General features: G+C 42.4%; 1 protein-coding gene across 1 annotated transcript; it reads right to left on the reverse strand.

Annotated features, from left to right (window-relative positions):
- Nucleotides 1–55,519: 55,519 nt before the first annotated feature.
- On the reverse strand, nucleotides 55,520–119,754 carry si:ch211-106e7.2. The gene is made up of 4 exons (XM_034177010.1): nucleotides 119,561–119,754; nucleotides 78,625–82,757; nucleotides 62,656–62,715; nucleotides 55,520–55,861 (listed from the first exon to the last, which is right to left on the reverse strand). Exons 2-4 carry the CDS (start codon nucleotides 82,709–82,711, stop codon nucleotides 55,737–55,739), a joined length of 4,272 nt encoding a protein of 1,423 aa, XP_034032901.1. The 5' UTR covers nucleotides 82,712–82,757; nucleotides 119,561–119,754; the 3' UTR covers nucleotides 55,520–55,736.
- Nucleotides 119,755–144,179: the final 24,425 nt, after the last annotated feature.

Consider the following 144,179-nt stretch of genomic DNA (forward strand, 5'->3'; position numbering starts at 1 on the left):
TGGAGAGATTTGAAATTGAAGATTGGGTATTCCCCTGTTTAGACCAAAGTAATAATTATTGGGTTAAATATCAATACATCGCCACAGTCTACTCCAGAGATAGAGCCACTTGGTCTAGTCTACTCTGGAGACCAAATCCTTATGTTACGCCACGGCCCTGGAAAATGATTTGTAATAAGCTTAATACTACATGCACAATATGCCTTGCCCGCCAAAATTGTAGAAATGTTCCTGGCTGGGAGGACTATTGTGATGCTTACTATGACGACGAGTACGACACCTATGGCCATCAAACAGTTTGGGAGAAGAACGGTGCTGGTGAATGGATAAGAGCTTTTCCACCCAACGTTGGCTGTGCCAAGGCTGTCCTGGGACATGGAATGTCGAAAAGAAGGCAGATCCTAGGTCACATAGTGCCATTTGTTGGAGATGCTGTGATAATGCTTGAAGAAGGATATGCCTTCAAGAAAAGTCTGTGTGAAGGACAAGAAATTGTCGGTTACGACTGGTTGGGGCCCAATCGGATTTACAATAACGGTACACATGAATCGCCTGCAGAACATTGGATTAGCTGTGGAAAAGGAAGAAGTCGGCATGAATGTTCTTGGTGGGAAAGAACGCAAATAATCGCTGGAGGAGCCATCACCACTTTCGCTGCAGAGACCGGAGAAGTCATTAAAGAAGGTCTCGAAGTAGTGACCGGTTGGATTGGACATTTGTTTGGATATCTTTGGCCCTATCTGTTAACCATAATAGGATTAATTATTGCTGCAGTAATTGGATATGTTTTGCTAAAAGAAAGTTTCGCAGCCGCCCTGCGTTTGTGTGGGAGGAGCACACAACGCAGTGAAATGGAGCCCCTCCTCCGTTAGGGGAGGAGCTATGGAACCTATAAAGCTCGACGCCGAGACACGCCCTGTTCATTCTGCCTTGGGGGAGCGAAGAAGGAAGAAGCATCCACATGACAGCACACCAACTTAAGGAAATAAGTAAAAATTGCTTGCCTCTACTGGTGCTTGGCTCTCACTGTGGTATTGTATCACTTCCTGTTCCGGAGCACAGCGGTGTTTTTCTGTATCTGTTAGCTGTTTAATCTGCGCAGTTAGATTGATCTAGTTATCTAGATTATGATTTGTTTCACAGTGTAATCTTTACGTGCCTTAACTAAAGCACTCCTTCTGCTGAATCACCTCTAAATTATTTACACATTATTCACTTTGCGTGTTTTTAGGAATCCGCTAGCTTGGAGACTCGGCTCCGCACCGTGGAAAATTCTACAGCTAGCCAGGCCCCTGTAGTCGGTGCGGACCAAGGTAGCTTAGCCGCCGTTAGTTACCCCCTGGCAGATCCCGAGCAGCCGGGAAAGCAGGCTGACTGGGTGACTGTGAGGAGGAAGTGTAGCCCTAAACAGAAGCCCCGTGTACACCGCCAACCCGTTCACATCGCTAACCGCTTTTCCCCACTCGATGACACACCCGCCGAGGATCAAACTCTGGTTATTGCCGACTCTGTTTTGTGAAATGTGAAGTTAGCGACACCAGCAACCATAGTCAATTGTCTTCCGGGGGCCAGAGCAGGTGACATTGAAGGAAATTTGAAACTGCTGGCTAAGGCTAAGCGTAAATTTGGTAAGATTGTAATTCACGTCGGCAGTAATGACACCCGGTTACGCCAATCGGAGGTCACTAAAATTAACATTAAATCGGTGTGTAACTTTGCAAAAACAATGTCGGACTCTGTAGTTTTCTCTGGGCCCCTCCCCAATCAGACCGGGAGTGACATGTTTAGCCGCATGTTCTCCTTGAATTGCTGGCTGTCTGAGTGGTGTCCAAAAAATGAGGTGGGCTTCATAGATAATTGGCAAAGCTTCTGGGGAAAACCTGGTCTTGTTAGGAGAGACGGCATCCATCCCACTTTGGATGGAGCAGCTCTCATTTCTAGAAATCTGGCCAATTTTCTTAAATCCTCCAAACCGTGACTATCCAGGGTTGGGACCAGGAAGCAGAGTTGTAGTCTTACACACCTCTCTGCAGCTTCTCTCCCCCTGCCATCCCCTCATTACCCCATCCCCGTAGAGACGGTGCCTGCTCCCAGACTACCAATAACCAGCAAAAATCTATTTAAGCATAAAAATTCAAAAAGAAAAAATAATATAGCACCTTCAACTGCACCACAGACTAAAACAGTTAAATGTGGTCTATTAAACATTAGGTCTCTCTCTTCTAAGTCCCTGTTGGTAAATGATATAATAATTGATCAACATATTGATTTATTCTGCCTTACATAAACCTGGTTACAGCAGGATGAATATGTTAGTTTAAATGAGTCAACACCCCCAAGTCACACTAACTGTCAGAATGCTCGTAGCACGGGCCGGGACGGAGGATTAGCAGCAATCTTCCATTCCAGCTTATTAATTAATCAAAAACCCAGACAGAGCTTTAATTCATTTGAAAGCTTGACTCTTAGTCTTGTCCATCCAAATTGGAAGTCCCAAAAACCAGTTTTATTTGTTATTATCTATCGTCCACCTGGTCGTTACTGTGAGTTTCTCTGTGAATTTTCAGACCTTTTGTCTGACTTAGTGCTTAGCTCAGATAAGATAATTATAGTGGGCGATTTTAACATCCACACAGATGCTGAGAATGACAGCCTCAACACTACTCGACTCTATTGGCTTTGCTCAAAAAGTAAATGAGTCCACCCACCACTTTAATCATATCTTAGATCTTGTTCTGACTTATGGTATGGAAATAGAAGACTTAACAGTATTCCCTGAAAACTCCCTTCTGTCTGATCATTTCTTAATAACATTTACATTTACTCTGATGGACTACCCAGCAGTGGGGAATAAGTTTCATTACACTAGAAGTCTTTCAGAAAGCGCTGTAACTAGGTTTAAGGATATGATTCCTTCTTTATGTTCTCTAATGCCATATACCAACACAGTGCAGAGTAGCTACCTAAACTCTGTAAGTGAGATAGAGTATCTCGTCAATAGTTTTACATCCTCATTGAAGACAACTTTGGATGCTGTAGCTCCTCTGAAAAAGAGAGCTTTAAATCAGAAGTGCCTGACTCCGTGGTATAACTCACAAACTCGTAGCTTAAAGCAGATAACCCATAAGTTGGAGAGGAAATGGCGTCTCACTAATTTAGAAGATCTTCACTTAGCCTGGAAAAAGAGTCTGTTGCTCTATAAAAAAGCCCTCCATAAAGCTAGGACATCTTTCTACTCATCACTAATTGAAGAAAATAAGAACAACCCCAGGTTTCTTTTCAGCACTGTAGCCAGGCTGACAAAGAGTCAGAGCTCTATTGAGCTGAGTATTCCATTAACTTTAACTAGTAATGACTTCATGACTTTCTTTGCTAACAAAATTTTAACTATTAGAGAAAAAATTACTCATAACCATCCCAAAGACGTATCGTTATCTTTGGCTGCTTTCAGTGATGCCGGTATTTGGTTAGACTCTTTCTCTCCGATTGTTCTGTCTGAGTTATTTTCATTAGTTACTTCATCCAAACCATCAACATGTTTATTAGACCCCATTCCTACCAGGCTGCTCAAGGAAGCCCTACCATTATTTAATGCTTCGATCTTAAATATGATCAATCTATCTTTGTTAGTTGGCTATGTACCACAGGCTTTTAAGGTGGCAGTAATTAAACCATTACTTAAAAGCTATCTTAGCTAATTATAGGCCAATCTCCAACCTTCCTTTTCTCTCAAAAATTCTTTAAAGGGTAGTTGTAAAACAGCTAACTGATCATCTGCAGAGGAATGGTCTATTTGAAGAGTTTCAGTCAGGTTTTAGAATTCATCATAGTACAGAAACAGCATTAGTGAAGGTTACAAATGATCTTATGGCCTCGGATAGTGGACTCATCTCTGTGCTTGTTCTGTTAGACCTCAGTGCTGCTTTTGATACTGTTGACCATAAAATTTTATTACAGAGATTAGAGCATGCCATAGGTATTAAAGGCACTGCGCTGCGGTGGTTTGAATCATATTTGTCTAATAGATTACAATTTGTTCATGTAAATGGGGAATCTTCTTCACAGACTAAAGTTAATTATGGAGTTCCACAAGGTTCTGTGCTAGGACCAATTTTATTCACTTTATACATGCTTCCCTTAGGCAGTATTATTAGACGGTATTGCTTAAATTTTCATTGTTACGCAGATGATACCCAGCTTTATCTATCCATGAAGCCAGAGGACACACACCAATTAGCAAAACTGCAGGATTGTCTTACAGACATAAAGACATGGATGACCTCTAATTTCCTGCTTTTAAACTCAGATAAAACTGAAGTTATTGTACTTGGCCCCACAAATCTTAGAAACATGGTGTCTAACCAGATCCTTACTCTGGATGGCATTACCCTGACCTCTAGTAATACTGTGAGAAATCTTGGAGTCATTTTTGATCAGGATATGTCATTCAAAGCGCATATTAAACAAATATGTAGGACTGCTTTTTTGCATTTACGCAATATCTCTAAAATCAGAAAGGTCTTGTCTCAGAGTGATGCTGAAAAACTAATTCATGCATTTATTTCCTCTAGGCTGGACTATTGCAATTCATTATTATCAGGTTGTCCTAAAAGTTCCCTAAAAAGCCTTCAGTTAATTCAAAATGCTGCAGCTAGAGTACTGACGGGGACTAGAAGGAGAGAGCATATCTCACCCATATTGGCCTCTCTTCATTGGCTTCCTGTTAATTCTAGAATAGAATTTAAAATTCTTCTTCTTACTTATAAGGTTTTGAATAATCAGGTCCCATCTTATCTTAGGGACCTCGTAGTACCATATCACCCCAATAGAGCGCTTCGCTCTCAGACTGCAGGCTTACTTGTAGTTCCTAGGGTTTGTAAGAGTAGAATGGGAGGCAGAGCCTTCAGCTTTCAGGCTCCTCTCCTGTGGAACCAGCTCCCAATTCAGATCAGGGAGACAGACACCCTCTCTACTTTTAAGATTAGGCTTAAAACTTTCCTTTTTGCTAAAGCTTATAGTTAGGGCTGGATCAGGTGACCCTGAACCATCCCTTAGTTATGCTGCTATAGACGTAGACTGCTGGGGGGTTCCCATGATGCACTGTTTCTTTCTCTTTTTGCTCTGTATGCACCACTCTGCATTTAATCATTAGTGATCGATCTCTGCTCCCCTCCACAGCATGTCTTTTTCCTGGTTCTCTCCCTCAGCCCCAACCAGTCCCAGCAGAAGACTGCCCCTCCCTGAGCCTGGTTCTGCTGGAGGTTTCTTCCTGTTAAAAGGGAGTTTTTCCTTCCCACTGTAGCCAAGTGCTTGCTCACAGGGGGTCGTTTTGACCGTTGGGGTTTTACATAATTATTGTATGGCCTTGCCTTACAATATAAAGCGCCTTGGGGCAACTGTTTGTTGTGATTTGGCGCTATATAAAAAAATTGATTGATTGAATGTCCAACAATACTGGTGGCATAAATGACACCATCTTCAAAGTGAGTAGAGTGGAGTTTATTGTATTACTGTTAATATGGCTGCTATACTGCTGTGTCGGCCATTGGGACTTACGACAACCACTACGAATAGTAACGTTACTACATGGATGTGTCAGATTGGCGATCATCAATCTGCACTACGGTCAGAGTGACTTAGGGTTGTCTTTATTCATCACTCACGTCCTCGGTCGCTTTAATCTCCAGTTTGACTGTTGGGGAATATGGCAGTACACATCGATTACAATTTGGATGGTGATAGATATGACAGCAATCTTTTACGCCCTGGCAGTGATAGCTGACATTGTGTGCGAAGCTGTGATGGCCCTGACCCTATTGGCGTACATAGCTACGTTAACCGGAGCCGTACAACGCAAGAAACCCTGGCTCTACAAACTTGGACTTATCATAATTTGGGCCTTAGGATGGGGAATATTATCATCCTTATACTGGCTGTCCATGGTTAGTCAACTACTCCTGCTGTTATGGTTTACGACCTATGATGCTTGCTTCCCGCTTACAGCTCCTTCAGCTACAGCGGGAATGGTAACGTCATCACCGTCCCACTCTCCTACGGTGATCATGAGGCAGCTCTGGCGTGCATCTGAATAATCCCGACAAACTCTTTTGCTTGCTTGCAATATAATCGTTACAAGACTAATGTTTCCTCTTACACTGTAGGGGGATATAAGATGTATTCATTGTCAAGCCACCCTGGAACAAGTGATCTACTTCTGGGAGGTAACACCGACTCTGTGGTGCCCGACGTGTTATAGCAACAACTTCGCTGTCCAAGTGGCACGAAGAATAATTGGACGGAAGGATACATCTTTTCTGCCCCAGGTACCAACAGCAACATACCTAAAAAATTGAGGCTGAGGCAACCGTGATTTGGCATTCTCTTTTGGTTGATCAAATATGAGCTGACACTATAGTGTCTTCAGAAGGATATACGTATTGCCCCGTGTTTTCCAAAATGTGGATGTACCCTACAGGAATAAGATTCTCCACAGCTCATCTTGCCGATGGCCGGATCGTGGCCATTGGTCCTTCATTACCACCAGCTCCACGTTTATCTCCACAGCACACTGTGGAGGTTGGAGTACAGACTGAGGATATGAACTGGTGTTTGGAGGCCCTCACGCAGGTGTTCCTGGACGAACACCTTCAACAGCCTGAGCCTGAGGATATTCACGCTGAAGCTTCACCTCAACCGAAGGATACATCACCACGGCCATCTACACCAGTTACACCGTGTTATACACCTGTGACCCCCGCTTCACCATGCGCACCATCGTTCCCTGACAGGTTATCATCTCAGGAATATGAGGCGACACCATCTCCATCGGAATTACCATCACAAGCATCGCAACTAGAGGAGCAGCCTTCTGACGGCGACAGCAATCTACAGATGGGCGGAGAGGAGTACGTGGTGCTGGATGAGTGTCGTTCAACTCCAGCTCCTCCTGTTCTGTCACCGATGGTGGATGAGAAGGAAGTGCTCACCCTTCACCCTGTCGACGACGACGGGGATGTTTTTATGGAAGTATAAAGAGATCGGCAGAGCTTCAAGTCATGGAGGGGGTGTCAAGAAAGATGACTTTAAGCTTGCTTTCAGCTTGTTTTCATCTTGGAATATAATACGTGCCATTGGATTAATACACACGTTGTTGGAATAAACTGAACAGTGTTTGGTACTTTCCTGGAGTAAGGCCCATGGAATGAACTCAGTGGTGAAGACGATGGAATATGTCTAAAACGATTCTAAAATGACAAAGTATGATTAAATGAAGTATTAATGTGTTAAAAGTAAGAGTTGATTAGAAAAAGTATGTGACAAATAAGTAAAATGAATGATTATATGAGTTGTTTTTCATAAAGGGTGCAGTTACAGAAAAAGAAGAACTAAAGTTGTTTTTCATTGCAGTCAGGAGAAGGAGGAACTGAAAGAAGTTGTTTTTAGTGCAGAGGCAGAGAAAAAAGAAGAAGTTAGTGATGTCGCAAGAAAGGCCAGAAGAGCTGATGATAAAAACAACTGAAAACAATTAAGACATGATAGAATATGAAATGAATATGTTTGTATATGATCATATGAATTGTTTTTATGTGAAAGAAAGTTGTAATGAAATGATTGAATATGATTGATGTGATTCTAAAAGACATGATTTAAAAAGAATGAATTCTCAGAAAAGCTGATGTGTTAAACAGAAAAGAGGAACTTGAGCAATCAAGTTACTGGCAAGGGCTGCAGATGGCTTCCAGTAAGGGAAGGAGCAGGGAGGAGGTTTTGAGTCACCATCATCCCCATGGTAACCAAGATCAACTCAACAACAACAAGAGTTTTCATATAAAAACTGTACAACAACAGGAAACGGGGTTATTCTTCCAGGGAGAGGTGCTGTTGTCACTTCTCCGCTGCTACGAGGAGATCACAAGACTTGACCATCTTGTGAGCTGCAATTGGAATCGAGGAGCGAGAGGATTGGAGACATAAGAGATTATCTGAGAGAGTTTTCAACTCCCACTCAGGCCGTCCAGTCACGGAGTAGCAGAGCATTGGAGAATAATCACTGGCCTTAAGTCTGAGTGGGGAAGTTTCAACGTTTTCTCTCTCAAGGATCATCACATCATACCAGAGTGGATTAGATCAACTTTTGGTTGATTGAAGAAGGAATAAACTCTTATGTGGATTTATTTCCTGAAGGATTACAACATCACACAAGGATCGTGGTCAGCTAACAACTAATAGCTGATGAAGAGGAAATCAAGTCCATTGAACTGGGGATTTTAACAACAAAAACCTCCTTCCCTCACTCCTGGAAAAATTGTTAAGAAGTTAATCCAGTCCAGTCAGAGTAAGATCAGACAGCATTACTGAATCAAAAACAAAAATCTCTGCCAATTATTATTCTGATTATATTTGAATTACTGTTGTGAAATTATCATCATATAACCGATTTTGATTATGTTGTCAGCACTTGCAAAACCTGCAATAAATTTCCAAGCATGCAGTTAAAGTGTTAAGGCTCGGACATTGGATTTATTGATTCTTCTTAAGGTGTAAAAGTTAAAGTTTTTTGGGTGTACAACATCAAAAAGTGCTCTAAAAGGTTAGTCTGGTTTTTAACGAAACTAACGCATCCTGGGGACTCGCTGTACGAGTCACTAAATTTAAAATCTAGCAACATTCCAAGAGCCCTGATCCATAAGAGGAGAGCTGCCGTTAACGGGCGTGGCCGGCTCGTATCCTGGTTCCAGAGGAGGCTATTCGACCGGGGTGCGAGATCAGCGTCAGCGGGGTGGACGTCCGGATGGAGGCAGTGAGCGGCTAGACGAATCTCCTCGCCACCAGCTTGAACAGCCTTTGTGCAGCCCTGCCGGGTAATACCCGCGGAGACACGAAGGTCGGACCCCAGAGACGGAGAGCTGGTTCTATACAGCGGGATCTGACACGTGTGCCATGCTGCACCAGTTTCAGTGCTATTTTCTGCCTCTGTGGAAGTGCGCTCTGTTCTCTACTGCATGGTGTGTTGCAGCTCAAAAACAGAGTCATTTAACATTATTATTATCATTATTTATTTATTTTTTTATGGAGCGAGTGCACGTTTATATTAGAGTCACAGCTCTTTTCAGCTTTGATCAGACTGATCGATCAGGGCGTTTGATGAGCGCACCGACATGCAGCGTGTATGCGTTTATTTTAAAGAGTCACAGCTCTGATTAGACCCACAAAGAGAGAGAGAGAGAGAGAGAGGGAGAGCGCGCAAGAGAGCGGTTTTATTTTATTTTATTTTAAGGAGTCTGATAGAGGAGAGAGAGCGGTTTTATTTTAAGGAGACTCAGACTCCTCAAAATAAAACCGCTCTCTGACAGAGAGAGAGAGCACTTTTATGAAATGATGCGACACAGTGAAACAGTCCTCATATAATTAGTCCAGTATGATAAAGTGAAGCAATGATCTTGCAGCATTTATAGCTCCAGAAGAACAACAGGGAGATGTGAAGTGGCGCACAGTACCGTGTTGAAGCGTGGGCGGGCTCACAATAGCGGACAGTAGCACGGTGCTGCATGTACTCGCGTGAAGGCTCCATGCTGTGCTGTATGCCGAAGAAAATTAAACAGGTTTGATTTCTTCTATCCTACGTGCGTAGCCCTCAACATACTGCTACGTATTGAGAAAAAACTCCTCGTGAAGTGGGCGGAGAGCTGCTCATTACAGCGTAGATGATACGCTGTAATGAGCAGCTCTACGAATACGCCACTGTGAAAGCCCCTTAAGCATAAAGGTCATTGATGTCACTTAACGATACCCGAAAGGAACCAGTTCTCGATACCCATCCCTAGTTAGAACTATCCAACCCCCTTACCCCTTCCTGTCCTGCAAACTGATATCTTAACAGGAAAAAATCCATTGTTACACCAGAAACACCTGGGTTTAAACAGGAAATACGTACACTTGAGAACACATTCACTTGCAATTTGACTATTGTGGAATTTGCAAATTAAGGAGCAACAATTTCCCATTTTGACAATGCAACAGCATCTCATCAATTTTCTGTTTTGGTTCACACAACACGCAGACTTTATAGAACAGCTCGGCACCACCCATTAACCCTTTGGGGTCCGAGGGCATTTTTTGGACAGTTCACTTGCCTGGCATAAATGTTTTATTATTGCTGTTAACAGCTCTCCCTGCATCCCACAATCAAGTTTTATGTCTCTTTTTCAGGACAACCTGTGCTTTCATAAAATATATGCTTTTGTTGTGTTTTATAGGTGTAATAAAGGTTTACAATCAAAAATAAGGACAGAAAAGTAAAGCGGAAAATAATTTTCCACACACATTTATTCAAAACACACAGCAAACTATAATAAACAACTGTTTTGACACTTTATAAAGGTAATTTGAGGTCTTGTGTGAAAGACTGTACAACAAAACGTTTTAAACAATAAACACAAATGCACATTTTGAACAATATATACAAAATGGTCTATGAGTTTTTTTGGTGTTCATGGTAAAAGCCACAGAGTTATCCAGTAACATTCACATGCAAACTAGTGGAGCAATCCTGATAGTTACACACTCTTTGTTTGAGCATGTGAGATTGTCATCAGAGGCTCTCCGTCTGCTTTCACTGATTGCTGTGCGTAATGGCGCAGGGCGCATTTGGAGCCCAACAGTATGTACTCATTGGAGCACCCAGGGGGCTATTCAAACGGGCCAACTAGTAACATATCACTCCTGAAAATGATCTTTGGCTTTTCACATGAGGTGAAGCTTCCCTCAGCATTTGTGTGTGTGTGCACATGTACGCTTCTCCCCCGACGCCTTCAAGATCAGTCCTCTGCTACAGTCTGAAAAAAGTTTTTGGACACAGAACGTACCTGTTGCTCATTTCCAACATCATGGCTGCTTGTAGTATATTAAATAAGCAAAAACAAACCTGGCTTTTCCACTAAACCAGTGCGTAAAAGTTAATCATATTTTAACCACTTTATCCAAGTTATACTGTATGATCATTTGATATGGGTAGTAAGAAGATGGTATTTATTGTTTTTGAGTTATCATCTTAACAAACTGAATAAGATTATTTCATTAATACGTAAGTTTATCCGTTATGGCGAGTCAGTCAGCAAAAAATTATTACACACAGTTAAGTCTCAACAGAAGTTAATTCAATCAGACCCCAAATTACAACCCACATCCACACAACCACAATCATACACATTGAATACAATAAAATCCCTACTACCGGTATCCCTTGTCTCCTGGCATTACCTTTATGCATGAGTGGCACCAAGGGGGCGCTAGAGCTCCCACTGGATTTATCATAGCACCCCTCCAAAAAAAATTCCTCATTTGTTATTTTAATTTAATTTCATCCCATGTTTTTAAGACCTTGTCCACACTGAAACTAAACTTCTGCATTACAATCTTTTTCTTTGTCATTTTCAAAAAGTGTTCCATTCAAGAAATATCTCTGTTCTCACAGATCCAATGAAACCGCGTGAAAATGCTGTAGTACATATGCCAGGCCTGTATGTAGCTCTGTAACGCTTCTACAAAAAATGGAGAAGAAGATGTGGTAAAACATTAGAAGCCAGCTCACGAATTAAATAAAGTTTTTTTAATCTGACCTGTGAGGATTCTTCATCACAGATGAAAACTGTTCTCCACGACACCCTTGTTTTGGAAGATGACATCTGGAAATGCATTAATTCGTTATGATGGAAGTTACTTGTTAAGGTTTTTTTTTTGTTTGTTTGAAGAATTTTTTAAAAAGCCCCTCAGCATCTGTCTGCTTTAGGGGAGTTTCTCAGCTGGAGGATGCCAGCATTTTGTCCCACCACCAACAAGAAGAAAAAATAATATGCTAAATTAGACTGTTAAATTACACTGTGAACATATTACAGAGGCAGGGTGATGACATCATCCTGTCAGTTTTCCACAGTAAGACAATTCTGGCATTTTTCAGATTTATGGGATTAGATAAATATTCCACTCATAAAATAAAATAAACATTCATCAACAGAATGGATTGTTTTACACAAAATGAGTGTAACGTGACATTCAGTGACATCACCTTCAACAATGTCATGATAATAATAATAATAAATTTAATTTATAATGCACCTTTCATTAATAAAAATCTTAAACAGCTACAAGGAAAAAATAAAACCAAGGATAAATAAGACAATGAAAAAATAAAATCTTAAGATAAAAACAGTCACCAAAATATAATAAATCCAAAATAAAATAATAAAATACAATAAAAAGACTAAGATGCAACAAATTCAAATTTTTGAGACCTGTGCAAGGCCTGTCTAAACAGGTATGACTTGAGGCTTTTTTTAAACCTTCCACAGTTTGTGGAGCCCTCTGATGGTCAGGGAGGGAGTTCCAAACATGAGGGACAGCTGAACAGAAGGCCCTGTCTCCCATTGTGTGACTTTTGGTGTGAGGGGGACAGAGTAGTGTTGTATGAACGGAGGGAATGGGAGGATGTGTGGGGAGTGAGGAGATCTTTGAGGTATGTGGGGGCATTGCCATGGATGCATTGGTGAGTGATGAGAGCAATCTTAAAATGGATTCTGTAGGTGATGGGGAACCAGTGGGGGTTATGGAGTATAGGTCTAATGTGCTCCTGTTTACGTACTCTCATCAGAATTCTAGCTGCACTGTTTCAAATGTAGCCTTTGAAGGTTTTTTCCAGAGATCCTAAAGAGCAGGGAGTTACAGTAGTCAAGCCTAGAGGAGAGAAAGACATGGACGGGGTTTTCCAGCATCAATGATGACGTCGCACTGCACTGAGTGCCGTTTAGAGTGAAATGGTTCAGTTTTTGCTGCCCAAATATCCACGAGTGCAATTGGAAAGAAGTGAAGTCTGTGTCACCTAAAGAACTACGTGAGGAATAGCAGAAGCCACAGACAAGCCAGTGACCTGGTGTAACTCCAGGCAATTACCCCTCAGAGAACACGGCCTCTGGATAGCGACCAAATCATTGATGCTTTTGCTCTTAACAACAGGTGCATGCAGGCTCCTGTGTGGGTTTTCACTGACAGAGTTCTGATGATGCAGTTAAACATTACTTTACAAAGAAACTAAAGACTATTTCTTTAATTATTTCAAAAAAGACTTTTATTTTAAATAACAGCCATTATAATTAATCGTTGTTCTTATAATTGTCATAATTATACTATAAGTTATAATTAATTGTAATAATATATATTATTATATACAAATAATTATAATTAAAACTTATAATATATTTATAATTAATTATTCTTATAAATATTTGCATTTAATTATAAACTACTATTTCATTAACCATTAGCAGGATACTCTGTGTGCAGCTGAAGGCTCCTGTGCGGGTTTTCAACGCAAGAAAACAGAAAGAAGCAGCATTACAAAAACAGACTTTTATTTTAAATAACTGCTATTATAATTACTTCATAAAAACTCTATTTTATATATTCACGTTTAATTATATCATAATTCAATATTTCATTAATTACTACATTAAAGAAATCCTCCCATAATTACATTAAAGGTTATTTTTAATTGTTCTTTAATTCAGGAATTAAAAAATATACAAAACAGTATTAAAAAATTAGATGCAGGTGGAAGGGTTTTGGAGGTGGGGCTTAGGGGGTGGGGTCATAAATTATGACCGTTTATGGTTTTATGGCCTTTGGGGGTTATAAATTATGACATCCAAAGTGGCATCACTCTTCCACCTGGATAGCTGTGCTATTGAGAATAAGGTCCTCACACTGAAAAATGACATTGAGCTCAAATTCAGAGCAACGCCTGGTATGAATGTCCAGTTCTGGAATCTATTGGAGAAAGAGAAGTACCCCAACCTCGGGCGTATTTAAATGAAACACAACGCTGCAATGAGCAGCTGTATGAATACGCCACTGTGACAGGGGCTTTAACCCCACAGGGTTCTTCACAGGAAAACATCAAAGCCTGTTGATTACATGCACAGCAGGGGCAGACCACCACCCTTCACCCGTAGGGATACAGACACCCATCTGTGCCTGCTACAATGCAGCATGTGATTGGAACCAGAATGCATGTTGTTGAGACAGGAAAACAGCTTCCTCCTTCCAGGAAAAGCAGCGATACGTATGTCTCAGCTTGTTAACATATGTAAGGCAGGAAACAGTATAACTACAACTGGTGGCACATTCACATGCAAAGCAAGTTTAACACGTAGAGCACGACACACACATACAGTAGTGTTCAGAATAATAGTAGTGCTATGTGACTAAAAAGATTAATCCAGGTTTTGAGTATATTTCTTATTGTTACATGGGAAACAAGGTAGCAGCAGATTCAGTAGATTCTCACAAATCCAACAAGACCACGCATTCATGATATGCACACTCTTAAGGCTATGAAATTGGGCTATTAGTAAAAAAAAGTAGAAAAGGGGGTGTTCACAATAATAGTAAAACCATGAGCGTTGCCGCGCTTTGAGAGACAACTGTTTTTCAACTTGGAGCTGCTGCACAGCGGATACGTGTCGGGTTTAGAATACTGTACCTTTGATACGAGGAAGAGACAACCAGGCAATAAAACAAGTGAGAGATAGAATTCAATTTAAGCTTGCGAGGAGTGCAGTCAGGCTGTACACCAAAGCTACACTAAAGTCTGGCCTGCGCTCCCGCTCTTTTTATTTAGGACTTCCCTACATACATGGGCGGTACAGCTCCTGAGGGGAAGAGTGATAGCGCGTGAGCTGTTGCCGCAGAACTGCTGATTGCACAATACATTCAGGATGTTCAGAACCTTTTTAATCTTGGGCTCGGTTAAGATGTGTTTAAGACATCTAACGATTAATCACACTTCTTCTGACAAAAGGACTGATGTATCACAATCACACTGTGGTTGGAACATTCAATTCTCTATTCTTTATCTTACTGCTCAGCTTCGGCTGCGTCCTGCATGAGTCATCTTCACATGTCCTAAAAAGAGCTTAGCGTGCACACAGAGATACCACAACTTGCAGAAACACGTCATGTCACATATCTTAAGTAACCTTCACCCATCACATCAGTACAATACACTTTATCAGAGCAGAGAGAACTACATTCTACCAGAGCAGAGAACACAAAACATGCATGATAAAATAAAACAGTGTATCTACAGAATAACTCCAACAATACGGCTTTGTACTCGCAGCTCGCTGAAAGTGGGTGAAGTGGGCAGTAACTGAACCATGACTTCCCCCTGCTCACTGGCTGGTTTTAATGCTGCAAACTGACCCGCAATACAAAGATAATAGTAACACACAGTATTCGCAAGCATAATATTAACCTGCTTTTCTCTGCAGCCAGTTTTGATGTGTTTTTGAGGCTTCTCCAACTCCATGCATTCACATCAACGTGGGCATGAAGTCTTTTGAAATTCTCTGTTGCTTTGCTGGGTGTCACAATGCAATTTACAGCCGGAATATTAGGTGGCGTGATGTGAAGAACAAGGCAGGAACTTTCCGCCTGCACCACCACTGCTCCTGCACTTTTTTTTCCTTTTTCTGTACCAATATGTCCCTCAACAACCTCCACTTCTTTTTACAATCACCAACCTCCAAACCAAAGCTACGTGCAGTTTCCCTCCATGAATTGTGGGTCATTTGAGTGTCTGTGTTCTAGAGTTGGTCATATTTGCAGACTTTTTCTTCCAAACGTTTCTCTACTTGATCCATGATTGAAATGTAATCGTCGCAAAAACTTTTAAATATGACAAGAGAGGAATAAGGCATGAAACTGGGAAAGTGACCAATCACAGCCCTTGCAGTCTCTGTCGTTTCAATGTGTAGTTCCAATTTTTGGGAGGTGTATGTCAGGCTAAGGAGAGGGGCGTGTTTGGCGTGTTTGCCAATCATGGATACCTGCCATATTCTTTATCAATTGAGAAAATGTAATGAAACCTTATACTGATAAAAAAAAAAAAACTACATGTACTGAAAACAGTGCATTATGCACTCTTCCCACTGTTGCAGCCGGTCTCTTATTTCTCTCTCCCTGACCTCTGATCCCTCTCCTGGTGGAGTGGGCCTCCTCCTTTTTACAATTTCCTGCCTTTTCCCTCGGAGACATGTCTTTGAAGGAAGATAACTTATCTGTGACGTTTTAACAGCTTCACTCATCACATGCTGTCATTGAAACAGTCTGTTTTCTTATTGCTGATTCTATTTAATGCCGGGTTTACACCGGACCAAGACCTATAGAAGACCTACAACATCATAACATTTTGTCAACTCTCACAAGCCTTGGCTGGTCTGCATTGTGATCTGTTGTTTGCTTTACACCAAGCTCGCACTGCGACTGAATTGTGTGCGTGAAGAATGTGTTAAGATCCGCAATCATTGATGCAACCTCATGCAGAATGAATTGAGAGTCTATTACGACCCACAGGATCACACTGAGAGTGAGTTGAGCCATGTGAGAGTTTATCAAGACCGATCATGAGACCCCTGTATCTGTTAACTAGAGTGTTTTAAACAGTTCAATACGCTCGGACACCTGATGGAGACCAATGAGGAATGATGGAGAGTGATGGTGACCAAGAGGGATCTTTTTTCCGACCGTGGAGACCCTGTTGTGACTACCCTGCAACCCCAATGGGAGTCAGTGAGAGTGATGGCGAGCAGAGGCCGTTTTTCAATTGCATCTCGGTGTAAATGGGGTGTTAGGGCATGACATATACCACTGACTCGCTGTAGCTTTTTCAGACAGTGCAACTTTTGTGACATGGCATGGCAATTGTTCCATAAAAAAAACTTACAGCAGTGTGCAGCAACGCAGAGCCCTCATATTGCTTTGTTTTTAAAGTCTGTCTCTGGGTGCATAGGTGCTTTCTGTCAAAGACGTGACCTCCGGTTTACCCCACAATTTATGACTCCATGTTAAAATTTTGAAATGGATGGGAGGTTGGGCATGCCCCCCTTTTTAAACAGGGAACAGTTTTGCATGACAACAGTGAATTATAATATACAAAGTTATCTGATTCATATCCAGCTGTACCTTTTATCATAAAGTTGAGGACAAACGTACGAGAATATCGGGATTCTATCCCATTCCATGACAGCATTTGCAGTGGAAACAAAAATATTTTAATTTTAATATTGGAAAACTGCTGGAAAAATCGTGTCAGATTTTATTCTTGTGTAATCTTGTTGTATGCTGTGTATTCATATAACCTTTCTTCATTTTGTAAGATTCCAGTAAACATGTCTGTGCAGAAAGACCTTGCAAATTGATGAGTGGTTACTCCCACGTCCACCTGCAAGATAACAAAGAAGAAACACGGTGTGCTTTACGTTCTGTGTGAGAACGTGACTCCTTTGAGCAATGACGCTTTGCAGCTTTGTGAACTACTGTTTGCTTCTTCTTGCAAGAATAAAATAACCCGACTTTGGCTCTGAATGTGGTCTCCAGTAAAGAATTCTTCAAACATATTTTGGTCCTTTGAGCCGAATCTCAAGACCTCTCTTCCATTGAAAGTCCTCAACCTTATTTCTCTTCCGAAAGTAGTTTGTTAAGGAGAGGCCAGGATGTGCTGGAGGGAGGGGGCTGACAAGATAAAAAAAAAAAAAACAGAGCAGAGCCATTTCAGATAAACCTTTTATTTTTACTATGTAAAAAAAAAAACCTTGAGGGCTGAAAGGAGCTGGCTCATTGAGGAGCTGAAATTTAGGAGGAAAAAATAAAATGAATAAGTAAATTCTACTTAAATAATAAGCTACACCGTAGCAAGATCGTGCAAATTCAGCAGAAAATGGCTGATTGGTTTACTGGATTAAAAAGTAATTGTGTATATGATGAATGACTACAGAAGTATTACACAAATCACAAACATTCAGGAGTACAAAACCTCAAATTCCGTCTCTGAACCACTGACCCAGGTGTCTGACGGTCATAGTGGTCTGGACATGAATGAAAAATGAAGGAACTAACCCACACCACCTGTGAAGTATTACTGAAGGAGCACTTCTTCAGCCAGCTACGGTCACTGAGGATGCCTAGAATAGAAAATAAAATAAAACTAAGTGCCCAACATCACACGTTGGAAAAGTGCCCGACTGAAAGTGCATCACTCCTCGAATGGGCGTGGGAGTGATCAGGGCCGTAAGTGAGGCCGAGGGACGTGACCATCAGACATCATTCCCCGGGGACGATAACATAGAACGTTTGACCACATTACACCCATTTTGGCATCCCTTCACTGGCTTCCTGTCTCAGTGAGATCAGATTTTAAGATTCTGCTACTAACCTATAAAATTGTTCACAGACTGGCACCTCCGTACTTAGCTGACCTAATTAAACCCTATGTACCGGCCCGGGCTTTGCATTCTCAGGGTGCAGGACTATTTTGTGTCCCTAGGGTGAATAAGAAGTCTACGGAGCTTTCTCTTATCGTGCCCCTGATCTGTGGAATGAACTCCCTGCATCAATAAAACAGTCAGATTCTGTGTAGACTTTCAAGTCCAGACTTAAGACGCACTTATTTTCCCTTTCATATGGCTAGCATACTGGCATAGTATGTTACTATGCTTTCTACCCTTTTAAATTCATTTTATTATGCAACAGACCGGGTCGCGGCCTCAACTTTACCTAAATTCTGAAGTGAAGCTTAGGGCTAGTGGCTGGTGATCACCTTAGTATTTCCTGTTTTTCTTGTTGTTTAATCCTGGAAAATTTTACTGTATTTCTTGTCTTTCTGATGCCTGATTCTGTTTAAGGTGCAGCTCCATCCAGAGATGGGTGTGGTATTTGTGATGGAGACCCTCCTGTCCTGTGCACCAACTGCATTTCCTGTATATTCATTTTGTGAATTGTTCTGTAATTTATGTCCGTAGCATGGCCCAAGCAGAGGGTCACACCTTTGAGTCTGGTCTGCTTGAGGTTTCTTCCTCAGCGGGTGTTTTTCCTTACCACTGCTGCTTTGGAGGTTAGTAAGGTTAGACCTTACTTGTGTAAAGTGCCTTGAGGCAAATCTGTTGTGATTTGACACTATATAAATGAAAATAATTTGAAATTGAAAAATAACCAGGCCGGTGGCGAGTTTGTATCCTCACACCACTTCTATATGAAACACACCAATACACACACAGACGCACACAAGCTCGTGTGTCAGTGGACCTTTTGGGACATCATATAGTTAAAAGAGGAAACAGAAAAATGAAAAAGTTAAAGGGGAAAATTTGTGTTGACTTTACGTGTCAGTAAATTCACCATAAATCACCAGAACTGACTTTGAAAGTGTCAGAGAGAATTCAATCACCTTTGTAGTTGATTTTGGGAGCAGTCTGTCAGTTCTGACTGAAACGCTCTATCTACACCACCAGAGAACTGGTTCTTTTGGGGGTTTGCCTCTTGTTGGACCGTGTACGACCACGCTGACCTGTATGCTCTCACATACATGACACTGCACAGTGATCACGTCAGCAGGACGTCTGATGTGCAAACTGTAGTTCACACTTCAATACTAGATACAGAATGTATCACAACATAACATCTCAGACAGATAACTCACCAGGCTTCACACTGATACCACACACATCACTCCACTGCACAACACATGTATCTGAGGGGACAAATCGAAGGTTTGAGGATGTATCTGGGAAGATCCCAGCTGAAGGTGAGGGGATGTGCTAAAGTAACAGAACAACACTAAGGTTGATGTTGTAGAAATTGTAATAGCTGAAAGAACGAGCAACAATTTTCCATTTTGACAACGCATCGGCGTGCCACTTTATTCCTCCCTTTTCACACAACTCATTTTTAGAACAACGTGGCCCCTCCCATTTACCTCACCACAGGAGGCAAAAACAGCTTGTCATACACATAGCAGGAATACACATTGCCAATTGCCCCTACGTGGGCAATTGGCAATGTGTCATTTGGATAAGGGTTTGTCTCCACATGTGTCTTGCTAAATCTGACTTGCAGGAATGAAAGGATCTTGGGAAATAAATGTCTCATCAGCATGTGATGTTGGATGACTTTAAGGTCACAGAGGACCCAGGTGTGCTGTACAGCAGTAAAGGGCAGGTATACTGTACATTGTGCACAATGGTTTCTGTGGTAACAATGAGTTGAGCTCATTTTAGAAAGACACGTGTTAGCGCCATTAACTAACAATACCCACAAACACAGCATTTATAAAGTATGTTTGAGTCACTCCTAGCAGCTAGTCTAATTGTCCCATGTGACAGTTCACCAATAAGAACTCCTTTGTGTTGTTTTGTTCCTTTTTTTTCCAGTAGACCATAGGCCAGCATGGTACCTGTGTGCACCACCCTCCCTCCACAACCCTATACATTTGGTATCATTAGAAAGCTTAGGATATCTAGATTACAAAGATAACTGGTAACAGTAAAAATACTGGGACCCACTGTGACATATAACAACATTGGATTACTACCATTAACAATGGCAGCGCTGTCTCGTTTGAACCCTGTGTGATATTGCAAGATTTGACCACTTATGGGGACAGCCGCTCCCGTTGTGCAATATATAGAGGGTTTTCATGTGACGTATCGGTCACGTCATTTTGTGTCCCGCGGCCGTTCTGGATTACGACGCGGTGGCCGCTGTGTTACGTGCATTTGGTGAACAATTGCAGAAGCTTTAACGTCGGTGTGAAGAAGCCTCACGGCACCGTGGCACTGAGAGATATCCGCCGCTACCAGAAATCCACTGCTCCCAGAATTTTATTTTATTCAGTAATAAAATTATATAAAAATACATAAAAATACTGCCAAGGATAACAAAAGAACGCTTCAAATACGGATGCTTATCTACATTGTGGTCCTCGAGCATCGAGCTGCTGATCGGCAAGCTGCCCTTCTAGCACCTGGTGAGAGAAATCGCTCAGGACTTCAAGACCGACCTCCGCTTTCAGAGCTCCGCTGTGATGCTGATCAGGAGGCCGGCGAGGCTGACCTGGTCAGCAGCTTCCTAGTTCACAATATCGCAGTGTGACACTGTCGGCTAGTTTGTTACATCACCACTAAAATCACTATCTGGCAGTGTTGGGGAAAGTAACTTTGGAAAGTTACTTCATTAGTTAATTTATACAGTTATATTTTACAGTTACTTCATACAGTTAGTTCATTAGCAGCTGCGGACACCTTGTCGGCAGCTGCTGAATGTAATTAATAAAGTTACTCATAATCTAATTTGGTTATTTTTAAGATTTAGTACTCAGCAAAGTAACTATTAGTTACTTTGCTGATGAGTTACTTTGCTGACTGCTCAATCTTAGGAGTAACCAAGTTACATTACTCGTTACCTTATTAGTTACATTACTTATTAGTTGCAAGTTTTTGGCAGATTCTAATAAAGTAATTGCATAAATCTGCTAATGAAGTAACTGCATAAAGAAACTGTATAAAGCAACTAAAAAAGTAACTAAAAAAGTAACTTGTCAAAGTTACTTTTCACAACACTGCTATCTGGTATAAGATACGGATCCACTGAACCAACTGCTACACATCTATCACGATAAATAGCTTTATCTCGAGGATTTAAAGCATCCCAATAACCATACATTCTCTCCATTTTTCTACCACGTGCCAGCCTCCTTGTATTCCAGATTGGTGACGGCACCTGTCCTGCAGCAAATCGGTCACGTGATTGAAAACCCTCTATACAAAGCATAGTTTAACAAATGGTTGACTATTTTGTTTTCGGCTGCAATCACAAAAGCAGTTGCGAAAAGTGGGGTTTTTTTAGTTCCCAGTGGAGAAGTAAAGATGAGGCAAATGGGAGATGTCATTTCGGTAAGTGTTAGCCTACACAGCTAGCCAGAGTAGCTACATTCTCTCGCCTACAAAACCGCCTCGACACGTTTGAGCTCCGGGTCATAAACAAACCAGAACACATGTCCACTTTCCTACCACATTGTCACTTGGTATTTGCAATTTCACTTTGTTTGCATGTACAGTAGTGTTCAGAATAATAGTAGTGCTATGTGACTAAAAAGATTAATCCAGGTTCTGAGTATATTTCTTATTGTTACATGGGAAACAAGGTACCAGTAGATTCAGTAGATTCTCACAAATCCAACAAGACCAAGCATTCATGATATGCACACTCTTAAGGCTATGAAATTGGGCTATTAGTAAAAAAAAGTAAAGAAAGAAAAGGGGGTGTTCACAATAATAGTAGCATCAAAACTACTATGTTCAAACTACTTTTTTAGCAATCCTGTGAATCACTAAACTAGTATTTAGTTGTATAACCACAGTTTTTCATGATTTCTTCACATCTGCGAGGCATTAATTTTGTTGGTTTGGAACCAAGGTTTTGCTCGTTTACTAGTGTGCTTGGGGTCATTGTCTTGTTGAAACACCCATTTCAAGGGCATGTCCTCTTCAGCATAAGGCAACATGACCTCTTCAAGTATTTTGACATATCCAAACTGAGAAACGTGCCCATATCATGATGCTTTCACCACCATGCTTCATTGTCTTCACTGTGAACTGTGGCTTGAATTCAGAGTTTGTGGGTCGTCTCACAAACTGTATGTGGCCCTTGGACCCAAAAAGAACAATTTTACTCTCATCAGTCCACAAAATATTCCTCCATTTCTCTTTAGGCCAGTTGATGTGTTCTTTGGCAAATTGTAACGTCTTCTGCACATGTCTTTTATTTAACAGAGGGACTTTGTGGGGGATTCTCGCAAATAAATTAGCTTCACACAGGCGTCTTCTAACTGTCACAGCACTTACAGGTAACTTCAGACTGTCTTTGATCATCCTGGAGCTGATCAATGGGTGAGCCTTTGCCATTGTGATTATTCTTCTATCCATTTTGATGGTTGTTTTCCGTTTTCTTCCACACGTCTCTGGGTTTTTTTGGGGGGGTTTTTTTGGTCCATTTTAAAGCATTGGAGATCATTGTAGATGAACAGCCTATATTTTTTGCACCTGCATATAAGTTTTCCCCTCTCCAATCAACTTTTTAATCAAACTACGCTGTTCTTCTGAACAATGTCTTGAATGTCCCATTTTCCTCAGGCTTTCAAAGAGAAAAGCATGTTCAACAGGTGCTGGCTTCATCCTTAAATAGGGGACACCTGATTCACACCTGTTTGTTCCACAAAATTGACAAACTCACTGACTGAATGCCACACTACTATTATTGTGAACACCCCCTTTCCTACTTTTTTTTTTACTAATAGATCAGTTTCATAGCCTTAAGAGTGTGTATATCATGAATGCTTGGTCTTGTTGGATTTGTGAGAATCTACTGAATCTACTAGTACCTTGTTTCCCATGTCACAATAAGAAATATACTCAAAACCTGGATTAATCTTTTTAGTCACATAGCACTACTACAGTATTATTCTGAACACTACTGTAGCTGCACTGGCTGCATGTCTGAACCTCGACACACCATATTGGCTGGCAATTTTGTGGTGATGGGGAAAAAAAATGCACAGAGAGCACTGGAAGAGTAAGCGGTGACTGTGTGACCCTTCCAGGTCCTGCTGATGACAACCCATGCCATGATGATTCAGCAGGTTCCTGCAGTTCCTGAGGACAGCGAGGGCGACAAGAAGGTGTAAAACCTTTGCACCCGCACTCTTACACAAGCACATAGAGCAGAGGTATAAATGTACAGCCTCGTTCTTCAACCAGCTGTGCGTGAACGTAGCCACCTGAAGAGGAAGGGAACACAGAAACATATGCAGCACATACTGTAAATCACACCCTAGTGGTGACCTTTGAACTGAACTGTTAAATTTAAGAGGCGTTGCAGTGACCAGACCCCAGCTCCGTCAGCTCCACCCACAAGGGACAAGATGGTGCATCCTACTCATGCATCATAGAAGAAACTCACTTGTTGTGCATTTTGTCATATTTACTGTATCATAGTTCTTACTTGTGTATTTCATGACAGTTTCCACAGAGCTGTAATAATAGCACTACTATTATTGTGAACACTACTGTAATTTGCCCAAAAACTCAGTGAAAATACACTGTTTTTCTCCATGGAAGTAGAGAAATGACATCATATGCATCATGTTTTACCCCCTTAGCATCCACCATCAAATGAGACTGCACTGCCCAATTCCGAAATACAAAACTTTCAAAGAATTCCTGCGAGTAGCAGAAGCGGCCATGCATGAAGTAGGTCAAGAGTGTGTCATTACAGTCTTTGACAGCGGGGTTTGTATGAAGTCATACCCTCTGATCTGAACAAGAAAGCTGTACACATAATTCAAAATGTAGTCGATTCGCTATTCCAGAGGTTCACGGCTCATGTCGTGGAGCACCGTTGTGGAAGTTGTGGGTCGGCAGTGTGGAGCTTTGGAGCCAGGTTCCTGACGACCGGCAGCATGTCGAGCAAGACCTCTACATATGTCAGTGACGTCGAAGACGAGCATGAGAGAAAAATGAGTCGACACACTGAGTGAGCTTAGAAGTGAATAGACTATCTTTATTTTACAGATGTACACCATTCATAGAAACTGATAAACAATGAAGCAGGAAAAGCTTTGTTTCAGTGAACAAAGGAAGAACAGTGAGAATCGGGCGTCAGGCTTTCATCTGTGCCGTTGATCGTTTGTATCTGACCGGGAACAGGTGGTCACTGCCACTTGTGGAGGACATGAAAGAGATCTTTAATGTCTGGATCGAATACACGTTGCATCTCGGCGTGTTAACACCCGGTCGGACATGAAAAGGCATTAACATACATAAAGCAGGAGTTCTGTCGGCAGACATTAATTTTCATAGGATATGTTGCAAGCAGAAACAACACAGTGAAATCACATATGACTTTGTGCTTGGTGACCAAAAAGTGTTTATGGTGAATTTGTGTGTTAAATGGTGTAGCTTAGCCGCTGCAATATAAAGCTTTCATTCGGCGTCTTATATGTCCCTGTTATGTTTCGGACGCGGTCGAAGAACCGACCCAGCGTTTGAAGGACCCAGCATAAAATAAGCAGAGCACGGTTCAAAAGGTAACAGAATTTAATAAACATAACAGTGGGGTGATACAGTGCTAAACAACCAAAACGTCCGCGGTCTGGTGAGGTGGAAACACGGCGCGCTCTTAACAGCGCAAACGGTCCGGAGCCACAGCAGTTCGGACCCAGGGACCCCGCCGACACCCCCCAGGTGGCCGCGACAAACCAAGTCTGTGAAGAAAGAAAACATGAGGTGAGTCCAACTCCACACAGAGAGACACAACTCAAAGGTGCACGCAATCAGCAAACACTTCCTGGCTTAAAGCTATACATCAGCTTCTCACCCTGCAGGCACGGAACAACTCAGTTCAAATCTCCACTGCAGCAGAAGCTGATTAGACAATTAGCATAACGTGACAGCTCAATAACACAAGGTGTGAGGGACACCAAATCCACTGTCATTACTTCATAAAAGTCACCAAAACCAAATTACCTCAGGAAGTGTGCTGAAGAGCGTGAGACCTCACCCAATCCTCCTTCACAGACTGTGGCGTCAAACCTGGAGCGGTCTCTGCGTCCGTGATGGTGAGATTGTTCTCCTGACGTCAATCTCACACGTCTACTCACAAGGTCGAGTCTCTGGCAATCACACACTGTGCATTCAAGGTTTAAATGCAGCAATCTCTGATTAAGACAAAATACACCACAGCTGTGAGTCCTGATGACCTGCACGTGATAACAAGCCTCAGGTGTTCAGGGTGAGGTCCTGATGCTCAGCCACTCAGTCCTGAATGCATACCACCTGGTGGGAGAAACAGAAAACAAAAACCAAGCCAGCCAAACACCCCAGCCCACAACATGTCCCATTTGCTTAAAAGATGATGATTTTTTTTTACTTTATGTTGAACTCTTTATGTTGTGGGGAAAAAATATCAGATTTCATAATCTGACATTTTTTTTTACCGTTACTAGACATTTAGGATATCTAATCTAGCTGTCTAATCCTAAACTTTCTAATGATACCAAATTTATAGGGTTGTTGGGGGGAGGGGTGCACACGGGACCATGCTAGCCCATGGCTTACTGTGCTTCAAGCCCCTTGGAGGCTTGTCTGACGTGAAGGTTGTATGACATCTGTGTTATATAATGAAGGATATATTACTCATATGCACATAGTAATCAACATTTATCAATGCTTATCAATCATGTAATTAATAACAAAGGTTAGTTAATTACTTGTCCAAATACTTTTGAGCTATTTGTCCGAATACTTTTGACCTGTGTATTCTTGTAGAACTTTTCAACTGTTGCAATGCAAAGCCAGATAGAACATGATCTGAACCTGCTACGCTGGTATGTTTAGACTTCTCTGTCTGGAGGATGTGCAACTTTGAAATGTCAAAAGTACACAATTCCCCAATACCACTGAAGTTGGGACATTGTGTAAAATGTAAATAAAAACAATACAATGATTTGCAAATCCTCTTCAACCTACATTGAATTGAATACACTACAAAGACAAGATATTTAATGTTCAAACTGATACACTTTATTGTTTTTGTGCAAATATTTATTTTGAAATGGATGCCTGCAACACGTTTCAAAAAAGCTGCGACAGTGGTATGTTTACCAATGTGTTACATCACCTTTCCTTCTAACAACACTCAATAAGTGTTTGGGAACTGAGGACACCAATTGTGGGTGTCATGATTGGGTATAAAAGGAGCATCTCCAAAAGTCTCAGCCGTTCACAAGCAAAGATGGGGTGAGGATCACCACTTTGTGAACAACTGCATGAAAAAATAGTCCAACAGTTTAAGAACAATGTTTCTCAACATTCAATTGCAAGGAATTTGGGGATTCCATCATCTACAGTCCATAATATAATCAGAAGATTCAGAGAATCTGGAGAACTTTCTACACGTAAGTGGCAAGACCGAAAACCAACATTGAATGCCTGTGACCTTTGATCCCTCAGGCGGCACTGCATTAAAAACCAACATCATTGTGTAAAGATTTTACCGCGTAGGCTCAGGAACACTTCAGAAAACCATTGTCAATTAACACAGTTCGTCGCTACATCTACAAGTGCAAGTTAAAACTCTACCATCCAAAGCCATACATCAACAACATCCAGAAATGCCGCCGCCTTCTCTGGGCCCGAGCTCATTTGAAATGGACAGACGCAAAGTGGAAAAGTGTGCTGTGGTCTGATGAGTCCACGTTTCAAATTGTTTTTGGAAATCATGGACATCGTGTCTGCAGCATGGTGGATTAGTGGTTAGCACTGTTGCCTCACAGCAAGAAGGTACCCGTGCCTCGAAGCAGATGGAGAAGTGGTCAAATAAGGACAACGCCCAAACTTAGGATGAATCATTGTATTAGCATAGGAGTCAGATGTGTATAAGAAGGGTCCAGTCCATTGCCACAGGTTCCTCTTTGCTGTCAGCTTGCCGGAACACCAGATTGCTGGTTGGAAGCTCTCAGATCCCGGGACCCACAGAACGTCTGTGATTGTTGGTGTGCTTTGTTTGACTCAAACTGCTAAATAAAGGTCGGACAAGGTCAGCTGAGCAATAGATCAATCTCCAGCCTCTTCTCTCCAGTCTAGGATCGCGCTGGGGCGACCAAGGTAATAATGTGTTAATATCTTGGGTTATCAACATACACTAATATTAAGGTAAAAGGTCTGCTCCAACAGTAAGAACATGGCAGAAGCCTCCACCCTATGGCATATTTCTCTGTTAATTTATACCCAGTCATACAGGGTGTCCCCTAGCTCTCTCAGAGCCATAGCTGTAGCTGAAAAATGTGTCCTGGCGTCACATGATATTGTAGAATATGCAGATTCAACCTTACTTGTTCACAGTAATAGTAGTGTGACATTCAGTCAGTGAGTTTGTCAATTTTGTGGAACAAACAGGTGTGAACCAGGTGTCCCCTATGTAAGGATGAAGCCAGCACCTGTTGAACATGCGTTTCTCTTTGAAAGCCTGAGGAAAATGGGATGTTCAAGACATTGTTCAGAAGAACAGCGTAGTTTGATTAAAAAGATGATTGGAGAGGGGAAAACTTATACGCAGGTGCAAAAAAGTATAGACTGTTCATCTACAATGATCTCCAATGCTTTAAAATGGACAAAAAAAAAAAAAAAAAAAACAGAGACGTGTGGAAGAAAACAGAAACAATCATCAAAATGGATAGAAGAATAACCAGAATGGCAAAGGCTCACCCATTGATCAGCTCCAGGATGATCAAAGACAGTCTGGAGTTACCTGTAAGTGCTGTGACAGTTAGAAGACGCCTGTGTGAAGCTAATTTATTTGCAAGAATCCCCCGCAAAGTCCCTCTGTTAAATAAAAGACATGTGCAGAAGAGGTTACAATTTGCCAAAGAACACATCAACTGGCCTAAAGAGAAATGGAGGAATATTTTGTGGACTGATGAGAGTAAAATTGTTCTTTTTGGGTCCAAGGGCCACATACAGTTTGTGAGACAACCCCCAAACTCTGAATTCAAGCCACAGTTCACAGTGAAGACAGTGAAGCATGGTGGTGCAACCATCATGATATGGGCATGTTTCTCCTACTATGGTGTTGGGCCTATATGGGTGATTCTTTAACTACGGGCACTATTGACCTTGTAAATGTAATTTCCACCACACCATTGCCTTACAATATAAAGCGCCTTGGGGCAACTGTTTGTTGTGATTTGGCGCTATATACATGTGCTCTGATGTCACTGTTTATCTCCATAGAAACTACCCAAACAATCTTTCATACAAACTGTTTAAAGGGACATTACAGTGTTGTGGTGGAAATTACGGCAATAGTGTGGGACAACTACATTTTGTTTAAAAAAATCACAGCAGTTGTATGACATTGAATACCCCAATTATGTTTTGATTATTTTACTGATATTTTATTCAGAGATATTTTAAAACATTAGAAAAAATGTTTCTTTACCATTCATTTTTATCATTGAAGATCAAAAGTCTGGGTGTGGGACAAGCACAAAACGGTAATATTTGCATATAATGATGCTGAAAAAAGGTGAAAAAGTCATCATAGACTACTAGAACAAATTTCTTAAAACACTTTCATTGTAAAGATAACTATAAAATTGTGAAATTTCCCCTTTTTTCTGTTTTTCATACAATATGATCAAAGGACATAATAAGTGCCCGTAGTCTAAGAATCACCCATATATCGCATACCAGGTATCATGGATCAGTTTGGATATGTCAAAATACTTGAAGAGGTCATGTTGCCTTATGCTGAAGAGGACATGCCCTTGAAATGGGTGTTTCAACAAGACAATGACCCCAAGCACACTAGTAAACGAGCACGATCTTGGTTCCAAACCAACAAAATTAATGCCTCGCAGATGTGAAGAAATCATGAAAAACTGTGGTTATACAACTAAATACTAGTTTAGTGATTCACAGGATTGCTAAAAAAGTAATTTGAACATAGTAGTTTTGAGTTTGTAGCGTCAACAGCAGATGCTACTGTTATTGTGAACACCCCCTTTTCTACTTTTTTTTTTTACTAATAGCCCAATTTCATAGCCTTAAGAGTGTGCATATCATGAATGCTTGGTCTTGTTGGATTTGTGAGAATCTACTGGTACCTTGTTTCCCATCTAACAATAAGAAATATACTCAACACCTGGATTAATCTTTTTAGTCACATAGCACTACTACAGTATTATTCTGAACACTACTGTAGCTGCACTGGCTGAGACCATGTCTGAACCTCGACACGCCATATTAGCTGGTGATTTTGTGGTGATGGGGAAAAAATTTTTTTACAGAGAGCACTGAGTGTTTCTTTCTCTTTTTGCTCTGTATGCACCACTCTGCATTTAATCATTAGTGATTGATCTCTGCTCTCTTCCACAGCATGTCTTTTTCCTGATTCTCTCCCCTCAGCCCCAACCAGTCCCAGCAGAAGACTGCCCCTCCCTGAGCCTGGTTCTGCTGGAGGTTTCTTCCTGTTAAAAGGGAGTTTTTCTTTCACCAAGTTCTTGCTCACAGGGGGTCGTTTTGACCGTTGCAGGTTTTCCGTAATTATTGTATGGCTTTGCCTTACAATATAAAGCGCCTTGGGGCAACTGTTTGTTGTGATTTGGCGCTATATAAATAAAATTGATTTGATTTGAAGAGTAAGCGGTGACTGTGTGACCTTCCAGGTCCTGCTGATGACAACCCATGCCATGATGATTCAGTAGGTTCCTGCACTTCCTGAGGACAGCGAGGGCGACAAGAAGGCATAAAACCTTTGCACCCGCACTCTTACACAAGCACATGGCCTCATTCTTCAAGAAGCTGTGCGTGAATGTAGCCACCTGAAGAGGAAGGGAACACAGAAACATATGCAGCACATACTGTAAATCACACCCTAGTGGTGACCTTCGAACTGAACTGTTAAATTTAAGAGGCGTTGCAGTGACCAGACCCCAGCTCGGTCAGCTCCACCCACAAGGGACAAGATAGTGCATCCTACTTATGCATCATAGAAGAAACTCACTTATGCATTTTGTCATATTTACTGTATCATAGTTCTCACTTGTGTATTTCATGATGGTTTCCACAGAGCTGGTCGACACACTCATCACTGATTTAACCAACCACGATGCCACACCTGCAATGACACCACTTTAACGGCTTCAAACAGCGATACCAGTTATTAAACCTACATGTTGAATTTTTGTGAATTTGTGTAGCTCTTCCATTTTATTGCTTCATTTCTACTTATAAAATAACAAGGTATTGTTTATATGGACTCACAAGTTATGTACACATTTTTTATTCTATGTTATACTGAGTATAAACAGGAATGAATATGTTTTATTCTTATGTAACCTTGCTGTATGCTGTGTATTCATATAGCCTTTCTTCATTTTGTGAGAGTTGTCAGATCCCGCTTTTTAGATACACGGCACACGCTCACCCTCCGATGAGTGTGTTTGTGTAAAACCAGCTCTCCGTCTCTGGGGTCCGACCTTCGTGTCTCCACGAGTATTACCCGGCAGGGCTGCATAAAGGCTGTTCAAGCTGGTGGCGAGGAGATTCGTCTAGCTGCTCACTGCCTCCATCCAGACATCCACCCCGCTGAAGCTGATCTCGCACCCCGGTCGAATAGCCTTCTCAGGAACCAGGATACGAACCGGCCACGCCCGTTAACGGCAGCTCTCCTCTTATGGATCAGGGCTCTTGGAATGTTGCTAGATTTTAAATTTAGTGACTCGTACAGCGAGTCCCCAGGATGTGTTATTTTCATTAAAAACCAGGCTAACCTTTTAGAGCCTTTTGATGTTGTACACCTAATAAACTTAACTTTTCCACCTTAAGAAGCATCAATAATCCAATGTCCGAGCCTTAACACTTTAACTGCATGCTTGGAATTTTATTGCAGGTTTTGCAAGTGCCGATAACATAATAAAAATAGGTTATATGGTGATAATTTCACAACAGTAATTCAAATATAATTAGAATAATGATTGGCAGAGATTTTTTTTTTTTAATTCAATAATTCTGACTGATCTTACTTTGACTGGGACTGGATTGACTTCTTAACAATTTTTTCTAGGAGTGAGGGAAGGAGGTTTTTGAGGTTAGGGTCCCCAGCTCGATGAACTTGATTTCCTCTTCATCAGCTATTAGTCGTTAGCTGACCACGATCCTTGTGTGATATTATAATCCTTCAGGAAGTTAATCCACATAAGAACATATTCCGTCTTCAATCAACCAAAAGTTGATCTAATCCATTCTGGTATGCTGTGATGTTCCTTGAGAGAGAAATCGTTGAACATTCCCCACTCAGACTTAAGGCCAGTGGTTATCCTCCATTGTTCTGCTACTCCGTGACTGGACGGCCTGAGTGGGAGTTGAAATCTCTCTCAAATGATCTTTTATGGCTCCAATCCTCTCACTCCACGATTCCAATTGCTGCTCACAAGATGGTCAAGTCTTGTGATCTCCTCGTAGCAGGGGAGTAGTGACAACAGCGCCTCTCCCTGGAAGAATAACCCCGTTTCCTGGTGTTTCAACAAGTTATATATGTTCTTGACTCCAGTCATCCTCAGATGATCTTGGTTACCATGGGGACGCTGTTGACTCAAAACCTCCTCCCTTCTCCTTCTGCTTTACTGGAAATCCCCGCAGCCCCTACCAGTAACTTATTTCTCAAGTTCCTCTTTTCTGTTAACACTTCAGCTTTTCCGAGAATTCATTCTTTTAAATCATTTCTTCAAAATCACATCAATCATATTCAATCATTTCATTACAACTCTCTTTCACATAAAAACAATTCATATGATCATATACAAACATTCTCATTCCTTATTATTCACTTCATATTTTACTAACATTTTAATCATTTGATCAGTTGTTTAACATCAGCTTTTCTTGCCCACTTGCAACATCTTCTTCACTTCCTCTTTTTCTCTGACTCTGCACTCTTTATGAAAACAACTCATATAATCATTCATTTCACTTATTTGTAAAATACATCTTCTAATCAACTCTTAATTTTAACACATTACTACTTCATTTGATCATACTTGTCATGTTAGAATAATTCTTAGACATATTCCCTCGTCTTCACCATCGAGTTCATTCCGTGGGCCTCCCCATTTGTAATGGAAAAGTCTGGTATGAGCTCACTTACTCCTGGAAGGTACCAAACACTGTGCAGTTTAATCCAACAGCATGTACAACCCTTCTTGTTTCTTTCTCGCAACAAGACAGGAGTCCCAGTTAGTAACTTTAATCCGCACAAAAGTGACTCATGATTGACATATTCAGGAATGAAAGTGGTAAAAAACAAAAAGAGCTGAAACCCAAAATTACCCCCCAACACCACCCGCACGAAAATGTCTGAATTCTAGAAGCTCTGAAACGCAATCTGGGACTACAACCCCTGGCAAAAATTATGGAATCACCGGCCTCAGAGGATGTTCATTCAGTTGTTTAATTTTGTAGAAAAAAAGCAGATCACAGACATGACACAAAACTAAAGTCATTTCAAATGGCAACTTTCTTGCTTTAAGAAACACTATAAGAAATCAAGAAAAAAGATTGTGGCAGTCAGTAACAGTTACTTTTATAGACCAAGCAGAGGAAAAAAATATGGAATCACTCAATTCTGAGGAAAAAATTATGGAATCACCCTGTAAATTTTCATCCCCCAAATTAACACCTGCATCAAATCAGATCTGCTCATTGACATTGACCCTATGCCATGACATTGACCCTATGTGTCTTTTTGCAAGGAATGTTTTTGCAGTTTTTGCTCTATGGCAAGATGCATTATCATCTTGAAAAATGATTTCATCATCCCCAAACATCCTTTCAATTGTCCAAAATATCAACATAAACTTGTGCATTTATTGATGATGTAATGACAGCCATCTCCCCAGTGCCTTTACCTGACATGCAGCCCCATATCATCAATGACTGTGGAAATTTACATGTTCTCTTCAGGCAGTCATCTTTATAAATCTCATTGGAAAGGCACCAAACAAAAGTTCCAGCATCATCACTTTGCCCAATGCAGATTCGAGATTCATCACTGAATATGACTTTCATCCAGTCATCCACAGTCCACAATTGCTTTTCCTTAGTCCACTGTAACCTTGTTTTTTTTTGTTTAGGTGTTAATGATGCCTTTCGTTTAGCTTTTCTGTATGTAAATCCCATTTCCTTTAGGCGGTTTCTTACAGTTCGGTCACAGACGTTGACTCCAGTCTCCTCCCATTCATTCCTCATTTGTTTTGTTGTACATTTTTCGATTTTTGAGACATATTGCTTTAAGTTTTCTGTCTTGATGCTTTGATGTCTTCCTTGGTCTACCAGTATGTTTGCCTTTAACAACCTTCCCATGTTGTTTGTATTTGGTCCAGAGTTTAGACACAGCTGACTGTGAACAACCAACATCTTTTGCAACATTGCGTGATGATTTACTCTCTTTTAAGAGTTTGATAATCCTCTCCTTTGTTTCAGTTGACATCTCTTGTGTTGGAGCCATGATTCATGTCAGTCCACTTGGTGCAACAGCTCTCCAAGGTGTGTTCACTCCTTTTTAGATGCAGACTAACGAGCAGATCTGATATGATGCAGGTGTTAATTTGGGGGATGAAAATTTACAGGGTGATTCCATAATTTTTTCCTCAGAATTGAGTGATTCCATATTTTTTTCCTCTGCTTGGTCTAAAAAAAGTAACCGTTACTGACTGCCACAATCTTTTTTTCTTGATTTCTTATAGTGTTTCTTAAAGCCAGAAAGTTGCCATTTGAAATGACTTTAGTTTTGTGTCATGTCTGTGATCTGCTTTTTTTCTACAAAATTAAACAACTGAATGAACATCCTCTAAGGCCGGTGATTCCATAATTTTTGCCAGGGGTTGTATATTAATTCCATGGCATGTATTATATTCCAAGATGAAAACAAGCTGAAAGCAAGCTTAAAGTCATATTTCCTGACAGAGTCCAGTAATCATGTTTGTGCAGAATGACCTTGCAAATAATAAAATAACAGCCCCAGCTTGGAGGAAAAGTTTCTACACTCACGTCCACCTGCAAGATAAAGAATGGTGGTACTTTATGTGTTCGCTGTTTGCGTGTCCCAGATGCAACACTGTATAAAAGTCTGCATGAGAATATAACTCCTTTCACCAACAACTTTGTGAACTACCGTTTGCTCCTTTCTTGCAAATATAAAATAACCTGACTTTGGATCTAAATCTGGTCTCACATGAAGAATCTTTCTAACAGTAACCCATTGTTTGTATGTTATGAGAACATTCCGTGCATCTAACACGGCCTGAATGCCAGTAATCAGTGACTGTACCCACATGATTTCACACACTATAACAAATGTAAGAATGCCTTGTTATTTAGCATGTCACACAATGTTAATTGAATTAATGAATACTTCATTGTCATTGTCTCAAGTACAATGAAGTTGGACACACCATCTGGTCAGTGCATATAAATAAATATAAAATAGAAAAATGAAATCAGTTCGATATGAGCACAAACCCATGTGCATGCATTCATACCAATTACACATTTCCCATTATTACATTCATTATACATTATACATACATTATATTCTGGCTGTATTGAGTTTAGCTATTGCTGATGGATAAAACCGGTTCTTAAATCTGCTTATTCTTCCTTTAATTGATCACGTAGTGTTGGCAAGTACAGTAGTGTTCAGAATAATAGTAGTGCTATGTGACTAAAAAGTTTAATCCAGGTTTTGAGTATATTTCTTATTGTTACATGGGAAACAAGGTACCAGTCGATTCAGTAGATTCTCAAAAATCCAACAAGACCAAGCATTCATGATTTGCACACTCTTAAGGCTATGAAATTGGGCTATTAGTAAAAAAAAAAGTAGAAATGGGGGTGTTCACAATAATAGTAGCATCGCTACAAACTCAAAACTATTATGTTGTCAGATCCCGCTTTTTAGATACACGGCACACGCTCACCCTCCGATGAGTGTGTTTGTGTACTAAACCAGCTCTCCGTCTCTAGGGTCCGACCTCTGTGTCTCCACGGGTATTACCCGGCAGGGCTGCACAAAGGCTGTTCAAGCTGGTGGCGAGGAGATTCGTCTAGCTGCTCACTGCCTCCATCCGGACGTCCACCCTGCTGAAGCTGATCTCACACCCTGGTCGAATAGCCTTCTCTGGAACCAGGATACGAACCGGCCACGCCCGTTAACGGCAGCTCTCCTCTTATGGATCAGGGCTCTTGGAATGTTGCTAGATTTTGAATTTAGTGACTCGTACAGCGAGTCCCCAGGATGTGTTATTTTCATTAAAAAACCAGACTAACCTTTTAGAGCCTTTTTGATGTTGTACACCCAATAAACTTTAACTTTTACACCTTAAGAAGCATCAATAATCCAATGTCCGAGCCTTAACACTTTAACTGCATGCTTGGAAATTTATTGCAGGTTTTGCAAGTGTCAATAACATAATCAACATAGATTATATGGTAATAATTTCACAACAGTAATTCAAGTATAATTAGAATAATGATTGGCAGAGATTTTTGTTTTTAATTCAATAATTCTAACTGATCTTACTTTGACTGGAACTGGATTGATTTCTTAACAATTTTTTCTAGGAGTGAGGGAAGGAGGTTTTTGAGGTTAGGGTCCCCAGCTCGATGAACTTGATTTCCTCTTCGTCAGCTGTTAATCGTTAGCTGACCACGATCCTTGTATGATGTTGTAATCCTTCAGGAAGTTAATCCACATAAGAACATATTCCATCTTCAATCAACCAAAAGTTGATCTAATCCATTCTGGTATGCGGTGATGTTCCTTGAGAGAGAAATCGTTGAACATTCCCCACTCAGACTTAAGGCCAGTGCCAATTTTCAGGCACCACAGACTTTAGGTGCGTCAGCAAGTCCTTGGCTAAAATGGGAATGGCTTTTACTGGGAGGAGTAGGGACACTAAAGCACAGTAGCCTGACACATTCCTAGGCAATCTGTCAAAAATTCTATTATCTCCACACCACCACCACACGTCACTTCGGCTGACTGGTACAAATGAACCATTTATCTGTATTATTCGACTACACCACTTAGTCTCGTTCAGATTTCCCAGTGGTTTCCCTGTTCTGGGCAGTTTGATACAGGAGAAATTTCCCAAAGCTACCTTTTCTGAGAATATTGGTTTGTTTTTTACCGCAGCTGCAACGGGGTAAATGTGGTCCCATACTGAACAATTGTGGTTTCGGTGTATTGTTGTATTTTTCATTACCACCAATAGGCAGTCGTCCGATATCGCTGCTGGAATCACCTGTAAAATTGGTCGGGGCCCCATACATACTACGCAATCCTGTTTTGTGGATTTTACTGCTTGCTCCGCCATCAGGAGCCAATTGTCATTTTGTCCGCTAATTCCCGTAGTTACCAAAAACCAATCATCTGCTGACAGAGGCCCTTTATGCAAGCGGGCCTGCTTGGCTCTTACAGACCCCGGTCCGGGGAGAAGGTCACCCAGTATTGTTTGATTCGTGGTGTCTCTTGAGGCATTTGTATTTGGTGTCTTTGGGCATAGCACAATCTTCCAGCAAGGATCATACCCCGCTTTGTATGCACACAGTGCAAACGTGTGACATATCCGTTCGATTGGTCTGCTTATCGGGAATTTTAACGAGTTTATTGTGAATGTCACTGTTTTGGTTCGGCCGCTGACTGTTAGGTTTGATATGATATTTTTCCAACTATACGTTTCGTCTGTCCACCCATAGGAGTTTTGTGGCCAGGCGGACGGGTAGCCATTCGTTAGAAAGGTATTTCCCCACCAATGACTGGCACGGGGAAAACCTGTAGTCATGTAGAAATCATAAGCCAGCCATTGTCCAGGATCACCAATCCAGCTATCTTGTCTGAGGGCCAAAAAGGGTATCTGTACAACATAATAGATTCTGGGCGTGGTGTAACAGGCATAAAACCATTGGTAGGATGTTTCCTGGTCTTCACAAGGATTTAGTCCGCATAGTATCTGCCTCCCATGATTGTAGCAGGTTACTCCCTTTGAGGTAACCACATATCGTTTAACGCGGCAGATTGAATTTCCACTTGTAGTTTCGTCTGTTCTGGTTGTGATGTTCTCTACTTCCCCATAGTCAATTCCCTTTTTCATTAATGGTGTCCACACGTGCATTCCCCATATAGTGACTGTTATGGCTCCTAACACTAATGCCCAGCAGCACAATGCTGTTTTCATCCATAATGGTGTATGGCGTGACATAGTCAGGATCTCCCTAAAGTCAGTGTCCTAAGTTTCTGGTCAGTGGCTTGTAATTTCTTCTGCTGATTTTCGTGTCTGCCCTGGATCTTAACACCAGAGCCACACACTATTATCAGACTTGCTCACTTTCCGTACTTACACTGGGTTTACAGAGATCACTTTCTTACAATGTGTTAAATGTATCCACGTTTGTCTTTCTCCTATTTTTAAGGCTGTGGGTGTAGTGAGCAGTACTTGGAATGGACCTTCCCACTTAGGTGAGTGCCAGTGTTTCCTCTTGATGCTTCTTATCAGTACCCAGTCTCCAGGTACCACTTTAGGGTCGTCCTGTGGAGAGATGGGATCATCAATGTTTGAGGTCCTGTCCTTTTGCTTTTCCAGCATCTTTCTCATATAATCAGCTAGGTTTGCTTCTTCTGGTATTTCCCATGGATTTCTGAACTGAGGTAATCTGTACGGTTGGCCAAAAAGGGTCTCATATGGTGTTAATCCTGCTGTACTTGTGATGTTTATATACATTTTTACTAAGTCCACGCACTGTGTCCATGGTCTGTTTGTTTGTTCCATCGCCTTCTTTAGCCTATTTTTAATTGTCCCATTCATTCTTTCCACTAGTCCTGCGCTTTGCGGGTGATATGCACAGTGGTTTTTTTTAGGTTTATGCAAAACAGTTGTCCAATGTTTCTCACAACTTGGTTTACAAAATGCGGTCCATTGTCACTATATATTTTTTCTGGTATACCATACCTAGGTACTATGTCTTTGCACAGTGCTTTTGCCACTGTTAATGCATCTGCATGTTTTGTGGGGAAGATCTCGACCCATTTTGAAAATGCATCAATAATGACCAAACAAAATTCTTTCCCTTCACTTTTGTTCAACTGAATATAATCCATGTGTATGGTCTGAAATGGATATTGTGGTTCGGGGAACTTTCCTCGTAGAGGTCTCAAATTCCCTTGCACGTTGTGTTTTGCACATATCATGCATGCTTTACAAAATTGTTTTGAAAAATTATTAAATCCAAATGTTGTATACACTGTTTCGATTTGTTTAATCATCCCCCCTGTCGAGACATGGGAAACACCATGGCTCGAAATAGCTGCCCATTTATACAAATTTTTGGGCAACACAGGTTTGTTAAGGGGTCACATGTAGAGACCGTCCTTGTTTTTGACGGCTCCATGTTTTTCCCATAATTTCCTCTCACTGTCCGGGCTTTGATTTTGCATTTCTACCAAGAGATCAGGTGTTACTTCAGTTGCTTTATCAATTGTAAGTGTGTTAGGATCAGCAACCACATGAAGATGGCCTTCAGCAGCAGCTTTTGCAGATTCATCAGCAAACGCATTACCTTGGGAAATAAGATCAATCCCTTTTGTATGCGCTGCACATTTACAAATAGCCAATTGACTAGGTAGCTGGACTGCTTCTAATAATTTGGTGAGCAGAGTGGCATGTGTGACAGGCTTCCCTGTTGAAGTGACCATTCCACGATTTTTCCACTGTTGAGCGAACACATGCACCGTGGAAAATGCATATTGGCTATCAGTATAGATTGTGACAGATTGATCTCTGAAAATTTGGCAGGCTACGGTGAGAGCTACCAGTTCGGCCGCTTGTGCCGACATGTTAGCAGGTAGCTTGATAGCTTGTAGGACACTATCATGTGTCACTACCGCGTACCCAGTCATCGTTTCTCCTAAATGATTTTTCTTTGAGGAGCCGTCCACAAATACCACTGTGCCTTCTGAAAGAGATGTATCTTTTAAATCGGGTCTACATTTAGATACTCGTTGGGCTTCCTCCACACAGTCATGTGGTTCTCCATCCACTGGGATGGGCAAGAGTGTGGCAGGATTTAATGTTGTGCAGTGTTCAATAGTCAAATGGGGTTGAGATAGGAGCGTAGCCATACAAGAAAGATGACGTGCTGGAGACAGAAATGTCATATTTGTTTGTAGCAGCAATGCTGACACTGCATGGGGTACTTTTAGTATTAATGAATGGAAAAGCACAACTCCGGCAGAACTCTCTATAGCCATAGAGGCTGCTATTACTGCACGTACGCACGGAGGAAGTGCACAAGCAACAGTGTCTAATTTGGAAGAATAGTAGGCAACCGGGCGAAGCCTTTCTCCATATTGCTGCGTCAATACAGAAGTCATAAAATGACCTTTGCAATTGACAGTTTGAACAAATGGTTTGTCATAATTTGGTAGGGCTAGAGCCGAGCTAGACACCAGACTTTGTTTGATTTGCACAAATGCCGCTTCCACCTCTGGGGTCCACTTTAATGCTGTTGACATGGATATACTTTCGTCATACATTAATTTCAAGAGAGGAGACGTAATTTGCGCATAATCTGGAATCCAGCTACGGCAGTAGCCAGTGATGCTTAAAAAGGACATCATCTGCTTTTTTGTCAATGGCTTGGGTGCCTGGAGAATAGCCGTCTTCCTGTCTTGAACAATAGTGCGTCCTTGTGCACTCAATTCATGTCCCAAATACTTTACTGTCGGGGACCACAACTGTAATTTGTTCTTGCTGACCTTATGTCCTTCCCTGGCTAGGTGATGTAAGGTGGCCAAAGTGTCTGTGATGCAGGTATCTTTGTCATGAGAGGCTATCAGAATGTCGTCTACGTACAAGAAAATCTGGCTACCACCTGGTGGTACAAATTTGGCCATACTAGCTGACATTACTTGGGAATAAATGGTTGGGCTTTCAGCATATCCTTGTGGCAATCGTGTGTATGTATACCTTTGTCCTGCGTATGTGAAAGCAAACCAGAACTGGCTGTCTGGATCAACCGGGACAGAAAAGAAAGCATTACTAATATCAACGACAGTAAATACTTTAGCATCTGGTCGCAACGAATTTAACAACGTGTACGGATCCGGGACACAAGGAGCTCTTTGAACAACAGCATTGTTGACAGCTTGTAGGTCTTGCACCATTCTCCAACCTACGGAGGGAGGGGCCTTTTTTACCGGAAAGATAGGTGTGTTACATGGTGAATCGGGGCAGGGGATCAAGACTCCTGCCTTCAATAGATCTTGTATTACCGGTCGGATCCCTTCCGTTGCATCGGGTCTCAAAGGGTACTGCCGGACACATGGGCGATATTCCGTTTTTGGTCTAATTTGAACTGGTAGGGCTCCTTTTACTAGCCCTATATCAGAGGGTCCTTGGGACCAGAGGGTAGGTGGAACTTCTACCAACCTCTGCTCATCCTCTGGATTCAATAAATATGATCATGCTGTCTGTTGAGGATTATCGCAATGGTCAACACTACTCCCTGCTTCCAAATCCGTTCTATGGAGAAGGAGTACACGGAATAGACCGGTGGAAGGACTGAAAAATTCTCCACTCCCTGGATGGGATTCAACCCAATCGGTTGCATTTATGCCCTCTTTGACCATAAACCCTAGGCTTTGCCAAGTCACGAGATATGGTTTGAAGAGGGACACATGGAAGGGAGTCCCAGTCCTATGTAATCTCTGAATTTCTGGAGGAACATGAGAGACCGCAATTGCAGCTCTATTTTTCCCATCATGGTAAATACAGTCTGCTACTGCAGATGTTGGGGTTACTTCCTCCAAGAGGCTCTCATAGTTACCGTCCGGTCCTGGAGTACTCTTGAGCCACAATGTGACATGGAGATCTTCCGGTTCATGTGTTTGTTCAGGATGAGACAACAATGTTTTAGCAAACGACAGAACAGATGCACCAAAAGAGGTGGGGCTAGCATCTCGTAGCTTCAGAAAATAATAGTAGTAGCAGTTTAGGGCGTAATTTGAGCCTAAAGTAAAGACCTGCAGCTGATGTTGTCGTTTTACTCGCAACAGTCCATTGTCCGACACTAGAGACAGTCCCAATGCAGTTAGACCATCTCGTCCGAGAAGATTAACCGGACATTGGGGCATCATCAATACAGAGATGCAACATGACTTCCCTTCTGGGTCCCGAATCCACACGGGTTGGGACACAGGGACAGCACATGTCTTCCCATTGGCTGCTCTTACCCAAAATGTTTCATCACTGGGCTGTAACCCTACCGGCCATGAGCAACATGTTGTTTTACATGCGCCCGAATCACATAGGAAAACAACATGCTTCCCATTCATTATTAAAGTCACTTCCGGTTTAGGTACATCACTCATCAGCAGATCTTGAAGGTGTAGATCTGCCTCAGGGACTAAAGGTCCCGTTGATGTTGCTTGTCGGGCGGTTAGTCATTGCGGATTCTGTGTTCTTTGTGGGCAGTCCTTGGCGAAGTGTCCTAATTTGCCGCAAACCCAACACTCATTTGACCTTCCAGCCCAGGGCTTTGGAGGAGCTGACTGGCCTTGGCCCTGCCAATTTCCTTGCCTGTCCTGCTTCCATTGCCTCTGTGGGTTTGATTGAAAATGTCCTCGGGGTGGGCCCCTAAAACGGCCCCGCCCACGAGGTGGTCCGAATTTTCTGCCTTGAAAAAAAACTTGGCCTTCCTGCCATTCAGACTCATCAGTATAGAAGGTAGTCACCTGTTTCCTTTTTGGGGCTGCCTTTTTTGTTTTCAGATTTCTTTCTGCGTGTATGGCGTGGTCTACATACTCTTGTAACCCAGCTGTTGGGAGCGTTATCATGTGTTTGTCTACCCATGCTCGGATATCTGATCTGGAGTTGGCATGGAGTGCATTTTTCAATTGTTGTTCATACACGCCATCATTTTTCAGTGGTAGAAGACCACTGTGCACTTTAAAAACTTTTTCCATTCGATGTCGATAGTCTTCGAATGGTTCATCATCTTTCTGTTTTGTGCGATTTATTTCTGTGTAATTTGACTTCTGCTGTTATTTCTGCTTAATTCTCAGCAGTAGTGCGGCCAATCGGTCTTCCAATTCCTGACTATCATGGGCTAATGGAGTGTGGTCTGCCTCTGCAGGATCCCAATCTCCTTTTACATCAGCCCAATCCTTTGTCACAGTTGCCATTATGACTTGTTGAACTTCATCCCCTCTAAGATTGTAGGATTTAACCAAAGCGGTTATGTCAATAATGTACTGGGCTACATCTGGGCTACATCTCGTGGGGGAGTTACACCTTCCACAGCTGCGTTAACGTCTGCTTGTGTCCAAGTTCGGTACACAAGAATAGTTTTTGGTCCTGACGTATGTAGATTTGCCACATGAATCATTGGATAGACTCCTGATCCACCTGGTTCCTGATCAGCCGGTGGGGCTGATGGTCCAGGTTCATTTTCTTCATCTTTTGGTGTTTTGGATCCTGTTCTCATGACGTGTTGTGTAGGGTCTACATATGATGGGAGTTGTCCCTGTGGTAAATCTGGATAGAGTTTATTCTCCTTTATTTCAGCTCCTGGCTGACTGTGTTTTGTAGTATCCAATTTTACTACCATTTCTACTTTTGGAGCCGCAGGCCCTGTCTCATTATCTTCTTGTCTGTGAAACATCACGTTCCCCTGCTCCTTCTTATCATTTACTGTTTCTTTCTGTCTTTCCTTTGCTTCTCTAAGGCCCTTCTTTCGTTTCTCAACTTCTCTTTCCCATGCTACAATTTCATCTTGACCTTCTTTTTCTTTCTTTTTCTCACTTGTTCCACACTTTTTCTCAATACTGTTCTTTAGTTTAGTTAATGACTCTTTCTGCAGGCGTCCATCAAATCCATGATCTTTTATCCACTTATCTAAGTGTTTTGTTAAATTTGGATCAATTTTATTCATGTATATCCAATCTTTTGTTTTTAGATCGTCCCGGGACTTAGGTCTCTTATTTTTACTGTTAGATTTTCCCATTTTGTGTTTTCAGAACGTTTTAGACGAGTGATGGTTTTGCCCCTACAGGGTCCTAATCCACTGGTGTTGTTACAATCACAGGGTAGTAATCAACTATTCTGAGAAGTGCATTCCCTTTCGCCACCCTGGAGGGCACGGGAAGGCCTTGCCTTTGCTTCTTCTCAAAACTTACTACTTACTTTCCTGTGAGATTTTCATAGAGGGGAGTCGAAGTGACTCCACACTCTCACTCAGTCACTTTTATTACACTCACACACAGTTATTTTATTTACACAAATACATAGAAACACTTTTAATAACCGTACGCGTATTCTTAGGTCAGGGGAGCTCGCCCTCCAGTGGAATTTAACTAATGTCCTGCATTAGGGGACTCCACCATCCCTGCGAGGTTTAACTGCCTTTTCACTGTGCACTTATTTCCCTGTTTAACCGTGACTTTCTGTCACTATTTCACTATTTCAACATTTCTATTTTACGCAGCCTACTGCCACCATTCACAACAACAATTTTATCAGAATCAAATTCTATACTCACACTCCGTCGGTCTCTTTCCTTCTCGGTGATCCCGTCAACCTTTCAGATTCCAGCCAACGGATTGAGCCAGTCCCGTCAAAGGGTCTGAGTTACCTTGGCCAAGGATTTCTCTGGTGTCGATCACGCTCGCTGGAACCGTCAGGTCTGTTGGGACCCCGGACGAGCCCCCAGTCTTTGTCGGGGTCCAGAATACTGTACCTTTTGCTTTGAGGAAGAGACAACCAGGCAATAAAACAAGTGAGAAATAGAATTCGATTTAAGCTCGCGAGGAGTGCAGTCAGGCTGTACACCAAAGCTACACTAAAGTCTGGCCTGCGCTCCTGCTCTTTTTATTTAGGACTTCCCTACATACATGGGCGGTACAGCTCCTGAGGGGAAGAGTGATAGCGCGTGTGCTGTTGCTGCAGAACTGCTGATTGCATAATACATTCAGGATGTTCAGAACCTTTTTTAATCTTGGGCTCGGTTAAGATGTGTTTAAGACATCTAACGATTAATCACACTTCTTCTGACAAAAGGACTGATGTATCACAATCACACTGTGGTTGGAACATTCAATTCTCTATTGCAGAAACACGTCATGTCACATATCTTAAGTAACCTTCACCCATCACATCAGTACAATACACTTTATCAGAGCAGAGAGAACTACATTCTACCAGAGCAGAGAACACAAAACATGCATGATAAAATAAAACAGTGTATCTACAGAATAACTCCAACACTATATGTATTTTTTTATTTTCATTTTTACGATTTTATCTTTTCTGTTGTGTTTTGTTTCATTAGGTTCTTTTTGTCTCTTTCTCTAAAATTGTATTGTAACATTATTAGTCTATTATTGACTATTATTGTCTATTATGTAGACTATTGCTGTTGCTATAATATATGAATAAAAATAAAAGAAATTTCAATTTGACTCTTTTATGACAACGAACACAAATCAACACAAATGTGCTGATGCGAACAGCTTAATGCTACCTTTAACACTGAAAACGCCATAGACATGCTAACGCGTTCGCATCGGTCCTGTTTTTCAGTTATAAAATACATCTATCAACTGTTTCAGAAGACCATAACAGGTCGGTTTAACATAAAAATATTAAATATTACTCACAGACATATGCTCTTCAGGGTTTTATTTATTAGCAAATTAGCATAAAACGAAATAATATCCATGAATCGTAGATTGAAGCACTGCTTCGACCTGCGAATCACTGCTTCGACTGGTTCAAGGTTCAAAACAAAGCCGCGCTGCAGAAAAGTTATCAATGTAGAGAAATGATCATTTTCCTGACAAACACCCCACAAGTGCGCAACTGCAGAAAAGCCTACCGGACATGCCTCATGACAAATCGGCCTGACTTTGTTGCAGCAACTAGTAGTGGTGTCTCTGGGTGAAAACACAACTTTTTTCGTGTGTGTGTGTGCGCGCGTTTAACGGCATGGCGCATAGGAAATGTATCGGAGTAGAAGTATGCAATTAATGTCAAAAATGTAGTGAAGTAAAAGTGAAAGTAAGCTGATTAAAAAAAAAACTCAAGTAAAGTACAAAATCTCCCAAAACGTACTTAAGTACAGTAGTGAAGTATTTTTACTTCGTTACTATACAACACTGTTTGGAACCAAGATTTTGCTCGTTTATTAGTGTGCTTGGGGTCATTGTCTTGTTGAAACACCCATTTCAAGGGCATGTCCTCTTCAGCATAAGGCAACATGACCTCAAGTATTTTGACATATCCAAACTGATCCATGATAACCTGGTATGTGATATATAGGCCCAACACCATAGTAGGAGAAACATGCCCATATCATGATGCTTGCACCACCATGCTTCACTGTCTTCACTGTGAACTGTGGCTTGAATTCAGAGTTTGGGGGTTGTCTCACAAACTGTCTGCAGCCCTTGGACCAAAAAGAACAATTTTACTCTCATCAGTCCACAAAATATTCCTCCATTTTTCTTTAAGCCAGTTGATGTGTTCTTTGGCAAACTGTAACCTCTTCTGCACGTCTTTTATTTAACAGAGGGACTTTGCGGGGGATTCTTGCAAATAAAGTAGCTTCACACAGGCATCTTCTAACTGTCACAGCACTTACAGGTAACTCCAGGCTGTCTTTGATCATCCTGGAGCTGATCAATGGGTGAGCCTTTGCCATTCTGGTTATTCTTCTATCCATTTTGATGGTTGATGGTTTTTTTGTCCATTTAAAGCATTGGAGATCATTGTAGATGAACAGTCTATAATTTTTTGCACCTGCGTATAAGTTTTCCCCTCTCCAATCAACTTTTTAATCAAATTACGCTGTTCTTCTTGAAGCAGCAGGACCTTCGTGGCCGGGACGACGGTGGGGGATCGAACCCATGCGGCTCGCACCAAAAGACCGTTCCTCTACCAGGTCAGCCAAAGGGCAACTCCCCGTTAGCCAAGCTAGCGGGAACGTCTTTTCAATTGGAACCCGGGACTTTCATCCCGCTACACATCTCCCCACCATTTTTGACTTCGTCCCGAAGTCACAGGTGCATGTTAGCATACTCTGTGACCCACATCCTGTTCATGAGATGTGTAGCGAGATGAAAGTCCCGGGTCCCAATTAAAAAGACGTTCCCCCTAGCTTGGCTAACGGGGAGTTCCCCTTTGGCTGACCTGGTAGAGGAACGGTCTTTTGGTGCGAGCCGCGTGGCTTCGATCCCCCACCGTCGTCCCGGCCACGAAGGTCCTGCTGCTTCAATCTGAACAATGTCTTGAACGTCCCATTTTCCTCAGGCTTTCAAAGAGAAAAGCATGTTCAACAGGTGCTGGCTTCATCCTTAAATAGGGGACACCTGATTCACACCTGTTTGTTCCACAAAATTAACGAATTCACTGACTGAATGCCACACTACTATTATTGTGAACACACCCTTTTCTACTTTTTTTTTTGTTTACTAATAGCCCAATTTCATAGCCTTAAGAGTGTGCATATCATAAATGCTTGATCTTGTTGGATTTGTGAGAATCCACTGAATCTACTGGTACCTTGTTTCCCATGTAAGAATAAAACATATACTCAAAACCTGGATTAATCTTTTTAGTCACATAGCACTATTATTCTGAACACTACTGTAGTGCAACGTTCACTTCACGTTTGTTGCACAACATTTATGCGTGAAAGAGTTTTTGAGCATTTCAAAACTCTCTTTGCACAATTGCACACGCCGCTGACACACTCACGTTCAATCTACACCCGTTAACGATGTGTTCACTCTCCTGCACAGCACACTGCGTGGCAGCCGGTGGAACAAAGCACAACATCCAGCTGGGAACACAGCAGATGCGCGTGCATCCATCAGTCGTGCAAGTTTTAACCCCTGTATTAGACTGAACCATTCAGATTACATTGTGTTTGCCTATGAAATGTTTTTCCATCGCTGCTTTAACTGAGGCATATTTCTTTTTCTCTGCAGTAGTGATTGGCAGGATACTGAGGATATCGTCAGCTGCATTCCCCATAGCATATAGGAGAGCATTTACCTGATATTCCTCATCTTGGTCGCGTAATCCAGATGCAACGTGGAATCTATCAAATCTTCGGATCCATCTCAGCCAGTCAGACGGTCTTGACAAGTCGAATGATTCTGGCTGTGTTATTTGTACTGAAACTGCCATGTTGAGTCATTTCACGTTTTGGAACGGCTAGTAAGCTCCCTGTAGCTTAGCTGAGTTTCCTGTTCACCAGCTTGTGCAGCTTCACTGGCGTTCCCCTCGCTTTCGTGTGCGTGCCAAACTCCACCGTTTCTTGCAGGTATATCCCTCTTTCGCCGTGTCCGCAAATGACTTAGCTTTTCATCTAACTCCATCTAGGAGATATGTGTCCTTTGCCACTTCTGACACCATGTATAATAATGATGAGACAGACGCTGAGGTAAGTACAGTGTATACTTTACTGATCGTCATCTGAACTCCCTTTCCAGCCACACACTGCAATACATCATGGGTTCAAATCCCCGCCTGACTGGAAAATCACTAAGGGCCCTTGGGCAAGGTCCTTAATCCCCTATTGCTCCCGGTGTGTAGTGAGCGCCTTGTATGGCAGCACCCTGACATCGGGGTGAATGTGAGGCATAATTGTAAAGCGCTTTGAGCATCTGATGCAGATGGAAAAGCGCTATATAAATGCAGTCCATTTACCATTTATTTACCATTCTGGGTAGCGTAGTCTACCCAGCTACACAAGTGTCAGGGGGCCTTAACACTTACAGACCCAGTTTGGAGTCATGTACCACCTACTGTGCCGGGATATGGACTCCTGTTCTCCTTCCCAAAAACAGCCTGGTGTGACAAAAGTGAACGATGCCAGTTAGTCAATCAATCAATAAATTTTTTTATATAGCGCCAAATCACAACAAACAGTTGCCCCAAGGTGCTTTATATTGTAAGGCAAGGCCATACAATAATTATGTAAAACCCCAACGGTCAAAACGACCCCCTGTGAGCAAGCACTTGGCTACAGTGGGAAGGAAAAACTCCCTTTTAACAGGAAGAAACCTCCAGCAGAACCAGGCTCAGGGAGGGGCAGTCTTCTGCTGGGACTGGTTGGGGCTGAGGGAGAGAACCAGGAAAAAGACATGCTGTGGAGGGGAGCAGAGATCGATCACTAATGATTAAATGCAGAGTGGTGCATACAGAGCAAAAAGAGAAAGAAACAATGCATCATGGGAACCCCCCAGCAGTCTACGTCTATAGCAGCATAACTAAGGGATGGTTCAGGGTCACCTGATTGTTAAAGATTTTGTATAGTGTATATACGTTATCACTGTTAAACATTTGTACCTTACTCTTTCTTCATTTAATTGTACAGGCCTGCTTTTTGGTATCTGTGACACTGTTATTTGGCTTTATGACTTTATGCTGTGCAAGTGCTGTGCAAACAGGAACAGCAGATGCAGAACGGCTGATAAGTGCAACCAGACAAGCCTGCAAGAACAGGATGTGCTGCCAACACCCAGCTAACGGCTGGGTCACAGCTAGCGGCTGGGTCAACCACAGAGAACAGGATGTGCTGGCCAACAATGATAAGACTAAACAAAAGGAAGCAAAACTGTCTCCCCACGCAGCTGCTTTCATTGGTATACGTGCCGTAAGATGTTTTGTATTACGGGAGGAAACTTGTCATGCGATGTTCCCCCCACCTTTAGGACAAGTTTCACAATGTGGGTAGGGCTTCTCCCAATAAAGAGAGTGGGCGTGCAGCAGTCCTCAGTGCTCTCAGTGGTACTACGTGTACAGACTGTCTGCACTCCTCGCGAGCTAAATTTGACTTTCTGTCTCACTGGTGTTTCTTGACTCTGTTTGTCTTATCAAAGTTTTAAGAATGTATGGAGGCGAAAATACCCAACACTGATCCAGCCCTAACTATAAGCTTTAGCAAAAAGGAAAGTTTTAAGCCTAATCTTAAAAGTAGAGAGGGTGTCTGTCTCCCTGATCTGAATTGGGAGCTGGTTCCACAGGAGAGGAGCCTGAAAACTGAAGGCTCTGCCTCCCATTCTACTCTTACAAACCCTAGGAACTACAAGTAAGCCTGCAGTCTGAGAGCGAAGCGCTCTATTGGGGTGATATGGTACTACGAGGTCCCTAAGATAAGATGGGACCTGATTATTCAAAACCTTATAAGTAAGAAGAAGAATTTTAAATTCTATTCTAGAATTAACAGGAAGCCAATGAAGAGAGGCCAATATGGGTGAGATATGTTCTCTCCTTCTAGTCCCCGTCAGTACTCTAGCTGCAGCATTTTGAATTAACTGAAGGCTTTTTAGGGAACTTTTAGGACAACCTGATAATAATGAATTACAATAGTCCAGCCTACAGGAAATAAATGCATTAATTAGTTTTTCAGCATCACTCTGAGACAAGACCTTTCTGATTTTAGAGATATTGCGGAAATGCAAAAAAGCAGTCCTACATATTTGTTTAATATGCGCTTTGAATGACATATCCTGATCAAAAATGACTCCAAGATTTCTCACAGTATTACTAGAGGTCAGGGTAATGCCATCCAGAGTAAGGATCTGGTTAGACACCATGTTTCTAAGATTTGTGGGGCCAAGTACAATAACTTCAGTTTTATCTGAGTTTAAAAGCAGGAAATTAGAGGTCATCCATGTCTTTATGTCTGTAAGACAATCCTGCAGTTTAGCTAATTGGTGTGTGTCCTCTGGCTTCATGGATAGATAAAGCTGGGTATCATCTGCGTAACAATGAAAATTTAAGCAATACCGTCTAATAATACTGCCTAAGGGAAACATGTATAAAGTGAATAAAATTGGTCCTAGCACAGAACCTTGTGGAACTCCATAATTAACTTTAGTCTGTGAAGAAGATTCCCCATTTACATGAACAAATTGTAATCTATTAGACAAATATGATTCAAACCACCACAGCGCAGTGCCTTTAATACCTATGGCATGCTCTAATCTCTGTAATAAAATTTTATGGTCAACAGTATCAAAAGCAGCACTGAGGTCTAACAGAACAAGCAGAGATGAGTCCACTGTCCGAGGCCATAAGAAGATCATTTGTAACCTTCACTAATGCTGTTTCTGTACTATGATGAATTCTAAAACCTGACTGAAACTCTTCAAATAGACCATTCCTCTGCAGATGATCAGTTAGCTGTTTTACAACTACCCTTTCAAGAATTTTTGAGAGAAAAGGAAGGTTGGAGATTGGCCTATAATTAGCTAAGATAGCTGGGTCAAGTGATGGCTTTTTAAGTAATGGTTTAATTACTGCCACCTTAAAAGCCTGTGGTACATAGCCAACTAACAAAGATAGATTGATCATATTTAAGATCGAAGCATTAAATAATGGTAGGGCTTCCTTGAGCAGCCTGGTAGGAATGGGGTCTAATAAACATGTTGATGGTTTGGATGAAGTAACTAATGAAAATAACTCAGACAGAACAATCGGAGAGAAAGAGTCTAACCAAATACCGGCATCACTGAAAGCAGCCAAAGATAACGATACGTCTTTGGGATGGTTATGAGTAATTTTTTCTCTAATAGTTAAAATTTTGTTAGCAAAGAAAGTCATGAACTCATTACTAGTTAAAGTTAATGGAATACTCAGCTCAATAGAGCTCTGACTCTTTGTCAGCCTGGCTACAGTGCTGAAAAGAAACCTGGGGTTGTTCTTATTTTCTTCAATTAGTGATGAGTAGAAAGATGTCCTAGCTTTACGGAGGGCTTTTTTTATAGAGCAACAGACTCTTTTTCCAGGCTAAGTGAAGATCTTCTAAATTAGTGAGACGCCATTTCCTCTCCAACATACGGGTTATCTGCTTTAAGCTACGAGTTTGTGAGTTATACCACGGAGTCAGGCACTTCTGATTTAAAGCTCTCTTTTTCAGAGGAGCTACAGCATCCAAAGTTGTCTTCAATGAGGATGTAAAACTATTGATGAGATACTCTATCTCACTTACAGAGTTTAGGTAGCTACTCTGCACTGTGTTGGTATATGGCATTAGAGAACATAAAGAAGGAATCATATCCTTAAACCTAGTTACAGCGCTTTCTGAAAGACTTCTGGTGTAATGAAACTTATTCCCCACTGCTGGGTAGTCCATCAGAGTAAATGTAAATGTTATTAAGAAATGATCAGACAGAAGGGAGTTTTCAGGGAATACTGTTAAGTCTTCTATTTCCATACCATAAGTCAGAACAAGATCTAAGATATGATTAAAGTGGTGGGTGGACTCATTTACTTTTTGAGCAAAGCCAATAGAGTCTAATAATAGATTAAATGCAGTGTTGAGGCTGTCATTCTCAGCATCTGTGTGGATGTTAAAATCGCCCACTATAATTATCTTATCTGAGCTAAGCACTAAGACAAAAGGTCTGAAAATTCACAGAGAAACTCACATTAACGACCAGTTAGTGACGCCAAGTAAGAGCTAATCATGGTTTCCTTCAGCAAGCAGATATCAGTTTGGTGTAAGCACGTCTCTCATCATAGGCCCAGTAGAGTATAAGAGTATGGTATCAGCCCCTCTTTATTCTGTTCATCCTGGAGCGTTTTCACAACCCATGGTTGAGTAAACTGCAGACTCGCTTGATATTTTTTGTCTCCTGGAGTTTTATTTACACCACAACACCAGTGGCAATTATTTAACCTCACAGAAGAGTTAAACTGTGAAGGGGCAGCTCATTCTTAGACTGTGGGCATTTCACAGAGTGAGTGCTGGCTCACCGGGCACGTCTCAGGGCAAAGACGCGCTCCAATCTGAGCTCTTGTTACATACTGTAGTGTTCAGAATAATAGTAGTGCTATGTGACTAAAAAGATTAATCCAGGTTTTGAGTATATTTCTTATTGTTACATGGGAAACAAGGTACCAGTAGATTCAGTAGATTCTCACAAATCCAACAAGACCAAGCATTCATGATATGCACACTCTTAAGGCTATGAAATTGGGCTATTATTAAAAAAAAAGTAGAAAAGAGGGTGTTCACAATAATGGTAGTGTGGTATTCAGTCAGTGAGTTCGTCAGTTTTGTGAAACAAACGGGTGTGAATCAGGTGTCCCCTATTTAAGGATGAAGCCAGCACCTGTTGAACATGCTTTTCTCTTTGAAAGCCTGAGGAAAATGGGACGTTCAAGACATTGTTCAGAAGAACAGCGTAGTTTGATTAAAAAGTTGATTGGAGAGGGGAAAACCTATACGCAGGTGCAAAAGATTATAGGCTGTTCATCTACAATGATCTCCAATGGTTTAAAATGGACAAAAAAAAAAAAAAAAACAGAGACGCGTGGAAGAAAACAGAAAACAACCATCAAAATGGATAGAATAATAACCAGAATGGCAAAGGCTCACCCAATGATCAGCTCCAGACTGATCAAAGACAGTCTGGAGTTACCTGGAAGTGCTGTGACAGTTAGGCGACGCCTGTGTGAAGCTAATTTATTTGCAAGAATCCCCCACAAAGTCCCTCTGTTAAATAAAAGACGTGCAGAAGAGGTTACAATTTGCCAAAGAACACATCAACTGGCCTAAAACGAAATGGAATATTTTGTGGATGAGAGTAAAATTGTTCTTTTTGGATCCAAGGGCCGCAGACAGTTTGTGAGATGACCCCCAAACTGAATTCAAGCCACAGTTCACAGTGAAGACAGTGAAGCATGGTGGTGCAAGAATCATGATATGGGCATGTTTCTCCTACTATGGTGTTGGGCCTATATATCGCATACCATATATCATGGATCAGTTTGGATATGTCAAAATACTTGAAGAGGTCATGTTGCCTTATGCTGAAGAGGACATGCCCTTGAAATGGGTGTTTCAACAATGACCCCAAGCACACTAGTAAACCAGCATATCTTGGTTCCAAACCAACAAAATTAATGCCTCGCAGATGTGAAGAAATGAAAAACTGTGGTTATACAATTAAGTACTAGTTTAGTGATTCACAGGACTGCTAAAAAAGCAGTTTGAACAATAGTTTTGAGTTTGTAGTGTCAACAGCAGATGCTATTATTATTGTGAACTCCCCCTTTTCTACTTTTTTTTTTTTTTTACTAATAGCCCAATTTCATAGCCTTATGAGTGTGCATATCATGAATGCTTGGTCTTGTTGGATTTGTGAGAATCTACTGAATCTACTGGTACCTTAACAATAAGAAATATACTCAAAACCTGGATTAATCTTTTTAGTCACATAGCACTACTATTATTCTGAACACTACTGTATGTTACCAAAGTCTAAAGTGAGTCATTTGAGGCCTACATTCTGCCGATGGCTGGGGAATGTCTACATGCACAGACAGACCTGTGAGATGTTACAAGAATTAAAAACCAGAGAGCAAAATGACACATTTAAGCACCAGTTATTTGTGTACAAAAGTAAAATTTATTTTTCAAGAGTAAAAAAATCTGACAAGAGAAAAAAATTACAATTTCTGTTGCAAATACAAAAAGGTGTTCAAAAATGTAAATACTGCATTGAAATATAAAATGAAATACAATAAACTGTACACAGACTGCTTCCCTCTTACATCCATGTTTGAGTCTGCATAAATTACGTTGGTCTAATTTCATCAACTGCATACAAACTAAAGGACCTGAGAATGTAAACAAGTGAAAGCTGCACAACCTGATACAGATGTGGTCAGGCGTTTACATAAACTCATCATGGGTATGAATGTCATGGTAATTTTGGACTTTTAAATGATGCCTGAACTGTTCTTTTACCAGGGTGGAATGACTGAACAGCACACATCATTAATGATTTTGGCAAGTTTGAATTAATTTAGAATCTTGTCTAATCCACACAGGCTCAAAATTATACATAGCCCTTCAACGTGAGCCAAGGCCTATCAACTCCTTGTTAGCGATCATCATTGGCTACAACTTGTATCTCGTTGCCAGCATAAAAATGACGTGTTTGACACCACTCATTTGAAGTGAGCAATACTTGGAATAATGGGAAAGTCCAAGAGACTCAGCGAGGTCTAAGAAGGAGAACTGTAGATTGAAAGACGTTTGGAAGGTCTCTTGGAGACCTTCCAAACCTTTCTGAACAACTGTAGATTCCAAGATCATCAGGTCCAACAACTGTACATAAATACAAATTTGTCAGATGGGTCAACACTTTCTCTTGAGTCTAGCACAACATAAGAAAGACTGATAATCGATCAAATGCTCCCAAAATAAACTTCAGGTGCTCTATAGAAATTACTTTAGGCACCTTGGCACTTGCACGCATTTAACCCCAGCACTGCTGCGCAATTCCTCGTGCCAATGCAACCCGCTGAGTTCCGCTGGATGCAGCGCTTTGTGCTGCTGGACGCTGCTTTATATAAAAATAATGTTTGTAGCGGATTAATCATTTGCAAGAGTTTGGCTGATGAAACCACCTCTAATTGCTCAGGAATCAAAGAGGAATTTAACACAGCTGCAGCTGTTCTCCTGTACTTCATGATGTGGAGAATGCATTTGGAATCATCTCAAAGGTAATTATTTGTAATATTTATATTGTAATGCCTTGGTGAAACAGCTGCATTTTCATTCCTTCTTATGAGTATCTGTAAAATTATGTTGATAATTCACATTGTTTGCACAATGTTCACATATAGTTCACAAATTAAGGCGTGCGAGAGATTTTGAACATTTCCAAATTGTCTTTGTGCACTTGCACAAAGCCGCACACAGTTTACAACGAGTTAACTCTCTGGCATGGCAGATTGCGTACCAGTGCGTGGATCAAATTCATTCAAGTGTCAAGGCACCTTTTCTCTTAGCAGTTTGCTGTGGGAAGTTAAAAAGTCTTGGATTTGGATAAGTGACCCATCCTTGGAAAAGTTATGATGTGGTCTCATACTGTGTGAAGCTTGCATGGACTAAACAGCTTAAATTTGAAGTATGAAAGTCCAAAATAATATAATGCGTAAACGTGTCCATCTGCAATGAAAAAGAAGCCTGAAGTTAACCCCCCGCCCTCGCCTTCCCCACCCCCAATATAGCAAATATCTGTAAAACACATACAGTTTTTCTTGGCATTTGTAGCAGAAAGAAAACAAAAATGTACATTTGTAACATTTGTCAGCAGCTATTATGGAAATTCATATTTTAAGTAAACTAAAATGGTTTAGTGATATATAACTTCCAAAAGGAAAAAAGACAGTATGTCTAAAAACTGTTGCCAACTGCAACTTGCTTCTCCTTCTATTCCATAGGCGGCTGTTTCTTCATGTATTTCTTCTGAAATTCATGGAAAACACTGGAAATGTTTGGGTCCATCGCCTGAGGTTGAGGGGTCCATTTCTTCTCTGGGTTTGGAGCCCATTTACCTGTAAAATTTATTCATAAGTTACCAAAAACTGTATCCAATCCTCAATTACCAACAGTAATATCATTAGTGTACATTTCAACTCAACTCATTTCAGTGATCTCTAATTTTTACAACAATTGTAAGCTATGTATCCCTATGTCACATGGCTTTAAGCCTGGGTCCCACCGAATAATGGAGGAGCCACGCAGCATGTTTTCTTTGCTACGAGAGGGTTTCTTCAACTATCGTGGGAGTTTCGTGCCTCTGAGAGGCATTATCTTCAGTTAACGAGGCTCCTCTCTGAACGTGGCGCTAATTTCAAGATGTTCAAAATTTAGCAACAACAGCGTGGCGCAGTTTGTGTACAAGTTACTGCAATGGCTTAGAGGCATTTGCATGGTGCTTACGAGTCTGCTAAAAGCCCATTATCTGTGCACCTGGCAGCTACGCAGGACCTGAGAGGCTATTTTTGGAGCAGCTGCCCTCTTGCGCACACAATTCCACCTGCTCTGTGCACTGGACACTATATATAAAATAATTATTTTGTAGCGGGTTAATCATTTTCTGCCAAACCTTGGATGCTGAAAACACCTCTAATCACTTCTGGAATCACAGAGTTTTATCTGGATGCTTTTTTCCTCTATTTCCTGCTCCATATAGAATGTATTTTGAACAGCTTAAGGTAACTATTTTTAATGTTTTCATAGCTTGATAAAACAGTTCCTAGCTGTAAACGTTTGTCAATAGTTGATTTAATATCTTGTTAATGGATCACATGAGCTCTGCTGTGTGCACGCACTGACGCAGTGACTCATCACGCTGCAAAGGTCCACTCCTCCATACAGATCTTCTCTAGATCTTGCAGGTTTGGAGTTTCAGCTCCCTCCAAAGATTTTCTATTGAGTTCAGGTCTGGAGACTGGCTCGGCCACTCCAGGACCTTGAAATGCTTCTTACGGAGCCCCTCCTTAGTTGCCCTGGCTGTGTGTCTGGGGTCATTGTCATGCTGGAAGACCCAGCCATGACCCATCTTCAATGCTCTTACTGAGGGAAGGAGGTTGTTTTCTCGCAATACATGACCCCATCCATCCTCCCTTCAATACAGTGCAGTCGTCCTGTCCCCTTTGCAGAAGAGCACCCGCAGAGTATGATGTTTCCACCCCCATGCTTCACGGTTGGGATGGTTTTCTTGGGGTTGTTCTCATCCTCTAAACATGATAAGTTTAGTTGATTCCAAAAAGTTCTATGCTGGTCTCATCTGATGACATGACCTTCTCCCATGCCTCCTCTGGATCATCCAGATGGTCACTGGTGAACTTCAAACGGGCCTGGACATGTGCTGGCTTGAGCAGGGAGACCTTTTAAACCATGACAGCATCATGTGTTACTAATGTAATCTTTGTGACTGTGGTCCCAGCTCTCTTCAGGTCACTGACCAGGTCCTCCTGTGTAGTTCTGAGCTTTCTCACAATCATCCTTACCCCACAAAGTGAGATCTTGCATGGAATCCCAGACCGAGGGAGATTGACAGTCATCTTGTGTTTCTTCCACTTTCTAATAAATAATCATAACAGTTGTCTTCTACCAAGCTGCTTGCCTGTTGTCCTGTAGTCCATCCCAGCCTTGTGCAGGTCTACAGTTTTGTCCCTGGTGTCCTTAGACAGCTCTTTGGTCTTGGCTATAGTGGACAGGTTGGAGTGTTATTGATTGAGTGTGTGAACAGGTGTATTTTATACAGGTAACAAGTTCAAACAGGTGCAATTAATACAGGTAAAGAGTGCAGAATAAGAGGGCTTCTAAAAGAAAAAAATAACAGGTCTGTGTGAGCCAGAATTCTTGCTGGTTGGTAGGTGTTCAAATACTTATTTGCAGCAGTAACATACAAATAAATAATAATAAAAAAAAAAAATCATACATTGTGATTTCCAGATTTTTTTTACATTATGTCTCTCACAGTAGACATGCACCTAAGATGAAAATTTCAAACCCCTCCATGATTTCTAAGTGGGAGAACTTGCAAAATATACATATACACACACACAGACACACACACACACACACACACAGAGAGAGAGAAAGTGATCAACAGGTGTATATAATTTAAGCGGCCACCTCATTCTGTATGCAGAACGGCACGGCACACAAAAGAGCAATTTTGCAGAAATAAACGGACAAACACAAAGTTAAAAGTGATAACGGTGTAAAAATGACTGTTTAAAGCCAGGGAAAAAAATAAAGCCAGCAAGCCACGGATGGAATTTAAGCCAGTGAGACGGCGCACAGAGGTGGCTGTCCAGGAATGGACAAGAGCGATTTTGCAGAAATAAATGGACGAACATAAAGTTTATAGTAGGATCATGGTGTGTGTGTTTAAAGCCTCAGAAGAAATAAAGCCAGTGAGGAGCACAGAGGCAGGGAACCCGTGGTTCGACCAGGTGTGGGAGGGCTGGAGGTTTGGACCAAACCCATCATGTCTAAACGTGCACCAACATGGCGTTATCATGGCACTACGTGGCTTAGTATGGCTGATGCGAGCCATTCGAGGCTCCAATGACAGGTTGGTCGTGGCTCACTAGAGGCTGCTACGTGGCACATGTGGGGTACAGAGAGGCACCTTCATAGCGGATACGTGATAGATGAAAACGTGGGTCATTCTTCAAATAATCGCTGACACACCCATGCGTGGCTCCTTATTCATTCTTCATTATTCGGTGGGACCCAGGTTTTACATGGAATGTTATTAACTGTTGTAACCATTTGACAAAATTAATTTTAAAGGTGGAACCCAAAAAAAAAAACACTTAAATGCAGACTGCAAAACAAATTCTGTTTTGAAGCCTTCAGCATAAATAATCCACTTGCAAGACGTCAACTAGTCACAACTTTTCTGCTTCTTTTTCCACTAAGTAAAAGGGGTAATTGTTAAGTGTGTCCACACTGTGGAGGAAAAATTGATGTTTTCCTCATGTCTGTAGTGCACGTACCGACCCAGGGTCATCCCCGTCCTTGTTATGGCAGAGGTGGCGGCGCGAGATTAAAATGGGTCTCTAAATGAAACGTTAGAAGTCTCTGGCGATACACTGCATGCTGTGTCTTCTCCAGATGCATATTTTTACTTAGACCAAAAATAAATCTCTGCATTGATATGTCTGACTCCTAATTGCTACTTCAGCCGCTGGTCTCATTTTATGCTGAACATCACAGAAATTCCACAACACACATCAGAACTATGTCCAACCGATAATTTATTAATCTCAGAAAAACTAGAGGTGACACCAAGCTGAATGAAAGTTCAAACAGCATTTATTTAAATCATAGGCAAGAGAGAATGTTAAACAGTCCGCATTCAAAATGATTTGTCCAGTGTTGTTAACAGTGTAAGAAAATTTCCCATCTGATGCATGACTGTCATTTTATACTCACTAGCTTTACTCACTTCCTTAGATTATGCTTCACTACGACCTAATGCTCCGGTATGTTGTTAAGATTTGGAATTCAGAAAAAATATTTACATGACGACGCCGGAATGTCTGCATTATGTGACCCTAGGATGTTGACCTCTCTGCATCTGGGATGAGTAATATCTTACAACTGTGGTCAGTCTTACAGCGAGGTCAGTAGGACAGTGACACAAAAACACATTTATGCCTCTTGACCACCACTTTTTTTTTTAGTGCGAAGGTGTTAAAAATGTTATTTACATCATATTTGGATCACTGAGAAAAGTATTTGTGTTCACTTGATTTCTTCCAGTTTTTCAGCATGTCACATACTAGATACTTCGGAATAAAAAAAGTTAACATAAGACAAAGGTGACCTATCATCACTGTAGCAAGAAAGGCTGGATACCGCCAAGGAGTTTTTCTTTTTTTTGTCAAGCCAATGCAGGACTGTCAGGTTGTAATGTGGGGTTGCCGGTTTCAAGGATGTGTGAATACATTCCTGCTCCAACTCCTTAAATCCACATGCTGTAAATCAAGACTGGTCAAAGAACTAGGCCTGCACCATTTGTGTGAATCAGGGGTTACCTCCAGTTCATGCTGTATGGAAATGCCTGGATACCTTTCTTCTGTCAAAATGATAAGCTCCAGATAGCCCACGAGTCAGTCATCAATTAGACCTAATCAGTACCACTTAAGAGGACTAAACAAAACTTAGAATAAAGCCTGAGTGTACCATGGCCTACACAAAAATATATGACGGCCATTCCATGGTGGAAGATATAGCCAGCTAGGGGCCAATGAATTACACAGGGGTCAAAATCTGCAAATGCCCCAACCATATTGATTAGTATACCATAGGGCTGCAGCTATCGAGTATTTGTGGAATTGAATATTCTATAGATTAATCAAGCAATAGGATAAAAAGTATCTTTGTGTTTTTAAACAGTATCAGTAGTGGCAGGGCTCTCCCTAAGCACAATGTTGCTGTGCCATCATGCAGATTTTTAAGTTTAGGATGTTCCCTCTCTCTGTATTGCCGGGTTATTATTTATTTTTTCATATTAAGAGTTTTAGAGCTTTGCAAAACCATAACCCCAGGTAGTCTGTGAAATCTTCAGTCAGCAGACAGTGCATTCTTTTTTTCCTTCTTATTGCATATTTCATTTGCACTTTTTATTACTGTCATTTATTCATTGTTTAGTGTATATTTATACATGCCATACAGAGCAGCTCAAACCAAAGTTAAATTCTTTGTTTTCTGTGGATACTTGGCAAATAACAGCCTTTGAAAAACGGCTGTGGATTGCAGCGTTTCCACAAAAGCTGCCTGTCGATAAAAACTCTTACCAAATCTGAATTAAACCTTTTTTTTTAAATCATTAAACATGACTCATTTAAAGTGCGCGTCTTTTCACTTGCGGACGTCTTTTTTTTTTTAATATATACAAACACACTGCTTCACTTTAAATGCGCAATAAGTCCATTTCAGACGATCCGCACGGACTCTTTCTCTTAAAAGGCTTTATTTTACTCAGCGTGTGGCTTTGTAAACTTGTAGCATCGCCTGCTACATTGATTACCGCTATGGTCTTCTTCTGTGTTTTTTGTGGGAGCGTTACAGCGCCACATACAGGCCTGGCGTATGTACTACAGCTTTAAACGAAGCCTCGAGGCAAAGAATTTACCTCGAACATTTTTTGTAATCAAATTATTCGAATTACTCGATGAATCGTTTCAGCCCTAGTATACCATCTCATTTGTCTGATCATAAAGATTTGAAAAAGTTACAGTTTAGACTATGACTGAATATTATGGCATTACGGGGTAAAAACAGCAAGTGGTGACAAAGGTTAGTTGCAACTTGTAGGGCCCCTTCACACATAACACGATTGAAGCCAAGTAGCGCACGAAGCAGGAACTGCATGCCATTCATGAAAAATCGGAGCCGCCTTAAAGGCCTCGTACACCTGTCGCCACAGCCATTCGCGCACACGTGACCGAAAGACAGCGAATGCCCTGTGCGTGCTCATTCGATCCCCCTCTTGGCAGGTGTCAGGCAAATTCCAGGTGCCACACACAAGCATCTAACACTGCTCGCTGGACACTTAGAAAAGGCGGGGCTATTTGCGCTACTGGTACGATAGACAGTAGGCAACCACATTTGACCAGCTGACTGCTGTGGACTACAGCTCAGCTGGAGAACACGCAGTGGACATGCGTGGGCAGGCGCTCATGCCCTGATGAAGACCGGCCAGCGTCCGAGCACGCGGCACGGTGTGAAGCCGGCCCGGTCGGCTGATGTCACTTCCACCGCATAAATTGTAGTTTACATGGCAGACAAAGAGTGGAGATTAAATAAAACAAACGGGGTGAAGGCGTGATCGCTTTGCGCGTATGCTTTGCTGTAGACATATGGAGCATGTCAGCTGACCGCAGAGTGACAGCTGGACGCGACCATGCATGCAAGGTGTTACATTACAACACACATCAGACAGATGCAAAACACATAATACATACGTACATACAATTAAAATCACAGAACAAAGCAACAGAGTGAACCTTTTTGTCCTGTGACCTGATGAGGTCTGCTGACAGAGGTGGGCATGTCCCTGCGATGTGCAACAGTTCAGATATCTGTGCTTGCAAGTCATAGCTCGGGAACACCTGTACTGGCTTGTAGGATATGAAGTCGCATAACTACAGAGTGAAACGCGGACGTCAGCATGCTGTCCTCGTGTGGAAATCAATTATAACATCAGCTTCAGCTGAATGGCATGTCAGCGTACCGCAAAGCTGCTAAATATCATGCCATGCAGGAAATCACCCCATAGGATGCCCCCGAGGCATGTGTCACTGCAGGATGTCCCCACATTGTAATAATTAAAACACATATCACATTTGCAGCGGATCACTGCTGATGTGTTCACGATGTGAGAGCCCAGCTCTTCATGACACAAGAGCTGACTCTTTGTGAGACGGGAGCCAGCTGGCTCTTCATGACAGGAGCAGATCAGGTAATTCATGTATAACATGAAAGGGAGAACAGTAATCCACGTCATTTTATTACTTTCTGGTTTACGTCTAGGCGGAGGCTAAATCCGCTCTTTGTAACAGGAATTAAGTATTATAAATTGTGGTGGTTTTTAATTAAATTTTTTCCTCCACTGCTGTGTGCACAACTTCAACGTACTCTCGCACTGGTTCGTGCACGCAAACACAAGCATGCAAGAAACCGTTGCTGTGGCTGAGACTATTTTTAATGTTTTGCTGTTTGGAAGCAGGTGGCACCCTGAGGTATTTAAATTCTCAAGTTTCATCATTATCATCACCATTTAATGCAATATCAACTTTGTGATGTTTGTGTTTGTTACCTCTTGACATCTTGTCTGGCAAGTTGGAGTCCTTGTTCTTGATGTTGAGATCAGGCTTGTCTGAGAAGACAGATTATTAGTTCAGTTATTCAATCCAATTTATCATAAGGTCTACAAAACAGGATTATGGCAAAGAAGTACCTTTTTTACAGAAAGATTAAAAAAAAGTTATATCTTGTATATATAAGTGATATAAATGTCAGTAGTGTGTGTGTGTGTGTGTGTGTGTGTGTGTGTGTGTGTGTGTGTGTGTGTGTGTGTGTGTGTGTGTGTGAAAGCATGTCCATGTAGAAGAATTTTTAGGTCCATATTTGAACTGTGATGAACTATCAAGTGTCCTGATCCGAACTGTATGTCCTCTGGTTGAGCTAGCAGGTGTTCAACCCAAAAAAAGGGCTCTATTAGTCATTGAGTCTGTCAGGGGCTTTCCAAGGCCTTTTAGGTGCTTTCCCGCAGGCCACGTGCGAGGGGCCTCGGGCCAGCTGCACCTGTGGCTGAGGCCACGTGCGGGGGGCCTCAGGCCAGCTGCACCTGTGGCTGAAGGTCTTTTTAAAAAATCAGTTGTAAATCCTTCACGTTTTAATGGGAGCGTTTGTCACATTGAAATAATGGCCTAACACCTGCTTAGGGTTCACTAGAGGACGCTTCCAATAGAAAACCATGTCTTGGGAATGAAATAAATAAAAAAGTTGAAGGAGGAGCGATGCCCGCGGGTCTCCAATAAATAGATGAGCGCGGTTGTCATATTCAGTCTCTCTAGAGGACTCAGTTTGTCTAAGCTCTGTGTCGAAGGCTTAAATAAACTTAAAAACTCTGTGCATTTTATCTTGCTTAAGGCTGAATTATTCTAAAGTGTTGTGTCCTTTTCTAGCATATCACTTGCAATTAGTTTGTGTTATCTAAAAGACGACATCCCGAGAAGACTAAAGACGAGCCACGACATCCACCTGTCTAAATGATGACTGGCCCGATGCTTAGGAACTATAAGTGCAACAACCAATACATTCTGAAGACGGGGATGGACAGGGAATGTCAGAATATTTATGGACCTCCCACATTAAAACTCACACTTCCTTCCATATTCCCTTGTGTTCTGTCCGCAATGTCCAAATACGTAGCAAACATTAGCTCCTAATGTTAACAAAATAAAAGTATTGCTTAGTCAAGACCAAAGCTCATTGAACAAGTTTAAAACATGCCTTTAATCTCAATCAATTCCTTCTTTGATGCCAATGATGGGTTTAATTTTATATATAAAGTCAGATGTGCATGTACGAGGTCTATTAGAAAAGTATCCGACATTTTTTCAAAAACCATATGGATTTGAATCACGTGTGATTGCGTCAGACAAACTTGAACCCTCGTGCGCATGCATGTTTTTTTCCCACACCTGTCGGTTGCGTCATTCGCCTGTGAGCAGGCTTTGAGTGAGGAGTGGTCCAGCCCCTCGTCGTCGTTTCATTGCCAGGAAATGGCGGAATGATTTGGGCTTTTTTTCCCATCAGAATTTTTTCAGAAACTGTTACAGACTGGCAGCTGGAAACCATTAGAAAAATTTATCCGGCTTTCGGTGAAAATGTTACGGGCTTGGTAGAGAATAAGGAGTGTTACTGTCGCTTTAAGGATGGCCCCCAGCGGCTGTGGGGCACGCCGCGCTCCGAAGCCGCCATCGACAGGCTGAGTGACCATTTCATTTCTAAACGGATGGCTGTCTGGATCCGTGACCATCGTGTGCCATTTCTCTGGTTATCACAAGAGCTGGGCATCAACCATTTTCCGGCAGATTTCACTTTTAACAAGGGATTTTGTCATGGAAAGCCGAGCGGAGGCTTCGCGCGTCACGATGGATTCGCTACTGGAGCAAGACAAAACCACCTCCGTTTTGGTCTCACAGGACGGCTTTGAGATGGCGTTCAGACAGCTGTCAGTGGTTTTTCCATCGAGTGATTATCCGAGAAATTGTGGATGTGCCTGGACATGCCAGAACATGTCCCGTGAGGCTTCATCACGGCGTTGCTTTGCGCCATGCGGGACCACCGCGACGCGCGAAGCCTCCACTCCTCTTTCCATGACAAAAACTCCTGTAACAGTGGAATGTGCCGTTCAGATCCAAACTGGACGCTGTGTTTTATCCGGGATGTCGTCTGACTTCCCAACTTTTTGGATGAGTGATGCAATCTCTTTTAGGGTCTGTTCAAAGCTTTTGTACATGTTTTATCTGTCCATTGTGTCCAGTGTCCCTTTTTAATGGTGTTGTGTGTTGGGGGGGGCAGTGCTAAGAAAGAGGACATTCTGAGGCTGAATTAAAGACGGTGGGCTCAGTGGTTGGGCTGTGTCTGGGCTCTGTGGAGAAGGTTGTGGAGAACAGAACGCTCTCCAAGATCAGGGCGATCCTGCCCAATCAGAGCCACCCCCTGAACTCAGTCTTCTCCCATCAGAGAAGCTCCGTGAGCTCCAGATTCCTCTCACTGAGGTGCACCACTGAGACTGAAGAATTCTTTCGTCCTTCGTGCCATCAGGCTGTATAATGCAGCCACTTCAGGCAGGAGCAGGAGAAGTGAGCTGGAAATGTCTCGAGCATGATCTCCAGTGCCTTAACTCCTTTCACTATGATTTTGTTTTTACTTCAGGATCAATCATCTATTCATCTATCGCTTTGACCGGCTGCTTTCACTGTTGACGTCTGAGCACTGCCTCCCGCACAGAGCAAGCTGACCCCGCCTCCTGCAGAAAGCAGGAGACGGGGGGACAGAAGTGGCGGGACTCGCTAAAATTTTGATGACTGATGGGAAACAAACAAGCAAACAGAGGACACCAAAACAACTGTGTTCATCAAGTCAATATATTAATTATCGTAACAGGATTACAGAGCAGGTTGAATTTGTTACTGTTCTATGCTGATGATCTAACTTTGTAATGTGGCACGAAGTGTTACATGGAAGAAGGGAAGGATGCATGACAGCAACTACATTTACGGCAGTGAGGACAAACTCAAGCAAAACGGAGACAATGTTATTTTAAAAAGATAAATAAAAACAAAATTTTTTCAAAGTTTTGAATCAATTGTGAATGGGGTAACCCACTTGATGTTGGCTAGACAGAACACCAGAGGTTTGCTTCCATTTCATGATTAGGGTTGGTTATTGATAAGATTTTATCAATATCATTATCGATTCCGCCTATTTATCCAATTCCTTATCGATTCCTCTTTTGAATTTTCTGTGTACTAAAAGTAGGCTTTACAGGTTTTCTATGTCAATAACATTTTATTGAGTCTTAAAGTAAATAAATATCAAACTGGTCACTGGATCCTTAAACTCTGGACATAAATAAACTCTACATGGTGCATCTTTGATCTCTGGACATAAATAGAAATAAAATCTGTAGATTTTGTCAAAAGCATTTCCTTACAGACATTATTGGCATGAATGTCTTTCCATACATCTGAGCTGAGCTCTTGCAGCTGGCTGTGCTGCATGTCACGATGAAATTCACGAAGAATGCAAGATGTCACATTTTGGGAGGAAAAACATTTTAGTCTATTGTAGTTTATTGTCTGTATTACAGCATTTGGAAAGAGGTAAAGCAGCAATTTGTTTTGAAGTTATTAATTTCGAACGGACTTTGTCTCGGCAGAGAGCCACGCAGCATTTGGAGCTGTGCCAACGGAACGGAGGATGATTCTCGTTTCTTGACTGCAACAAGACAAGATTCCCAGTTAGTGACTATAATCAACACAAAAGTGACTCACAATTGACATTCTAAAGGCTTTGAGAGGGGTTAAGAAGCGGACTTGCCGCTTCTGAAGAGCAGCGAATCAAAGAACCAACAAGCCAGCGGTTCGAAGCACTGCCTCATTGGTTCACGTTTCAAACTGGAGTCGCGCTGTAGAAACAGTTGATTACAGAGCTGCTACAGGGTCTGTAATCAACATAGAGGAATGATCATTTTCAAGACAAATGCCCTCAAAAACAACGGCCGCTCTGAAGAACTCATAAGGGAATCATTTTAAGCAAAAAGCCTACTGATGTCGATGGATTGAATCATTTCTTAATGACACCCGAAAAGAACATATTCTCGATACCCAACTCTACTCACGACAGGATAAAACCCCTATTCCACAGAACACCATTCCATCCCGAAAAGCAAATTAGGGCACATTTTGAAGCTCCTTGATCCATGTTTTGTCAATCTTGAACAAACTTGATATACGCAGTAATTATGACCATCATCTGCACCAGTTTTGCACTTGGGATGAAATTGTTCAAAAGGATTCACCATGTAGAGTTTATTATGTCCAAAGTTTATGGATGCAGTGACCAATTTCATACAACCCCTGCCAAAAATTATGGAATCACCGGCCTCAAAGGATGTTCATTCAGTTGTTTAATTTTGTAGAAAAAAAGCAGATCACAGACATGACACAAAACTAAAGTCATTTCAAATGGCAACTTTCTGGCTTTAAGAAACACTATAAGAAATCAAGAAAAAAAAAATTGTGGCAGTCAGTAACAGTTACTTTTTTAGACCAAGCAGAGGGAAAAAAATATGGACTGAGGAATAAATTATGGAATCACCCTGTAAACTTTCATCCCCAAAACTAACACCTGCATCAAATCAGATCTGCTCGTTAGTCTGCATCTAAAAAGGAGTGATCACACCTTGGAGAGATGTTGCACCAAGTGGACTGACATGAATCATGGCTCCAACATGAGAGATGTCAATTGAAACAAAGGAGAGGATTATCAAATTCTTAAAAGAGGGTAAATCATCACGCAATGTTGCAAAAGATGTTGGTTGTTCACAGTCAGCTGTGTCTAAACTCTGGACCAAATACAAACAACATGGGAAGGTTGTTAAAGGCAAACATACTGGTAGACCAAGGAAGACATCAAAGCGTCAAGACAGAAAACTTAAAGCAATATGTCTCAAAAATGGAAAATGCACAACAAAACAAATGAGGAACGAATGGGAGGAAACTGGAGTCAACGTCTGTGACCGAACTGTAAGAAACCGCCTAAAGGAAATGGGATTTACATACAGAAAAGCTAAACGAAAGCCATCATTAACACCTAAACAGAAAAAAACAAGGTTACAATGGGCGAAGGAAAAGCAATTGTGGACTGTGGATGACTGGATGAAAGTCATATTCAGTGATGAATCTCAAATCTGCATTGGGCAAGGTGATGATGCTGGAACTTTTGTTTGGTGCTGTTCCAATGAGATTTATAAAGATGACTGCCTGAAGAGAACATGTAAATTTCCACAGTCATTGATGATATGGGGCTGCATGTCAGGTAAAGGCACTGGAGAGATGGCTGTCATTACATCATCAATAAATGCACAAGTTTACATTGATATTTTGTACACTTTTCTTATCCCATCAATTGAAAGGATGTTTGGGGATGATGAGATAATTTTTCAAGATGATAATGCATCTTGCCATAGAGCAAAAACTGTGAAAACATTCTTTGCAAAAAGACACATAGGGTCAATGTCATGGCCTGCAAATAGTCGTCTTCTTTGTCTTTCGGCTGTTCCCATTAGGGGTCGCCACAGCAGATCAATCATTTCCATCTCACCCTGTCCTCTGTATCTTCCTCTGTCACACCAACCACCTGCATGTCCTCTCTCAGCACATCCATGAACCTCCTCTTTGGTCTCCCTCTTCTCCTCCTGCCTGGTGGCTCCATCCTCAGCATCCTTCTCCCTATATACCCTGGGTCCCTCCTCTGCACATGTCCAAACCATCTCAATCTCGCCTCTCTGACTTTGTCTCCAAGCCGTCCCACCTGAGCTGTCCCTCTGATATGTTCATTCCTAATCTTGTCCATTCTTGTCACTCCCAAAGACAATCTCAACATCTTCAGCTCTGCCACCTCCAGCTCTGCCTCTTGTCTTTTTGTTAGTGCCACTGTCTTTAAACCATACAACATAGGTGGTCTCACTACTGTTTTGTAAACTTTCCCCTTCACATTTGCTGGTATTCTTCAGTCACAAATCACTCCTGCCACCTTTCTCCACCCTGCCTGCACTCTCTTCTTCACCTCTCTACCACATTCTCCATTACTTTTAACAGTTGACCCCAAATATTTAAACTCATCTACTTTCACCACTTCTACTCCTTGTAACTGCACTATTCCACTGGGCTCCCTCTCATTCACACACATGTACTCAGTCTTGCTTCTACTGACTTTCATTCCCCTTCTCTCCAAAGCATATCTCCACTTCTCCAGACTAGACTCAACTTGCTCTCTCTCACTACAGATCACAATGTTATCTGCAAACATCATAGTCCATGGGTACTCCTGTCTGATCTCATCTGTCAACCTGTCCATCACCACTGCAAACAAGAAAGGACTCAGAGCTGATCCTTGGTGTAATCCCACCTCCACCTTGAATGAGTGTCATTCCGACTGCGCATCTCACCGCTGTCACACTATTCTTGTACATGTCCTTTACTACCTTAACATACTTCTCTGCCACTCCAGACTTTCTCATACAATGCCACAACTCTTCTCTTGGCACCCTATCATAAGCTTTTTCTAAGTCCACAAACACACAATGTAACACTTTGTCCTTCTCTGTACTTTTCCAACAGTATTCTCAGAGCAAACATTGCATCTGTAGTGCTCTTTCTCAGCATGAAACCATATTGCTGCTCACAGATCTTCACCTGTTTTCTAAGCCTAGCTTCTACTACTCTTTCCCATAACTTCATGCTGTGGCTGATCAGCTTTATGCCTCTGTAGTTACTGCAGCTCTGCACGTCACCCTTGTTCTTGAAAATAGGAACCAGCACACTTCGTCTCCACTCCTCAGGCATCCTCTCACTTTCCAAGATTTTATTAAACAATCTGGTTAGAAACTCTACTGCCATCTCTCCTAGACATTTCCATGCCTCCATTGGAATATCATCTGGACCAACTGCCTTTCCACTCTTCATCCTCTTCATAGCAGCCCTCACTTCTTCCTTGCTAATCTCTTTTACTTCCTGATTTACTCTCACCACATCATCCAGCCTTTTCTCGCTCATTTTCTTTATTCATCAACCCTTCGAAATATTCCTTCCACCTTCTCAGCACACACTCCTCACTTGTCAGCAAATTACCGTCGTTTTGACCGTTGGGGTTTTTACGTAATTATTGTATGGCCTTGCCTTACAATATAAAGCGCCTTGGGGCAACTGTTTGTTGTGATTTGGCGCTATATAAATAAAATTGATTGATTGATTGATTACGATGTGCATCTTTTACCACCCTAACCTGCTGCACATCCTTTCCAGCACTGTCCCTTTGTCTGTCCAATCGGTACAAGTCCTTTTCTCCTTCCTTACTATTCAACTTCTTGTACAGCTCGCAATATGCCTTTTCCTTTGCTTTTGGCACTTCTCTTCTCGCCTTACGCCGCATCTCCTTGTACTCCTGTCTACTTTCTTCATCTCTCCGACTATCCCAAAACTTTTTCGCCAACCTCTTTCTCCTTATGCTTTCCTGGACCTCTTCATTCCACCACCAAGTCTCCTTGTCTTCCTTCCACTGTCCAGATGTCATACCCAGTACTGCCCTAGCTGTCTCCCTCACCACATCTGCAGTACTCTTCCAATTGTCCAAAATTGCTTCACCTCCAACTAGTGCTTCTCTCACCTGCTCGCTAAATTTCACACACCAGTCTTCCTCCTTCAGCTTCCACCACCTGATCCTTTGTTGAGCTCTCACTCTCTTCTTCTTCTTTACCTCTAAAGTCATCCTACAAACAACCATCCTATGCTGTCTAGTGACACTCTCTCCTGCTACCTTACAGTCTGTGATTTCTTTTAGCTTGCATCTCCTATAAAGAATGTAGTTCACCTGTGTGCACCTTCCTCCACTTTTATATGTTACCCTGTGCTCCTCCCTTTTCTTAAAGTAGGTATTCACCACAGCCATTTCCATCCTTTTTGCAAAATCAACTACCATCTGTCCTTCCCCATTCCTATCCTTGATACCATATCTACCCATTACTTCCTCATCACCTCTGTTCCCTTCACCAACATGCCCACTGAAGTCTGCTCCTATCACCACTCTTTCATGCTTGGGCACACTCTCCACCAACTCATCTAACACACTCCAGAAATCTTCTTTCTCCTTTATCTCACAACCTACCTGTGGGGCATATGCACTGATGATATTCATCATCACCCCTTCAATTGCCAACTTCACACTCATCACCCTGTCAGACACTCGCTTAACCTCCAACACACTTTTAACATACTCTTCCTTTAAAATGACCCCAACACCATTTCTCTTTCTGTCCTCACCATGGTACAACAACTTGTACCCACCGCCGATGCTCCTGCTCTTACTTCCCTTCCACTTGGTCTCTTGCACACACAATATGTCTACCTTTCTCCTCTCCATCATATCTGCCAGCTCTCTCCCTTTACCAGTCATACTACCAACATTCAAAGTCCCCACTCTCATTTCCACCCTTCCAGTTTTCTTCTTCTCCCGCTGTTCGTGGCAACATTTTCCTCCTCTTCGTCGTTGTCTTCGCCCAGCAGTAGCCCAATTTCCACCGGCACCCTGTTGGGCAATAGCACCGGTGGCGGACGTTGTTAACCCGGGCCGCGACCGATCCGGTATGGGAATTCGATTCTGAGTCTGCATAGTTGGGTTGGCTTGTTTTACGCCGGATGCCCTTCCTGACGCAACCCTCATTTATCCGGGCTTGGGACCGGCACTCAGAATGTACTGGCTGCACACCCCATGTGGCTGAGTTCATGGCCTGCAAATAGTCCGGATCTTAATCCAATTGAAAATCTTTGGTGGAAGTTGGAGAAAATGGTCCATGACAAGGCTCCAACCTGCAAAGCTGATCTGGCAACAGCAATCAGAGAAAGTTGGAGCCAGATTGATGAAGAGTACTGTTTGTCACTCATTAAGTCCATGCCTCAGAGACTGCAAGCTGTTATAAAAGCCAGAGGTGGTGCAACAAAATACTAGTGATGTATTGGAGCATTCTTTTGTTTTCATGATTCCATAATTTTTTCCTCAGAATTGAGTGATTCCATATTTTTTTCCCTCTGCTTGGTCTAAAAAAGTAACCGTTACTGACTGCCACAATTTTTTTTCCTGATTTCTTATAGTGTTTCTTAAAGCCAGAAAGTTACCATTTGAAATGACTTTAGTTTTGTGTCATGTCTGATCTGCTTTTTTTCTACAAAATTAAACAACTGAATGAACATCCTCCGAGGCCGGTGATTCTATAATTTTTGCCAGGGGTTGTATATTTTATGCTCTGCGCAGAGGAGGAGAGCGGGCAGTAGCAGCTTGTAAGTGCTCAGCTCCAAAGCTCTCCTAAAATCCCATCCTCTGGCTCGGCTTTTTATTTAGTTCACCAACATGAGAAAAAAAACAAACAAGGACAGTCAGGGAGAAGTTACACGAGTCATGTCTGCATGAGGGAGATAGCAAGGCAAGGTAGCGGCTGAAACCTTCCATTCCTGCGACATGAGCCTTGTGACTCGTCAAAAACAGGATAAGGCACTTACGCAAAATGAAAAATAGTTTGCTCAATCATGAAGAATGCAGACAACAAGTCTTTCTTTTTAAAACCTCCTCTTCTTACAAAGAGGAAAAGTACACGTAGTCATAAAAGGAAATAAATGATAATATAAGCATGAACTATATAAAATCCTTGACAGACTGACTGCCTCACGGTCGCATGAAGACCGTTCTACAGAGCGGGTGCACAATAAGAAAAAGCTCTTTGACCCGCTGGCATAGAAAACCTGTAAAGCCTACTTTTAGTACACAAATAATTCACAATTTTCTTAAATGTTCTTAACCTACTGGTGGTTGACTCTCACTGTGGTATTGTATCACTTCCTGTTCCGGAGCACAGCGGTGTTTTGCTGTATCTGTTAGCTGTTTAATCTGCGCAGTTAGATTGATCTAGTTATCTAGATTACGATTTGTTTCCCAGTGTAATCTTTACGTGCCTTAACTAAAGCACTCCTTCTGCTGAATCACCTCTAAATTATTTACACATTATTCACTTTGCGTGTTTTTAGGAATCCGCTAGCTTAGCGTAGCTACTAGCTCTTAGCCGATTTAGCATGGCGGCTTCTCCTGTCTCTCCCGCACTTTTCTGCTCTGGTGTGAAATGTTTAGTTATTCCTCGGCCTCCTTTAGCAGTAACGGTACTTGTAATAAGTGTAGCTTATTCGTAGCTTTGGAGGCCAGGCTGGGCGAATTGGAGACTCGGCTCCGCACCGTGGAAAATTCTACAGCTAGCCAGGCCCCTGTAGTCGGTGCGGACCAAGGTAGCTTAGCCGCCGTTAGTTACCCCCTGGCAGATCCCGAGCAGCCGGGAAAGCAGGCCGACTGGGTGACTGTGAGGAGGAAGCGTAGCCCTAAACAGAAGCCCCGTGTACACCGCCAACCCATTCACATCTCTAACCATTTTTCCCCACTCGACAACACACCCGCCGAGGATCAAACTCTGGTTATTGGCGACTCTGTTTTGAGAAATGTGAAGTTAGCGACACCAGCAACCATAGTCAATTGTCTTCCGGGGGCCAGAGCAGGCGATTGAAGGAAATTTGAAACTGCTGGCTAAGGCTAAGCGTAAATTTGGTAAGATTGTAATTCACGTCGGCAGTAATGACACCTGGTTACGCCAATCGGAGGTCACCAAAATTAACATTGAATCGTGTGTAACTTTGCAAAAACAATGTCGGACTCTGTAGTTTTCTCTGGGCCCCTCCCCAATCGGACCGGGAGTGACATGTTTAGCCGCATGTTCTCCTTGAATTGCTGGCTGTCTGAGTGGTGTCCAAAAAATGAGGTGGGCTTCATAGATAATTGGCAAAGCTTCTGGGGAAAACCTGGTCTTGTTAGGAGAGACGGCATCCATCCCACTTTGGATGGAGCAGCTCTCATTTCTAGAAATCTGTCCAATTTTCTTAAATCCTCCAAACCGTGACTATCCAGGGTTGGGACCAGGAAGCAGAGTTGTAGTCTTACACACCTCTCTGCAGCTTCTCTCCCCCTGCCATCCCCTCATTACCCCATCCCCGTAGAGACGGTGCCTGCTCCCAGACTACCAATAACCAGCAAAAATCTATTTAAGCATAAAAATTCAAAAAGAAAAAATAATATAGCACCTTCAACTGCACCACAGACTAAAACAGTTAAATGTGGTCTATTAAACATTAGGTCTCTCTCTTCTAAGTCCCTGTTGGTAAATGATATAATAATTGATCAACATATTGATTTATTCTGCCTTACAGAAACCTGGTTACAGCAGGATGAATATGTTAGTTTAAATGAGTCAACACCCCCGAGTCACACTAACTGTCAGAATGCTCGTAGCACGGGCCGGGGCGGAGGATTAGCAGCAATCTTCCATTCCAGCTTATTAATTAATCAAAAACCCAGACAGAGCTTTAATTCATTTGAAAGCTTGACTCTTAGTCTTGTCCATCCAAATTGGAAGTCCCAAAAAACAGTTTTATTTGTTATTATCTATCGTCCACCTGGTCGTTACTGAGAGTTTCTCTGTGAATTTTCAGACCTTTTGTCTGACTTAGTGCTTAGCTCAGATAAGATAATTATAGTGGGCGATTTTAACATCCACACAGATGCTGAGAATGACAGCCTCAACACTGCATTTAATCTATTATTAGACTCTATTGGCTTTGCTCAAAAAGTAAATGAGTCCACCCACCACTTTAATCATATCTTAGATCTTGTTCTGACTTATGGTATGGAAATAGAAGACTTAACAGTATTCCCTGAAAACTCCCTTCTGTCTGATCATTTCTTAACATTTACATTTACTCTGATGGACTACCCAGCAGTGGGGAATAAGTTTCATTACACTAGAAGTCTTTCAGAAAGCGCTGTAACTAGGTTTAAGGATATGATTCCTTCTTTATGTTCTCTAATGCCATATACCAACACAGTGCAGAGTAGCTACCTAAACTCTGTAAGGGAGCTAGAGTATCTCGTCAATAGTTTTACATCCTCATTGAAGACAACTTTGGATGCTGCAGCTCCTCTGAAAAAGAGAGCTTTAAATCAGAAGTGCCTGACTCCGTGGTATAACTCACAAACTCGTAGCTTAAAGCAGATAACCCGTAAGTTGGAGAGGAAATGGCGTCTCACTAATTTAGAAGATCTTCACTTAGCCTGGAAAAAGAGTCTGTTGCTCTATAAAAAAGCCCTCCGTAAAGCTAGGACATCTTTCTACTCATCACTAATTGAAGAAAATAAGAACAACCCCAGGTTTCTTTTCAGCACTGTAGCCAGGCTGACAAAGAGTCAGAGCTCTATTGAGCTGAGTATTCCATTAACTTTAACTAGTAATGACTTCATGACTTTCTTTGCTAACAAAATTTTAACTATTAGAGAAAAAATTACTCATAACCATCCCAAAGACGTATCATTATCTTTGGCTGCTTTCAGTGATGCCTGTATTTGGTTAGACTCTTTCTCTCCGATTGTTCTGTCTGAGTTATTTTCATTAGTTACTTCATCCAAACCATCAACATGTTTATTAGACCCCATTCCTACCAGGCTGCTCAAGGAAGCCCTACCATTATTTAATGCTTCGATCTTAAATATGATCAATCTATCTTTGTTAGTTGGCTATGTACCACAGGCTTTTAAGGTGGCAGTAATTAAACCATTACTTAAAAAGCCATCACTTGACCCAGCTATCTTAGCTAATTATAGGCCAATCTCCAACCTTCCTTTTCTCTCAAAAATTCTTGAAAGGGTAGTTGTAAAACTGCTAACTGATCATCTGCAGAGGAATGGTCTATTTGAAGAGTTTCAGTCAGGTTTTAGAATTCATCATAGTACTGAAACAGCATTAGTGAAGGTTACAAATGATCTTCTTATGGCCTCGGACAGTGGACTCATCTCTGTGCTTGTTCTGTTAGACCTCAGTGCTGCTTTTGATACTGTTGACCATAAAATTTTATTACAGAGATTAGAGCATGCCATAGGTATTAAAGGCACTGCGCTGCGGTGGTTTGAATCATATTTGTCTAATAGATTACAATTTGTTCATGTAAATGGGGAATCTTCTTCACAGACTAAAGTTAATTATGGAGTTCCACAAGGTTCTGTGCTAGGACCAATTTTATTCACTTTATACATGCTTCCCTTAGGCAGTATTATTAGACGGTATTGCTTAAATTTTCATTGTTACGCAGATGATACCCAGCTTTATCTATCCATGAAGCCAGAGGACACACACCAATTAGCTAAACTGCAGGATTGTCTTACAGACATAAAGACATGGATGACCTCTAATTTCCTGCTTTTAAACTCAGATAAAACTGAAGTTATTGTACTTGACCCCACAAATCTTAGAAACATGGTGTCTAACCAGATCCTTACTCTGGATGGCATTACCCTGACCTCTAGTAATACTGTGAGAAATCTTGGAGTCATTTTTGATCAGGATATGTCATTCAAAGCGCATATTAAACAAATATGTAGGACTGCTTTTTTGCATTTACACAATATCTCTAAAATCAGAAAGGTCTTGTCTCAGAGTGATGCTGAAAAACTAATTCATGCATTTATTTCCTCTAGGCTGGACTATTGTAATTCATTATTATCAGGTTGTCCTAAAAGTTCCCTAAAAAGCCTTCAGTTAATTCAAAATGCTGCAGCTAGAGTACTGACGGGGACTAGAAGGAGAGAGCATATCTCACCCATATTGGCCTCTCTTCATTGGCTTCCTGTTAATTCTAGAATAGAATTTAAAATTCTTCTTCTTACTTATAAGGTTTTGAATAATCAGGTCCCATCTTATCTTAGGGACCTCGTAGTACCATATCACCCCAATAGAGCGCTTCGCTCTCAGACTGCAGGCTTACTTGTAGTTCCTAGGGTTTGTTAGAGTAGAATGGGAGGCAGAGCCTTCAGCTTTCAGGCTCCTCTCCTGTGGAACCAGCTCCCAATTCAGATCAGGGAGACAGACACCCTCTCTACTTTTAAGATTAGGCTTAAAACTTTCCTTTTTGCTAAAGCTTATAGTTAGGGCTGGATCAGGTGACCCTGAACCATCCCTTAGTTATGCTGCTATAGACGTAGACTGCTGGGGGGTTCCCATGATGCATTGTTTCTTTCTCTTTTTGCTCTGTATGCACCACTCTGCATTTAATCATTAGTGATCGATCTCTGCTCCCCTCCACAGCATGTCTTTTTCCTGGTTCTCTCCCTCAGCCCCAACCAGTCCCAGCAGAAGACTGCCCCTCCCTGAGCCTGGTTCTGCTGGAGGTTTCTTCCTGTTAAAAGGGAGTTTTTCCTTCCCACTGTAGCCAAGTGCTTGCTCACAGGGGGTCGTTTTGACCGTTGGGGTTTTACATAATTACTGTATGGCCTTACCTTACAATATAAAGCGCCTTGGGGCAACTGTTTGTTGTGATTTGGCGCTATATAAAAAAATTGATTGATTGACTGAAGAGATATCGATAAGGGAATCGATAAGGAATCGGATCAATAAGCGAAACTGATAATGGTATCGATATAATCTTATCGATCGCCATCCCTAGGGGTAACCCACTTGATGTTGGCTGCACAGTGGTTTCTTTTTATGTCATGCCCTTGATTTCCCCCTCTCACTTTGATAGTGGCTCGCATTTTCCCCACCCACAGCTCTCTGACTTTCATGTTTGCATAGTTTAAAAAAAATAAAAAATAAAATAAATATTAATGGGTGAAACCCAAGGCTACCACCAATAGTGGACATTGTTCCACCCCTCCTCAAAAAAAAGGACTATTGTAATCACACAGTTGGTTTGTGTCTCTCTGAAGTGTTTGGTGGATTTTATTCACCATGCACAAGTAACTTGTGGAGTGATGATATCTAGTCATCACCTTAATAAGAAGGTCAAATGTCAAGATGAATCAAGGTCCTCAAATAGTCAGTGGGGGGGGTCTCATTCACAGTAACTTCTAAACTTAAGCTCACACAAAAGGTGTGTGCATAGCGTGTTAATGGTGACCACTGGTTGCCGCAAACCTGCCTGCACTTGCTACCAATACTGGTGACTGTACTATATGTGACCGCGTCAAGTGCATGTGACATTTATTAGCATTTAACACAAAGCATCATTCTCCTGCTTCCGGACCAGTACTTTATTAAAAGCATGCACAGACATGCCCTGAACTGACACTGAACAGGTCTGAACTTCTCTGTGCATGACCCTGAAAGTTGTTACAAACATATGTTATAATGGTGTAATGATACAATGTTAAGGGTTTGGTCTGCAGGCGGGGAAAGCTACAGACTCAACAGAATAAAACACGGACACATCCCAAGGTTAGATCAGAGCATTCTTGGTGTAACTTGTGTACACTGCTGAATTTGCTCTCCTTTTTGCCGACAAAGACACCGAATCCTCCTGAAGATGCTCTTTGAACAATTGAATACCTTGTCCAAAATCTCCATGACAATGTGACATGATTTTTTTTTTTCAAGCACATTTTCTGCAATAACTCCCAAACAAATGGAGCTAGAAAGATGTTTGAGTGCATCTGAAACAGACTGGCATATGTTTCAAAAGAAACACCCACCAGTCACATGTTCCCATATTTTGTGCATATTTAAAGTAATGAGCAGTCTGATATAGTAGTGTTATGGGTGCTCTATATCATTTTGAACTAGATATAAATAGCAGGGCAAAGCCAGACATTTGAATCAGTTTTCTCATATTTCACTTTTCATCTCAAACCCAAATTTTTCAGTTTATACCCAAAACCAATAGAATGACCTTAATTGTTCCAATATGTTGAGAGGGCACTGTAACTTAGATGTTTTGTAATCACCAAAGGACCAAAAGCATAAACACGATTTCACATCTGCTCACTGTGGGGTTGTGACAAAATTTATGCATATTTAGAAAAACATTTTACTTAATTGGTTTTAAAAATGATTACTGCATTTCTGCATATTGCAACTCACCTAATGCAGAACTGGAGGTTTTTGGAACAGCTGTGTCATTTCTCTCGTTGGGCATGTCCTTGAAGTTGAAGGTATTTGGCAACACACTGAAAGCCAAGACATTTTTCTCCTGAAGGGGCAGCACAGAGCGGCTCCCATTTCCAGGGTCACATCCCACATGCTCCTCAGCAGACTGCTTCAATGCAAACGCTTCCTTTTTGCGCCTCTTTGGTCCAGGCCCGAGGCCCTTGTACGAAGAACTCCTTGCAAGACTCAGATGGTGCTTTCTTTTTCCTGAGCAGAATCTTCTGTCAGATAATTCCTTTTTACAGGAGGGTCCATCTGTTTCATGTCTAACTTCTGACAAAGCAGCACAGTTCTGTGTTTGGAATTTTTGTCTGTATTTGAGTTTCACTGGCGACAAAGCTTTCCATTTTTCATAAATCCTTTGTTTTACAGAGTACGGCGATGTTGTCTGGGCAGTTTCTCTGCACATTTTGGGTAGAGGATTCAAGTTTACAGAGATGACTTCTGGAGGCTTTGGCCCATGCTCAGGAAAAAGGTCTGTTGATGCAATGTGACTCCTGCTGCCAACTTTTAACACATCATCCTCCTGTGGCGCTGAGCCAAACAGGGCCAGTTCCACAGTCCTGCCTTTTGGACCATCAACAGCACTGACACTAACGTCCTCTGCAACATCCTTAACTGAGGGTTTGGTTTTCTTTCGACTCTTAAGGAAAGAAAAAAACCTTTCAGGACTGCGTAGTCCCCGACGCTTTATTCCAGATGTTCCATGAGTACCGGCGAGGCTCAAAGGTTGCTGTAAGTTAACCTTCATTGTCACATGGCTTTGAGTCTGCGCTTGAGATTCCAATAGTTTCTGAGGAACAGCTGGAGACTTCAGCTCCACCTCTTTCACATCTGATGATCTTGTGCTTATTTCATCCTCACTGCTGCTATTTTCAGTTTCTGTCTCGACATCTGAACTCCTCTGCTCGTTTGTCTGTACTGGTTCCAGCTCATGTGCCAAAGCTTCTTCAGGGTTTTCTCCTTTGTTTGGCATGTCAGTTTCACTGCTGAAGAGATTCTCATCCTCACTTTCACTAATGAGTATGATGCTCGAACTATCCCCTTCGCTTAGTACAGTAATGCTCTCAGGTTCTCTGTCGGGACATGAGGTGAAAATGGCATCATCCCCAGTTAATTCAACTATGTCACCAAATTCAGAACAAACTTCAGGCCAGTTGAATATTTTAGGTCGCTTGTCAGCAGCCCCGTCATCCTCCACAACATGATAGATTTTATCATCTGACTTGACTTGACGTGGGTTTTCCTCATTTTGTACTTCCTTTTTGTCCTTATGAAGCACCATCTCAACATCTTCTTGACTCGGGCCTGCCTTACACTGACAACTGCAGCGTAAACTCGAACCATGTTCCAAAATTTCCATGAATTTAGCAATACAGCAAAATTCTTCTATGGCAGGCTTTGATCCATTCTCCTCAGCGATCTCCGGTGGCTTGTCCTCTGTAGCGTTCAAAAGTGTGGCTGGCTGATCTTCAGTTGCTTTTTTCTGAGGCCCTTGCTGAAAGAGAACTTTGGCCTCTTCCGGAGGCAAAACCTGGATCTTGAATGAATAACACATGTCAACTGAATCGGGACTTTCTGCTTCAAGGGGATGTTCTGTTGAGGTTTCGGCAACGTTGGCATCTTCTGTTGCACAATTGCCCTTTTCAACCTTTGTTTGTGTACTAGTCACCTTACTCATAGTTTCTGCAGGATTTCTGGTTATGATTTCTACAGGATCTGTCTCTCTGTGATTCTCAAATGGCTGCATGTGATAATACCTCAAACAGAACGGCAGACCAAACTCATCATCAATATCATTGAGCTGCTCATTGACATTTAACCATGATGACTTGTATGGCTCTTCTCTATAAACATCATTAGGCTTCAGAACAAGGCAACTTTGTTGCAATTTATCCCAAGATTCACGCTTAATCTGTGACAATATGACAGTGTCACTCATCAAGTATTTACTATTGAATTCTTTAACCTCCTTCATTACATCCTTGAACAAACCACTCCTGAGTTCACATATTAAATTGTTCAATTTGCCATCCCAAAACATGCTTAATAGTTTGCTTATGCCACTAACATTTGCAACATTTTCTGATTTTGTCTTGGCTGTCGTGGTCCCCTCTATCAATTGACCTAACTTGGCCAATGTCCACAGCACAGTCTGAACTGGGGTATCCTCTTGAAGGCAAGTGTTAGGGTCTGTTGGGGTACTTCTTCTATCCATTACTCCATTTGGACTTCGAGGCATCTTATCACTTTGTGACTTTTCAACTGCTGGTTCTGTAACAGCTGTACACAACTGTTTTTGGAGTGAGTCTTCAGGCTTAGTTGACCCCAAAGAAGCAACAACACTTCCATCATTGGATGGTGTTGAATGGCTATCAAATGAGTTACTGGATTTTGAGGCATTTGAAAGTTCCTCATGTATCTTCTCATCCCCTTTTAAAGGATTTGTGTCATCTATCAAATTTGTAGATGTTTTGACAAAAGTTGGTGAAGTAAGTGCTTTCTCTGGTGTAGTGGGCTCACAATGTAGACTGTTGGCAACTTGGGCATTTGATAATGGTTGCACCACAGCAACAGCTTTCTGGCCTTTGACATGTTCTGCAGATGATGGTGTATTATTCATCTGCACTGGAATGTTCTGAGAAAGTTGCTGCATTTGAGTTTTGTTCAACACAGGTGCAATTATAATCCCATTTGGAACAGAAACAGTGTTCCCACCTGGGAAATTATTTCCATTTTGATCTCCAGTTGCTTTGAAGTGGAAGTCCTCTAGTGGGGATGGCTGTTGAGACTGAGCATCTTTGTTGTGCCAAGTTTCTGAGGTACTACCACGTGCTGTATTAGCCAGCAGCTGTAAAGGTTGGGCATCTTTGTTGTGCCAAGTTGCTGAGGTACTACCATGTGTTGTATTAGCCAGCGGCTGTAAAGGTTGGGCATCTTTGTTGTGCCAAGTTGCTGAGGTATGACCATGTGTTGTATTAGCCAGCGGCTGTAAAGGTTGGGCATCTTTGTTGTGCCAAGTTGCTGAGGTAGTACCATGTGTTGTTTTAGCTAACGACTGTAAAGGCTGGAGTAATATAGTTTGGGAAGCACTGGAGTTGTAATTTCCAATGACATTTAGTGTCCCAGACTGCAGAACTTGTTTCGATTGCATCCTGACCATGCTAACCAGCTGGTTCCCACCATTACCTGGACTGTTGGCTCCAAGTTGACTTTCTGCTCGACAACCAACTGACTGAAATGCATTGTTTGCAAATGTAGTAATCTGCTGTTGTGAATTTGCAACAGGAAATACAGAAGGCTGATTTGTTTTCGACAAGAATTTTTGAGTATCTCTAGAGGAAGTATGTGAAATTATCGCACTTGATGTGGTGGTGCCATTTCTATAGCCAGAAATACTATGACCCATGCTGGATGCAGACAGAAGTCCAGATGATACATTTCTTGTAACACTGCTGTTACAGCTGCCGGTCAGCTGAGAGATCGCCATACTGTAAGAAGGCAGGGCAACAGGAGGGAAGAATCTCTGCTGTTGAACTGTATTTGAAGAGTTTACGTTTATCATGTTGGATTTACTCTGGGTTAAGGTATTCTGAGGAACAGTCTGATGATGAATTTGTTTATTGCTGCCTTGTGATCCATAATTTAACTGCACCGGTACAGCAAGATTTCCAACTTGGGCTAAAGGTAATGGGTTTTGCTGATAACCAACAACAAACCCCAGTACAAAATTGTTCTGCTTCCCTGCAGTGGTTGGCTGCTGAGGTGTTCCATAATAAAAGGTGTTTGCACTTTGCAAATTTGTTGGCTGTCGGTTTGACGAAACACTATTGTGATGAATATTGTGGGAACTTTGTGGCGTGTTGCGTCGTCCATACTGAGAGATGTAATGTACACTCCCAGCATTCTGTTTCTTCATGTTGTCAACAAGGACCTGATTTCTCATTTGTGAGGATTGTGACTGTTGTCCAAGATGGTGGATTGTGGTGGATTGCCCATTCGTCCATGCAGATGAATGCATGTTTTTCCTCCTTTAAGCGTTGCAGTAAGTCCAAGCACACACCTTCCTGAAAAAAAAGACAAAAAACAACATGAATAATTTTGGTTCTGTAGGCCATCTGGCAAGTAGCATTTATCCATTCTCACTATTTAAGTTCACAGTCTCAGTTATGTCATAAGTTCAATAGTGATTAAAAATAGTGATTTAAAATCCACAAAATAAGTTCAATGCACCATTCTTTTATTTATCAAATAGAACCCATAGATGTGAAGTCAGTGCGTGGAGACTTTAAACCAAAGTCCTTGGTCACTGGACGTAATTCTAATTACCTAAAGGTATTCAACTGTTCAAAAAGAATCTCAGTTCAGTGTAGTAAAAAGTCTTTTTTGACAGAAAAAAGGATGGCAAATTTATGGAGTTAAATTTGTCTCAATACCTGTAAATGCACAGAGGGTGATCTACAAATATTCCTTGATTTGCACACATTTGACAATTGTCATATTTGTAATCTGTGTGTTGTTTTTTACAAACAAGTGTGCATTTGTAAATATTTAATTTTTTTCATTTGTTAAAAAAAAAAAAAACATTTGCTGAAGTTTAGTTTAGCATTTGTGGATCACACACATTCATGGTTTTGTTCACTTGCATAATTTTGAGACATTTAGCGCACAGATCCACAAACAAATTCACACAAAGCAACACTGTCATTTAGTAGATGGCAGATGCCTTCACTAATTGCGTTGAACGCATTAGACTCGTCAACAGCACGCAGGGCAGCATAGATTTCTATGTCACTGGTTTTTCAAGGGCCAGGACAATCGCCACCTTGGATTCACGTTGGGATAATGCGAAACACTCAAGGGCCTTTCACACTGAATGTGTCGGTCAATCATTTTGACAGATTTGCTTGCGTTGAACATTTCATCATTTGCTGTGCAGAGAACCTTGTAAATACAGATGCACTTCAAAAACTGAGTGATGGAACGGAACACCAAAACCTGAAGTCCAGAAGGAAGATGAGGATGTCTGCTCTTCAAAATGTGAGGAAAGTGTCTCCAAAAACATGACCCAATTAAGTGGATGTAGCACACAATCTGCTTGACCCTGAGTGTCTGAATGCATGTTGAATGTGTAGAATTCAACCCTCACCCCTTTTTTTATTTTGCTAACATGCCAAGTATAACTTGAATTAAGGCTGCACGGTATATACGATTTATATATACACACACACACACACACACACACACACACACATATATACACATACATATAAATACACACAACCCCTGGCAAAAATTATGGAATCACCGGCCTCGGAGGATGTTCATTCAGTTGTTTAATTTTGTAGAAAAAAAGCAGATCACAGACATGACACAAAACTAAAGTCATTTCAAATGGCAACTTTCTGGCTTTAAGAAACACTATAAGAAATCAAGAAAAAAAGATTGTGGCAGTCAGTAACGGTTACTTTTCTAGACCAAGCAGAGGAGAAAAATATGGAATCACTCAATTCTGAGGAAAAAATTATGGAATCACCCTGTAAATTTTCATCCCCAAAACTAACACCTGCATCATATCAGATCTGCTCGTTAGTCTGCATCTAAAAAGGAGTGATCACACCTTGGAGAGCTGTTGCACCAAGTGGACTGACATGAATCATGGCTCCAACACGAGAGATGTCAATTGAAACAAAGGAGAGGATTATCAAACTCTTAAAAGAGGGTAAATCATCACGCAGTGTTGCAAAAGATGTTGGTTGTTCACAGTCAGCTGTGTCTAAACTCTGGACCAAATACAAACAACATGGGAAAGTTGTTAAAGGCAAACATACTGGTAGACCAAGGAAGACATCAAAGCGTCAAGACAGAAAACTTAAAGCAATATGTCTCAAAAATCAAAAAATGCACAACAAAACAAATGAGGAACGAATGGGAGGAAACTGGAGTCAACGTCTGTGACCGAACTGTAAGAAACCGCCTAAAGGAAATGGGATTTACATACAGAAAAGCTAAACAAAAGCCATCATTAACACCTAAACAGAAAAAAAACAAGGTTACAATGGACTAAGGAAAAGCAATCGTGGACTGTGGATGACTGGATGAAAGTCATATTCAGTGATGAATCTCAAATCTGCATTGGGCAAGGTGATGATGCTGGAACTTTTGTTTGGTGCCGTTCCAATGAGATTTATAAAGATGACTGCCTGAAGAGAACATGTAAATTTCCACAGTCATTGATATGGGGCTGCATGTCAGGTAAAGGCACTGGGGAGATGGCTGTCATTACATCATCAATAAATGCACAAGTTTACGTTGATATTTTGGACAACTGAAAGGATGTTTGGGGATGATTAAATCATTTTTCAAGATGATAATGCATCTTGCCATAGAGCAAAAACTGTGAAAACATTCCTTGCAAAAAGACACATAGGGTCAATGTCATGGCATAGGGTCAATTTCAACGAGCAGATCTGATTTGATGCAGCTGTTAGTTTGGGGGATGAAAATTTACAGGGTGATTCCATAATTTATTCCTCAGAATTGAGTGATTCCATATTTTTTTCCTCTGCTTCGTCTAAAAAAGTAACCGTTACTGTCAATCTTTTTTCCTTGATTTCTTATAGTGTTTCTTAAAGCCAGAAAGTTGCCATTTGAAATTACTTTAGTTTTGTGACATGTCTGTGATCTGCTTTTTTTTCTACAAAATTAAACAACTGAATGAACTTCATCCGAGGCCAGTGATTCCATAATTTTTGCCAGGGGTTGTATACACACACATACATATACATATAAAAATTTGGCCTACGATAGATTTGGACTCCACTGCCTAATAGCGATAACGCCCGTGGAGTTTTTCGATCCAGGATAACCTTTGTGTGAAGTGTCTGAACCACTGCTTCATTGCTTCAGAGGGGAGTGGAGGGTGGGGTTGTTCTGAATTGAGGTGTGTCTCTCACTGTTCATGTGAGATGTGCAATGCAGCAAGCACAGAGACGCTGACAACAGCAGTGTCTGTTTTCAGCGTCTCTGTGCTGTCAGCTGCCAATGCTCTGATCAGTTTGAGCACTCTGAACAGCATCCAAAAAAAAAAAAGCTTTCAATTTAAATTTCAATTTATTTTCAGTTATATAGCGCCAAATCACAACAAACTTGCCTCAAGGCGCTTAACACGAGTAAGGTCTAATCTTACCAGCCCAACCCTTATCAAAAGCTTTCATTAAATAATCTACTCAATCCAATAATTCTGTGTCCATAGCTGCTGTACTTTCAGAAAGTTACGGTTTATTTTATAGTTGAAAGGCTTTGCGGTTCCAAAAACCTCACGTTTGGTCAAGGAAGATAAATGACAGTCTGAGCAAGGGGAGGGGCGAGGCAGAGAGGAGAGAGCTTCACTCATTTTCACATGAAAACTGTTTACTCTTTACAAATGATCCCATCATCATTTGAATAAAGTTTTTTTTTGTGAATTCAGGTTTCATTTTTTTTTAAAGAGCAAGTTTGACAGGTTCAACTCTTGTTCAAACATTGTTTTTTATATTTATATTTTATTTATTCTGCTAAAGAAAAGTTATGCAATCCCACACAAAACTGTCAATATGACAGAAAACTAAGCTACTGTGTGCAAGTTTACATTTACAGTCAGTGTCAAGGGTCTTAAATTGTGAGACACAGGCCTCTTCCTCACTGGATTAAAAGGTACTGTGCGTCATTTTTGAAGTAGAGAGCAAATGTTATATCCATGATGAAATATTAATGTGTTTAACCTTTCAGCATAATAATAATAATTTATTAATTTATATAGCACCAAATCACGAGTAATCGCCTCAAGGCGCTTCACAAGCATTTAAAAGCAGAATAAAATGAAATAAAATTAAAATACAATAAAAAATTTAACCATAAAAAATTAGAAGAAGTAAAATAAATAAAACATTAAAAAAAAGACAAAATACTAATGATAAAACAGGGAGAAGAGATGTGTCTTCAACCTGGCTGTCTGTCTCCACAGAGTCCGACTGTCGTATTTGTGCAGGCAGATCATTCCACAGAGCTGGAGCGCGGTGATAAAAAGCTCTAACCCGCTGACACCCTTGGGACATACAATAGTCCTGCACCCTGTGAACGCTGAGCCCTTGCCGGCACATATGACTCAACCAGGCCGGCCAGATGGGGGGCGCCAGTCCGTGAACAATTTTATAGGCCAATAGTAATACCTTAAAATCTGATCTCAAGGAGACCAGAAGCCAGTGAAGGGATTCCAGAACCGGCGTAATATGATCAAACCTTCTGCTTCACGTCAGAAGTCTGGCAGCAGCATTTTGAACCAGCTGAAGACCCCTGATGCTGGACTGTGGTAAACCAGAAAACAAAGCATTACAATAGTCTAATCTAGAAGAGACAAACGCATGAATCAGAGTCTCAGCATCAGCCATAGACAGGATGGGACGAATCTTTGCTATATTTCTAAAGTGAAAGAAAGCAGTCCTCGTAATGTCCCTAATGTGGAGGTCAAAGGACAATGTAGGATCAAAAATTACCCCAAGGTTCCTCACTTTGTTAGTATGATGTATAACACATGAACCTAGGCTAAGGGCCAGCTGATCAAATTGATGCCGATGTCTTGCTGGACCAAGAACCATCATTTCAGTCTTATCAGAGTTCAAAAGTAGAAAGTTGCTAGACATCCAACTTCTCACTGCTGCGAGACAGTCCTGTAAAGATTTTATGTGGACAGGATTTCCAGCAGCTATCGGCATATACAACTGAGTATCATCAACATAGCAATGAAAAGCAACCCCAAAACGCCGCAAAATGTTCCCAAGGGGTGCCATATACAGGAAAAAAAGCAGGGGACCCAGAACGGATGCCTGCGGAACCCCGAACTTCATGCCCTTAAAGTCAGAGGTAGTGTCGTTGCACAAAACACAGTGGGAACGACCAGATAAATAAGACGTCAGCCACGCAAGAGCAGTTCCAGTAATGCCGAAACAGTTTTCTAGCCTATCAAGTAGAATATGATGATCAATTGTGTCAAACGCAGCCCTGAGATCCAACAACACCAATACTGTAGTAGTATCTGAGTCCATTGCTCGCAGAAGATCATTAACTACTTTAATAAAGTGCTGTTTCTGTGGAGTGATGTCTTCTAAAAGCAGACTGCAGTAGCTCAAAAAGGTCATTCTCAGTAAGATAGTCCACAAGCTGCCGGGAAAAAACTATTTTCCAGAATTTTAGAGCAGAATGATAGATTTGATATCGGCCTATAATTTTTCAATACACCAGGATCAAGATTAGATTTCGTAAGTAGTGGTTTAACCACCGCAGATTTCAAACAATTTGGAACAGATCCAGAGTTTAAAGAAAGGTTAATTTCCAGCACAGTCGGCCCAAGAATGGGCCAAAGATCCTTAAACAATTTTGTTGGTATAGGATCAAATAAACAGGTTGTGCTTCTAGAAGACATCACGAGTTTCAGTCTCAGTCTGCAGTTCATCTACACCTGAAAGACACTAACCACACGTTTGACGACAAGGAAGTTAAAATCTTAGCCAGAGAGAAGAAATGGTTTGAGAGAGGTGTCAAGGAAGCATTTTATGTGAAACTGCTGAAACCCAGCCTTAACCGGGGAGGGGGTCTGAGACACGCTTTGTCCCCTGTTTACAATGGGGTACTCAGGTCAAAGCAGTTTCAGTCTTTTGTTCATGGTAATGAGTCATTCACATCATCAGGAGAGTTGTCAAGGGAGCCATCAGGAGAGGCTTCCGTCCCATCATTAGTAGGGACAGCTGCACTGTCATTAGGAGGGTGCTAACTAGGGCACAATAGGTGCTAATTAGAGCTATTGTTTAATCAATCAATCAATTTTTTTTATATAGCGCCAAATCACAACAAACAGTTGCCCCAAGGCGCTTTATATTGTAAGGCAAGGCCATACAATAATTATGTAAAACCCCAACGGTCAAAACGACCCCCCGTGAGCAAGCACTTGGCTACAGTGGGAAGGAAAAACTCCCTTTTAACAGGAAGAAACCTCCAACAGAACCAGGCTCAGGGAGGGGCAGTCTTCTGCTGGGACTGGTTGGGGCTGAGGGAGAGAACCAGGAAAAAGACATGCTGTGGAGGGGAGCAGAGATCGATCACTAATGATTAAATGCAGAGTGGTGCATACAGAGCAAAAAGAGAAAGAAACAGTGCATCATGGGAACCCCCCAGCAGTCTACGTCTATAGCAGCATAACTAAGGGATGATCACCTGATCCAGCCCTAACTATAAGCTTTAGCAAAAAGGAAAGTTTTAAGCCTAATCTTAAAAGTAGAGAGGGTGTCTGTCTCCCTGATCTGAATTGGGAGCTGGTTCCACAGGAGAGGAGCCTGAAAGCTGAAAGCTCTGCCTCCCATTCTACTCTTACAAACCCTAGGAACTACAAGTAAGCCTGCAGTCTGAGAGCGAAGCGCTCTATTGGGGTGATATGGTACTACGAGGTCCCTAAGATAAGATGGGACCTGATTATTCAAAACCTTATAAGTAAGAAGAAGAATTTTAAATTCTATTCTAGAATTAACAGGAAGCCAATGAAGAGAGGCCAATATGGGTGAGATATGCTCTCTCCTTCTAGTCCCCGTCAGTACTCTAGCTGCAGCATTTTGAATTAACTGAAGGCTTTTTAGTGAACTTTTAGGACAACCTGATAATAATGAATTACAATAGTCCAGCCTAGAGGAAATAAATGCATGAATTAGTTTTTCAGCATCACTCTGAGACAAGACCTTTCTGATTTTAGAGATATTGCGTAAATGCAAAAAAGCAGTCCTACATATTTGTTTAATATGCGCTTTGAATGACATATCCTGATCAAAAATGACTCCAAGATTTCTCACAGTATTACTAGAGGTCAGGGTAATGCCATCCAGAGTAAGGATCTGGTTAGACACCATGTTTCTAAGATTTGTGGGGCCAAGTACAATAACTTCAGTTTTATCTGAGTTTAAAAGCAGGAAATTAGAGGTCATCCATGTCTTTATGTCTGTAAGACAATCCTGCAGTTTAGCTAATTGGTGTGTGTCCTCTGGCTTCATGGATAGATAAAGCTGGGTATCATCTGCGTAACAATGAAAATTTAAGCAATACCGTCTAATAATACTGCCTAAGGGAAGCATGTATAAAGTGAATAAAATTGGTCCTAGCACAGAACCTTGTGGAACTCCATAATTAACTTTAGTCTGTGAAGAAGATTCCCCATTTACATGAACAAATTGTAATCTATTAGACAAATATGATTCAAACCACCGCAGCGCAGTGCCTTTAATACCTATGGCATGCTCTAATCTCTGTAATAAAATTTAGTCACTAGCCTATAGCAGTCGGCCTCTCGGTAGGAGGGGTCTGGTTAGGTTAAAAAAAAAAAAACTCCAGCTTTTGTTGGCTTCTGTTTATACTTTTCTACAAGAGTCAAGACTAGGGATGGGTATTGATAAGGTTTTATCGATATCGATGCCATTACCGATTCTGCTTATCGTTCCGATTCCTTATCGATACCTCGTGATTTTTGTACTAAAAGTAGGCTTTACAGGTTTTCTATGCATTTCCTTGAGTCTTAAAGTAAATAAATATGAAATTAGTCACTGTATCATTGATCTCTGGACATAAATAAAAAAACAAAACTTTCGCTTTGAAGTTATTAATTCAGACTGAATTCTAATCATTCTATCTTGACTTGTCAGAGAGCCGCGCAACGTTTGGAGCTGTGTGAACAGAACAGAGGATGATTCTCGTTTCTTTCTCGCAACAAGACAGGAGTCCCAGTTAGTAACTTTAATCAGCACAAAAGTGAATCACAACTCATATTCAGGGATGAAAGTGGTGAAAAACAAAAAAAGCTGAAACCCAAAATTACCCCCCCCCCCCCCCCCCCCCCCCAACACCACCTGCACGAAAATGTTTCAATTCTAGAAGCTCTGAGTGAGTGCTGAATCCATTTAGGTGAGAAAAAAAAAATACAACTTTCCTTATTCAAATTCATTCCAGTAGTATTCTGCTCTTACTAGAATGCAGCAGTTTTCTAGTTTGGCAGATAGTTCTGGAGGAAATCACTGAAGAAATTAACAAACTGAAAATATGGTTTAACCGAAACAAACTGTCATTAAACTTAAATAAGACAGGGATGAAATGGAGGTGTGAGAGTCACTAGGTGTTCACAGGAAACATTTATTTCTGTATGTATTTATTTATTTATGTTAGTTGATATTATATATTTTCTGTTGTGTTTCTATTCAGGTTCTTTGTCTCGTTCTCTAAAACTGTAGATAATAATCATTACATTATTAATATATAAGCAAAAATTTAAGGAATATTACAATTTGAAAACAAATGCACCCGAACGTGATGACGGCTGCAATTGCTAAATGCTAATTTTTAACATTGAAAATGCCATAGACATGCTAAAGCGTTAGCATCGCTCCCGTTTTTAAGTTATAAAATACATCTATCAACTGTTTCAGAAGACCATAACAGGTCGGTTTAACATAAAAAAGGTAAATAATACTCACAGACGTATGCTCTTTAGGGTTTTAGCGGGGGAAAATTAAGCGAAAGAAAGAAATAAATGAAGCAATCGACCGAAGCATTGCTTCAATCTGTGAACCATGCTTCGATTGGTTCAAGGTTCAAAGCAAAGCCGCGCTGCAGAAAAGTTGATTACAGACCCTGCAGCAGGTCTGTAATCAATGCAGAGAAATGATTATTTTCCTGACAAACACCCGCCAAAACAACGGCCACTCTGAAGGACTGATAACAGAATTGTTAAGCACAAAGATTATTGATGTCGGTGGATCGAATCATTTCTTAACGATACCCGAAAGGAACCGGTTCTCGATACCCATCCCTAGTCAAGACAAAAGTCAGAGTACCAAAGCAAGAATTTTAGCTGAGGAAGCTTCTGCGATTTGAAGTGAAATGTCCTCGCGTCAAGCAACCCAGTCCAGTCGAAGATTCAAGCTTCTCTACTATGGAAACCACTTGGACAACTGAGAGCCTACACAGAAACATTGTGTTGAACCATGAATGAACTGCCGAAATCCTAGTGCATCCATGATTTCCATAAATGATTTACCAAGGGGATCAGAGGGCTTATTTATATGAATGTTAAAGTTACCAATAATCAACATGTTGTCTACACTAGTTGAAAGACTAGAGATGAATGCGACAAATTCATCTAAAAAAAAAAAAAATCAGAATATGGGCCACGAGGCCTATAGACAGTGACAACATAGCTGATTTCCAGTTTTATGACCTTGACAGTATTTAGCATCATGGGCATAACGGAGAATAAGATGCTCAACTGAATTATATTTATGTCCCCCAACAGTTGATAAAGTAAACCTGGATTTAGAAATAAAAGCAACATCCCCGCCTTTCCTCACATCACGCGAAACGTGACTAAAATTGTACTCCAGTGGGCAGGCCTAATTCAAAGGAAGGACAGCTGTGGATTTAAGCCAGGTTTCACATAATCCAAGCATATCCAGACAATGATCCACAATTAAGTCATTAACCAGCAATGACTTCAGAGACAATGATCTGATGTTAATGAGACCCAAACTAAGGATCTCGTTGGGATCAGCAGATTTTAATGAAGTCATGCGGAAGTTCAGCTTCTCAGCAGCCACTGACGCAGCATGTTTCAGCGGCCGGAGGAGCTCAGGTGAAACAGACGACAGCACCGGCATAAGAACTCCACAGCCCGGCAAGAGGCAACAGCAGGAAGCTGCGGCAAAAACGGGCATAGCTTTAACGGAGCCGATCCGGTCATCGGAGGGGACAGTCCAGGAACAACAGGACGAATCCAGCAGCCTCTCGTGCGCAGCGCGCGCTCCCACGCCTAAAGACATTGTCCATCCCACAGGAGGCAAGGATCAGACCCTCTAGTGAAGGCTGCCAGGTACAATTTCAATTTCACCAACGCACCGCTCCTGTTTTTTTACGACCTTTTCAGGATAATTTATTTTATTAACTTAGACTTTGACAGAGACATGCAAAAAGTTTGATAGCCTCCACTGAACTTTTCCCTCCGTCTAAAAGGACCAAGTTGGCTTTTTCATTTTATTTTCTGCGGAATAGCCCTTCAAGCCAAAAATGGTGGCAACAAAGCACCGCAGCTATGGCCTGTGTCGGACTCGGAGCGATTCCAGATACCCGCAAAGGATTACATGGAAAGAGTAAACGTTATCCCATTTTTAAAACCACTGAGAACTTGAAGAGGACTTGTTGGTGAAGCTGGGCCAATATTGAGCATCTGGTGTTTCAGACCTTATTCCAGCTACGTTTCTCCTTAAGCAAGTAAGTCATGTTTCCCACGGGACAGATGATACATGTCTAAAAGAGTGACGATCATTTTGGTATTTTCTCTAAAGTTATCAGTGGTATAGTGTTCGTAGCGGTCGCGTCAATTAGTACACCTGAATCACGTGCGCTTCATATACAAATAGCTATAATGTTGTTAAAACACATTTTAAAGCTATACATAGTGTGAAACTGCGGTATTTTTGCCCACAGTTATACCGTCCAAATCTCATACCAGCCAATGGCTAACCAACACCAATAATAAAAAAATGATACAAAAGCAAGGAATTAGGGAAAAATAAACATGGATATTGAGGTGGAATATCTGTACAAATTTTGGGGGCTTCCGATGTGCATTGGACAGGATATTTTTTTTTCCTGGGTGGCACAAATATAAGTTGTGTGGCATCTTATTGCATGTATATAGCCAAAAAACACCTGAAGCATTTCCTTGCATTTTAATGTGAATTGTTGTATATAACTTTGTTTTGCTACATTTTTACATATATTTTTTGAAATGTACAATTTATATTGGCTTTCTAAGTTATAAAAATGGTTCATTAAACATATTTCTGGTTTTCTTTGATTTGAATTTTAGGTCTGGGGTCACTGTTTTAATGCAGTATGTTGTAGAGGCAGGATTTTGTCCCCGTCTGAACTGAGTGCTCGCCGATTGAACTCCCAGGCGTCCTCAAATTGAACTGTGTCCCCGATATTTGAACTCATCAGGTGTCCTCCATCTGAACTGTTAAAAATGGATTTCATTTGAGCTAATAAGTGCTCTATTAATCTCTCAGACTGTCAGGTATCTTCCAAAGGGCCACATTAATCTCAGACTGCCAATTATTTTCCAACCTGGTAGCAATGCTAGCTGGCGCCCAAAGCAGTAATGAGCCCGCATGCCAGGTGCAGCCGGTAGAAAGTGATGTTTGTCAAAAATAATGATGGGAGCTGTCATAGAGATAATTAGTTCTACACCTGCTTAGGGTGAACTAAAGGTCGCTTCCAATAGACAACCATGTTTGGGGAAATAAATAAATAAATATAAAGGTGGAACGATACCCGCGGGTTTCGTATTAGTCAGGGGGCCAAAACTGACATTTGTAACTGATGCGGACATCTCAGGGTACAAGCTGACAACCTATAAAATATTATTATTTGAACCCTAGGGATGTAATCTAGACTGGTTGTCAGCTTAGAAAATGACATGGGGACACCAGATTCAAACCTGTTTGTTCCACAAAATTGACGAACTCACTGACTGAATGCCACACTACTATTATTGTGAACACCCCCTTTTCTACTTTTTTTTTTACTAATAGCCCAATTTCATAGCCTTAAGACTGTGTATATCATGAATGCTTGGTCTTGTTGGATTTGTGAGAATCTACTGGTACCTTGTTTCCCATGTAACAATAACAAATATACTCAAAACCTGGATTAACCTTTTTAGTCAAATAGCACTACTATTATTCTGAACACTACTGTACATAAAATGAAATTTGTCCTCCGCGTTTAATTCATCCTAATTACATTTAGACAGGTAACTCCAGACTGTCTTTGATCATCCTTGAGCTGATCAGTGGGTGAGCCTTTGCCATTATGGCTATTCTTCTATCCATTTTGATGGCTGTTTTCCATTTTCTTCCACGCGCCTCTGGTTTTTTTTTGTCCATTTTAAAGCATTGGAGATCATTGTAGATGAACAGCCTATAATTTTTTGTACCTGCCTCGCAGATGTGAAGAAATCATGAAAAACTGTGGTTATACAACTAAATACTAGTTTAGTGATTCACAGGATTGCTAAAAAAGCAGTTTGAACACAATAGTTTTGAGATTGTAGCGTCAACAGCAGATGCTACTATTATTGTGAACACCCCCTTTTCTACTTTTTTGTACTAATAGCCCAATTTCATAGCCTCAAACCATATTTTCAATGTGTTAATTTCTTCAGTGATTTCCTCCAGAACTATCTGCCAAACTAGAAAACTGCTGCATCCTAGTAAGAGCAGAATACTACTGGAATGAATTTGAATAAGGAGAGTTTGGTTTTTTCCTCACTAAATGGATGCTGCACTCACTCCAGTTTATCATCTGGAATACAACCCCTGGCAAAAATTATGGAATCACCGGCCTCAGAGGATGTTCATTCAGTTGTTTAATTTTGTAGAAAAAAAAGCAGATCACAGACATGACACAAAACTAAAGTCATTTCAAATGGCAACTTTCTGGCTTTAAGAAACACTATAAGAAATCAAGAAAAAAAAGATTGTGGCAGTCAGTAACGGTTACTTTTTTAGACCAAGCAGAGGAAAAAATTATGGAATCACCCTGTAAATTTTCATCCCCCAAATTAACACCTGCATCAAATCAGATCTGCTCATTGACATGGACCCTATGTGTGTTTTTACAAGGAATGTTTTTGCAGTTTTTGCTCTATGGCAAGATGCATTATCATCTTGAAAAATGATTTCATCATCCCCAAACATCCTTTCAATTGTCCAAAATATCAACATAAACTTGTGCATTTATTGATGATGTAATGACAGCCATCTCCCCAGTGCCTTTACCCGACATGCAGCCCCATATCATCAATGACTGTGGAAATTTACATGTTCTCTTCAGGCAGTCATCTTTATAAATCTCACTGGAAAGGCACCAAACAAAAGTTCCAGCATCATCACCTTGCCCAATGCAGATTCGAGATTCATCACTGAATATGACTTTCATCCAGTCATCCACAGTCCACAATTGCTTTTCCTTAGCCCACTGTAACCTTGTTTTTTTCTGTTTACGTGTTAATGATGCCTTTCGTTTATCTTTTCTGTATGTAAATCCCATTTCCTTTAGGCGGTTTTTTACAGTTCGGTCACAGACGTTGACTCCAGTTTCCTCCCATTCGTTCCTCATTTGTTTTGTTGTACATTTTTCGATTTTTGAGACATATTGCTTTAAGTTTTCTGTCTTGACGCTTTGATGTCTTCCTTGGTCTACCAGTATGTTTGCCTTTAACAACCTTCCCATGTTGTTTGTATTTGGTCCAGAGTTTAGACACAGCTGACTGTGAACAACCAACATCTTTTGCAACATTGCGTGATGATTTACTCTCTTTTAAGAGTTTGATAATCCTCTCCTTTGTTTCAATTGACATCTCTCGTGTTGGAGCCATGATTCATGTCAGTCCACTTGGTGCAACAGCTCTCCAAGGTGTGTTCACTCCTTTTTAGATGCAGACTAACGAGCAGATCTGATATGATGCAGGTGTTAGTTTTGGGGATGAAAATTTACAGGGTGATTCCATAATTTTTTCCTCAGAATTGAGTGATTCCATATTTTTTTTTCCTCTGCTTCGTCTAAAAAAGTAACAGTTACTGACTGCCACAATCTTTTTTCTTGATTTCTTATAGTGTTTCTTAAAGCCAGAAAGTTGCCATTTGAAATGACTTTAGTTTTGTGTCATGTCTGTGATCTGCTTTTTTTCTACAAAATTAAACAACTGAATGAACATCCTCCGAGGCCGGTGATTCCATAATTTTTGCCAGGGGTTGTAGTCCCAGATTGCATTTCAGAGCTTCTAGAATTCAGACATTTTCGTGCGGGTGGTGTTGGGGGGTAATTTTGGGTTTCAGCTCTTTTTGTTTTTTACCACTTTCATCCCTGAATATGTCAATCATGAGTCACTTTTGTGCGGATTAAAGTTACTAACTGGGACTCCTGTCTTGTTGCGAGAAAGAAACAAGAATCGTCCTCCGTTCTGTTTACACAGCTCCAAACGCTGCGCGGCTCTCTACCGAGTCAAGTTAGAACAATAGAATCCAGTCGGAATTAATAACTTCAAAACAAAACATCGTTTTAATTTTATTTATGTCCAGAGACAAGGATACAGTGACCAATTTCATATTTATTTACTTTAAGATTCAATGAAATACATAGAAAACCTGTAAAGCGTACTTTTAGTACAAAATTCACAAGAGGTATCGATAAGGAATCAGATCAATAAGCAGAATCGATAATGACATCGATAGATAAAATCTTATCACTACCCATCCCTACCCAGATCAGTGTCCGCGGATTAAAAAAACTTACACGATGTTGTTAAAAAAGAACGTTTTGCGATAAGCATTTTAAAAACTCAGTGATGTTCACGATTAAAGAGTATATCACTAACACCCCACCCCCCCCTCCCCATGATGAAATCTGCGGAATCTCGCAGATCCGCGGCGTTTTCACAGCCCTGCCGCTACTTTACACCATGTCTCCACAATTGTACGCAACCCTACACCAGGGCGAAAAACTGTTTTTGTTTTTTTGTTTTTTTTTTAAATCAGTACATACCTGCACTGCTAGATTTTATTCATCCCACTGGGATGCTTTGCTGGTAGTGAAGAGCTTCCACGTCCACTGACTCCTCACGGACAGATTGCCAGTGAGAGGACATGTCCAAGTTGACTAACTCCTCACAGAGTTAAGTCTCTAGGGACAGGCTTTAAAAACAATTAAAAGAAGTTTAAAAATCAACATTGTAGTGGACCAGAAGCCAGTGAAGAGTGGTCGTACTTTTTCTTTCCCAAAAGAAGACAAGCAGCAGCGTTCTGACTAAGCTGGAGGTGGTTTAGAGAGGTCTCATCCAAGCCAACATACAGAGTTACGATAATCTAGTCTACTTGTGATGAAGGCGTGGATAACCTTCTGTGGAAAGGAAAATGGTAAATATTGCTTTTCTATTAAAGTAAATGTTCTGTTTTATTAAATGTTTAAAGTTCTGTTCGTTTGACTGACTGTAATCCTTCGGTTAGTTAAATGTTAATGACTTGCTTGGTGTGAAAGATACTGATAAACAGCCTTTTGTGGCACATCTGATAAAACCATTCCTTAAGCCCCTTTCATAATGGCACAAACGTAGAGCTGTGTATTGCGGCATTGCGTTTCATTTAAGTACACACAAAATGCACGAATACTCCGTGTTCGTTGCATTCCAAGATCTGCTTGCAGCTGCGTGTGTGTTTTCTTTTTAATGTGTGCGCACATCTGTAGTGCACGCTGTGGTGCAGGTCAAAAACAGTAATGAAACTTTTTTTGTCTTGGTGTATCATTTACATTGTGTACAGATGTTGCCGAGTCTGGCTGTGGTAAAGGCTGCAGTGTATGAAGCACTGTGACTCTAAACTTTTAAAGCTCCGGTTGCTCCGATCAGGTCCACTGTTCTGATCAGACCGCATCGATCAGGTCGTCTGATGATCGCACCCACATGCAGCGACTGCGCTTTTATTTTAAAGAGTCACAGAGCTTATTCAGGTTTGATAAGACCTGAGAGAGAAAGCGACAGAGAGTGAGAGAGAGAGACAGAGTGAGTGACCGACTTGCTGTTTCTGTTCTGTTCCTGGATTTATGAGTTGAGGTTTGATTCCCTGTTCTGAGCACACACGGCCATCAGTTAGATCAGCTGTTCTGATCACACAAAGGCACTGCGGCTGCGTGATCATGGCCGGCTGATTCCTCTGGATTCACAATTTTTGGATGTGTACAGGAACATAGTGTTGCACAGACTTGCATGCAGTAACACCATGCTGCGCAGACCTGCTTAAAACTGCGTATTTTCTGTGTCCAGGTCTCTACGTGAAAAAAATTAAACATGTCCTACGCGCGTAGCCCTCAACATAGTGCTGCATAGGAAGCAAAAACTCAGCGTAGAGCTGCTAAAACTCGGCGTAGAGCTGCTCAAATCGGCATAGACTGTATGCCAAAATACGCAGCTCTACGTTTGTGCCAGTGTGAAAGGGGTTTTAGGCTCTCTTGTCACACAAATGGCTCCGTGTCACACTGCAAAAACCCTGATCAATCACAGCGCCATCCAGACAGTCTCACAGTGGGACACTGTTTATCACAATGTGATAAGAAGCACTGTAGACAGTCTCACAGTGGGACATGGCTTTGAGACCTCCAAGTGACTCCTGATCCACGCCACAATGACTAGACATTCTTGCAGGTGAAAGGACCTTTGATCATCACAGCCCTGTCATTCTTATAGATAGGAGGACAACCATGGTTTCTTTTTAATTAACTCTGTGTTTACATTTGAACAGATGTATTCTCTTTTTACACTGTATGTCTAATGGCCTCCTGCTCTGACAGATGCATTCCGTTAACACTGTATGCGTAATTTCCTCCTGATCCTGATGTGGATAAAAGCTGGGCTCAGAAACCCACATTTTACACTGTTCCAATCAGAGCACACACTCTGGTTGAAATAGTGTCCAAAGCTTTGTATTAAAAGCCTGTTATATGACAAACAGTCAATGTCCTGACTCTTCTTCCACAGACAAGCCTGAACATCCTTAAGCCTCGGTCCCACCGAATAATGAAGGGTGAAGAAGGAGTCACGCATGGGTGTGGGGTGATTATTTGAAGAATGACCCACGTTTTCATCTTAACATGTATCCACTATGAAGGTGCCTTTATGTGCCTCTCTGTACCCCGCATGTGCCGCGTAGCAGCCTCTAGTGAGCCACGACCGACCTGTCATTATAGCCTCGAATGGCTCGCATCAGCCACACTAAGCCACGTAGTGCCATGATAGCGCTATGATAACGCCATGTTGGCGCACGTTTAGGCATGAGTTTGGTCCAAACCTCCAGCCCTCCCACACCTGGTCCTTTCAAAGTGTGGGTTTTCAATTCACAGATTCACAGCAGCATTTAAAGATGTCCCTTCTTTTATTTTTTTTAACGCAGTCCAAAAATAGACACTCCATCACAGTTCCGCAGTTGTGCACTGTGCGCCAGGCTGCAGTCCACCTGTAATGCACCAGACCAGCTAGACCCGAACCATAGGTTCCTGGAGAGCTGCCTCTGTGCTCCTCGCTGGCTCCGCGGCTCTCTAGCTTTTTTTTTTTTTTTTTGCGGCTTTAAAACACACAAAACTTTGTCCGTTTATTTCTGCAAAATCGCTCTTTTGCGCGCGCGCTGCTGTTGTCCTTTCATGGACAGCCGCCTCTCTGCTCTTTCTGGCTTCCATTCAATCCATGGCTTGCTGGCTTTATTTATTCCCTGGCTTTAAGCACAACCATTTTTACAACGTGATTCCACTTTTGACTTTGTGTTCGTCTGTTTATTTCTGCAAAAGCGCTCTTTTGCGCACAGTGCCGTTCTGCATACAGAATGACGTGGCCGTTTTATTATATACACCTGTGGATCATTTTCAATATATATTTCTTTATTTCTTCCGCAGCTTACAAGTCACCATGATACAACTTTTAACTTTATGTTGTCTTCTAAATCGGTCTTTTGCGCGCTCTCCACCTGTGTTGCTGCACAGCTCCTGCTCTTAGCTGCTCCACTGGAGTTATTATCTTCCATGGCTTTAAACACACATCCACTTTCACGCAGTCACCCAAATTTTAACTTTGTGTTCGTCCAAGATTGACTGAAATATCACTCTTTTGTGAGCTGGCGTTCTGCCTAAATGCTCATTTGAAGCGTGATGAGGAGTCACTACTGCCTCAGCGCGCACACACAGTGGAGCTCATGTGATACATTAATTCCAGAAGTGATTACAGGTATTTTCGGCATCCAAGGTTTGACAGAAAATGATTCATCCGCTACAAAATAATTATTTTATATAGAGTCCAGAGCACAGAGCAGGTGGAATTTGGTGCGCAAAGAGGAGACCCGCTCCAAAAATAGCCTCTCAGGTCTTGCCTCAGTGCGCACACAGTGATCCATTAACAAGATATTAAATCAGCATACTTTTACATACAACAGACATCAACATACAGACATACTTTTATAGCAGGGAACTGTTTTATCAAGCTACACAAAACATTAAAAATAATTACCTTAAGCTGTTCAAAATACATCCCACATGGAGCAGGAAAGAGAGGAAAAAAGTGTCCAGATGAAACAGTCCTCTGTGATGCCAGAAGTGATTAGAAGTGTTTTCAACATCCAAGGTTTGGCAGAAAATGATTAATCCACTACAAAATATATAGAGTCCAGCGCACAATTGTGTGCACAAGAGGAGGAGCCGCTCCTGCGAAGGTGCCAGGCACACGGATAATGGACTTTTTGCAGACTCGTAAGCACCACGCAAATGCCTCTAAGCCGTCGCAGTAACTCGAACACAAACTGCGCCACGCTGTTGTTGCTAAATTTTGAACATCTTGAAATTAGCGCCACGCTCAGAGAGGAGCCTCGTTAACTGAAGATAATGCCTTTAAGAGCCACTGAGCCACTATAATGCCACGATAGCTGACGAAAAAAAAAAAAAAAAAAAAAAAAACGGGCGCGTGGCTCCTTCATCCTTCTTCACTCGGTGGGACCGAGGCTTTAAGCCTCAACACTTCTCAAGGTCAATCCTAGAGAACTATGGCTTGGACTTGGCTAGGAGACGGAGCTGGAAGAAAGTTATTCTAACAACAGCACTAATCTGCTTATCAAATTTAAAATGGCTGTCAAAAATTCCAAGGTTCCTCACACAGGAATGAATGTTAGAACCCAGGGGAACCAGGACATCAGTAGAGCAGGCTGTGGAAGTGCTCCCCACAAACAGGATAACCTCCGTCTAGGATTCACTAAGGTTTAACAGATTAGCACTCATCCAAGATTTGACCTCACTCAATCACACACACACATCCTGTCCTACACACACAAAGACCCTGTCGTGCACACACGCACTCATCCAAGATTTGGCCTCACTCAATCACACACACAGATCCTCACACTGTCGTGCACACATACACAGACCCTGTCTTACACACAAACACATATATATATAGACCCTCCACACACATGCAGACCCTGTCATGCACATACACCAACCCTGAGGAAACGAGATTAATCTGACTATTTACCCAGACTGACAACAAATATGAGTAAATAATTTTATGTAGTTTTTGTGGTTTCTTGAAGCATTCTGTGAATGCAGAAATGTGCTCTGACCTCAAAACGCGCTCTTGTGACATAAGCCAAACGTACTGTTAGCTCCCTGAGTTACCCCTGTACAGGAGGTACTGGACCAGCTCTCCACCTAAAACAGGGGTGGGCATCGAGGGCCGAGACACTGCAGGTTTTCCGTGCAACCAATCACCTCAGCAGGTGGGTTGGTGATGAGCTTCTGCTCTGAACAAACACCTGGTTGTCAATGAAATCACCTGCTGAGACACATGATCATTAATGAAATCACCTGCTGAGGTGATTGGTTGCACAGAAAACCTGCAGTGTCTCGGCCCTTTATGGCACATGATTGCCCACCCCTGGCCTAAAGGGTCCGACCCTCAATTCCCTACAAGTATTAGCTGGAAAGGTTTAAAATGAGGGCTGTTTAAGCTGGTGGCGAGGAGATTCGTCTTGCTGCTCACTGCCTTCGTCCGGACGTCCATCCCGCTTGCGCTGACCGAATAGCCCTTGTGCCAGGATAAGCCTCTGTCCCACCGAGTGAAGAAGGAGCCACGCACCCTGTTTTTTTTTTTGTGTGTGTTTCATGAGCTATCGTGGCAGTATAGTGGTTCAGAGTGGCTCTTAGAGGCATTATCTTCAGTTAACGAGGCTCCTCTCTGAGCGTGGCGCTAATTTCTAGATGTTCAAAATTTAGCAACAACAGCCTGGCGCAGTTTGTGTTCGAGTTACTGCGATGGCTTAGAGGTATTTGCATGGTGATTACGAATCTGCTAAAAGCCCATTATCCATGCACCTGGCAGTTACGCAGGACCTGAGAGGCTATTTTTGGAACGGCTCTCCTCTTGCGCACACAATTCCACCTGCTCTGTGATCTGAGCTCTATATAAATAATGTAATCATTTTCTGCCAAACCTTGGATGCTGAAAACACCTCTAATCACTTCTGGAATCACAGAGGACTGTTTCATCTGGACGCTTTTTTTTCCTCTCTTTCCTGCTCCATGTGGAATGTATTTTGAACAGCTTAAGGTAACTATTTTTAATGTTTTTATAGCTTGATAACATCACGCTACACAACACTGCGTGGCTCATACGTGGCTCATGTAGTGATGTTAAGCTCGAGTCAGTCTGCTCGACACAACATCGAGCTTTTTGAACCAGAAGTGTCGGTGAGCAGCGTTTCAAGCACGCCCCATCACATGACCACATGTCGAGCTTCGCGGAAAATTCGAATGATCTGGCCGTTTCAATACGACCCACCGAGTATTTAAATGAGATCTGAATCGCATCTCAAACCGTGGGTGTTTTGAAACAAGGTTCGGTCAGATCGGCACACAGAAATGATCACACAGACTGCATTTTGCTAGAACAAACAGGCGTATGTTTATTCCCCACAAAAGCAGTTACATCAAACACAAGTGGTTGCAGCGCATAAAATATCTCTTTCTCTCTTACCGTGACGCCTTTAAGGTGGAGAGCCAACACCTTCGGCAGAGTGCGCTTGTCAACCGGCTGGGCGTTCGCACGCAACCCGCAGCAGACTCTATCGGAGCATGGCTCTGCCCCCTCTTTTCTAGTGTGTGCGCGAAGGGAGGGTGAGTGGCCATCTCAAACTCCCAGGCGCACATAATTCCTCTAATCAACAGGCATCTGAAAGTTATTTCCTCTTGCAAAAACATAATGACCCCAGCTCTTCACTCCCAGTTCAGAATGACCCCAGCATGCTTCACTCCCAGTCGTTAGTGGCTACAAAAACAAATTCGTGCAATCAGTGTAATAATAACAAGTACATCATTAGGGTTACTTTAAGACAGGGGCAAAACAACAATCTTTTCTCCACACAGTGGGTTTTTGAGAGGAGGAGATTGCTAGCGACACTGTTATTGCCAATCACCACGTGAATCGGAGCCAAGGAAAGCATTCGTTTATATTTAGGTCTAGTTTAGTTAGCTACATACACATAGGATCTAACAGACAGACACACACCAAACACAACAGGTATCCATTCATATACAACATTTATTCACACAGTACATCAACACCGGTTATAGGTTAGACTATATATTATAGGTAGATCAGAGACTGAGCTGACTGAAGAGCTGTGATTTTGTTGAAGTGAAAGGTGTGAGAAACGTGAGTGTGTGTGAGAGAGTGAGTAGTGGTGAGGAAGGGACATGGAGGAGCCAGTTCCAAAAAGAGCACGATCAATTGCTTGGGAGCACTTTGATCTAATAAGCCCTAAAAAGGTCAAGTGCTTGATTTGTGCTCAAGAGTTGAGGTACAGTAACAATACGTCTTCAATGACACCTGAGGTCCAAACATCCAGAGACATCAATGGCTGCTGCTTCTGTTGCTGCTCCTGGAGCAGGAATCAGGCCATGTAACCTGTATTTTATTCTTTATCTAAGATTAAAACATACTCAAACAAAAATAGCTCAGCATGTCATACTGTATTTCCATTAAATGCAGACAAGCTGATTTGGATGAGGCAATGGTGGACTATGTTGTGGAAGATGCACAACCGTTCAAAATAATGGAGAGCAAAGCCTTCAGGGCTTTACTACAAAGGTTTGACCCAACATATGCCTACCTCCAGAGGAGAAGACCGGCTCAAATACTGGGCGACACGAGTCGCAGTCTATCCCAATTTACAGAGAATGGCAAAAAAAAATATTTGTCGATGCCAGCAACATCAGTGCCTTGCGAGCGGGTCTTCTCCAAAGCTGGAGAGGTGGTGAGGCAGAAGAGAAGCCGATTAAAGTCCAGCACCGTTGAAATTATTCTTTTTTTGAATAAAAATTGTTGAAAGTTGCACAATCAGTCTCCTATCCCCTCTATTCTAATTTATAAATTACAGCAACATAAGCACCAGTTGCAGAAGCACATGCCTTTCTCACTTTTCCCGTCACATTTTATACAAATATACGAGGTCTGTCCATAAAGTATCGTACCTTTTTATTTTTTTCAAAAACTATATGGATTTCATTCATATGTTTTTACGTCAGACATGCTTGAACCCTTGTGCGCATGCGCGAGTTTTTCCACGCCTGTCAGTGACGTCATTCGCCTGTGAGCACGCCTTGTGGAAGGAGTGGTCCCGCCCCCTCGTCGGATTTTCATTGTCTGGAAATGGCGGAATGAAAAGGACTTTTTTTCCCATCAGAATTTTTTCAGAAGCTGTTAGAGACTAGCAACTGGAAACCATTCGAAAAATTTATCTGGCTTTCAGTGAAAATTTTACGGGCTTCACAGAGAATAAGGACTTTAACTACAGGTTTAAGGACCCCTTTAAAGACGGTCGGTGCGCCGCGCTGCGACGTCGCGGCACAAACCACTGGATCATTTCTAAGCTGATGGCTCTGTGGATACGAGACCGTCGTGTGCTCTTTCTCTGGTTATCACAAGACCTGGACATCAGCCATTTTCCGGCAGATTTCACTTTTAACAAGAGATTTTGTCATGGAAAGCCGCGCGGAGGCTTTGCGCGTCACGACCGATTAGCTGATGAAGCGAGACAAAGGAACACCTCCGTTTCGGAGTGTTAGAGGACAAGTTGGGACATGTCCAGCTCTCCACAAGTTCTTTTATACTCACTCGACTGGTAAGCACTGAAAGCTGAGATAGACATGTCCCAACTTTTCCTCTAACACTCCAAAATGGAGGTGTTCCTTTGTCTCGCTTCATCAGCGAATCGGTCGTGACGCGCGAAGCCTCCGCGCGGCTTTCCATGACAAAATCTCTTGTTAAAAGTGAAATCTGCCGGAAAATGGCTGATGTCCAGGTCTTGTGATAACCAGAGAAAGAGCACACGACAGTCTCGTATCCACAGAGCCATCAGCTTAGAAATGATCCAGTGGTTTGTGCCGCGACGTCGCAGCTCGCAGCGCGGCGCACCGACCGTCTTTAAAGGGGTCCTTAAACCTGTAGTTAAAGTCCTTATTCTCTGTGAAGCCCGTAAAATTTTCACTGAAAGCCAGATAAATTTTTCGAATGGTTTCCAGGTGCCAGTCTCTAACAGCTTCTGAAAAAATTCTGATGGAAAAAAAGTCCTTTTCATTCCGCCATTTCCAGACAATGAAAATCCGACGAGGGGGCGGGACCACTCCTTCCACAAGGCGTGCTCACAGGCGAATGACGTCACTGACAGGCGTGGAGAAACTCACGCATGCGCACGAGGGTTCAAGCATGTCTGACGTAAAAACATATGAATGAAATCCATATAGTTTTTGAAAAAAATAAAAAGGTACGATACTTTATGGACAGACCTCGTAGTTTGAGGAATGATAACACAAATCTACATATAGTCTACAATAAAGGCTTTCATAACCATTATGTGTGCATCTGTAGGGACTATTTATTACATTAAAAAGACAATAATACATATGACTTTTTTAATTATTATTTTTCAAGAACAAACTACATCAGTCATGAATTAATGCATCATTTGTCATTTGTCTTGCTCAAGGTAATTCTCAAAGCAATCCAGCAGATGTCACCCTTCAAACTGTATCAAACGCATCGAAGCAGTGTGTCGATTTTCAGCCACTTGTGTTGCAGTGGCTCATTGGTTCATGAGGCTTCGAAATTGCCATCACTAGGCTCATGCGTGGCTGATACGAGCCATTCGAGGCTCTAATGACCTGTCGGTTGTGGCTTCTACGTGGTACGTGCGGGGTACAGAGAGGCACCTTAGTAATGGATACGTGTTAGATGAAAACGTGGGTCATTCTTTGACTAATCACTCCACACCCATGCATGGCTCCTTCTTCATCCTTCATTATTCGGTGGGACCCAGGCTATACAAGACCAGCCGTGCCCGTTAACGGCAGCTCTCCTCCAAGCGATCTGGGCTCTTGGAAGTCACTAGAATCAGTTTTAGTGATCTGTGCAGTAAATCCCAAGGATGCGTTAATTTCATGAAACTAGAATAACCTTTCAGAACCTGTTGATGTAGAACACACTCTACCAGCTTAATTACCAATCCTTAAAAAGCATCTAAATTCCAATGTCCATGACCTATGCTTTAACTAACTGCAGTTGAAACTTTACTGCAGAATTAGCAAGTGCAGGCATACAGATTGAATTAATTCTCATAAAATAATGGTTCTACATGAATTAGTAATATGTCCCTCGAGGTCTTCAAACACTGGATTTATCCTCTAGGTTGGGGTGGTAGTTGGCTATCTTCTGTTCAACCTGTTCCTCTTTTTAGCTTAGCCGGAGTGAAGTTTGAAGTCTATCTTACGATAAGTGCTCAGAAACTCTCTTCAGTTGAAGTCTGTGGTCGATTCTCGCAGCAGGTCCGAGGAAAGGCAGAAGAAATAACAAGGGTTGGGTATCAAGAACTGGTTCTTTTTCGGGTATCGTTAAGACATTATTCGATCCACCAATATCAATAGTCTTTTTGCTTAATTTAGAGCAGCCGTTGTTTTTGAGGGTGTTTGTCAAGAAAATGATCATTCCTCTACGTTGACTACAGATCCTGCAGTGGGTCTGTAATCAACCGTTTCTGCAGCGTGACTCCACTTTGCATACAGCATGAGCCGGCTGGCTCGTTGGTTCTTTGATTTGCTGCTCCTCCTTCTTAACACCCAGAAGGCCAAGGTCTGTTCAGATGACCAATCTACCTCTAAAGTCCACAGATAGTCAAATGACTCCAAGATCCCCTGTGGAGAGCTACTTCTGTTATGTAAACAAGGAAGTCTCAGAACACCTCAGGGGAGGGGCTGACTTGTGTTTGCATATTTGCTGTCTGAAAGGGCTGCTGATTCGTGCTTAGGTGAGAGAGAAGACTGACCCACCTTTGTCGTGACCGTCGCTCCTGCAAGATGCCCGGAGGTTCGAGGATATTTTGGACTGGAATTAATGAATGTTTTTGAGAGAGAATAATTGCGATGCATAAAAAGTTTATTCTGGTTTAACGAGAAGAAGAAGAAGACAAATTAAGCCCAGAGGGTTATTAGACGACACAGGGAGCCGGAGAGAGAGTCGCCTTCATGAGGTAAGAAAAAAAGAAAAACAATGATTTAGTAATATGACTAAAGTTTTTAAAGGTCCATAAAGTAAGAAAAAAAAAAACATATTGGCTATATAATGTCAGACGTTTCCCCACTCAGCCAAAAAGTTATGCAAACAGTCAGCATCAGCTCGAAAAGTAGAAGTTTTTGTGGAGCTTTTCACAACCAAATAAGCGTTTAAAGCGTAAAACCCTCCGCCAGTTAGATTTCTCAATAAATGACCACCGACTGTTTCTATCAAAGATACGGCGTGTGAATTGTAAAAATTACAGCTTCTGTGTGTTTTCAGTGGAACTTCTGCAAAACAACGCCATTTAAATCTTTATCCACGTTAAAACGACTTGAGATTTATAATTATACGCTCTGAACAAATGCACAGATTCTACATGACACACTTTCCTCTTGTCACACTGACAGCAGTGTGTCGGCTCCCAGGCTGTTAATGGTTTTTTACAGAATTGGTCGGAAATGTGCAACTTTCAAGTGCCTGGTGCAGCTTTTTACAAATCATAAAACAGCGGAGTAACAACAGTGAGTTTTAACATTAGAACTCTTACCCTCGTGATGTTGGTCAACTCGTGTATTTCAGATTCATTTTAATAAATGTTCACCTTTCTGTAGCAGTTGTTAGCTAAACTAGTTTCTTTATAATTACAAGCGGTTTTTAAAAACACGTTGTACAATTTTTACATTGCGTTTTTCTTCAGGTAACTGGAACAAGTACTTTTTCTTAATGTTTTCCTTCACGTATGTTGTGTTTAATAACCATGAACATATGCGTTTTTCTTCAGGTAACTGGAACAAGTACTTTTTCTTAATGTTTTCCTTCACGTATGTTGTGTTTAATAACCATGAACATATGCGTTTTTCTTCAGGTAACTGGAACAAGTACTTTTTCTTAATGTTTTCCTTCACGTATGTTGTGTTTAATAACCATGAACATGTGCGTTTTTCTTCAGGTAACTGGAACAAGTACTTTTTCTTAATGTTTTCCTTCACGTATGTTGTGTTTAATAACCATGAACATGTGCGTTTTTCTTCAGGTAACTGGAACAAGTACTTTTTCTTAATGTTTTCCTTCACGTATGTTGTGTTTAATAACCATGAACATGTGCGTTTTTCTTCAGGTAACTGGAACAAGTACTTTTTCTTAATGTTTTCCTTCACGTATGTTGTGTTTAATAACCATGAACATGTGCGTTTTTCTTCAGGTAACTGGAACAAGTACTTTTTCTTAATGTTTTCCTTCACGTATGTTGTGTTTAATAACCATGAACATGTGCGTTTTTCTTCAGGTAACTGGAACAAGTACTTTTTCTTAATGTTTTCCTTCACGTATGTTGTGTTTAATAACCATGAACATGTGCGTTTTTCTTCAGGTAACTGGAACAAGTACTTTTTCTTAATGTTTTCCTTCACGTATGTTGTGTTTAATAACCATGAACATGTGCGTTTTTCTTCAGGTAACTGGAACAAGTACTTTTTCTTAATGTTTTCCTTCACGTATGTTGTGTTTAATAACCATGAACATGTGCGTTTTTCTTCAGGTAACTGGAACAAGTACTTTTTCTTAATGTTTTCCTTCACGTATGTTGTGTTTAATAACCATGAACATGTGCGTTTTTCTTCAGGTAACTGGAACAAGTACTTTTTCTTAATGTTTTCCTTCACGTATGTTGTGTTTAATAACCATGAACATGTGCGTTTTTCTTCAGGTAACTGGAACAAGTACTTTTTCTTAATGTTTTCCTTCACGTATGTTGTGTTTAATAACCATGAACATGTGCGTTTTTCTTCAGGTAACTGGAACAAGTACTTTTTCTTAATGTTTTCCTTCACGTATGTTGTGTTTAATAACCATGAACATGTGCGTTTTTCTTCAGGTAACTGGAACAAGTACTTTTTCTTAATGTTTTCCTTCACGTATGTTGTGTTTAATAACCATGAACATGTGCGTTTTTCTTCAGGTAACTGGAACAAGTACTTTTTCTTAATGTTTTCCTTCACGTATGTTGTGTTTAATAACCATGAACATGTGCGTTTTTCTTCAGGTAACTGGAACAAGTACTTTTTCTTAATGTTTTCCTTCACGTATGTTGTGTTTAATAACCATGAACATGTGCGTTTTTCTTCAGGTAACTGGAACAAGTACTTTTTCTTAATGTTTTCCTTCACGTATGTTGTGTTTAATAACCATGAACATGTGCGTTTTTCTTCAGGTAACTGGAACAAGTACTTTTTCTTAATGTTTTCCTTCACGTATGTTGTGTTTAATAACCATGAACATGTGCGTTTTTCTTCAGGTAACTGGAACAAGTACTTTTTCTTAATGTTTTCCTTCACGTATGTTGTGTTTAATAACCATGAACATGTGCGTTTTTCTTCAGGTAACTGGAACAAGTACTTTTTCTTAATGTTTTCCTTCACGTATGTTGTGTTTAATAACCATGAACATGTGCGTTTTTCTTCAGGTAACTGGAACAAGTACTTTTTCTTAATGTTTTCCTTCACGTATGTTGTGTTTAATAACCATGAACATATGCGTTTTTCTTCAGGTAACTGGAACAAGTACTTTTTCTTAATGTTTTCCTTCACGTATGTTGTGTTTAATAACCATGAACATATGCGTTTTTCTTCAGGTAACTGGAACAAGTACTTTTTCTTAATGTTTTCCTTCACGTATGTTGTGTTTAATAACCATGAACATATGCGTTTTTCTTCAGGTAACTGGAACAAGTACTTTTTCTTAATGTTTTCCTTCACGTATGTTGTGTTTAATAACCATGAACATATGCGTTTTTCTTCAGGTAACCGGAACAAGTACTTTTTCTTAATGTTTTCCTTCACGTATGTTGTGTTTAATAACCATGAACATATGCGTTTTTCTTCAGGTAACCGGAACAAGTACTTTTTCTTAATGTTTTCCTTCACGTATGTTGTGTTTAATAACCATGAACATATGCGTTTTTCTTCAGGTAACCGGAACAAGTACTTTTTCTTAATGTTTTCCTTCACGTATGTTGTGTTTAATAACCATGAACGTATGCGTTTTTCTTCAGGTAACCGGAACAAGTACTTTTTCTTAATGTTTTCCTTCACGTATGTTGTGTTTAATAACCATGAACGTATGCTTTTTTCTTCAGGTAACCGGAACAAGTACTTTTTCTTAATGTTTTCCTTCACGTATGTTGTGTTTAATAACCATGAACGTATACTTTTTTTCTTCATGTAAGTGGACCAAATACTTTTTTCTTAATGTTTTCCTTCACGTGTGCTGTGTTTAATAAACATGAACGTATACTTTTTTTCTTCATGTAAGTGGACCAAATACTTTTTTCTTAATGTTTTCCTTCACGTGTGCTGTGTTTAATAAACATGAACGTATACTTTTTTTCTTCATGTAAGTGGACCAAATACTTTTTTCTTAATGTTTTCCTTCACGTGTGCTGTGTTTAATAAACATGAACGTATACTTTTTTTCTTCATGTAAGTGGACCAAATACTTTTTTCTTAATGTTTTCCTTCACGTGTGCTGTGTTTAATAAACATGAACGTATACTTTTTTTCTTCATGTAAGTGGACCAAATACTTTTTTCTTAATGTTTTCCTTCACGTGTGCTGTGTTTAATAAACATGAACGTATACTTTTTTTCTTCATGTAAGTGGACCAAATACTTTTTTCTTAATGTTTTCCTTCACGTGTGCTGTGTTTAATAAACATGAACGTATACTTTTTTTCTTCATGCAAGTGGACCAAATACTTTTTTCTTAATGTTTTCCTTCACGTGTGCTGTGTTTAATAAACATGAACGTATACTTTTTTTCTTCATGCAAGTGGACCAAATACTTTTTTCTTAATGTTTTCCTTCACGTATGCTGTGTTTAATAAACATGAACGTATACTTTCTTTCTTCATGCAAGTGGACCAAATACTTTTTTCTTAATGTTTTCCTTCACGTATGCTGTGTTTAATAAACATGAACGTATACTTTCTTTCTTCATGCAAGTGGACCAAATACTTTTTTCTTAATGTTTTCCTTCACGTATGCTGTGTTTAATAAACATGAACATATACTTTCTTTTTTCATGCAAGTGGACCAAATACTTTTTTCTTAATGGTTTCCTTCACGTATGCTGTGTTTAATAAACATGAACGTATACTTTCTTTTCTTCATGCAAGTGGACCAAATACTTTTTTCTTAATGTTTTCCTTCACGTATGCTGTGTTTAATAAACATGAACGTATACTTTCTTTTCTTCATGCAAGTGGACCAAATACTTTTTTCTTAATGTTTTCCTTCACGTATGCTGTGTTTAATAAACATGAACGTATACTTTCTTTTCTTCATGCAAGTGGACCAAATACTTTTTTCTTAATGTTTTCCTTCACGTATGCTGTGTTTAATAAACATGAACAATTGCTTTTTTCTCTGTGTGTGACTTTAATGAATGTAATAAAGCACATATTCTAAACCTTATACAGCCTGTGTTCTTTCCTATAATATTGTTGAAAAGGGTAAATTGTTTTTCAAACGAGGTTTTTGTGAAAAACACTTACTGGCACCTTTTGCTCTAAAAATACCATCTGGCCTGACACCCAGCCACCCTGCCGGGAGTGACAGAGAAGAAACTTTGTTTTTTTCCGGCTTCATCACCTCGGGCAGCATCTCCGATCAGCGGGTGTCCCGCAGCCCCCTGATCGACTGGGTAATATCTTAAAAGAAACTGCATCTGCCGTAACTGAGAAGGGGCTTTGTTTTTTTTTCCGGCTTCATCACCTCGGGGCGGCATCTCCGATCAGCGGGTGTCCCGCTGATCGATCGGCTAATATCTTAAAAGAAACTGGATCTGCCGTAACTGAGAAGGGGGCTTTGTTTTTCCGTCTTCAAACAAGCCCAGCGAACGACCCCATCATCAGGAAATCGGAGGTAATAAAACATTCAAGCTTCAACCAAAGATTCAAGCTTCTCTACTATGTTATAAAAGACCATCTGGCCTGACACCCCCGCTCCGCAGGTCACACACACACACACACACACACACACACACACAGTTAGCGTCTGCAACAGGTATTACAGCCGTGGGGTCATGTTTCCGTGAGGAGCTCTATGCGTGGGTATTTGACCATCTTGCTGCAAAGACTTACAGCCGAGAGACGGCTATTTTCTTAACCCTTCTTTAATTTAAGAATTAAAAAACAGAAAAGGAGACGCATTAATTTAAGAATTAAAAAATATTAAAGGCGTATTAAAATATTCGTGTTTAATCACTAAATTGAAGAAAACATCCCATAATTATGCATAAGATACGGTATTTTTTATTCCTTCTTTAATTGAGGCATTAAAAACCATAAAAGGAGGCGCTTTAATTTAAGAATTAAAAATATTAAAGAGGTATTAAATAATAGACACTGATTTATGTTTAATTATTTCAGCATTAGTTAATTCTTTAATACATTAAAAAGATCTAGGTATTTTTTAATCGTTCTTTAATTCATGAAATAAAATGACATTCAAATATTAGACGTGGTGGGAGGGGAGGTAGGGCTTGGAGGCGGGGTTAGGGGAGGAGCTTGGGGTGGGGCTAGGGGAGGAGCCTGGGGCGGGACTAGGGGAGGAGCCGGGGACGGGGCGGGACATAGTGATGCAATCGATTCTGATTGGCTGTGACATCATAAGGGGCGGGATTAGGGGCAGGGCTTAGTGACGTAGTCGATTCTGATTGGCTGACAGGGCCATAAATCAGTTTTTGACAAAAGGTGGGTCAGTCTTCTCTCTTAGGTGGATAAATAACTTTACCCTGGGGGAGAGATGAAATTTTGTTTTCTGAACTGTATTGAAATGTACCAAAAAACACACCAAAAGAAAACTTTTTCTGGATTTTATTGAAATGTACCAAAGCCGCTGTGGTGCACAAATAGTTGTAGCAATAGGTGTACTAGGCAGCTGTAATTTTACACGTTTTGCACACAACTCCTGCTTCATACGCAGCCCTTTCAGCTAAGCAGGCAAGTGACTCCAAGATCCCCTGTGGAGAGTTACTTCTGTTATGTAAACAAGGAAGTCTCAGAACACACAGACAGCAAATATGCAAACACAAGAATGTGGCTAGCCAAGTCAGCTAGCCAGGGTCATTTGACTCTCCGTGGGCTTTACAGGTAGAAGAGAAAAGCTTGGACCTCCGAGTGTTAACCCCTTTCAAAGCCATTAAAATACACTCAAAAATATAAATGCAACACTTTTGGTTTTGCTCCCATTTTGTATGAGATGAACTCAAAGATCTAAAACTTTTTCCACATACACAATATCACCATTTCCCTCAAATATTGTTCATAAACCAGTCTAAATCTGTGATAGTGAGCACTTCTCCTTTGCTGAGATAATCCATCCCACCTCACAGGTGTGCCATATTAAGATGCTGATTAGACACCATGATTAGTGCACAGGTGTGCCTTAGACTGTCCACAATAAAAGGCCACTCTGAAAGGTGCAGTTTTGTTTTATTGGGGGGGATACCAGTCAGTATCTGGTGTGACCACCATTTGCCTCATGCAGTGCAACACATCTCCTTCGCATAGAGTTGATCAGGTTGTCAATTGTGGCCTGTGGAATGTTGGTCCACTCCTCTTCAATGGCTGTGCGAAGTTGCTGGATATTGGCAGGAACTGGTACACGTCGGTCCAGAGCATCCCAAACATGCTCAATGGGTGACATGTCCGGTGAGTATGCCGGCCATTCAAGAACTGGGACATTTTCAGCTTCCAAGAATTGTGTACAGATCCTTGCAACATGGGGCCGTGCATTATCCTGCTGCAACATGAGGTGATGTTCTTGGATGTATGGCACAACAATGGGCCTCAGGATCTCGTCACGGTATCTCTGTGCATTCAAAATGCCATCAATAAAATGCACCTGTGTTCTTCGTCCATAACAGACGCCTGCCCATACCATAACCCCACCGCCACCATGGGTCACTCGATCCACAACATTGACATCAGAAAACCACTCACCCACACGACGCCACACACGCTGTCTGCCATCTGCCCTGGACAGTGTGAACCGGGATTCATCCATGAAGAGAACACCTCTCCAACGTGCCAAACACCAGCAAATGTGAGCATTTGCCCACTCAAGTCGGTTACGACGACGAACTGGAGTCAGGTCGAGACCCAGATGAGGACGACGAGCATGCAGATGAGCTTCCCTGAGACGGTTTCTGACAGTTTGTGCAGAAATTCTTTGGTTATGCAAACCGATTGTTTCAGCAGCTGTCCGAGTGGCTGGTCTCAGACGATCTTGGAGGTGAACATGCTGGATGTGGAGGTCCTGGGCTGGTGTGGTTACACGTGGTCTGCGGTTGTGAGGCTGGTTGGATGTACTTACAAATTCTCTAAAACGCCTTTGGAGACAGCTTATGGTAGAGAAATGAACATTCAATACACGAGCAACAGCTCTGGTTGACATTCCTGCTGTCAGCATGCCAATTGCACGCTCCCTCAAATCTTGCGACATCTGTGGCATTGTGCTGTGATAAAACTGCACCTTTCAGAGTGGCCTTTTATTGTGGGCAGTTTAAGGCACACCTGTGCACTAATCATGGTGTCTAATCAGCATCTTGATATGGCACACCTGTGAGGTGGGATGATTATCTCAGCAAAGGAGAAGTGCTCACTATCACAGATTTAGACTGGTTTGTGAACAATATTTGAGGGAAATAGTGATATTGTGTATGTGGAAAAAGTTTTAGATCTTAGAGTTCATCTCATACAAAAGGGGAGCAAAACCAAAAGTGTTGCGTTTATATTTTTGTTGAGTGTAGAAAACCTGTAAAGCCTACTTTTAGTACACACAAAATTCAGAAGAGGTATCAATAAGGGAATCGATAAGGAATCGGAAAGCATTACTTTAATAATAAAAACATTTTAACCTTTAAAACATGTTCAGTGTAATTTGTGTGTAAATAATACATCAATTACACCATTGATCACTATAAGATCAAGATCTCTTTTACAAAGGAGACCTGGACAATGATAAAGTTTCCAATTCACCTAACTTGCTCATTCTATGTCTAAAATACTTCCAACAGAAACTTCTTTCAGACCTATTCAGGCCTAGTATGGCAATATGTTTTATGTTTTTTTTGGTCATCTTTAAAATTAATCCAGAATATGCCAATTCCACTTAAATGGACTCATTTTCTTTCTTTAAAGAAGCAGTTACCAATTAAGTTAGGCCACCAAAGTCTGCCAATAAAAATGTTTATTTTAAGAGGAGTTGAATTGGTTGTTCATTAAACTGACTTATTTTCTCTGTCAGGTATAACTGTTAAATTAAGCTTAAGTAAATTAATGAAATTAAATTTTTTTATCCGAATACTCGATTAATCACCAGAATAATTCATAGAATACACGATTACTAAAATAATCGATAGCTGCAGCCCACCCACACACACACACCCCTACCTATGACTCTTGCGATCGGTACCCTTCCTAATTTTAGATGGCTTTGAGCAAGTTGTCTACAGTCACTTGCCCAGTTCTGGATCATTGCCGGTCCAGATCACTGCTGTAGTATTTGCGCGGCCGTATTACGTAATCAGCGCAAATAAGCGAATACTTGGTACCAATGGAAAGACTAATGTTTTGTCTACAAACGACCACAAGCTCGACCGGATCCAGCCATCTTTGTGATCAGCAGAGGACTCAAAACATCTGGTCCCCGTGGTGTGCTTGCGTTTTCTGACTCACTCATTCGTGCAAGTGTAAAAGTGATGATCTCTAAGAAGTAGCAAAGGTGAGTTAGTCATTCAGTGTCATTGGTTCTAGAATGGGAAAATACTTACTTACATGGGTAGAAAATGTCAGTGTGTTATGTCTTGCTGTTTAATTGCTGCACGCATTTATCTCTGACTCGAAAATTTGCCGGTTGTGGATCACTGAAGCAGCAGCCTTGTGTCAGTACTTGTGAGCCATGTGTACTTTGGGGTTCATCTCAACATCATGAATGGGCATGAATGTGGGGGCTTTAACTTTTTAATTCGGGAGAAATCTCACCTCCACTCTTCATTTTTTGCTTGTAAAAACGTATAATAGTGCCTTGCGAAACTAAGTAAATTCTCATTTAATAAGTATAATTTATATCATTTTGTGTTCAAAACACATTCCCGGGCACAGTGTGTATCATTCTGCATTAGAAGGGCTGCAGACAGACGCCATGAATGACAAAGTGACAGAGTGTCGTGATCCAGACCCGAACCGGGCAAAGTGATCCATTTCCGGCAAATATTTGCACCACACATAATGTGGCTTCACACAGTAGAAGGGCTACTCCATCCAGACTTCTTCAGCTAGACAACATCCAAATACCCAATACAACAATACCCAATAAAGGATATTCACATATACACAATGTGGCTTCACACTTTAAGTACAACCCCTGGCAAAAATCATGGAATTACCGGCCTCCGAGGATGTTCATTCAGTTGTTTAATTTTGTAGAAAAAAAAAAAGCAGATCACAGACATGACACAAAACTAAAGTCATTTCAAATGGCAACTTTCTGGCTTTAAGAAACACTATAAGAAATCAAGAAAAAAAATTGTGGGAGTCAGTAACGGTTACTTTTTTTAGACCAAGCAGAGGGAAAAAAATATGGAATCACTCAATTCTGAGGAAAAAATTATGGAATCATGAAAAACAAAAGAACACTCCAACACATCACTAGTATTTTGTTGCACCACCTCTGGCTTTTATAACAGCTTGCAGTCTCTGAGGCATGGACTTAGTGAGTGACAAACAATACTCTTCATCAATCTGGCTCCAACTTTCTCTGATTAATGTTGCCAGATCAGCTTTGCAGGTTGGAGCCTTGCCATGGACCATTTTCTTCAGCTTCCACCAAAGATTTTCAATTGGATTAAGATCCAGACTATTTGCAGGCCATGACATTGACCCTATGTGTCTTTTTGCAAGGAATGTTTTCAGTTTTTGCTCTATGGCAAGATGCATTATCATCTTGAAAAATGATTTCATCATCCCCAAACATCCTTTCAATTGATGGGATAAGAAACGTGTCCAAAATATCAATGTAAACTTGTGCATTTATTGATGATGTAATGACAGCCATCTCCCCAGTGCCTTTACCTGACATGCAGCCCCATATCATCAATGACTGTGGAAATTTACATGTTCTCTTCAGGCAGTCATCTTTATAAATCTCTTTGGAACGACACCAAACAAAAGTTCCAGCATCATCACCTTGTCCAATGCAGATTCGAGATTCATCACTGAATATGACTTTCGTCTAGTCATCCACAGTCCACGATTGCTTTTCCTTAGCCCATTGTAACCTTGTTTTTTTCTGTTTAGGTGTTAATGATGGCTTTCGTTTAGCTTTTCTGTATGTAAATCCCATTTTCTTTGGGCAGTTTCTTACAGTTCGGTCACAGACGTTGACTCCAGTTTCCTCCCATTCGTTCCTCATTTGTTTTGTTGTGCATTTTCGATTTTTGAGACATATTGCTTTAAGTTTTCTGTCTTGACGCTTTGATGTCTTCCTTGGTCTACCAGTATGTTTGCCTTTAACAACCTTCCCATGTTTGTATTTGGTCCAGAGTTTAGACACAGCTGACTGTGAACAACCAACATCTTTTACAACATTGCGTGATGATTTACCCTCTTTTAAGAGTTTGATAATCCTCTCCTTTGTTTCAACTGACATCTCTCGTGTTGGAGCCATGATTCATGTCAGTCCACTTGGTGCAAAAGCTCTCCAAGGTGTGATCACTCCTTTTTAGATGCAGACTAACGAGCAGATCTGATTTGATGCAGGTGTTAGTTTTGGGGATGAAAATTTACAGGGTGATTCCATAATTTTTTCCTCAGAATTGAGTGAGTCCATATTTTTTTCCCTCTGCTTGGTCTAAAAAAGTAACCGTTACTGACTGCCACAATCTTTTTTCCTGATTTCTTGTAGTGTTTCTTAAAGCCAGAAAGTTGCCATTTGAAATGACTTTAGTTTTGTGTCATGTCTGTGATCTGCTTTTTTTCTACAAAATTAAACAACTGAATGAACATCCTCTGAGGCCGGTGATTCCATAATTATTACCAGGGGTTGTACAAGGGCTACTCCATCCTGACTTCTTCAGCTAGACAACATCCAAATACCCAATAAAGGATATTTAGTTGCATTATGGCTCCATATAGCAGGGCTTTCAAAAACATGATCCAGAACCGGGCAACTGACTCTACTAATTTTTCGGCCGTCTTTCACGAAAATGTTATTAATTTATTTCTGAATACAGCGTTTTATGGCTAAAAATCCCTCTGAATCTGTGCATTTTTCAGGTTGTATGGCTAATTTTATTTAGTTAAAGAGTTGGAAGTAATCATTCATAATTTGGCATGTCATTTTTTAAGTGTTGCTTGGAGTGGGATATGCAATAAAAAACCACGAAACAAAGTATGACGTCTAAAGAATAAATAATTTGATGTTTGTCGCGCCGAAACAATAACTAAATTAAGCCAGCTGTTTAAAAAAATGTATCAAGGAAACAAAATTAGCACCAAATCGTATAAAGGCTTGTGCGCGCGCCACACGGAGACTTTGCAGTCGGTCTCTCCACTTACCGTTTCCTCTTTTTTTGCACGAAGCGTGAGCAGCTTCAGACTTCAGCACAAAGCAATCGTCATGTCGACACGTCAAAAGCTCTTCCTTTCCATTTGGACAGCCACAATCACGTAAAATAACGTGCCGAGTCGTCAAAGCCTCGCTGCTCGTAACAAACGAAACCGCTCGCCCGAAAAACACTCTGAGCCAGAAGAAAAGCAAAAAAATTTGAACGCCTTACGTCACCCCCGCCGGGGACGTGCAGCGTGCACGCGCAGGAGGAGGAGCTCAGCTCTGCTCGGGTTAACCCCTGGATGGTTGCTCCTCCTCTTTTCCGCGTGCACAAAGGAGGCGGGGAGCAGTCGGAGAAAAAGTCCCTCATACTGTGGGGGCATGGCTCAAGAGATTTGTGTCAAAAGCCTTTGATCAAATGTATTTGACAACTACGAGAAAACAAAGGCTGTGTTAACGTGCATATACTATTGTGAATAAATATTTGCTATTCATCCTGATTTATTCAAACTTTTTTTCAGTAAATATTTGCTATTCATCCTGATTTATTCAAACTTTTTTCAGTTAGATAAGATAAACTTTATTGAAAGCACTTTGAGCATCTGATGCAGAAGGAAAAGCACTATGCAGATGCAAATGCAGTCCATTTATTGATCCCACAATGGAGAAAATCACTTGTTGCAGCAGCACAAAGTCAAACAGTAGTAAAGAAAAAGAAGAAAAAAATTACATTAAAGAAAGGTGACTAAAGTATATGTATGAAGTACAATGCCATGTTTGCTGGTAAAGGCAAAAATGTTGGTGTGAAACAGATTTCGTAAAAAATACAGTATAAATGAGTGTAAGTATATGCAGATAAAGAAAAATTACTCCTCAGATAAGTTGCACAGTTGTGCAATTTGTTTGATTTATTTGCACTCTTTAGATCTGAAATTGTTCTTTATGGATGTTGAATTTTAGTTTTAATTTTACTGTGTGCCTTGATGTTCTTCCCATGTAGAGCGCAGCTAATATACCTGAAATCCACTGGTTATAGAAATAAATTAATGTTAATTATTATTACATAACAGATTGCTCAAAACCAAGAAATCGGCATAAATTCCAGAAACAAATTTTGTTGCAGTACAATTTGGGTTCAGTGTCCTTTGTAGAATTGCTTCAGTTCGGGCATTAAATTCATGTCAAAAGTATTGCACAGAATATATTTATTATCATCTTAACTTCATCCTCTTCCTCCTAACATTTCTTTATGCCTCCACACAGCTTACAGCGATGGTATCTTGGTGTTACCACTCTTATTGGCATCTTTAAACATTTGCCATAAGAATCCCTATTCAGAATAAGGCGGTCAAGAAGAAAATTTAATTCATTAAAATAAAATAATAAAATAGGCCCCTGCATTAGATGGGTGGCCTGTACAGGGGGGTAAATTGTCTTTTGCCTGATGACCTCTGGGAGAGGCTCTAGCCCCCTGTGATGCTTAATTTGAATAAGGAGGCATAGAAACTGAATGAATGAATGAAATAAATGAAAATAAAGACTGTTAAGTTATACAGGATGGTAGTGTGTTAAAGGCTGTGGGCTAAAAAAAAAATGGAGGTGGAGCGGGGTACAGATATTCTCTGAGATTGTAAACTCATATAAATCTGTGACAAAATGTATACATTTATATTCTCTCAGTTTATAAAGTCATGAATTTCATGGGGGTTGGGGGGTGTCATAAATTTGTGAGGAACAAAAACTCAGAAATTTCTGGAAAGAAAAACTTGGCTATCCTTTGAGATTACAAAAATAAATAAATTTGAGAGAAAGAAAACTAGGATATTGTCTGATAAAAATTCAGGAGAGGTTTTGTTCTGGCAAACTTAAGAGGAAAACGTGAATATTCTCTGACATCTCAAATCATAAATTTGCTAGAAATACTCAGATATTCTCTGAGAATACAAAATTGTAAATATGCAAGAAAAACTTGTAAATTTATGAGAGAAATACCTTATTTCTACCTGAGGCCATCAAATGTGGCCATCAGGTAATGTAGAGGCTTTGCGTCCATCCGTCTGTCCATCCGTCTGTCCGTCCGTCTGTCTGTGTTTAGCATAAGTCCAGTCCTATTCTCAAGGTTGGTATCCAGGCAGTTTACCTTGAGGGGTGCCAAGCATATGCAAATACATGCAATTTAGTCACTTTTCAAAGGGGTCAGAGTCGTCAATAAAGTCAGTTTAATGTACAATGGTTAATTTCAGGTCATCTTAGTGTATAAATCTCACCGTTTGAAGCAATAATAGCTGTCAGCTGGCTGTTAGAAGCAAGTTAGAGACAATAAAAAAATGGCTGATTTCAATAAATCAGTATACAGACCGTGTGTGTTGTCACCGAGTGGACATGAGAGAGTAAGTTAACCCACCTTTTGTCAAAAACTGATTTATGGCCCTGTCAGCCAATCAGAATCGACTACGTCACTAAGCCCCGCCCCCTTACGACGTCACAGTCAATCAGAATCGATGATGTCACTATGTCCCGCCCATAAGCCCCTCCCCTGGTCCCGCCTCCAAGCCCCGCCCCTTATGACATCACAGCCAATCAGAATCGATTACGTCACTATGTCCCGCCCCTAGCCCCCCACCCCCGGCTCCTCCCCTAGTCCCGCCTTTGGCTCCTCCCCTAGCCCCACCCCCAAGCTCCTCCCCTAACCCCGCCCCAAGCACCGCCTCCAAGCCCTACCTCCCCTCCCACCAGGGTCTAATATTTTAATGTCATTTTATTTCATGAATTAAAGAATGATTAAAAATACCTAGATCTTTTTAATGTATTAAAGAATTAACTAATTCTGAAATAATTAAACATAAATCAGTGTCTATTATTTAATACCCCTTTAATATTTTTAATTCTTAAATTAAAGCGCCTCCTTTTATGGTTTTTTAATGCCTCAATTAAAGAAGGAATAAAAAATACCGTATCTTATGCATAATTATGGGAGGTTTTCTTCAATTTAGTGATTAAACACGAATATTTTAATACGCCTTTAATATTTCTTAATTCTTAAATTATCGCGTTTCCTTTTCTGTTTTTTTTTAATTCGTAAATTAAAGAAGGGAAACAAATAGCCGTCTCTCACGGCTGTAAGTCTTTGCAGCAAGACGGTCAAATACCCACGCATAGAGCTGCTCGCGGAAACATGACCCCACGGCTGTAATACCTGTTGCAGACGCTAGCTGTGTCTGTGTGTGCGTGCGTGCGTGTGTGCGTGCGTGCGTGCGTGCGTGCGTGTGTGTGTGTGTGTGTGTGTGTGTGTGTGTGTGTGTTTTTCGGAGGCGTGTGTGTGTGTGTGTGTGTGTGTGTGTGTGTGTGTGTGTGTGTGTGTGTGTGTGTGTGTGTGTGTGTGTGTGTGTGTGTGTGTGTGTGTGTGACAGGCCAGATGGTCTTTTATAACATAGTAGAGAAGCGTTCGTCGCGCTTGTTTGAAGGCTGAAAAAACAAAGCTCCTTCTCACTCATGCCAAATGGTGTTTCTTTTAAGATATTAGCCGATCGATCATGGGGCGCGGGACACCCGCTGATCGGAGATGCTGCCCCGAGGTAATGAAGCCGAAAAATCAACAAACTTTGGTCTCACTCACGCCAAATGGTGTTTTTAGAGCAAAAGGTGAGGAATTACGCCCCGCGGACGAAGAAGGGTTTTGTAGAAGAATTTTTAGGTCCATATTTGAACTGTGATGAACTATCAAGTGTCCTGATCCGAACTGTATGTCCTCTGGTTGAACTAGCAGGTGTTCAACCCAAAAAAAGGGCTCTATTAGTCATTTAGTCTGTCAGGGGCTTTCCAAGGCCTTTTAGGTGCTTTCCCACAGGCCGCGTGCAGGGGCCTCAGGCCAGCTGCACGTGTGGCTGAGGCCACGTGCGGAGGGGGCCTCAGACCAGCTGCACCTGTGGCTGAAGGTCTTTTAAAAAAATCAGTTGTAAATCCTTCATGTTTTAATGGGAGCGTTTGTCACATTGAAATAATGGCCTAACACCTGCTTAGGGTTCACTAGAGGACGCTTCCAATAGAAAACCATGTCTTGGGAATGAAATAAATAAAAAAGTCGAAGGAGGAGCGATGCCCGCGGGTCTCCAATAAATAGACGAGCGCGGTTGTCATATTCAGTCTCTCTAGAGGACTCAGTTTGTCTAAGCTTTGTGTCGAAGGCTTAAATAAACTTAAAAACTCTGTGCATTTTATCTTGCTTAAGGCTGAATTATTCTAAAGTGTTGTGTCATTTTCTAGCATATCACTTGCAATTAGTTTGTGTTATCTAAAAGACGACATCCTGAGAAGACTAAAGACGAGCCGCGACAGTTTAAAAATCCCCTTTCCGACGACAGAGTGACATACAGCATTCACCATGGCGAGACGAACTCCGATCCTCCGCTACAACTGTGAGACGCCCGTGAACATCACTATGACGACAGAGGGCTCGCTCGCTCCAAAAAAAGCGAGGATGTACGTCAGCCGCCTGAGCCAGCCGATACCGGAGGAAGATCTGACGTACAGCCTGGAGGGGCCCGAACGTTTAACTTACACGTTCGACCCGTATTATGCCCAAGTAAGTTTCTTCACTCTGGCCGAGGGTGAGACTGCCACTCGAGGAACCCCACGGGTGGTGCTTACTTCCGTTGATTGGGGAGTCTTCTCCGCGGCTGCGGGCTCGATGATTCGCGACACGGTCAACCCTGAACCTCCAGGAGATCGGACGACGGAAAAGAAGAAAACACGCTTCCAACTCACCTGGCTCAGCACCCAGGGGCCGCACTATAGGGTGATATTTCAGCGGGGACCTCCTGACACTGTCTCTGAGGGTGAAATTAAGTTGGAGCGGCTTAGTGCCAGCGGCCACGTCAGAAGCGTCACAGCTGCAGCTGAGAGCTGGCATGAGATGTTCAACACCTGCAACGACAGGATTACGGGCCTCTTTACAAGGTGCCTGGCCTGGAGGGACGTTATCGAAGTCCGAAAAAACTTGGCCCCTCTTTTTACTTAAAAAAAATTAAAAAAAAATAAAATAAAATAAACAGACAAAAAAACAAACAAAAAAAAAAAAAAACTCTGACGTAGGTCCTCCCCGCATGCACGGGGGTTTCTATAAAAAACCAGGGGAACACATCTCATTCAAGCATCGGACGACGAACCAGCATGAGCTCCTCAACCTCTCCCATTGCAGCGGCCGACGACATCGCTTGTGACTGCGCGCTCGACTGTGGAAGAGACCTGGCATCCCTGGGGCAGGCTTCACGGACCCGCGGCGGGTACGAGAGCCCGTGGGGAGTTCAGCTCGAGCCGGTCTGGGGCGAGATCCATCCTTCTCACGCGCTTTCCAGCCCGGGAGGCGTGGGGTCTCTTCCCGCTGTCACGGAGGCCGCGAGTCCACGGGAGGTACAAGACCTCGAGCAGGCTGAGAAATACGCCACATCTTTCGCATCTGACCGGCCAGACGGGTTCCTGTCAGAGGAATTCCTGAAAACGGTGAACTGAAAAAGTTACAGACAAAAACTCTGTTACGGGTGTGAGATCGATCACCCCAGCCAGCGCCAGCACGAGTGCCTGGACCCGTTAAATGAATATTTCTTTACCGGACATTTTGAGAGATTAATGGTGAGACTCTGGAGACCGACCTTCATCCCGGCTGAGAGAGAATACTGACCCACCTTTCGTCAAACAAGTGACAGCTGCCAATCAGAATCGACTACGTCACTAAGCCCCGCCCCCTCTATGACGTCACAGCCAATCAGAATCGATGATGTCACTATGTCCCGCCCCTAAACCCCTCCCCTAGTCCCGCCTCCAAGCCCCGCCCCTTATGACGTCACAGCCAATCATAATCGATGACGTCACTATGTCCCACCCCTAAGCCCCACCCCTAGTCCCGCCTCCGAGCCCCCGCCCCCTTATGACGTCACATCCAATCAGAGTCGATGACGTCAGTATGTCCCGCCCCTAAGCCCCGCCCCCGGCTCCTCCCCTAGTTCCGCCCCTGGCTCCTCCCCTAGCCCCACCCCCAAGCTCCTGCCCTAATCCCGCCCAAGCACCGCCTCCAAGCCATACCTCCCCTCCCACCCAGGGTCTAATATTTTAATGTCATTTTATTTCATGAATTAAAGAATGATTAAAAATACCTAGATCTTTTTAATGTATTAAAGAATTAACTAATTCTGAAATAATTAAACATAAATCAGTGTCTATTATTTAATGCCCCTTTAATATTTTTAATTCTTAAATTATTACGTTTCCTTTTCTGTTTTTTAATTCGTAAATTAAAGAAGGGAAACAAATACCCGTCTCTCGGCTGTAAGTCTTTGCAGCAAGACGGTCAAACACCCACGCATAGAGCCGCTCGCGGAAACATGACCCCACGGCTCTAATACCTGTTGCAGACGCTAACTGTGTCTGTGTGTGCGTGTGTGTGTGTGTGTGTGTGTGCGTGTGTGTGTGTGTGTGTGTGTGTGTGTGTCTGTGTGTGTGTGTGTGTGTGTGTGTGTGTGTGTGTGTGTGTGTGTGTGTGTGTGTGTGTGTGTGTGTGTGTGTGTGTGTGTGTGTGGCGGGACACCCGCTGAGCGGAGATGCTGCCCCGAGGTGATGAACCCGAAGAACAATCAACAAAGCTCCTTATCACTCACGCCAAAGGATGTTTCAATCAACAAAGCTCCTTATCACTCACGCCAGATGATGTTTTCTTTTAAGATATTAGCCGATCGATCATTGGGCGCCGGACACCCGCTGAGCGGAGATGCTGCCCCGAGCACGAACAATCAACAAAGCTCCTTCTCACTCACGCCAAGAACACAGGCTGTATAAGGTTTAGAATATGTGCTTTATTACATTCATTAGTCACACACAGAGAAAAAAGCATATGTTCATGGTTATTAAACACAACATACATGAAGGAAAACATTAAGAAAAAGTACTTGTTCCAGTTACCTGAAGAAAAAAGCATATGTTCATGGTTATTAAACACAAATTTGGTCCACTTACATGAAGAAAAAAGCATACGTCCATGTTTATTAAAGGGTAACCATCAGGCTGTCGCGGTAAATTAGCTGATAGATGATTATTATGTCTCCAGCTGCGTATAATAAACTCAAGTCTGCTCAAAGCCACTTTTTTAAGGCAACAAGTTCGCATATTTTTTTGTAAAGTCAACTTATTATATTTTACACATTTTGGGATTCAAGCATTAAATCCTTATCTCAACACTTCACGGTAACGTTCACATGCCAGCAGCTTGGATGTTAAGTCCTAAATCTAAACATTTTCTTTGCTCACTTGTATCGCTGCAAGTTCCTGCTTTACCACCTCATTCTGATAAAGCGCTAATCAGAGCCGGGGCGAGGGAGCGTCACTACAGCCTGAAGACCTGCAGGCCGGAGCTTCTGAAAACTTTATCCGAGATCACTTTGAATATATTAAAGGGGAATATCGCCTTGAGCGACTCTCAATTCCGTGCCTTGAAAAAACGAAAAAGAGTTTTACGTCTTCTGGCCGACAGAAAAACCAGTTATAAAAAGAAGCGGGGAGCGCTGATTCAGACGGGCGGCTTTCTCCTGCCTCTGCTCGCCGCGGCCCTGCCCGTTATAACGAGTCTAATAGTACCCAGAGGATAATGGCGTTCAAAGCGGCGCAAAAGATGTTTTTACTCACTCCACAGCAGATGCTTCAACTCGGTCATTCCGTTGCGCCGAGCGGAAATAACATCAGACAAATGGCGGAAAATGATTTAGACTTGCGAATGCGAGGTATACTGGAAGAACGTACTCACTCTCCTTATGAAAAAATTAAAAAGTATGAGGCTCTGCTGCAGCGCTATTTAACCCTGATCAAGCAGGAGGAACTCGAATCACGCCTTTCACCCCCGCAAGAGACTCGCGTCGCTAAGCAACCTGAGGAGGAGGGGGTGGAGGAGGAGGATGAGACTGTCACAGAGGTCCTGAAGAATATCCCCTCCAGAGAGCATAGAAACGCTGAATATATTATGAGGAAATTATCGAAGGGTGATACGCGCTGGAGTCCGTCGGGGGAATTTATTTACAAGGGGAAAGTCGTGAGGGGGTCTCACGCCATAGATCGTATGAAACATCTCGGATCCTCGTTCAAGAAATCGAGCCCCCCTACAGGCTGGGTGAAGTTCCTCAATATTTTACAGGAGCGGAACATTCCGGTGGCGTGCGTATCAAACCCGCAAGCCCGCGAGCAGTTTCAGAAGCTTAAAAAAGGCTTGAGCAGCTCGACGGATGAATCCCTTCTTTTAACCGATTCGCCGGCCAAGAAGAAACTTAAGAAAAAAAAAGACTTCCAACGCTGGGAAGGTTTCTCACCATAAAAGGAGGGTATCGAATTAAAAACTGACTGGATATTATGATCAAGATTCTTTAAAATACATCGCAGTCAGTCACGTTTTTGTATATTGTTACTAATAAAACACCGACTGAAACTCATCTCCGGCCTTCATCACTTTTATTCGGTATACGGTTTAAAAACAACTTTCAACACTTCTCTACTTAATAACAACGATGCAAAAAAAATGAAAAACATTAAAGGTATGATCGGGGGTGCATTTTCTACACATCCGGAACATTTTTCACAAAAAAAACACATAAAAAAATCAAAGGTCAAAGGTCAAAGCTTCTTTCTACGTTTAAAAACGGGGGTTTACATTATGAAAACGTGATAAAACTTTAAAGGTATGATCAGAAGGCCGCTCTCACACATCCATCCCGTTTTCAGGTGAAAAAAACACATAAAAAATCAAAGGTCAAAGGTCAAAGCTTCTTTCTACGTTTAAAAACGGGGGTTTACATTATGCAAACGCGATAAAACTTTAAAGGTATGATCGGAAGGCCGCTCTCACACATCCATCCCGTTTTCAGGCGAAAAAAAAACACATAAAAAAATCAAAGGTCAAAGGTCAAAGCTTCTTTCTACGTTTAAAAACGGGGGTTTACATCATGCAAACGCGATAAAACTTTAAAGGTATGATCGGAAGGCCGCTCTCACACATCCATCCCGTTTTCAGGCGAAAAAAACCACATAAAAAAATCAAAGGTCAAAGGTCAAAGCTTCTTTCTATGTTTAAAAACGGGGGTTTACATTATGCAAACGCGATAAAACTTTAAAGGTATGATCGGAAGGCCGCTCTCACACATCCACCCCGTTTTCAGGTGAAAAAAAAAAAAAAAAATAGGAACGCCGGTTAACACAAGCCGTGACAATATTTAAACTCATGCAGAGGCCCTGCTAGCTGGTTACAGGAGGTATTGCAGCTTTTCTTAAGGCAATAATGATATCTTTTCACAAAATCAGAAACCAAATCATCGTTCGCGATAGTATTTTCGGTGTATAAAGACACCACGTCCCGGTACGACTTCCCACTGGCTCTGTTATACAGATAATACACGCAGTGTTGTCCGCATACGTCGGATAACTCGTGCTGAAGCTGCTTGTTGTGATACAGAATGTTTTTAACATCTGGGAGATTCTCCAGATATCGCAGGATGCTTTTAGGGTAGTAATCAAAGTCAGGGCTGAGGCCGAACGAGTCAAAAAATGTGGCTCGACCATTTTTTTCAACGGTGAGCGCTAACCAGTGTTCCCCCGGTAAATGTCTAGGGTGGGTGTTTACAATGAAATATACGGGAGGGCCCGGCTTGATCCGGAATAACTCGTCAGACGCAAAAACACCGGCAAACAGGTCTCCTATTAAGCCCCTCATAACAGCGTCCAATTCCAGGGTGTTCATCAGTAAAAATCCACAAGGACCTGTCGCTTGGAATTAATCTCCAGGAGAGAATCATAACACGCGTACACTATCAGCGTGGTGGTATGCGGAGTCGCGACTCTGAATCTCATTTCAAGTCGCAGGGTGCCTGTGGAGACGGGGCTCAGAGCGCCGCTGTCCTCCTCCGGGTTTAAATTGAAGACGTACAGCGCGTAGACGTGCGCAAAATCCTCCCGGTCTATACAGAGAGGCTGGTCTTTGAGGTGTCGTCCGGGTGCGGTGTAGAGATTGTAAAACTCCCTGACAGAGAGTTCGTTGTTAAATTCAGGCTGGAAAGCTTTAGCCGGCAGCTGTCTCCCGTTTTGACTGAGTGCGAGGTACTCCAGGTCATAGTGTGCAAATTCAAATGGGGACAGATCTCTTCTCCCACTGAATGCATTGTGATTCACCATACCCAGAACCACATATTTGGGCATGGTTCCTAAAAACAGGTTCTCCTGGTTGCATATCCTGGAATGGCTGGGGATCACGTAAGTCTTAACGTTGATTCGTGATAACGGGTACACGGCGTTCCCTTTCATGAGAGCCGCGGAGTGGCCCAATCTCACTGCAGGGGATACGGTGACTTTCTTAACGAATAGGGACGCGCCCAGAATTTTCAGCTTGAAAGTGGAGGCCGCCAGCCCCATCAGGCAGAAAGCATCGCTGGCTCGAATTAATTTAACTCTTAGATCAATGTTATTCAGAAGAAGCCTCTCGCAAAAAAATATGTCCGCGTGTAGCGGACCCTGAACTTGAAATTCACGCGATTCGGCGCTAAAGCGTGCTCTGCTCACGAGGCCTTTATTCGGGCCCGCGTCATCCACAGTGGTCGAATTGTGCTGACCCGGGGTGTCCTTGTAAAACAAACCGCCCGTGAACTGCGATTTCAATGAAGCGGGGGAAAAGTTCAGCAGCGTCTCAATCATTACCCTGTACGGGTGCGTCGCGCTGGACTGGGAAATCAGCCGGTCACCCAGAGTCATGTCGACTTGTGAGAAAATCGTATTGAGAGGATAATTTATGACGCCCACGCGGGCGTCATTAGCCAGGTCAGTCCCATCGGCGTTTGTAATTTTCATTCGCAGATAAAGCAGCGTATTATTGAGGTCTAAATACCTCTCACCGTCTCCGGGGATAAAAAACTCGATAGGGCCCATGTCCGTCAGGGCTGATAACGGGCTGACTTCAACGTATTGGCTTTGCTCGATGGACAGCTGGGTCCCGGGGACGGCGAATAAATCCAATTCGCTCATGGTGCATTCGGGGGAATTATTTCGCAAAAGAGACATTGTTTAAGAGAAAATATCCCTGGACAACCTCCTCTTCTTATGCTTCCTTTGAACTGTTCTGCTTTTTTTCCGGGGGTCTTTCGCTTTTTAACCGTTTTGACCCGTTTCCCCGGGAGGCGTTTCCGGGGCCTTCTTGAGAGCACCATGATCCCGGACCCCCGCTGCTGCTCGGGCTCCTGACTCCGTCCGGCCCTCTCAACAACGCGGCTCACTACGTCGGAAGCGATGCTTCGGGCTGCGTTTTTCAGGTGAGGTTTGGCGATCGTGTATCCTTGTTTAATCAGCGGCGACACAAATTTGAACAGTTTCGAAAATATGTTCCCGAGCCCGCGCCCGTACATAACAGGAGCGCCGTGGAAGCCGTGAAGGCCGTTCCCGACTTGATTTTCATAGTAAGGCACAAATCTATAAATGTCGGCTTTGTGCGCAGCCCCAGCCATTTTTTTTTTTTTATCCCGCCGGTTTAAAATGTAATGTCACAACCACTTTACCGTATCTGAAATCCACCGTTCGATCTTGATCGCTTTTGATTTCGATGCGTATTGTCTCAATATGTCTTTTGGAGACCGGGATGTAATAAGCGGGGTTGAATTTCTTTGTAATTATTTCCCCGAAACGACCTCCAATTTCGAACGCTCGGAGGAGAGGAGCAAAAGCGTCACCCACCGCCTGAGGCTGTACAACGTCTGTATAACAGAACAGGTGATACATCCCTGCTTTTATATCGGGGTAGCGGGGACAGCTCGTGACCCCGGGTCCGCATCTCAGCCATTGATTAGGGTGCATCCCCAGCATGTACGCCGTCGGGGCTTCAAAATATACCTGGCTGGTACCGTCTCCTTCCCACAGAAACTTTTTCTGGATATCGTCATATTTTAAAGTCAGATTCGGATCTATAGTCTTCAAACGACGGTTTATCAGCCCTGCCATAACCTCAAAGTTATCATAATAGCCCGTGTCAAAATATCGCGAGTGAACGGCGAGTTTGTTCTTGCCCGTAATTTTCATCACCTGGAACGTACAGGAAGGCTTTTCCGGGATATTTAACCAGGTGTGCGGATAAGAAATTTCCGTCAGCGCCACATCCCAGTCACCCTCTAGATCCAGGTGTCGAGCCAAGTCCACCTGGTAGCATGAAATTGTGTTGTCCGGGAATACTTTTAGGCTGGCGTTTGAAGGCAGAGTCATATAAAATCCGTGTTTCAGATCCCGATCCATTTCTCATATGTTGTGTGGGCCGCCAGAAGAGGAGGTACTGCTGGCCCACCACCAGAGGGCGCCCTGCCTGAAGTGCGGGCTTCAGGCACGAGAGGGCGCAGCCGTCTCACAGGAGCAGCCAGGGTGACAGCTGTCACGCATCACCTGCAACAGCTGTTGCCCATCATCTGATCAACAGGGGAATATCAGCAGGACGACGCCTCCACCTCTTTGCTGAGATATCGTTCTACCTGGAAGGTAACGTACCTCAGCTGACTGTTTTGACAGTATTTTTTGTGACTTGTGCGTTGTTAGTGTGGACTACTTTTCCAACGAGAGGTGGAGGTAGCATTCCTGCTATACGGATTCCTGGGTGCAAACGCGCCCTCATTTAATTGCTTTTTGTTCCTCGCCAGCAGTACCAGGTCCGACACGCGGAGGCAGTGGCCACCTGGGAGTTCGGGACTTGGCAGTTCCAGTATTCCTGGGGTCTGGTGGCGGAGGAAATCGTGTGGTTCCGGTTCTGCTTTGGACAGGCGTCTCCTATCTTCGAGCCTGCCCACACGACATCTTTGTGAATTGACTTTTGTCCATTGTTGTAATCTGTTGTATTTGTTGTGCACATTCACAACAGTAAAGTGTTGTTATTTGACCTACTCCATTGTCCATTCATTTGCGCCCCCTGTTGTGGGTCCGTGTACCTACACTTTCCCAACAGGATATCTCGGCCAACGTCATGGATCCCGAGGGGCGTCAACCGGCTGTTGAACGGCCAATGGAAGAACAGGGCGCACAGGCGTCCGCAGGAGGAATGATTGGTGAGTTGCAGCGGATCCTCACCGCTTTCACGGCTCGGTTGGATTTAATGACCGAGCAGAACGTCCTCCTTAACCGCAGGGTGGAGGCTCTCGCCGCGCAGGTGGAAGCGCGCCCTCAGGGCGCTGCTGCGGCTCTCCCTCCTGTCGACCCTGTGCGTAACAGTGACGTTCCACAGGTTGTTCAACGACCCCTCCCACCTTCCCCTGAAGCATACATAAGCCCTCCAGAGCCGTACGGGGGTTGTGTGGAGACATGCGCGGACTTTCTTATGCAGTGTTCGCTCGTCTTCACACAACGTCCCGTCATGTACGCGACTGATGCTAGTAAGATAGCTTATGTAATTAATCTGCTTCGCGGCAAGGCACGCGTTTCGGCTACAGCGCTTTGGGAGCAAAATTCATGGCTCCTTCTGACATATGATGGGTTTGTGAGGGAGTTCAGAACAGTGTTCGATCACCCAAATAGAGGAGAGACCGCTTCAGCCGTGCTGCTGTCAATGAGACAGGGGCGCCGGAGCGCAGCTGCTTATGCAGTCGACTTCCGCATCGCGGCTGCGAGGTCCGGCTGGAATAACACTGCCCTCCGCGCCGCCTTCGTAAACGGACTGTCGTTGGTCCTGAAGGAGCTCCTGGTGGCCAAGGACGAACCGCGGGATTTAGACGGGCTTATTGATCTCGTTATACGATTAGACAATCGGTTAGAGGAACGCCGTCGGGAGCGAGGCGGAGGACGTGACCGGATACGCGCCGCCCCTCTCCCTTCCAGGTTCGAAAAGGGACCGCCCTCCCCACGCTCCACAGCCGCAGCGCTTTGTGGGGCAACAGCTCCCCCTGTTGACGTTGTTAGGGAAACGCACAGGGCCAAAATGGGGAGGCTGATCCGTGGAGAGTGTTTTCTCTGCAGCTCAACAGAGCACACACAGAGAGACTGCCCCAAACGGCCAAAACGACAACACTCGCCCTTAGAGACTGGGCTAAGGGGGGGTCAAGACATTCAAGTGAGACACACACAAATTGCCACACGACTCCCAGTCACAATCCTGAGCGGGGATTTAACCCTTCAAGCCCGAGCACTGGTGGACACGGGGTCAGAAGGGAATCTGCTAGACAGCAGATGGGCAAAGGAGGTAGGGCTCCCTCTGGTGGCGCTTCCTACGCCATTGCAGGTGCGGGCACTAGATGGCACCCTCCTCCCTTTACTCACACACAAGACACAACCAGTAACTCTGGTGGTGTCTGGAAACCACCGGGAGGAGATTGAGTTTTTTGTAACTCCTTCTACCTCCCGCGTGATTTTGGGCATCCCATGGATGTTAAAGCACAATCCCCGGATCGATTGGCCGTCTGGGGTGGTGGTTCAGTGGAGCGAAACCTGCCATCGGGTGTGTTTAGGATCCTCGGTTCCTCCCGGTTCCCAGGCTAAGGAGGAGGTCAAAGTCCCTCCCAATCTGACAGCAGTGCCGGGTGAGTACCACGATCTTGCTGACGTCTTGAGCAAGGATCTGGCACTCACCCTTCCCCCGCACCGTCCATATGATTGTGCCATTGATTTGGTTCCAGGCGCTGAGTTCCCGTCCAGCAGGCTGTACAACCTCTGACGACCTGAGCGCGAATCAATGGAGACCTACATCCGGGACTCATTAGCTGCCGGGCTGATCTGGAACTCCACCTCCCCGATGGGGGCAGGTTTCTTTTTTGTGGGCAAGAAAGATGGCGGACTTCGTCCATGTATTGATTACAGAGGGCTGAATGAGATTACGGTTCGCAACCGATACCCGTTGCCATTATTAGATTCCATGTTCACCCCCCTGCATGGAGCCAAAATCTTTACTAAGCTGGATCTTAGAAATGCGTATCACCTGGTTCGGATCCGGAAGGGAGACGAATGGAAGACGGCATTCAACACCCCGTTAGGTCACTTTGAGTACCTGGTCATGCCGTTCGGCCTCACAAACGCCCCTGCGACGTTCCAAGCATTAGTTAATGATGTCTTGCGGGATTTCCTGCACCGATTCGTCTTCGTATATCTAGACGATATACTCATCTTTTCCCCGGATCCTGAGACTCATGTCCGGCATGTACGTCAGGTCCTGCAGCGGTTGTTGGAGAACCGGCTGTTTGTGAAGGGCGAGAAGTGTGAGTTTCACCGCACATCTTTGTCCTTCCTGGGGTTTATCATCTCCCCCAACTCCGTCGCTCCTGATCCGGCCAAGGTTGCGGCGGTGAGACCCACTAGCCGTAGGAAGCTGCAACAGTTCCTCGGCTTTGCAAATTTCTACAGGAGGTTCATTAAGGGCTACAGTCAGGTAGTTAGCCCCCTGACAGCCCTGACCTCACCAAAAGTCCCCTTCACCTGGTCGGATCGTTGCGAGGCCGCGTTCAAGGAGTTGAGACGGCGCTTCTCGTCTGCACCCGTTCTGGTTCAGCCCGATCCTAGTCGCCAGTTAGTGGTTGAAGTGGACGCCTCGGACTCAGGGATAGGAGCTGTGCTTTCCCAGAGCGGGAAGACCGATAAGGTCCTTCACCCGTGTGCCTATTTTTCCCGCAGGTTGACCCCGGCCGAACGGAACTATGACGTCGGCAATCGAGAACTCCTTGCGGTGAAAGAGGTTCTTGAAGAGTGGAGACATCTGTTGGAGGGAACGTCCATGCCATTCACGGTTTTCACTGACCACCGGAACCTGGAGTATATCAGGACCGCCAAGCGGCTGAACCCCAGGCAAGCCCGTTGGTCACTGTTCTTCGGCCGTTTTGACTTCCGGATCACCTACCGTCCCGGGACCAAAAACCAGAAATCGGATGCCTTGTCCCGGGTACATGAAGATGAAGTCAAAGCGGAGTTGTCGGATCCACCGGAACCCATCATCCCGGAGTCCACTATCGTGGCCACCCTCACCTGGGACGTAGAGAGAACCGTCCGGGAGGCCCTGGCACGAAGCCCGGACCCCGGAACTGGGCCGAAGAACAAACTATACATCCCACCAGAAGCTAGGGCTGCAGTCCTGGACTTCTGTCACGGCTCCAAGCTCTCCTGTCATCCAGGGGTGCGAAGAACCGTGGCAGTTGTCTGGCAGCGCTTCTGGTGGGCGTCCCTAGAGGCCGACGTCCGGGATTATATCCAGGCCTGCACCACCTGCGCCAGGGGCAAGGCTGACCATCGCAGGGCACCAGGCCTACTCCAGCCGCTGCCTGTGCCTCATCGCCCCTGGTCCCACATCGGCCTGGATTTTGTCACGGGCCTCCCGCCGTCCCAGGGCAACACCACCATCCTCACGATAGTGGACCGGTTCTCCAAGGCGGCCCACTTCGTGGCCCTCCCGAAGCTCCCAACAGCCCAGGAGACAGCGGACCTCCTGGTCCACCACGTCGTCCGGCTGCATGGGATTCCAACAGACATCGTCTCCGATCGCGGTCCCCAGTTCTCCTCGCAAGTCTGGAGGAGCTTCTGCCGGGAACTGGGGACCACGGTGAGTCTCTCGTCCGGGTACCACCCTCAGACCAACGGGCAAGCAGAACGGGTAAACCAGGAGGTGGAACAGGCTTTGCGCTGACTGCCGCGCACCCGGCGGCCTGGAGTACCCATTTGGCCTGGATCGAGTATGCTCATAACAGCCAGGTGTCTTCAGCCACCGGCCTCTTCCCTTTTGAGGTATGTCTGGGGTATCAGCCCCCGTTGTTTCCGGTGGTTGAGGGAGAGGTCGGTGTGCCCTCGGTCCAGGCCCACCTACGGAAGTGCTGTCGGGTGTGGCGTGCCGCCCGTTCTGCTTTGCTAAAGGCCCGGACGAGGGCAAAAGCCCATGCAGACCGTCGTCAACAATATTATAGGAAAGAACACTGACCGTCTGAGGTTTAGAATATGTGCTTTATTACATTCATTAAAGTCACACACAGGGAAAAAACAATTGTTCATGTTTATTAAACACAACATGCGTGAAGGAAAAAAGTATACGTTTTAAAAAGGCGCTCTTGGAAACGTTAAATTGAACTCTGATTCAGAACTGCGGAGAGCGCTCACAGAGCAGCCTCGAGCTTTTAATAAGACCGTGTTAAAACCCCTCATTAATTCATACGAGCACCTTTTTTTTCCACCAAAACCTCGTTTGTATGACTCTGTCTTGCAATATGAAGCGCCTTGGGGCAACTGTTTTGTTGTGGTTTTGGCGCTATATAAATTTGATTTGTAAAACATTTCACCCTTTTTCAACAATATTATTGGAAAGAACACAGGCCGTATAAGGTTTAGAATATGTGCTTTATTACATTCATTAAAGTCACACACAGAGAAAAAAGCAATTGTTCATGTTTATTAAACACAACATGCGTGAAGGAAAAAAGTATACGTTCACGTACAAAACTGGAAAACTCTCAGTAATACATCTCCCCCCCATTTACGGTTTATTTCAGTATTCAGCTGTAAAAGTGTAGGAACAATCTCCCCTCTGGACAGCCCCATCTGTTTCACCCGGCACGCTATCACATCCACAAACAGAGTGTATAATGTAAGCAGGTGCATCGGATTACACCGTGTAAAATCGTCAGTGGTCAAAACAGAGATTTTCAGTAATACGTTGTACAGAGATTTTTCAGATGAATGGAGAGCCGCGCTGTAGATATGATCTGTCCAGACTCCGGGCCCGGGGCGACGTCTGATAACGTTGAAGACCCTCTCCAAAGCGCATGAAGGCGGGGCGTCTGGGATCTCCAACCTGCGAATGACTACCCGCTCCAGCTTATACGAGAGTCCACGTATAATATAAACTTCCCGCAAGCTTTGAAAGAGAGTCATCACACAATTACCCATGACTGTAAAACAATATAATGATATTTTAAAAAACAAAAAAAGCAGGTTTTTTCTTCAGTCGTCTGGGTTATAGACGGCTACCATCCCCTCCAGGTCGAGATCTGCGTCTTCACCGAAACATGTGTACAGTTCGTTGATCTTTGCTTCAAAATTATCAGTGTATTTCAGCTCAGTGAGGATGTTTTCTACCGCCCCCTGAACCCTCGCAGCCGATGGGTTGAGGAAGCGCTGGGCTAGGAGCTTTACCACAGCCGGGATGAAGGTCGGTCTCCAGAGTCTCACCATTAATCTCTCAAAATGTCCGGTAAAGAAATATTCATTTAACGGGTCCAGGCATTCGTGCTGGCGCTGGCTGGGGTGATCGATCTTTTGTCTGTAACTTTTGATCACAGCCAAAAGTAAGTGTGCCACGCCGACTTTCACCGTTTTCAGGAATTCCTCTGACAGGAACCCGTCAGGCCGGTCAGATGCGAAAGATGTGGCGTATTTCTCAGCCGGCTCGAGGTCTTGTACCTCCCGCGGACTCGCGGCCTCCGTGACAGCGGGAAGAGACCCCACGCCTCCCGGGCTGGAAAGCACGTGAGAAGGATGGATCTCGCCCCAGACCGGCTCGAGCTGAACTCCCCACGGGCTCTCGTACCCGCCGCGGTTCCGTGAAGCCTGGCTCAGGGACGGCAGGTCTCTTCCACAGTCGAGCGCGCAGTCACAAGCGATGTCGTCGGCCACTGCAATGGGAGAGGTTGAGGAGCTCATGCTGGTTCGTCGTCCGATGCTTGAATGAGATGTGGTCCCCTGGTTTTTATAGAAACCCCCGTGCATGCGGGGAGGAGCTACGTCAGAGTTTTTTTTTTTTTTGTTTATTTTATTTTATTTTTTTATTTATTTTTTTTAAGTAAAAAGTGGGGCCAAGTTTTTTCGGACTTCGATAACGTCCCTCCAGGCCAGGCACCTTGTAAAGAGGCCCGTAATCCTGTCGTTGCAGGTGTTGAACATCTCATGCCAGCTCTCAGCCGCAGCTGTGACGCTTCTGATGTGGCCGCCGGCGCTAAGCCGCTCCAACTTAATTTCACCCTCAGAGACAGTGTCAGGAGGTCCACGCTGAAATATCACCCTATAGCGCGGCCCCTGGGTGCTGAGCCAGGTGAGTTGGAAGTGTGTTTTTTTTCTTTTCCAGCGTCCGATCTCCTGGAGGTTCAGGGTTGACCGTGTCGCGAATCATCGAGCCTGCCGCCGCGGAGAAGACTCCCCAATCGGCAGAAGTAAGCGCCACCCGTGGGGTTCCTCGAGTGGCAGTCTCACCCTCGGCCAGAGTGAAGAAACTTACTTGGGCATAATACGGGTCGAACGTGTAAGTTAAACATTCGTGCCCCTCCAGGTTGTACGTCAGATCTTCCTCCGGTATCGGCTGGCTCAGACGGCTGACGTACATCCTCGCTTTTTTTGAACGAGCGAGCCTTCTGTTGTCATGGTGATGTTAACCGGCTTAGTGACGTAGTCAATTCTGATTGACGAAAGGTGGGTCAGTATTCTCTCTCGGCTGTGGTAAAGCTCCTAGCCCAGCACTTCCTCAACCCATCGGCTGCGAGGGTCCAGGGGGCGGTAGAAAACATCCTCACTGAGCTGAAATACACTGATAATTTTGAAGCAAAGATCAACGAACTGTACACATGTTTCGGTGAAGACGCAGATCTCGACCTGGAGTGGATGGTAGCCATCTATAACCCAGACGACTGAAGAAAAAAACCTGCTTTTTTTTTTTTTTTTAAATATCATTATATTGTTTTACAGTCATGGGTAATTGTGTGATGAGTCTCTTTCAAAGCTTGCGGGAAGTTTATATTATACGTGGACTCTCGTATAAGCTGGAGCGGGTAGTCATTCGCAGGCTGGAGACCCCAGACGCCCCGCCTTTATGCGCTTTGGAGAGGGTCTTCGACATTATCAGACGTCGCCCCGGGCCCGGAGTCTGGACAGATCATATCTACAACACGGCCCTCCATTCTTCTGAAAAATCTCTGTACAACTTATTACTGAAAATCTCTGTTTTGACCACTGACGATTTTACACGGTGTAATCCGATGCACCTGCTTACATTATACACTCTGTTTGTGGATGTGATAGCGTGCCGGGTGAAACAGATGGGGCTCTCCAGAGAAGAGATTGTTCCTACACTTTTACAGGTGAATACTGAAATAAACCGTAAATGCGGGGGAGATGTATTACTGAGAGTTTTCCAGTTTTGTACGTGAACGTATACTTTTTTCCTTCATGCATGTTGTGTTTAATAAACATGAACAATTGTTTTTTCTCTGTGTGTGACTTTAATGAATGTAATAAAGCATACATTCTAAAACTCAGACGGTCAGTGTTCTTTCCAATAATATTGTTGAAAAAGGGTGAAATGTTTTACAAATCAAATTTATATAGCACCAAAACCACAACAAAACAGTTGCCCCAAGGCGCTTCATATTGCAAGACAGAGTCATACAAACGAGGTTTTGGTGGAAAAAAGGTGCTCGTGTGAATTAATGCGGGGTTTTAACACGGTCTTATTAAAAGCTCGAGGCTGCTCTGTGAGCGCTCTCCGCGGTGCTGAATCAGAGTTCAATTTAACGTTTCCAATAGCGCCTATTTAAAACAAAAGACTAATATTTATGGTCGCTAAAACATATAAAAATGCAAAACGGACTATCCGGTTCATCATTCTGAAGAGATCCGTCTTAAAAGATGGGTGATGAGGGTTTAATGAAGGATATATATTATAGTCTGGTAAATCCGGGGAGTTTTGGAGGGCCGGAGCATTTACGCAGGGCTATGACCGATCAACACGGATCTAAAATTCGTATGAAGCATATCAGAGATTTCCTGTCGGGGGAAGATGCATACACATTACACAAACCTGCCAGGACGCATTTTCCAAGAAATAGAGTATTTGTCACAAACCTGCTTAACCAATTTCAGGTGGATTTATGCGACATGCAGGGGCTATCAGATTTTAACGACGGGTACAAGTACCTGCTGACCGTTATCGATATCTTCTCAAAAAAAGCGTATGCCAGACCTCTGAAGTCAAAGCAAGGGCGCGAAGTCTCACAGGCCTTTGCCTCGCTCTTAAAGCAGAGCGGGGTGCCTCTGAAGTTGCAGACTGATGCCGGGAAAGAGTTTTTTAACAAACCGTTCAAGGATTTAATGAAAAAACACCGGATTCTACATTTTGCCACGGCCAGTGATCTGAAAGCCTCGGTTGTCAAGAGGTTTAATCGCACGCTAAAGACGAGAATGTGGAGATATTTTACTGCTAAAAACACGAGAAGATACATTGACGTCCTACCGTCTTTACTCACGGCTTATAACGAGAGTTATCATAAAAGCATTAAGATGAGGCCCAATGAGGTTAATGCTCGAAATGTCGATCAAGTGTTTCAAAATTTGTACGGGGCATCCACCCTATGCAGGAGGCCTGCGAAGTTTAAATATAAGGTCGGAGATATAGTCAGGGTCTCCAAGCTCAGGGGAGTTTTTGATAAAAAAATATGAACAAAGTTTTACAGATGAAATGTTCACGGTGTCAGAATGTATACAACGCACGCCGCCCGTTTATAAATTGAAAGATTATGACGGCGAGATCATTGAAGGTTCATTCTATGAACCAGAATTGCAGAAGGTTAAAATAGCAAAAGACAGACCGTATCAGGTTCAAGAAATTATACGTGAACATTTTACCAAGGGGAAGAAATTTGTATTTGTCAGATGGAAAAATTGGCCCGAGAAATTTAACTCCTGGGTTCCCGCGGACCAGCTGATGGCCGTATAAATATGAGAACATCTATCTTCAACCGACATATGAGAAATGGATCGGGATCTGAAACACGGATTTTATATGACTCTGCCTTCAAACGCCAGCCTAAAAGTATTCCCGGAGAACACAATTTCATGCTACCAGGTGGACTTGGCTCGACACCTGGATCTAGAGGGTGACTGGGATGTGGCGCTGACGGAAATTTCTTATCCGCACACCTGGTTAAATATCCCGGAAAAGCCTTCCTGTACGTTCCAGGTGATGAAAATTACGGGCAAGAACAAACTCGCCGTTCACTTGCGATATTTTGACACGGGATATTATGATAACTTTGAGGTTATTGCAGGGCTGATAAACCCTCTTTTGAAGACTATAGATCCGAATCTGACTTTAAAATATGACGATATCCAGAAAAAGTTTCTGTGGGAAGGAGACGGTACCAGCCAGGTATATTTTGAAGCCCCGACAGCGCACATGCTGGGGATGCAGCCTAATCAATGGCTGAGATGCGGACCCGGGGTCACGAGCTGTCCCCGCTACCCCGATATAAAAGCAGGCATGTATCACCTGTTCTGTTATACAGACGTTGTACAGCCTCAGGCGGTGGGCGATGTTTTTGCTCCTCTCCTGCGAGCGTTCGAAATTGGAGGTCATTTCGGGGAAATAATTACAAAGAAATTCAACCCCGCTTATTACATCCCGGTCTCCAAAAGACATATTGAGACAATACGCATCGAAATCAAAAGCGATCAAGATCGAACGGTGGATTTCAGATACGGTAAAGTGGTTGTGACATTACATTTTAAACCGGCGGGATAAAAAAAATGGCTGGGGCAGCACCGACATTTATAGATTTGTGCCTTACTATGAAAATCAAGTCGGGAACGGCCTTCACGGCTTCCACGGCGCTCCTGTTATGTACGGGCGCGGGCTCGGGAACATATTTTCGAAACTGTTCAAATTTGTGTCGCCACTGATTAAACAAGGATACACGATCGCCAAACCTCACCTGAAAAACGCAGCCCGAAACATCGCTTCCGACGTAGTGAGCCGCGTTGTTGAGAGGGCCGGACGGAGTCAGGAACCCGAGCAGCAGCGGGGGTCCGGGATCATGGTGCTCTCAAGAAGGCCCCGGAAACGCCCCCCGGGGAAACGGGTCAAAACGGTTAAAAAGCGAAAGACCCCCGGAAAAAGCAGAACAGTTCGAAGGAAGCATAAGAAGAGGAGGTTGTCCGGGGATATTTTCTCTTAAACAATGTCTCTTTTGCGAAATAATTCCCCCGAATGCACCATGAGCGAATTGGATTTATTCGCCGTCCCCGGGACCCAGCTGTCCATCGAGCAAAGCCAATACGTTGAAGTCAGCCCGTTATCAGCCCTGACGGACATGGGCCCTATCAAGTTTTTTATCCCCGGAGACGGTGAGAGGTATTTAGACCTCAATAATACGCTGCTTTATCTGCGAATGAAAATTACAAACGCCGACGGGACTGACCTGGCTAATGACGCCCGCGTGGGCGTCATAAATTATCCTCTCAATACGATTTTCTCACAAGTCGACATGACTCTGGGTGACCGGCTGATTTCCCAGTCCAGCGCGACGCACCCGTACAGGGCAATGATTGAGACGCTGCTGAACTTTTCCCCCGCTTCATTGAAATCGCAGTTCACGGGCGGTTTGTTTTACAAGGACACCCCGGGTCAGCACAATTCGACCGCTGTGGATGACGCGGGCCCGAATAAAGGCCTCGTGAGCAGAGCACGCTTTAGCGCCGAATCGCGTGAATTTCAAGTTCAGGGTCCGCTGCACGCGGACATATTTTTCTGCGAGAGGCTTCTTCTGAATAACATTGATCTAAGAGTTAAATTAATTTGAGCCAGCGATGCTTTCTGCCTGATGGGGCTGGCGGCCTCCACTTTCAAGCTGAAAATTCTGGGCGCGTCCCTATTCGTTAAGAAAGTCACCGTATCCCCTGCAGTGAGATTGGGCCACTCCGCGGCTCTCATGAAAGGGAACGCCGTGTACCAGTTATCACGAATCAACGTTAAGACTTACGTGATCCCCAGCCATTCCAGGATATGCAACCAGGAGAACCTGTTTTTAGGAACCATGCCCAAATATGTGGTTCTGGGTATGGTGAATCACAATGCATTCAGCGGGAGAAGAGATCTGTCCCCGTTTGAATTTGCACACTATGACCTGGAGTACCTCGCACTCAGTCAAAACGGGAGACAGCTGCCGGCTAAAGCTTTCCAGCCTGAATTTAACAACGAACTCTCTGTCAGGGAGTTTTACAATCTCTACACCGCGACCGGACGACACCTCAAGGACCAGCATCTCTGTATAGACCGGGAGGATTTTGCGCACGGCTACGCGCTGTACGTCTTCAATTTAAACCCGGAGGAGGACAGCGGCGCTCTGAGCCCCGTCTCCACAGGCACCCTGCGACTTGAGATGAGATTCAGAGTCGCGACTCCGCATACCACCACGCTGATAGTGTACGCGTGTTACGATTCTCTCCTGGAGATTAATTCCAAGCGACAGGTCCTTGTGGATTTTTACTGATGAACACCCTGGAATTGGACGCTGTTATGAGGGGCTTAATAGGAGACCTGTTCGCCGGTGTTTTTGCGTTTGACGAATTATTCCGGATCAAGCCGGGCCCTCCCGTATATTTCATTGTAAACACCCACCCTAGACATTTACCGGGGGAACACTGGTTAGCACTCACCGTTGAAAAAAATGGTCGAGCCACATTTTTTGACTCGTTCGGCCTCAGCCCGGACTTTGATTACTACCCTAAAAGCATCCTGCGATATCTGGAGAATCTCCCAGATGTTAAAAACATTCTGTATCACAACAAACAGCTTCAGCACGAGTTATCGGACGTATGCGGACAACACTGCGTGTATTATCTGTATAACAGAGCCACTGG

Source organism: Thalassophryne amazonica, chromosome 8 (assembly GCF_902500255.1).
Source record: "Thalassophryne amazonica chromosome 8, fThaAma1.1, whole genome shotgun sequence".
NCBI classification, from domain to species: Eukaryota; Metazoa; Chordata; class Actinopteri; order Batrachoidiformes; family Batrachoididae; genus Thalassophryne; species Thalassophryne amazonica.

Excerpts from the sequence above, each read along its gene's own strand:
- si:ch211-106e7.2 (XM_034177010.1), bottom strand. The coding sequence starts at position 82,711 with ATGCATTCATCTGCATGGACGAATGGGCAATCCACCACAATCCACCAT. Across the intron at positions 62,716-78,624 it reads AACCTCCAGTTCTGCATTAG|ACAAGCCTGATCTCAACATC; the intron begins GTGAGTTGCAAT and ends CTGTCTTCTCAG. Across the intron at positions 55,862-62,655 it reads GCCAGACAAGATGTCAAGAG|GTAAATGGGCTCCAAACCCA; the intron begins GTAACAAACACA and ends TAAATTTTACAG.